Below are 115,576 nucleotides of genomic sequence, written 5' to 3' on the forward strand. Positions count from 1 at the left end.
AGTGGCCCCACTGGTTGTTTAGCAGACTTCCTGCTTCTGATGTACTTAATTTTTATTTATTTTTTGCTATTCTTTTTGGGTCTTTGGCTATCTATTCTTGAAATTCTTTTTGTCCTTCCTAATTATATTTTTTACACCTCACTTGCCAGAGTTTATGCTTCTTTCTATTTTCCTCAATAGGATTTAACTCCCAATTTTTAAAGGATATCTTTTTGCCTCTCACTGCTTCTTTTACTTTGTTGTTTAGCCACCGTGGCACTTTTTTGGTTCATAGAATCATAGAATATCAGGGTTGGAGGGGACCTCAGGAGGTCATCTAGTCCAACCCCCTGCTCAAAGCAGGACCAATCCCCAATTTTTTTTTTACACCAGATCCCTAAATGGCCCCCTCAAGGATTGAACTCACAACCCTGTGTTTAGCAGGCCAATGCGCAAACCACTGAGCTATCCACTCCCCCCTTCTCTTACTATGCTTTTTAATTTGGGGTATACATTTAAGTTGAGCCTCTATTATGGTGTCTTTTAAAAATTTCCATGAAGCTTGCAGGGATTTCACTTTTGGCGCTATACCTTTTAATTTTTGTTTCACCAACTTCCTCATTTTTGCATAGTCCCCCTTTCTGAAATTAAATGCTACCATTTGGGGCTGCTGTGGTGTTTTCCCCACCACAAGGATGTTATATTTATATAATTTATTGTGGTAACTATAACCAAGAAGTCCAGCTATATTCACCTCTTGGGCCAGATCCTGTGCTCCACTTAGGACTAAATCAAGAATTGCCTCTCCTCTTGTGGGTTTCAGGACTAGCTGCTCCAAGAAGCAGTCATTTAAGGTGTCAGAAACTTTATCTCTGCATCCTGTCCTGAGGTGACATGTACCCAGTCAATATGGGGATGTGAAATCACCCATTATTATTGAGTTTTTTATTTTAATGGCCTCTAATCTCCCTGAGGATTTCACAGTTACCATCACCATTCTGGTGAGGTGGGCAGTAGTATATCTCTACTGTTATGTTCTTATTATTCAAGCATGGAAGTACTATCCATAGAGAGTCTATGGTACAGTTTGGCTCATTTAAGATTTTTACTTCATTTGATTCTACGCTTTTTTTCACATATAATGCCACTCCCCCATCAGCATGACCTGTTATGTCCTTCCGATATATTTAATACACTATTACTACTATGTCCCATTGATTATCCTCATTCCAGCAGGAGAAAAAAACTTGTGTAGAGATAATCAGGGGCTCGTTCACCTGCACATCTACCAATGTGATACATGCCATCGTGTGCCAGCAATGCCCCTCTGCCATGTACATTGGCCAAACCGGACAGTCTCTAAACAAAAGAATAAATGGACACAAATCGGACTTCGAGAATTATAACATTCAAAAACCAGTCGGAGAACACTTCAACCTCCCTGGACACTCAATTACAGACCTAAAAGTGGCAATTTTTCAACAAAAATACTTGAAAAACAGACTCCAACGAGAAACCGGAATTAATTTGCAAACTGGACACCGTCAAATTAGGCTTGAATAAAGACTAGGAGTGGATGGGTCATTACACAAACTAAAAACTATTTCCCCATGCTAATTTTCCCCCTACTGTTACTCACACCTTCTTGTCAACTGTTTGAAATGGGCCATCCTGATTATCACTACAAAAGTTTTTTTTCCTGCTGATAATAGTCCACCTTAATTGATTTGTCTCATTAGAGTTGGTATGGCAACCCCCATCTTTTCATGTTCTCTGTATATATATATATATCTTCCTACTGTAGTTTCCACTCCATGCATCTGATGAAGTGGGTTTTAGCCCACAAAAGCTTGTGCCCAAATAAATTCGTTAGTCTCTAAGGTGCCACAAGTACTCCTCATTCTTTTTTCATTTGACTGTTTCTCATCAGATCCTATCTGTATTTTATCTTCCATCCTCTCCTCCTTACTAGGACATAGAGAATCTCCATTAATAGATCCTCCCCTAAGGGATGTCTCTGTCCAAATTATGTGCTCCTCTGCACCTGTCGGCTTTCCTCCAGTCTTTAGTTTAAAAACTGCTCTACGACCTTTTTAATGTTAAGTGCCAGCAGCAATCTGGTTCCATTTTGGTTTAGGAGGAGCCCATCCTTCCTGTATAGGCTCCCCCTTTCCCAAAACATTCCCTAGTTCCTAATAAATCTAAACCCCTACTCCCTACACCATTTTCTCATCCATGCATTGAGACTCTGCAGTTCTGCCTGTCTAACTGGCCCTGTGCGTGGAACTGGAAGCATTTCAGAGAATGCTACCATGGAGGTCCTGGACGTCAATCTTTTACCTAGCAGAGGATGTAGGATGCCATGCTCATCTACCTGGCATGGGAGGTCTCCTGTGATGAAGCCAGGCCCTGGGGAGTGGCTGAAGGCATGTCCCACTGTATCCCAGCTGAGGAGCTGGAAGGAGGAGCTGATGGACATTCTGAGTGACACTCAGTTCAACCCAGAGCTCCAGGGGGTACCCAGGCTAGGCACGTGGACACAGAGAGATTCCATCAGCAAGTCCAGAGGTGCCTGTATTGGCCTGGCTGGTGCATGGGCCAAGCCCTACTATTAGGGTGACCAGATGTCCCGATTTTATAGTCCCGATATTTGGGGCTTTTTCTTATATAGGCTCCTCTTACCCCCTACCCCCATCGTGATTTTTCACTTTTGCTGTCTGGTCACCCTACCTGCTATAGCTACAAAAGAACCTGACTTGCCTGGAGACAAGGGGATTAGGGATAATCTGTGCTCACTACCAGCTCTGGAAAGAAGCAGCAGGTACGCTCTGGTGAAGGACATCAAGGAGCTTGGACGCTCTCCAGGGGCTTTGCTGAGCAGTTTGTGGCCAGGCCTGGGCTGCTGCACTCAGTAGCCTGAGCAGGCCTGGAATTTCCAGCTGAGGTTGTTCTGGGAGGAATGTGCTTCTCCCTCCCTCCATTCACAGCCAGTGCAACTGTCACCTTTCCTCAGCGCTGGCAGCTGCTCCTCGGGGTACCGCTGGCACAATCCAGCGATGAGCAGTCCTCCCCTGGTTCCAACCCCCTCTTGGTGGCCAATGACTGAGTTCAGCCCAGTAACATGGCTGCAGAATGGGGCCAGTCACCTGAGGGACACACTGAACCTGCCAAGTATGTGACCTATTTAGCAGGAGCTCTTGGCACAGTGAGCCAGGCTGAAGAAGCAGTCTCAGCACAGGGGTGCCCAAAGGCAGAAAGAGTCCATTGCATTAAGGACAGGCATAGCAGCAGGGCAAGCTGGCTCGGGCCTGTATGTTAAACTGCAGAGGCGGTAGCAGGGCCCATGTGAGCACTGCTTGCAGGAGATGGGAAGTACTCTGCATGCTCTTTGAGCAACCACTCCCTATGGGTTGAAGGGTGCGACTGCCACAAGCAGAGTTTAGCAGACTAGCATCCTGGTGGAGGAATTTGTGATTATGGCGTAGAACTGGGACGCTGGAGACCTGAAGTCTATTTCCAGCTCTGCCACTGACCCCTCTGTGACCTTGGGCAAGTCCCTTCTGAGATCTCTGCCTGTTTCCCCATCTGTACAGTGGGGCTAGTAATATGCCTTGCCTCCCAAGCATGTGAAGCTAACTCCATTCATGTCTGGGGAACTGGGTAACAGCTCCAAGGCTCTGTTGCAAATGTGAGTGCATGGCCTCTGAGGTTAGCTAGGGCATGCATGGCTTTTAAGACTTGACTGTACCACTGTGATTATCTAGGCTGACCTCCTGCATAACACAAGTCATCGAACTTCCCTGTATTAAAACCTGTGACAAGGCCAAGAGCTGTGCTGGAGTTTGAGCATATTTATTTGAGCATAAGCTTTCGTGAGCTACGAAATGAGTTTCAAATGAGTAGTTTCTTGGTTTGATCTGATCATTTTTCATACCTGGCCCAAGCTTTTTAATGCTTAGTTGCTGTCCTGGCCCTCTCCCCGGGAGAACAACCACAGACAGACAAAGGGGAAGTTTTTCTCAATTTTAAAATGTTCTAGCCTTCCCATTGGCTCTTTTGGTCAGATGCCCACTCCTGTCCTTTTACCCAGGGCCGGCTCCAGTGTTTTTGCTGCCCCAAGTGGCAAAAAAACCAACAATTTGCCGCCGAACATGGAGGCGGAGTCCTGCCTGCCGAACACAGAGGCGGAGTGATGGTGCGGCCGCCGAATTGCTGCCAGCGACCGAAGAAGAGTCATGTCCCTGCCGCCGAATTCCCGCTGCCGCAGAGGGCGGATTGCTGTCCCAGAGCCCAACGTCCTGCCGCCCCTTTACATTGCCCGCCTCAAGCACCTGCTTGGTTCGCTGGTGCCTGGAGCCAGCCCTGCTTTTACCTATGCATAGCAGTGAGACTTTTTAACCTTTTACAGGTAAAGCAAGTAGAGAACAGCTACTAAGAGGGATTTTGTAGCTAACTGGCTGGCTGGGTGTCCATAAAAAGGAGTTTACTCCCCACCCCCTTCATTTATCACAGCATGTTTTCCCATGAGTCAGTCATTCTCATGGCTCTTCTCTCAACAGTCTTTCCAATGTATCCACATCCTTCTTGAAGTGTGGACACCAGAATTGGACACAGGATTCCAGCAGTGTTCAAACGAGTGCCAAATACAGATGTGATATAATCTCTCTACTCCTACTCACTATTCCCCTCTCTATACATCCAGAGGTCACATTCGCCTTTTTGGTCACCCTGGGAGCTCATGATCTGCTGATTATCCCCCAGAACGCCCAACTCTTTTTCAGAGTCACTGCTTCCCCGGATGAAGTCTCCCTGCCTGTAAGTATGTCCCACGTTCTTTGTTCCTATATGTATGCCCTTGCATTTGGATGTATTTAAATGCATATTGTTGCCTGTGTCCCATTTGCTAAGTGATCAAGATCCCTCTGTATTATCAGTGACCTGTCTTCTTCATTATTTACCACTTCCCTAATCTTTGTCACCTTTATCAGTAAACATTATCAGTAAAAATTTTGGTTTTTTCCAAGTCATTGATAAAAATGTTTAATGGTGTAAGGCCAAGAACTGATCCTTGCAGGACTCCATTAGAAACACACCCACTCTGACGATGACTCCCCATTTATAATTACATTCTGAGACCTACGGTGTAATCAGTCTGTAATCCATTAGATGTTTGCCATGTTAAATTTATATCACTGTAGTTTATTAATCAATATGCCCTGCAGTGCCCAGTCAAATACCTCACAGATGTCTAAATATTACTATGAGCTTTGTTAGCCAAACTTGTGATCTCATCAAAAAACGGTATGTTACTTTGATGAGACCTGTTCTCAGACATAGCTGTTGATTGGCATTAATTATATTACATTGTTTTAGTTAGTTATTAATCAAGTCTTAAATCAACCATTCCATGATTTTGCTCGGGATCAGTGTCAGGATGACAGGTTAAAGTAACCTGGGTCATCCCATTTACCTTTTTAAATGTTGACACAAGAGCTTTCTTCCACTCCTCTGGAACTTTCCCAGTGTTCCAAGACTTATTAAAAATCAACATTAATGGTCAGTGAGTTCCTCAGCCAGATCCTTTAATACTCTTGGATGCAAGTTATCTGGACCTGCTGATGTAGAAATGTCTAACAGTAGTAGATGCTGTTTGACATCGTCCTCGGTTGCTATTGGAATGGAATGTATTTCATCAACATATAATAGGATATGAACACATCATCTGTTTATTTCCCAAATACAGAGCTGAAATGTTTACCAAACACTTCTGCCTTTTCTGTATTATTATTGACAGGTCTACCATGCCCATCTAGCTATAGACTATGATCACTGTTAGGATTCTCTCTATATACTTAAACTCCTTTGTATTGTCCTTAACTCTGCTGAGCAGTGGAATGAGGGCAATATCTGCCTCAGGCCTCACTCTCCTGTCAAAGGGCGTCCCCTTGGGGCGTGGGCTCCTGAGCCCTCTGTGTCACAGGAAGGGTGGGGGGTGTAGTTATAAGTGGATGGGTCACAAATGCTCTGTTTATGGGGCTCATGGAGGAATCTATCCCCAGATCCCATTGCTGTGAGAAGGGCGCTCTGCTTCTAGGGCTCACAGAGGGGTCAGTTCTCAGGTCCCATTGCCAGGGGAGGGGAGGTGTGTTTATGGGGCTTACAGGGGGAGGGGGCCAGGCCACAGCCCCCGTTGCTATGGGAGAGGAGTTGTGGTTATGGGGCTCACAGAGGAGTTGGACCCAGGCCCATTGCTATAGGAGGTTATGTTGTTATGGGCTCATGGAACAGTTGGTTCCACACCCCATTACTATGAGAGAGGAGCTGTGGTTATGGGGCTCACTAAGGGTTTTTTTCCAGGACCCATAGCTATGGGAGAGGAGCTGTGGTTATGGGGCTCATGGAGGGGTCAGTCCCAGGCCCCATTGTTATGAGAGAGGAGCTGTGGTTATGGGGTTCACAGAGGGGTCAGTCCCAGGCCCCATTGGTATGGGAGGGGAGCTGTGGTTATTGGGCTCATGGAGGGGTCGGTCCCAGGCCCCACTGGTATTGGAGGGGAGCTGTGGTTATGGGGATAATGGAGGGTCGGTCCCAGGCCCCGTTGCTATGGGAGAAGAGCTGTGGCTGTGTTTGAGCTGCATTGCTGGTAGGTTGTCTGAAAAGGAAACCCTGTTCAAGCTCCGGGAGCGTCCCTTGGCTCTAGTCCATGTTAAGGCTCAGTGTATGCACACCCTGGTCCCAGCCCAGACCCCCCAGCTGGCAATGACATTGAACTTCAGGCAAGCTCCCAATGCAGCATGTATTTCACCCTTCACCTGCCCCGCAGACTTTGCCTGCAGTCTCTATAAAAGGTAAAGGCTGGTGACTCACTGCCCCCTCCCGCTCCTGCCCTCTCTCTCTCTCCCTCTCACGTAGACACAGTTCAGCTCCAGCCGCCCAGCACAGCTTGCTGCAGCTCTGGCAGCCAGAGGCAGGCTCTGCAGTGGAGAAGTGGGGCCGTCCCACTGAACTGGTACTTGTTAGAGGATGAGCTGCACCAGGCTGGGGGTCTCTCTCCTGCTGCTGGCTGCCCTGGGCTGGACTGAGGACGAGCATGGCTCAGAGCACACTTCTCACCCCAAAAAGAAAGGTGAGTAGATCCCAGACTCCGTCTCTGGTTCCCTTGGCCACACACAGCTCTCTGGTGTCTGGCTGCTCACTCTAGGGAGAGATGGGGCGCAGGGTATATGGTGTTGGTTCTGCTCCCCACAGGGCTGGCTGGTGTCTCCCTGCTGGTTCTCTAACACATCCCAAGAGGGCTGACTGAAGCATGTCCTGTTTGTGTCATGGGGCAATTGTCTGCCAGGAGAGCAGTGTCACTGTTGCCTGTCCTCAGGCATGGATCAGCCTTTCAGCCGCAGGACCTCTTGCCCTGCACTCGTTCTAAGGCAGCTCCCCATGAGCCATTCATCATCTTACTCATCTTGGCCAAGGAGAGCCCTGCTGGAGGAATGCCCCTGCACAGACAGTGCGTCAGTTCCTGCCCACAGTCCCCCAGCCCAAATCCTAGACCCGCTTCCTGTCTCTCAGCATCTGCTGGACCAGCACACGCAGCCAGGGCACCCGTCACAGCAGCAGCTAAACCCCGGGGACTCCCACCAAAAGTTCAGTCAGTGGGGATGGAATTTCTCCCAGCTTCACCTTGACACCCACAAATGGCACCACAATGCAGGGAAGGTTGCCAGCTGTATTGACCCTGGAGAACCCAGCAGACCTGCAAACTGGAATAGCCTGGTCAGGTGTAACCACAGCAACATCTCCCCACCAGGCATTCTGCCAATTAAACAAGCATTTGTGTACACAGCCGTACCGACCCTCCACCCCCTTTGGCTGAGACCCCATGACCCCCACCATGTATAGATCCTGTGCCCCCTTTCGCTCACCCACCATGTATAGATTCTGTACCCCCTTTCCCTCACCTTAGTCCCCTCCTTATGTGCACAGACTTATAGGACTTAAAGCCACAAGGGACCATGATAGTCATACAGGCTGACATCCTGCCTAGCACATGGTCCCATTCTTCCCACCATGTACACACCCCTCATCTCTCCTGCTCACCTCGCCCGCTCTCTGCATACAGCTCCTGAGCCATCTCCTGCAGCCCCCCCTTTCTCTTCGCTGGGCCCCACACCCCTTTCCACACATTAATTCCTTTTTCCATCAGTTCAAAGGGATTAATGTCAACTTGGCAGTTGCAGCTCTAACACTCAGGGGAAAGCGATGGCATGTGACTGGTATGGTCAGCAACTCAGACGGCGGCCTGGCACAGCTGCCTGGGCAGTGAGGCTGTCAAGATTTATGGCACAGCCACATGGGCAATAAGGTGCTGGGGGGAGGAGAGGCATATTGGGATGGACCTGAAACAGCTGCATGGATATTCCAATGCTGAGCTGGTTTATGGTGCTTTTCCTCTGTAGCGTTGGTCTGTTGGCTGTGAGCTTGCTCAGATACACTGCTCCAATAGGGGCCATTTCACACTCACGTCTATGGCCCCTTAGTGCAGCGCTGGGCTATCACAGAACCTGCCTGAATCCCCTGAAAAATCGATGTGGCGCCTGGGGAGCAGGAGAGAAAAGTGCAGTGATGTTTTTTTCCAAACAGCATCAGTCATGCTCTGTTCTGCTGGAGGAATAAATTCAGCCACATCTCAGTGCAAGGCCTGGAGGCTGTGATACAGCGGAAGGGCTGTGGTCATGTCTCAGTGATAGAGGCTCTTAGGGACTGTCACACACTTCAGTTCAGTAAGACTTGATTGTCATGACTGACTAGACAAGTGCTGCAAAGTGCAAGGAAGAAACAGTCGACCGCAGTCTCTGTCGGAGGTGAGGATACGATTCGCTCAGGTCAGTGCTTCATGTCTTTGGGGTTTGATCCCCTGGGTCCATTTGTTGTTCCTGCCCATCCCTGCCCCAGGGCAGGTGGTTCCATAGAGTGGGGCTGTTTCTTTCCACCTCCAGCGTCCAGCAGTTCTTCACTCTGGTAAGATATTGCTTAGGATTCCTGATAGTTGGAGTCTAATTTCCGTTTGTTCCTTTGCTGTGAGACATTGGACTAGGAAGTTTCTCTTTCTCTCTCTTCTCTAAAAAGAAAAGGAGTACTTGTGGCACCTTAGAGACTAACCAATTTATTTGAGCATAAGCTTTCGTAGCTCACGAAAAAGCTTTTCTTTTTGCGAATACAGACTAACACGGCTGCTGCTCTGAAATCTCTCTTCTCTGTCCACTAGCTGGACAGTCACTGCTCTGTGAGTTTGGCATATACTTTGTGCCAGCTGGTCCTCACCCCTGGTTTATGGTCACTGAGTCTGTATTTGGTGAGGGCTTGTCTGTTTCTGCACATGTGGCTGCAGTGATGTCTGTATCACAGTGTGATTGTTCTGTGCAGGGATCTGGGGCTGTTTTGGATTTGTTCTCCCTCGCTGCCCAATGTATGTTTGCATTCTAGGTGCTGGGCTTGTGCCTGGCATGTTTTCTGGCTGTGGGTAAGGGTCTTTGCTCTATCGGTCAGGTGCTGAGAGGGCTGGTGCTGAGCCCAGGGAGTGGGGATGCAGAGGTGTCAGTGCTGCAGGGGGCACGGGGGGGTACTATAGCTGGGGGGTGCTGTCACGTTTCCAGGCTGGAAGTTCCCGGGGGGGGGTCAATACAAGAGTGAGGCTGCAGTTGTGTTGTCCATGTACAGGGGTTTCCTGGGAGCTCAGAGCGTGCGGCAGCTCTAGACGGGTGAGAGCCAGGCGGGCACTGAGAACACAGCAGTGAGTGCAGTTGGAGAGCCTAGACAGACTGAGCCATGGGCACAGAGTAGTGAGTCCTGGGCAGGATGCCGCAGGGTGCTGTGCAGTCAGACTCTAGTACTCCTTACATTGTCTTTGTCGCTGTCTGACTCCAGTATGACCCCCCCCACACACACCTCTTCGTCATCCTCCCCTCATCACCCCCTGTCACCCCCACCTCATCTCAGCCCCCTGCTGACCCTCCATTACACCCCCCTTACTCCCAACTGATCCCTGTGTTGCCTCCAGCACCAAGCCCACACCCAGCTCTGTGGCTGGACTAGGCTGCAGCCCCAGGGTCTCTGCATCCTGCCTCTTGTCTCCTAGCACATGCTGCTGGTTGGAAGTGCTGCTTGCATCAGGGCTGGGGTGACTCAGGGGAAGCTGTGGCATGTGGTTTAGTTTTATAGGGTTGTGCTAGCACTCGAGGGATCTGCACAGGCGGCGTCCCGGGGAGCGATTACTCTCCGCAGGTTGCATCATTTCCTCCTACAGTGCCAGGAGATGCACTGAATCGGTGTGGTTTGTGGACGGGATGGTGGGAAGAACCCTGCCCACTGGTGTCAGAGGGGCAGGTCTGGGGCTCTGGGTACAGTGTGTGGTCAGCGCCAAGGGGAGCTTCAGGCTGAGTGCTTGTAAATCTGCTGCTAAGATCTTGGGGGCAGGATGTGTGTCTGTGCAGAGACCCCACCCTACCTGGGACCACAGGGTGTCTGCTGAGGTCCCCCATCTCAGCGCTTGCTCCATGGGGCAGGAAAGGGCTGAGCCGGGCTGGAATTTGCTGTGGCAAAGGAGCAAGCACTGCCAGGTGCCCTGCCTGTCTCTGGGAGGGGGCTTGGCTCAGGGCTCTGTGTTACACAGTGTAGCAATCTTGCGGGAGGAAGGGGTGCCCTCCTCAAAAGGGTCCTGTCTGAGGTATGGCTTGGGAGAGTCAGCTCTGACCTGCCTCCCTGGAGCCTCTGCCAACTGGTCTGAGAGTTCAGTGCTGGAGTGCGAGGAATGCCCTGCAGAATGGATGGGCCCCAGGCAGCAGGGTGGGAAGCTGCAGAGCAGGACCCCTGGCTGTGGGGAGAGGGGATGGCTGTACCCACAGCTGAGCAGTGGTTATTGTAGCAGACTGTGCTGGCAGCATGAGCTCTGCCAGGGTTCTTCTCTGCCCCCCCCATATACACACACACAGTGCGGGCTCCTCAGCTGGGCTTACGCTGTGTCTGGCCAGAGGCCCCCGTGCAGCTCCCCAGCCCTCGGGGCCCTTCCTGCCAATCCCTCGCCTCTCAGGCATGCAGCCACCTGGCCTATGCCTGGCACAGAGACCTTGGCCCTGATAAAATGGGCAGGGTTGTTATCAAGAGTGATAGGGAGAAATAGCATTTCCCTGGGGGAAGGAGAAGGAGAGTGAGATTCCATCTGGGGCCTTGACCCCTCCCATCCTGGAGAGGCTCCCCACGAAGTCTGTCCCGGGACAGTGTTCACCTCCCTCTGTTACCCACTCTCCTTCTCATCCTGCACCTCCCCTAGTCCCTCCAGCCCCATGTCAGTCCCACTGCAGCTATCCTAGTCCATTCCCCTCCCCATTCCAATCTCCCTGCCCAGGCCTGTCTCTGTCCATTCCCAGCTCCATTCCTGGTCACCTTCCATCCCAGTCTTGTCTTGGTGCCCTCTCCCATTTCCCTGCTGGTGCAATCTCCCTCATGCTCACACCTGCAGGAGCAGGGGGCTCCGTGGCTGTCTGGGAATGGGAAAGGTACCTTGGGGCTTGCCAGCCCTCTGCCACCTTCCTCCAGAGAAGCACAGAGGCCGCTGTAGGGAATTGGCTCAATTCCCAGGCACCAGGACCTGTGCCCTCCACCACCCAGGAACACAAGGAATGTTCCCTGCAGCAGCATGAGCTGCCAGCTGCGGATTAGAGACTGTCACAAAGGTTTGCACTAAAGCAAGATTTCTAAACATGGCCGAGGTTATTGCGCAGTCAGAGCTCAGTCTGGGAAGGAGCGAGGCTTGCGTGGGTGGTGCCCAGGGTGTGCACCGGAGAGCCATGCCTATGGGCTGTGCCTGCATGGGAGGGCAGGGGATCCTGGAGAAGCTGAATCTGAGCTATGTGAAGGTGGAGGGGCCAGTGAGCAGTGGAGAAGCAGCACCAGATATGGGGGATATGCAGGGAGGGGCCAAGGAACATCAGATGAATAGTGTCTATGGGGCATGTGCCAGGACAGAGAGATGGAGGGCAGCATGCCCACAAGGAGGAGGAGGGTGGGAATCTGGGAGGTCAGAGCTCCTCATTTTTGGGGAGCGACTGTCCAGGAATGTGCCCTGGCCTCAGGGCCAGGCACCCTCAGGGTGGGATTTGGGGATCCCTAGCATTGTCTGTCACTAATGGAGGGGATACGGGGATCCCCTCAGTTACTGGGTGAGAGGTCTCTGGGTGGAGCTGAGGTCTGGGGGGGGTCTTGTGCCAGGGTAACCCAGGTTCAAGTGCTGTGCCTCAGAGCAGGGGGCAAATGGAGTAGAGGGGGACGGGGCTCTGTGAGGGTGGGAGGGCAACAGAGCAGGTACGAGCCAGTCACTGACCCGAGGACGCATGCACCACACCAGCCACCAAGGCCTGGTTTCCGGCACAAACAGGCTGGCTGTTTGCCAGGAGCTCCTGGGAACTGGGGGCTTCAGCTGTTCCATGGTCAGCAGCTTCTTTTCTGCACAGGACTGGTTCTAACCCACAGCCTTTGCAGCACCTCCCCTGGCAGCAAACTGGCTCTGCTTGCACTCTCTTCCTTACTGGAGCAGTGTGGACATGCAAAGCTGCCTGCCTTTAATGGCAGCTCCTGCCCTAACTTAGCAGTAAGGAAGGAACAGACAGGGCACTCTCTCAGGCACCGCCATGATGAGCATCCTCAAAATGCCAGATAGAGAGAGAGAGATTTCTGGTGGCACTTGGGTGTGTGCAGTGACGAGGAGAAAGTGGCTGAAATTAACACAGAGGAACTTTAGGCTGAATCTCAGGCTGCCAGAGGAGGGTCTCCCTGGGCAGGGCCCTGTCATCTGCAGCATTTCTTGCTGGGCTTGACAGAAGCCTAGAGAATGTTCAGGTGGCTGGAGTCTGCCTTGGCTCTGGGGATAGGCTGGAACAGAGTGACAGGCTGTCTTGTTTCTGTGATTCTTTGAGCCCAGTGGCAGCTCAACATGCCTTGTGTGCAGCTCTCTCTGCTGAGTTCCCTGGCTGGGATTCTCACCAAAGCAAAAGCTTGGCCCTGCCAGTTACCCTGTGAATGTGGTGACCTAACCTGTGGGTGGCCAGTTGAACATTCACTCAAGGCTTTTGAAGTTATAACCACTGAAGCCTCACTCTTCCTGAGAGATAGGTAATGGATAGTCAGTGATCAGGTCACCCACCACTGAAATGTGTCCTCCTCTGGTGTGGTACGTGGCAGCTGTTCAACAGTGAATAGCAATGCTACTCAGCCATTTCTGACTGGAAGAAAACTGCACCCGACTGCAAGTACAGGGGGAATTTAGGTGGCAGGCCATAATTACCTGCACAGGAATTGGGCCAGGGCCCCAGCGTTACCATCCCTTGTGCAAAGTGCTGGGGGATTGTTAAAGCCCACAAGTGGTCAGGACCTTGGTATTACAGCCTCTCCAGCAGTGCCTCTTTGCCCCACAGTGGGGCATTGGGTCAGTGTGGAGGCAGAGGGAGGAGCCCCAGTCACCCATGCCATGATGGGCAGTACCTAGGTGTTCCGTTGAGGTGCCTCATGCAGGTGCTGATCAGGCCCAGCTCTGCATAGGCTTGTGAGAGCTGATGGGATCACAGCACAAGGTGGCCTGGCCAGAGGCTGTGGGAGTTGCCAGATGATGGTCTCCAAGTGAAACCAATTCTGCTGGTCTGAAGGGACAGGGTGGTAGAGCTCAGGGAAATGCTTATTGCCAGCTAGGAAACATTTTGCTTTGTGGGGGCTGAACAGTAAAGTGTGTTCTGCCTGAATCTCTTTGGCTAAGAATAATTCCTAGGTGCACCTGGAGAACGGCCTGTCGGGCAGAGTCCATCCACCCCCCGCCCAGCACAATGGGGTGTCTGTGTGAAGCCCTTTAGGGACAGCAACCTGTGCTGGGGAGCGTTGGCCTGTCAGGAGCTGGGCAATGGAAATTCCTAGGCTCTCTGCCCGGGCTCCCCCTAGTTCGGGGGGGGGCAAACTTTTTGGCCTGGGGGCCACATTGGGGTTCTGAAACTGTATGGCGGGCCGGATAGGGAAGGCTGTGCCTCCCCAAACAGCCTGGCCCCCGCCCCCTATCCGCCCCCCTCCCACTTCCCACCCCCTGACTGCCCCCCTCAGAACCCCTGACCCATCCAACACCCCTTGCTCCTTGTCTCCTAACCGACCCCCCGGACCCTGCCCCCTATCCAACCCCCCCACTCCCTGTCCCCTGACTGACCCCTGCCCCTTATTCAACCCCCCTGATCCCTGCCCCCTTACCATGCCGCTCAGAGCACCGGAACTGGCAGCCACGCTGCCCAGCAGAGCCAGCCACACTGCCGCGCAGTCTAGAGCACCGGGGCAGGCCGGCGGCTCTCGCAGCCCCGCTGCCCAGCAGGAGCTCGCAGCCCTGCCACCCCAGAGCGCTGGCAGCATGGTGAGCTGAGGCTGCGGGGGAGGAGGGACAGCATGGGAGGAGATTGTGGGGCAAAGCTGAGTGAGTGTGTGTGGAATAGACTCTTCTGAGAGCAATGGGAATGCAGCCTCCTGGCCTCTGCCTCCATCACATCCCTGAGTGACTATAGGGCCCAGTGCTCATTGCCAAGGCAACTGGAGCAGGGAGACCTGATTCCTCTCTTTGTGTATGGGCCAGGCAGCGGCCTGGGGGAAGGAGCACAATCATCTCAGGGCACTAGCAGTGAGCAGGAAGGGGCTCGGAGAGAGGATGGGGGCAGGAGAAGGCAGCGTTGGAAGAGTTCTCTAAAAACATCCGCTCAATGTGCAGCGGCAGTCAAAAAAAATTAACAGACTGCGAGGAACAGGTAGGAAAGGGAGAGATAATAAGACAGAAAATATCATAATGCCACTATATAAATCCATGGTGCCCTCACACCTTGAATACTGCTTGTGGATCCGTTCACTCCATCTCAAAAAAGATAAATTGCAATTGGAAAAAGTACAGAAAAGGCAGCAAAAATTATTAGGGGGATGGAACAACTTCTGTATGAGGAGAGATTAAAAAGATAGAGACTATTCAGCTTCGAAAAGAGACGGATAAGGGGGAGGTCTGTAAAATCATGAGTGGTGTGGAGAAAGTGAACAGGGAAGTGTTCTTTACCCCTTCACACAAGTATTTCTTCACACAATGCACAGCCAGCCTGTGGAACTCCTTGCCACAGGGTCAGTGTGGGGAGCAGGGACTGGCAGCTGGGGAGACACTGGAACCTCTCAGTGAGGGAGTGGTTTGCGTTGTGGCTCAGCACAGCCCTCCAGCATCCCCTGTGGTGAGTTCTATTTAAGTTGGGTGGGCTGGGTACCAGGCCCTGGTACCACTGTGGATGGTGACAGGACTGTGCCTTGTGCCTGGAGGTGTTGGATGCTCAGGGCTGAGTTGTGCAGGGGTGAGTGCCTCTGTGTGCTCCTGATGGTGGCTGAGTCTTTGCAGCTCGCTGGGAAATGGCGACGGGTGAGAGAGCTGCCTGTGTAGGCCTCACTTTGTTTCCCATCAGAATGGCTGGGACCGGCTGATGTGAGGCCAGAGGACAGCAGTTAATGGGCCAAGATACCATGTGGATAAGCACAGTGCAAATGCAGGGAGAGTGAACTGCAGGAGCAAGGCAGAAAGAGGGGAGAGAATGCGGAGAGGGGAGAGGAAGGAGCGTGAGGAGGGAGATGCAGATGCAGCTGATACACTGACCCCTGGTGACCCACCCAGGCTCCGCCATCAGCATTTGGACACCCAAGGCCAGACTTTTCCTCCCGTATACATGCTGAAGTCTCTGGGAGCACTTACAGAGTAAGGGTAGCAGAATAGGCCATAATGAATTACCTTCCCCCTGCCTTAAGAGCCTGAGTGGGATTTCAGAGTTTGGCTCAGGCCCATTGCTCTGAGGGATACAGAGGAACCATTTTGCCTACTATGAAATACAGTCCCCCCTGATCAGGGCATGGCAGCTGAGTAACAGCCACACAGCACTCTACACAAGAGTGACGAACAGGAAATGGAGGGGTGTGATGCAGCAGGGAGGGGGGAGTGTTGACCTGGGAATGTGGCAGGGGAGTTTCAATGGGAATGGGAGACCTGAGAGCCTGTAACCTGAGCCAGGAGGGGGAGGGGGAGGTAACACCTCTGCCTGGGAATGTGGAAAAAGGCTGCAGGAGAGAGCCTTGGGGGTGGGGGGGGTTAGTTTCAGTTTGGTGCTGGGTGGCGGAACGCAGGGAACCCCAGGGCTGGGGTCTAAGCTCCCTGCCCCCCAGAAGGACTTGACTGAGGGGTCCTGGTTGTACCCACAAGCTCTGTTTTAGACTGTGTTCCTGTTGTCCAATAAACCTTCTGTTTTGCTGGCTGGCTGAGAGTCTCAGTGAATCCCAGGAAGAGGGGTGCAGGGCCTGGACTCCCCCCACACTCTCTGACAAGGGGAATCCTGGACTCAGTGAAACTGTAGGCAGGAGCAAGGAATGCGGGACAGGCTCACCTAAGCAGGGACGGGTTGGCAGCAGACATGCCAAACCCGTGAAAAAATGCAGAAATTGGGCTTGTTTTTGGCTTAATTGGCTTATGAGTTCCTTGTTGGCTAGTTTTTGGCTTTTAGCTTTTTGCTTCTTTTTTTTTTGATCGGATCCTGGCAAGCAGGGGCAACGAGGAGCAAGCAAGGGCAACGGGGGGAGAGAGTCAGGGGTGTACAGTGGGCCCACCCAGCACGCCGGGGGAATCTAGTCACATAGAGTGTTGGGGTTCTTAGGGATTGGCTTGTTTTGGCCTTGTTTTGAAATGGGATTAGTTTGATTTTTGTCTTATTGTGAAAGTCGGGGTGCTTATTTACAGCGTTAAAGTTGGCAACTGTGGTTGGCAGGCCGTGCTGCTGCCTGGGCAGTTCTGTGGGGCCAGTGCTGTGAGCCCCGTATCTGTGGCTCTTAGTCTGGTTTCTGTGCAGGCAGTGCCAGGATGAGCTGTGCAGCAAGATGCCTGCCGAACACTCATCATCTGATAGCAGATAGGAAAGATTTATGTGGGAATTGGACTCTTCCTGGGAGCAGAGGTGAGGGGGAGGGGCCTGGAAGAATGAGGAGAGGGGTCGATGGGGGACTCTGGCAGAGCTGCAGAGAAGACCGAGGGCCCTGTTCAGTATGGCGCGGGGGGACTGATTGGCCTCTGAGGCTGGGAAATTCCCTGGGGAGCCCCAGGCCTCAGAGGCCGCCTTTAGCCCAGCAGCTTTAGGGCTGACTCTGCCCTGGGCTAAATATGGCACACATTACATGGATTAAGAACTGGCTAACTGATAGGTCTCAGTGTAAGTGTGAACAGTGCTGGGGATCGATTCTTGGCCCTATGTAATTGAACATCTTTATCAGTGACCTCACAGAAAACATTCATTCATCACCAATAAAGTTTGCAGATGGGAGTGGTAAATAGTGAAGAGGGCAGGTCATTGATACAGAGCGATCTGGATCACTTGGGAGGCTGGGCACAAGTAAACAACAAGTCTTTTAGTACAGCTAAATGTAAGTGTACCCATCCAGGAACAAGGAATGCAGGCCATATTTACAGGATGGGGGACTCTATCCTGGGAAGCAGTGACGCTGGAAAAGATTTGGAGGCTGTGGTGAATAATCAGCTGAACAAGAGCTACCAGTGGATTGCTGTGGGCAAAAGGATTAATGCGATCCTTGGATGCATAAACAGGGGAATCTCAAGTAGGAGTAGAGCGGTCATTTTACCTCTCTATTTGACACTGGTGCTTTAATGCTGTGTCCAGTTCTGATGTCCACAATTCAAGAAGGAGGTTGATAAACTGGAGAGGGATCAGAAAAGAGCCACGAGAGTAACCAGACGATTAGAAAACCTGCCTTAGTGACGGACTCCAGGAGCTTAATCTATTTAGCTTAACAAAAAGCAGGTGAAGGGGTGACTCGATTACAGTCTGTAAGCACCTGCATGGGGAACAAATATTTAATAATGGGCTTTTCAGTCTAGCAGAGAAAGGTCTAACATGATCCAATGGGTGGAAGGTGAAGCTAGACACATTCAGACTGGAACTGGGATGTACATTTTTGACAGTGAGAATAATTAATCATTGGAACAGTTTTCCAAGGGTGGTGGTGGATTCTCCATCTCTGTCAATTTTTAAATCAACATTGGATATCTTCGAACAGATCTTCTCTGGGAATTATTTTGGGGAAATTCTCTGGCCTTTGTTCTACCTGAGGTCAGACTAGATGATCACAGTGGTCCCTTCTAGCCTCAGACTCTGTGAACAAAGTTGGGGGGGGATAGGGAAGGGTGACAGTCAGGAGCTGCTAGTCAACAAGTGAGACTTAAAGCTCTGCAGAGCTTTCTCCCCACTCTAGCAACATCACCTGTGTGCAGCCAGCATAGCTGCACCGAATAGATTCCTGCACAGGGAGTGTGGAGCCAGTGCTTCAGGCGGAGGCAGCGCACGGAGCCCCATGGCCCTCCTGCCTAGGAGCTGGACCTGCTGGCCACTTCTGGGACGCAGCGCAGTGCCAGCCAGGACAGGTAGGGACTAGCCTGCCTTACCACCGCAACACTGTCGACTGGACTTTTAACAAAAACTGTACAGCTGGTCACCCTCGGTCAGACTGGTCCTAGGGCCTGTGCTATACACAGGGTCAGATTGGATGGTCACATGTGGCCTTCTGGCTTCACAATCTGTATTCTATGTCCTCCTTGCAGCCCAGGCCCAAGTACCCCTCCAGCAGAGCAGCTTTGGCAGCTTTTAGCAATTGTGGTGGTCTGATCCAGTCGGATATCTGCACACTTGTGGTGTTTGAGTCCTGCCACAAGCCGCCAGCCCTGGGCCCACACTATGGAGGGAAGCAGTGGTGGGGCAGCAGTGCCACTGCAGCTATATCTACACTCTAAGCTAGGGAGTGAATGCCCTGCTTCTGTTCACGTACTTGTGCAAGCTCTGCTAGAACGAGCACATGGAATCACTGCCCTTATACATGGTGTAAGGATGCAGCCTTTGGCGGGACGCTACTGAGAGTATCAATTCAGGACAAGTTGCTTCGAGCAGGGCAGTTACAGCCCAAGGCTGGGGTTCCTTTGCACACCAAGCCGGCCAGACAGAGAGGACTTTGGTTTTACCCACTGGCTAACCAGAAGTCACACAAGCAATTCCCTCAGACACTCCAGTTTCCCAGTACCACCAGCAGCACCACTTCTTATGGGGACGAATGGTTATGAAAACCAATACCCAGTAAAAGAAAAAAGGTTCTCCCGATCCCAAAGAACCAAGCCCCAGACCCAGGTCAATATACAAGTCAGATCTGAACCACAAATCACGCTGTTGCTAATCCTTTAGAATCTTAAGTTTTATTCATAAAAGGAAAGAAAGATAGATGAGAGCTAAAATTGGTCAAAGTAATCAATTACATACAGCAATGGCAAAGTTCTTGATTCAGGCTTGTAGCAGTGATGAAATAAACTGCAAGTTCAAATCAAGTCTCTGGAAAACATCCACAGCTGGGATGGGTCATTCAGTCCTTGGTTCAGAGCTTCAGTGTAGCAAAGTTCCTCCAGAGGTAAGAAGCAGGACTGAAGACAAAATGGAGATGACGCAGCAGCCTTTTATACCCTTTTGCCATGTGGAAGGACCCCTTTGTTCTTACTGTGGAAAATCACAGCAAGCAAGATGGAGTTTTGAGTCACATGAGCAAGTCACATGTCCATGTGTCATAAATATAAAGGGAAGGATAAACACCTTTAAAATCCCTCCTGGCCAGAGGAAAAACCCTTTCACCTGTAAAGGGTTAAGAAGCTAGGATAACCTTGCTGGCACCTTACCAAAATGACCAGTGAGGAGACCAGATACTTTCAGAGCTGGAGGGGGGGAGAAACAAAGGCTCTCTCTGTCTGTGTGATGCTTTTGTCAGGAACAGAACAGGAATGGAGTCTTAGAACTTAGTAAGTAATCTAGCTAGATATGCGTTGGATTCTGTTTTGTTTAAATGGCTGATAAAATAAGCTGTTCTGAATGGAATGTATATTCCTGTTTTTGTGATTTTTTTTAACTTAAGGTTTTGCCTAGAGGGATTCTCTATGTTTTGAATCTGATTACCCTGTAAGGTATTTACCATCCTGATTTTACAGAGGTGATTATTTTACTTTTTCTTCTATTAAAATTCTTCTTTTAAGAACCTGATTGCTTTTTTCATTGTTCTTAAGATCCAAGGGTTTGGGTCTGTGTTCACCTATGCAAATTGGTGAGGATTTTTATCAAGCCTTCCCCAGGAAAGGGGGTGTAGGGTTTGGGGAGGATTTTTGGGGGAAAGACGTTTCCAAGTGGGCTCTTTCCCGGTTATATATCTGTTAGACGCTTGGTGGTAGCAGCGATAAAGTACAAGGGCAAAAAGTAAAATAGTTTGGACCTTGGGGAAGTTTTAACCTAAGCTGGTAAAAATAAGCTTAGGGGGTTTTCATGCAGGTCCCCACATCTGTACCCTAGAGTTCAGAGTGGGGAAGGAACCTTGACACCATGCATGATTCAGTTCTTTACAGGTAGAGCAGCCATTGCTCACATGCTGCCTTGAACATTCCCAGGAAGGCTTCCCATATGTAGATTGGAGTCTCCCAAGCTCTATTGTCAGTAAAGTGTTTCTTGATTGGGCACTTACTCTGAAAATTCCTTTCTCAAGAAGCTGACCACATGCCTCACTAATGCTACTAAGAATCAAACACATTGTGATACAAGTACAGAGCCAATATTCATAACTTCAAATACAAAAATGATACACACATACAGACAGCCCTAATTATAACCAGCAAATTACAACCTTTTCATAGACACCTTACTTGACTTCCTTTGTACAAGATTTGGTGCAACTGTAGGACCTTGGTTGCCACAATGATCTATATGTTCACAGTTTATATCCATAACGTCATGCATGATGACATGGGTAGTAGCACCGGAGGCACGGTGGGGCCATGCCAAATACATGCCCCCCATTTCAGGCACGTTTGTACTCAACACAGCTAAGCCAGGCTCTGCTGCCGTTACCCATGCTACCGGCGCTATGCTGTTATTTATGTATGTCTATGAACAGCAATTCACAGCCAGCTCATAGTGTAGACATACCCTAAGACAGCCCCTGAGTCCTCTGTAGAATGGGGAGGGTTCTCCCCCCTCCCCCCACAGCAGTGCCATTGGGTCTCAGGGAAAAGAACAGCCTCAGGGCTGGGCCTGGGAAAATGGATCTTTCTCATCCATAAACTCACTCTATTAATATCAGGTGTCTTTCCATAGCCATTGCCAAGGGTGGGGCCAGAGAGCAGTGCTGTCAGCCCATCAGGCTCACCTCCTGAATGGGCCGAGTGTGACAACACCACTGCTAGGCTCCCGGCCCTGCTCAGAGTCAGGACCATGGAGACCCCAGCTACAAGAGCTGTACCTTGTGGGATGGGGGTGTGATGCAGCAGGGAAGGGGGAGTGTTGACCTGGGAATGTGGCAGGGGAGTTTGACTGGGGATGGGAGACCTGAGAGCCTGTAACCTGAGCCAGGAGGGGGAGGGGGAGGTAACGCCTCTGCCTGGGAAACTGGACAAAGGCTGCAGGAGAGAGCCTGCTGGGGGGTTTTTGTTTTCAGTTTGGTGCTGGGTGGTGGAATGCAGGGAACCCCAGGGCTGGGGTGTAAGCTCCCTGCCCCCCAGAAGGACTTGACTGAGGGGTCCTGGTTGTACCCACAAGCTCTGTTTTAGACTGTGTTCCTATTGTCCAATAAACCTTCCATTTTACTGGCTGGCTGAGAGTCACAGTGAATCCCAGGAAGAGGGGTGCAGGCCCTGGACTCCCGCACGCTCCGTGACAACGGGTTGTTCTCCACCCCAGGAATTGGGGGCTCCACTGGCCCCTTTCACTGCCCTCCTCTCCAATGTTTGTGTCCCCAGATTCTATGGACCCACTCACCCCAGCCCCCACATTGCTGCCTTTCTTGTTCCAGGGTCTGCTTGCCCATTTCTAAACTTCATCAACCTGGAGAGAAATGCATATTAGAACCAGCATGGTACATGTCACTGTGATCAGAGCAACTCCCCACCAGGGAACCCTGCACCTCAGTGACATAAGAACAGCCATACCGGGTCAGACCAAAGGTCCATCTAGCCCAGTATCCTGTCTTCCAACAGTGGCCAATGCCAGGTGCCCCTGAGGGAATGAACAGAACAGGTAATCACCAAGTGATCCATCCCCTGTCTGCTCATTCCCAGCTTCTGGCAAACCATCCCCAGCTGGGGAACAGGGGCCTTGCACCAGGCCTGAACCTCAGCACCCCCAAGGTCTGCCTGCCTGAGATTGGGAGTGAATTCGAGAGGGGAAGACATCCCACACCCAAGATCCTTCAGAATCAGAGGGTTAGAAGGGACTGCAAGGGTCCAGACCTAAAGATGCTGAGCAAGAGCAGGTTAGCTGAGTTCAGTGGCCTATTGACCTCCCCTTTCCTACCTCCCCCCCTCCTCACCCTTCTGAAGGGTTGGCAACCCTTCAGGTTGCCCTGGAGTTTCCAGAAATTAAAAATTAATCTTTCATTAAAGATTATGTCATGTGATGAAACCTCCAGGAATATGTCTAACCAAAATTGGCAACCCTACCCCTCCTGGAGCTAAGCCGTAAGGCACCTACCTGCTCCTCCTTAAGATCCAGCTCTGCTCCAGGGCCTACGGGAAAGTGCCAATGGCTCAGGGCTAAGCAGAAGAGCCAGTGGAGAGAGCTGAGAATGATTATCTTGTAGCAGGCCTGGGTAACTCTGCAGTCTTAACCCTGCTCCCCTCCTCCCTGCATTGTGTTTCTCAGGCTCACTCATTTCTCTCAAGCTCTTTGGGGCGGCTCAGTACCTGTGAGCACTGAGCATGTCTCTGGGGCAGTACGGTGCTCCAGAGAGGCTCCCTTGCAGCAAGCAGCTCATAGACCTTAAGGCCTGTTGGGAACATTAGATCATCTAATCCGACCTCTTGTATACCACAGGCCAGAGACGTTCATCCATTCACCCCTGTACTGAGCCCAATCGCGTGTATTTGAGTAAAGCTTTTCCAGAAAGGTACCAGTCTTAATGTGAAGACAAGAGGTGGAGACTCCACTCTAGGAGTTTGTTTCAGTGCTTAAGCACTGTTACAAATTGTGCCTTATTTCTAATTTGATTTTGTCTGGCTTTAACTTGTAGCCATTGGTTCTTGTTTTGCCTTTCCTGCTAGGTTGAAGAGCCCCTTATTACCAGGTATTTTCTCCCTAGGAAGATCCTTGTAGGCTGTAATCATAGAATCATAGAATATCAGGGTTGGAAGGGACCTCAGGAGGCCATCTAGTCCAACCCCCTGCTCAAAGCAGGACCAATCCCCAATTAAATCATCCCAGCCAGGGCTTTGTCAAGCCTGACCTTAAAAACTTCTAAGGAAGGAAATTCTACCACCTCCCTAGGTAACGCATTCCAGTGTTTCACCACCCTCCTAGTGAAAAAGTTTTTCCTAATATCCAACCTAAACCTCCCCCACTGCAACTTGAGACCATTACGCCTTGTCCTGTCCTCTTCTACCACTGAGAATAGTCTAGAACCATCCTCTCTGGAACCACCTCTCAGGTAGTTGAAAGCAGCTATCAAATCCCCCCTCATTCTTCTCTTCTGCAGACTAAACAATCCCAGTTCCCTCAGCCTCTCCTCATAAGTCATGTGTTCCAGACCCCTAATCATTTTTGTTGCCGTTTGCTGGACTCTCTCCAATTTATCCACATCCTTCTTGTAGGGTGGGGCCCAAAACTGGACACTGTACTCCAGATGAGGCCTCACCAATGTCGAATAGAGGGGGACGATCACGTCCCTCGATCTGCTCACTATGCCCCTACTTATACGTCCCAAAATGCCATTGGCCTTCTTGGCAACAAGGGCACACTGCTGACTCATATCCAGCTTCTCGTCCACTGTCACCCCTAGGTCCTTTTCTGCAGAACTGCTGCCTAGCCATTCGGTCCCTAGTCTGTAGCTGTGCATTGGGTTCTTCCGTCCTAAGTGCAGGACCCTGCACTTATCCTTATTGAACCTCATCAGATTTCTTTTGGCCCAATCCTCCAATTTGTCTAGGACCCTCTGTATCCTATCCCTGCCCTCCAGTGTATCTACCACTCCTCCCAGTTTAGTATCATCCGCAAATTTGCTGAGAGTGCAATCCACACCATCCTCCAGATCATTTATGAAGATATTGAACAAAACCGGCCCTAGGACCAACCCCTGGGGCACTCCACTTGACACCAGCTGCCAACTAGACATGGAGCCATTGATCACTACCCGTTGAGCCCGACAATCTAGCCAACTTTCTACCCACCTTATAGTGCATTCATCCAGCCCATACTTCTTTAACTTGCTGACAAGAATACTGTGGGAGACCGTGTCAAAAGCTTTGCTAAAGTCAAGAAACAATACATCCACTGCTTTCCCTTCATCCACAGAACCAGTAATCTCATCATAGAAGACGATTAGATTAGTCAGGCATGACCTTCCTTTGGGAAATCCATGCTGACTGTTCCTGATCACTTTCCTCTCATGTAAGTGCTTCAGGATTGATTCTTTGAGGACCTGCTCCATGATTTTTCCGGGGACTGAGGTGAGGCTGACTGGCCTGTAGTTCCCAGGATCCTCCTTCTTCCCTTTTTTAAAGATTGGCACTACATTAGCCTTTTTCCAGTCATCCAGGACTTCCCCCGTTCGCCACGAGTTTTCAAAGATAATGGCCCATGGCTCTTCATCATCTCTGTCTTCCTTTTGATAAGCTAAAGAGATGGAGCGCCTTAACTCTTTCAGTCTAAAGCATTTTTCAGCCCTCACATAATTTTTGAGGCTCTACTCTTCACCCTCTATAATTTATCAACAGCTTTTTAATAATGTGGACACCAGAATTCACCGCAGTATTCCAATGTTGGTCTTGCCAATGCTGTAAATATAGAGAGGTAAAACCACCTGCCTAGCCTCCTCCCTACTCCCCTGTTTATATGCCCCATGAGCACATGGTCTGGAGTTTCTTCATCTCATTAGGAATGTAGGGAAAAGTGTTGCCTTCCCGCTAAGCTAAATGTCTTCAGGCTTTACTCTTTGAGAGCACTGACCCAGAAGAGGTAGGGGTGAGGGGTGGGGCTCTGGGAGGGAGTTTGGGTGCTGGGTGCAGGCTCTGGGCTGGGGCAGTGGGTTGGGGTGTGGGCGGGGGCTGAGGGGTGCAGGCTCTGTGAGAAAGTTTGGGAGCAGGGTGCGGGTTATGGGCTGGGGCAGGGGGTTGGGGTGCGGGAGGAGTCAGGGGGTGGCATTTACCTTGGGCGGCGCAGCTCCCAAAGTGACCAGCACACCCCTCTGGCAGTGGCTCCTAAATGGGGGTGTCTTGGGGGGTCTCTGCACACCACTGCCCGCAGGTGCCACACTTCCCGGCCAATGGGAGCTGTGGAATTGGCGGTTGGGGGGTACAACACGCAGAAACAAACACACACTGCAGGGCTGCTCCTGAAAGCGGCGTGGAGGGAGGGAGGCAGCGTGGTCAGGGAGTTGCCTTAGTATAGCAACCAGGCAAGGTACTAACAAACTTCCACAGGACTTTATTTTTAAAGTGGAAACCTTATTACAAGCTGCTGCTGCACCCTCGGTAGCTCTCACTCTGCCTCCTCAATTTCCCCCACCCTTTCCTGTCCTTTCAAACTCCCAACAGCCAGTGCTCCCAGTTCTAATAATTACAAGCAGCATCTAAACACCACATTCCCTCCTCTCTTAAGAAACTCTCCCAATTAAAATAAACATTTTTGTTCTAACCACAGGAACAAATATGAAACAAGACACTATATTGTTGGCAGAAATATTACACTGAAAACACCGTAGATATTACATATCATAGTCTCTAGTCCAGACAGGTGGTCGTCTGGGTCTGACAGGCCATCTCTCAAGCCCCGGTTCCAGGTCAATGTCTTGTTGTGTTGATACTACAGTGAAGCTGTCCAATGCAGACTGGGTGTTGGCATAATCTCCTCTTGGTGCATAGGCAGGTGCAAGATAAGAAGCATTCCATACCTGCCCATCAGAAAGTTGATAGGTGTAAGGTCCCTTCTTCTCTATGATTTTAAGAGGAGCTGTGAATTTATGGTCCCCTTTGCGTAAAATTCCAGGTTTTTGTATTCTAATGAAGGAACCGCACTCAAACTTTGGTTCCTTAGCTTGTCTGTCAAAGCCTTATACTTTGCTTGGTTCTGTTCAACTGTTTTTCTCACATCATCCTCGGTTGGGGCATCCAGTCGTGCCTTTAACAATCCAGCAATGTTCAGTTTAGTATTCATCTGTTTCCCATGCCGTAACTCTGCGGGTGATCTTTGCGTGGTGGTATGTCGTGTAGCCCGGTATGCTTGCAAGAAATCAGTAGTGAAGGTTATCCACAATCGCCCTTCCAGTTTAGCCGTTTGCAAAATCTCTTTCAAACTTCTATTAAACCATTGGATTTCCCCACTGGCTTGAGGGTAATATAGGGATGACCTTCTATGTAAAATGTTCCTCTGTGCTAGAAAAGTTTCAAATTCCAGGGAAGTAAATTGACTACCATTATCTGAAACCAGTTCTTTGGGGCTACCTTCCCTGCTAAAAACTGAAGAGAGGAACTTAATTACTGTAGCAGAAGAGATTTGCGATGTAAACACTACTTCAGGCCATTTACTGAAATAGTCTATTAAAGTGATGGCATAATGGCAGTCACTTGGAGCAGTATCAAAGGGTCCTACAATGTCAATCGCCACTTTTTCCCATGCAGATTCAGGAAGAGGAACAGTCTGTAATGAAGGGGTACATGTCACTGCTGTCTTATCATGCATTTGGCAAGTGACACAGGATTTTAGTACAGCCTGTGAAATTGTATGCCCCAGAAAGGAGAGTTCAGTTTATCTAAATTTGTATTTGGACCTATTAAGCTTGAGGCCTGCTTTGCTGATGCAGTTTAGTACAGACTGCAGGTTATTGTCATGCTCCTCAGAAGTATTTCCAAACACGATAATATCATCCAGATAGCACTGAACTCCATGTTGATTCTTCAGAATCAATGACATCATTTTTTGGAAGGCACTTGGGGCAGATGCGAGACCCTATGGAACACCTTTAAAATGAAATAGTCCCTCATGTGTAATAAATGCTGTGAGGTCTCTGCTATCTTCATGCAACGTAACCTGGTAGTATGTGCTCTGCAAATCAAGAGTAGAAAACATCTTTGCTCCATGGAGTTCTGTAAATGCTTCTTCTATGTGAGGAAGAGGATGGCTGTCAATCACAATAGCTTTATTTGGCTCCCTTAAATCCACACAAAGGCGAATGCCTCCACCCTTCTTCTGCATCACTACGACAGGTGAAACCCATTCTGAGGAGTCAATCTCTTCAATAATGTCCTTTTGAACAAGTTTTCTATGTTCCTCTGAAACAGCTTCCCTGACTGAAAATGGTAAGCTCCGTAACTTCTGTTGTACAGGCATCACATTATTCTATATTTTAACTTTATGCAGAAACCCATAAGCACAGCCGAGTTGCTCCTCAACCTGGTGTTGGGTCCCAGCTGAAACTGGTGTGTGTACCGCAGGAATGCTTTGCTGAGGAAGATCAATTCGTCCATTAACTACCCTGAGATTTAAAGCAGCCAATAAATCTCTGCCAAGGATAGGAGTGCCTTTGTGGACAATGTAGAACTCTGCAGTTACACAGCAATCACCAAAAGTAACTATTGTTGGCAGGCAGCCACATACTGGAATATGGTTTTTCAAATAACACACCAAGTGAAGTTTGGGTTCAGGAAGAGGCACATCTTTAAAGTAATGCAAATAGATGGAATCAGGTAGTATAGATACTGCTGAGCCAGTGTCCAACATTAGCTGAATAGAGTGTGGTTTGCCTGAGGGTATGGCGGAAACGTTTACAGTGCACTTTATTTGTTCTGGAATATGTGCAGTAGTGATTTTGTCCACGCTCAGCACAGTAACATCTGGTATTGTAACTGTATGCACCTGTTGATTGAACTGGCTGCTGTGACATACTTTAGCAAAATGTCCAATCTTTTTGCAATGATTGCACTGAGCTACCTTTGCCGGATATCCTGTGTAGCTTGCAAGGTGTTGTGGGGGTCCACAGCGAAAGCATGCTTTTACTGTATTTTGAATTTGCTGATTTGGTGGTTTTTCATTAGTTTTTCTCTTGCAATTGTGTGTCTGCAGTGATAGTGAACTTTTCTGCAAAGGAGTCACAGCTTGGACTGTGCGTCCTGTATCCATGCTCATCATTTTGGCTTCAGCTGTAGCTGACTCAATCTGAGTAGCAATGGTTATTGCTTTTTCTAGTGTAAGTTGTGGTTCTAGAAGTAAGCATTCTCTTACACAAAGCATGGTTGTTTTCTCAATGAGCTGGTCTCTAATCATCTCATCTGCCATATTCCCAAAGTTACAAGTTACAATCAGACTCCTCAGGGAAGCAATATACTGCATTATAGTCTCCCGTGTTTTCTGCTCACGCTGGCGAAATCTGTAGCAATTAGCTACTACATTCAGTTTTGGCACAAAAAATTTCTTTAATGCAGTGAGTGCAGTCTTATATTTATGATCTGCAAGGGGAAAAGTGTAAAATATACGCTGCCCTTTTGCTCCAAGGCAGTGGATTAGCAGAGCACACTTTCTTACTTCAGAAATCTCTGTAGCACTGATTGCAAGCAGATAAGTCTCAAACATATGGATCCAGGCAGTAAAAGCAATTAGAGGCTCACCTGGGCTTTGCAGAAAGGATGCAGGTGGGTTCAGAGGCAGAAGATCCATCCTCGTCGCCAAAATGTTGTAGCAACCAGGCAAGGTACAAACAAACTTCACCAGGACTTTATTTTTAAAGTGGAAACCTCTTTACCAAGCTGCTGCTGCACCCTCGGTAGCTCTCACTCCACCTCCTCAACTTCCCCCCCCCTTCCTGTTTCCTGTCCTTTCAGACTCCCAACAGCCAGTGCTCCCAGTTCCAATAATTACAAGCAGCATCTAAACACCACACTTAGCTCTGCTGTGCTGCTGCTGGTACGTCTCTGCGCCCCTTTGGGGGGGCGGGGGGCAGTGGGTCTCCATGCACAGCCTGGGGAGGAGCAGTGCGTGGAGTCGCCTCCGCCCGCCAGGGACACGCAGAGATGTGCGAGCCGCTTCCGGGAGTGGCGTAGGGCTACCAGCCACAGAATACAGGCAGCCTGCCTGCCTGAGCCCTGCTGCACCACCGGCTGGGATTTGGGGGCTGGTTGTCAGATGAGATTTGTCCTGCATTTTGGGGGCCCCCCTAGGTAATGATGATGGCTTTGGTGGGACCCAACGGAGAGTGCCAATTCAGGACAAATTGCTTAGAGCAGGGCAGTTACAGCCCAAGGCTAGGGTTTTTCCACCTCTAAGGCAAACCAAACCAGCCAAACAGAGAGGACTTTGGTTTTACTCCACTAGCTAACCACAAGTCACACAAGCAATTCCATTAGACACTCCAGTTTCCCAGTATCACCAGCAGTGCCACTCGTTATGGGGACGAATGGTTATGAAAACCAATACCCCAGTAGAAGAAAAAAGGGTCTCTCAATCCCAAAGGACCAAGCCCCAGACCAGGGGTGGGAACACTTTTTGGCCTGAGGGTCACATCGGGGTGCGAAACTGTATGGAGGGCCGGGTAGGGAAGGCTGTGCCCCCCAAACAGCCTTGCCCCCACCCCCTATCCACCGCCTCCCACTTCCCAGCCCGACTGCCCCCTCAGAATCCTTGACCCATCCAACCCCCCCTGCTCCTTGTCCCTTGACTGCCTGCTCCCAGGACCCCCCCCACCCCAATCTTTCCCCCCTGGGACCCCACCCACAATCCAACCCCCCTGCTCCCTGTCCCCTGACTGCCCCCCGACCCCTAGCTACACCTCCATCCCGTGACAGGCCCTCCCGGGACTCCCACGCCCTATCCAACCTCCCCTGTTCCTCATCCCCTGACCACCCCCCCGCCAAACCTATGCCCCATCCAACTACCCCCGATCCCTGTCTGCTGACTGCCCCCAGGGACCCCCTACCCTATATCCAACACCCCCCGCCACTGCCCCCTTACCATGCCACTCAGAGCAGCAGGTGCTCGCAGCCAGCCGCACTGTCCGCAGGGCGAACTTAGGCTGCGGGGGAAGGGGGACAGCAGGGGAGGAGCCAGGGACTAGCCTCCCAGGCCAGGAGCTCAAGGGCAGGGCAAGGGCGGTCTGGTGGGCCAGATATGGCCCGCGGGTTGTAGTTTGCCCATCTCTGCCCCAGACCCAGGTCAATATACAAATCAGATCTTACCCACAAATCACGCTGATGCCAATCCTTTAGAATCTAAAATCTAAAGGTTTATTCATAAAAGGAAAAAGATAGAGTTGAGAGCTAGAATTGGTTAAATGGAATCAATGACATACAGTAATGGCAAAGTTCTTGGTTCAGGCTTGTCTCAGTGATGGAATGGTGAAACACTGGAATGCGTTACCTAGGGAGGTGGTAGAATCTCCTTCCTTAGAGGTTTTTAAGGTCAGGCTTGACAAAGCCCTGGCTGGGATGATTTAACTGGGAATTGGTCCTGCTTCGAGCAGGGGGTTGGACTAGATGACCTTCTGGGGTCCCTTCCAACCCTGATATTCTATGATTCTATGATTCTATGAATAGGCTGCAGGTTCAAATCAAGTCTCTGGAGAACATCCACAGCTGGGATGGGTCATTCAGTCCTTGGTTCAGAACTTCAGTGTAGCAAAGTCCCTCCAGAGGAAAGAAGCAGGACTGAAGACCAGATGGAGGAGCTGCAGCAGCTTTCTATAGTCTCTTGCCATGTGGTCTCTGCTTTCTTTGTCCCAAAGACAAGCTGTCCATCCCATGGCCTGGAAACACCTCAGAGTTCTGTCCATAGGCCTGTCCCTGCACACCTGCCTGAGTCCCAAGGCGTATCTGCCTTCTCTCAATGGGTCACTTGTATAGCTGATGGTCCTTAATGGGCCATCCAGCAGGCGAGGAAGAGCTGACACCAACTCGTCTGGGGTGTCACCCAGAAGCACAGCACAAGTTTGAACTACAGACAGGATAGAGCCAATACTTAAAATTTTAAATTCAAAAATGACACATGCACACAGATAGCATAATCATAACTAGCAACCTTCTTTTAGACACCTTATTTGACCCCCTTTATACAAGATTTGGTGCCACTACAGGATCTTGGTTGCAACAATGATCTATACGGTCCCAGATTATGTCAATAACGTCACACCCTGTCATTGGGGGCCCCGTGCCACTGCGCTGTTTGTTTCATGGTAAATCCTCTTCTGCCTGAGTGAGAGGAGGGGGAAGGGTGAGAAACTGGGAGGGAACTGGGAGCAAGTGTGGGGCAGTCCAGCTGGGCGGGAATTGGAGGGCTGCCTGGAACTGGTTTGTTTGCTGCCAGCTCATGGCTTCCACTCATTCTCTCTCTCTCTCTCTCTTTTCTTTTCAAGGTCCTGACCACGGTCACTGGAGCTATGCAGGTAAATACACTATGGTTACTCTAACCCTTTCATATCATGCAGCAGGCCCTGGGCCTGTGCCAGCTAGGGTTAATTATTACAGGGCTGCCTTGCTCACTCCCATGCTCTGCCTTGCCCTGCCCCTGTTCAGCAGCAGGGAGGGGGTCTGGTACCAACCCTAGAGGGGCTCACAAGCATTTCTGGGGCCACACAGGCCCAGGGAAAGGTGGGAGCTGCTCAGATTCAAATAAGAATCTGATGATTTAGATTACCCAAATAAGATGATTTAATTGGGTATGGGTCCTGCTTTTGAGCAGGGGGTTGGACTAGATGACCTCCTGAGGTCCCTTCCAACCCTGATATTCTATGATTCTATGATTAAGAGAGAGTGACCCTGTCGGAAACCATTGTTGGGCCCCATCCTGCCCATCTGTTCTGTGTTCCCACAGGCTAAAAGGTTCATTCACTCACTGAGCTGGACTTCACACACACACACACACCCGGGGGTCACTGGGAGAGCCAGGTTCCATGTTCACGCAGACCTAGGGTTGCTTCCTCTGCTGGAGCATTGACCCCTGGCTTAGAAGCACCTCCTCTCTTATGGGGTATTGACTCATCAGTCCTGTGTCCCCCTGCCATATACACCCCGCTTTGCAGCTAGGCTGGCTGTGCAGCTCCCTTCCCATAGGGAGGTGGCCCAGGGCACAAGCCAGGCTCCTGACCCTGTGCCTGCCTGGTGAACTGGCTGTTCTGCTGCCCGCAGGCACAGCCCAGCTGGATAGAGAGTTCCTCACATCACTGGCGTCCCACACCCCTGGGGCCTTTAACTGGGGCTGGGACTGGAAATCTCAGATGTGCCTACAGGACCTTTGCTTTGCTCTTTGAGCTTCCTGGCTCCCCTGACTCCACCATGCTGGGCTTCTCTGCTTCCTTATTTTCCTTCCATGCTGGGTTTCCCTGCTTCTCTCTCCACCCACCCCATGCAAGCTGCTGTCCTCCCGACATTCACACCAAGGCCCAGGTCACCATTATCCTGAGCCTTGTGTCTCATTTGCCCTGTAAATCAGCGTGGGGACACCTTACGCTCACTTTGCACTGGTGTCAGTGACAACACAAGGTGCAGGGGACTGGTGAATTAGGCCCCAAAATATGAATTGGGCCCTAGAGAAAGGTCTCACTCAGGGTATGTCTACACTACGAAATTAGGTCTAATTTATAGAAGTCGATTTTTTAAAAAGCGATTTTATACAGTCGATTGTGTGTGTCCCCACTAAGCACATTAAGTTGGCGGAGTGCATCCACAGTACCGAGGCTAGCATCGACTTTGGGAGCATTGCACTGTGGGTAGCCATCCCACAATTCCCGCAGTCTCCGCCGCCCATTGGAATTCTGGGTTAAGTTCCCAATGCCTGATGGGGCCAGAACATTGTCGCGGGTGGTTTTGGGTACATGTCGTCAGTCGCCCCTCCCTCCGTGAAAACAACAGCAGACAATCATTTCGTGCCTTTTTTCCGTGCGGGCGCCATACTGCTTTCAGCAGACGGTGCAGTAGGTCTGCAAACCGTCATCATCGAACGACCGCTTCCGCTGCCACTCTGCTCTCCTGATGCTATGAATCCACCTCGCAGGTCCTCTACATGACCATCATCATCCATCGCTTCAGCTGCCACTCTGCTTTCCTGGTGGTCTTGCAGAGCCGCTTCCACTGCAACTCTGCTCGGCTGCTCTTGTCGTGCTATACCACGACAAGCGTGCAGCCTGCTCAGCCGTTGTGTCCTGGCAGCAGACGGTGCAGTAGGTCTGCAAAACTGGTCATCCAACTACCACCTCCCCTGCAACTCTGCTCTCCTGCTCTCTTGCAGACGCCATATCATGGCAAGCATGGAGCCCGCTCAGATCACTGCGGCAGTTATGAGCATTGTAAACACCTCGCGCATTATCATGCAGTATATGCAGAACCAGAACCTGCAAAAGCAGGCGAGGAGGCAACAGCAGCATGGTGACGAGAGTGATGAGGACATGGACACAGACTTCTCTCAAACCATCGGCCCCGGCAGTTTGGCCATCCTGGTGGCAGTGGGGCAGTCTCATACCATGGAACGCCAATTCTGGGCCTGGGAAACAAGCACAGGCTGGTGGGACCGCATAGTGTTGCAGGTCTGGGATGATTCCCAGTGGCTGCAAAACTTTCACATGCGTAAGGGCACTTTCATGGAACTTTGTGACTTGCTTTCCCCTGCCCTGAAGCACAAGAATACCAAGGTGAGGGCAGCCCTCACAGTTCACAATCTAGTGGCGATAACCCTGTGGAAGCTTGCAACGCCAGACAGCTACCGGTCAGTTGGGAATCAATTTGGAATAGGCAAATCTACTGTGGGGGCTGCTGTGATCCAAGTAGCCAACGCAATCACTGAACAGCTGCTATCAAGGGTAGTGACTCTGGGAAATGTGCAGGTCATAGTGGATGGCTTTGCTGCAATGGGATTCCCTAACTGTGGTGGGGCGATAGATGGAACGCATATCCCTATCTTGGGACCGGATCACCAAGGCAGCCAGTACATAAACCGAAAGGGGTACTTTTCAATGGTGCTGCAAGCACTGGTGGATCACAAGGGATGTTTCACCAACATCAGCGTGGGATGGCCGGGAAAGGTACATGACGCTCGCATCTTCAGGAACTCTGGTCTGTATGAATAGCTGCAGGAAGGGACTTACTTTCCAGACCAGAAAATAATCGCTGGGGATGTTGAAATGCCTACAGTTATCCTGGGGACCCAGCCTACCCCTTAATGCCATGGCTCATGAAGCCATACACAGGCACCCTGGACAGTAGTCAGGAGCTGTTCAACTACAGGCTGAGCAAGTGCAGAATGGTGGTAGAATTTGCTTTTGGACATTTGAAAGTGCGCTCGCGCAGTTTACTGACTCAGTTAGACCTCAGCAAAACCAATATTCCCACTGTTATTACTGCTTGCTGTGCGCTCCACAATATCTGTGAGAGTAAGGGGGAGATGTTTATGGCGGGGTGGGAAGTTGAAGCAAATCGTCTGGCCGCTGATTATGTGCAGCCAGACACCAGGGGGTTAGAAGACCACAGCAGGGCGCGCTGCGCATCAGAGAAGCTTTGAAAACCAGTTTCATGGCTGACCAGGCTACGGTGTGACAGTTCTGTTTGTTTCTCCTTGACGAAAACCCACCCCCTTGGTTCACTCTACTTCCCTGTAAGCCAGCCGCCCTCCCCTCCCCCCTTGCACTGCTTGCAGAGGCAATAAAGTCATTGTTGTTTCAAATTCATGCATTCTTTATTCATTTGTCACACAAATAGGGGGATAACTGCCAAGGTAGCCCAGGAGGGGTGGGGGAGGAGGGAAGCACTGGGTGGGGTGGTGGAGGAGGGGAGGAGGGAAGGACAAGGCCACACTGCACTTCAAAACTTATTGAATGCCAGCCTTCTGTTGCTTGGGCAGTCCTCTGGGGTGGAGGCCCCTCCCACCCTCCGCATTCTTGGGCATCTGGGTGAGGAGACTATGGAACTTGGGGAGAATCATAGAATCATAGAACCATAGAATATCAGGGTTGGAAGGGACCCCTGAAGGTCATCTAGTCCAACCCCCTGCTCGAAGCAGGACCAATTCCCAGTTAAATCATCCCAGCCAGGGCTTTGTCAAGCCTGACCTTAAAAACTTCTAAGGAAGGAGATTCCACCACCTCCCTAGGCAACGCATTCCAGTGTTTCACCACCCTCTTAGTGAAAAAGTTTTTCCTAATATCCAATCTAAACCTCCCCCACTGCAACTTGAGGCCATTACTCCTCGTTCTGTCATCTGCTACCATTGAGAACAGTCTAGAGCCATCCTCTTTGGAACCCCCTTTCAGGTAGTTGAAAGCAGCTATCAAATCCCCCCTCATTCTTCTCTTCTGCAGGCTAAACAATCCCAGCTCCCTCAGCCTCTCCTCATAAGTCATGTGTTCTAGACCCCTAATCATTTTTGTTGCCCTTCGCTGGACTCTCTCCAATTTATCCACATCCTTCTTGTAGTGTGGGGCCCAAAACTGGACACAGTACTCCAGATGAGGCCTCACCAATGTCGAATAGAGGGGGACGATCACGTCCCTCGATCTGCTCGCTATGCCCCTACGTATACATCCCAAAATGCCATTGGCCTTCTTGGCAACAAGGGCACACTGCTGACTCATATCCAGCTTCTCGTCCACTGTCACCCCTAGGTCCTTTTCCGCAGAACTGCTGCCTAGCCATTCGGTCCCTAGTCTGTAGCGGTGCATTGGATTCTTCCGTCCTAAGTGCAGGACCCTGCACTTATCCTCATTGAACCTCATCAGATTTCTTTTGGCCCAATCCTCCAATTTGTCTAGGTCCTTCTGTATCCTATCCCTCCCCTCCAGCGTATCTACCACTCCTCCCAGTTTAGTATCATCCGCAAATTTGCTGAGAGTGCAATCCACACCATCCTCCAGATCATTTATGAAGATATTGAACAAAACCGGCCCCAGGACAGACCCCTGGGGCACTCCACTTGACACCAGCTGCCAACTAGACATGGAGCCATTGATCACTACCCGTTGAGCCCGACAATCTAGCCAGCTTTCTACCCACCCTATAGTGCATTCATCCAGCCCATACTTCCTTAACTTGCTGACAAGAATACTGTGGGAGACCGTGTCAAAAGCTTTGCTAAAGTCAAGAAACAATACATCCACTGCTTTCCCTTCATCCACAGAACCAGTAATCTCATGATAAAAGGCGATTAGATTAGTCAGGCATGACCTTCCCTTGGTGAATCCATGCTGGCTGTTCCTGATCACTTTCCTCTCATGCAAGTACTTCAAGATTGATTCTTTGAGGACCTGCTCCATGATTTTTCCAGGGACTGAGGTGAGGCTGACTGGCCTGTAGTTCCCAGGATCCTCCTTCTTCCCTTTTTTAAAGATTGGCACTACATTAGCCTTTTTCCAGTCATCCGGGACTTCCCCGGTTCGCCACGAGTTTTCAAAGATAATGGCCAATGGCTCTGCAATCACAGCCGCCAATTCCTTCAGCACTCTCGGATGCAACTCGTCCGGCCCCATGGACTTGTGCACGTCCAGCTTTTCTAAATAGTCCCTAACCACCTCTATCTCCACAGAAGGCTGGCCATCTCTTCCCCATGTTGTGGTGCCCAGCGCAGCAGTCTGGGAGCTGACCTTGTTAGTGAAAACAGAGGCAAAAAAAGCATTGAGTACATTAGCTTTTTCCACATCCTCTGTCACCGTAGACACACACGCGTACGTGTGTTTTCGGTCACAGCCCCCGTAGACGCACACGCGCACGTGTGTCTTCAGGCACAGCCCCCGTAGACGCACACGCGCACGTGTGTCTTCAGGCACAGCCCCCGTAGACGCACACGCGCACATGTGTCTTCAGGCACAGCCCCCATAGACGCACACGCGTACGTGTGTTTTCGGTCACAGCCCCCGTAGACGCACACGCGCACGTGTGTCTTCAGGCACAGCCCCCGTAGATGCACACGCGCACGTGTGTTTTCGGTCACAGCCCCTGTAGACGCACACGCGCACGTGTGTTTTCGGTCACAGCCCCTGTAGACGCACACGCGCACGTGTGTTTTCGGTCACAGCCCCTGTAGACGCACACGCGCACGTGTGTCTTCCGGCACAGCCCCCGTAGACGCACACGCGCACATGTGTCTTCAGGCACAGCCCCCGTAGACGCACACGTGCACGTGTGTCTTCAGGCACAGCCCCCGTAGACGCACACGCGCACGTGTGTCTTCGGGCACAGCCCCCATAGATGCACACACGCACATGTGTCTTCAGGCACAGCCCCCGTAGACGCACACGCGCACGTGTGTTTTCGGTCACAGCCCCCGTAGACGCACACGCGCACGTGTGTCTTCAGGCACAGCCCCCGTAGACGCACACGCGCACATGTGTCTTCAGGCACAGCCCCCGTAGACGCACACGCGCACGTGTGTTTTCAGGCACAGCCCCCGTAGACGCACACGCGCACATGTGTCTTCAGGCACAGCCCCCGTAGACGCACACGCGCACGTGTGTCTTCAGGCACAGCCCCCGTAGACGCACACGCGCACGTGTGTTTTCGGTCACAGCCCCCGTAGACGCACACGCGCACGTGTGTCTTCCGGCACAGCCCCCATAGATGCACACGCGTACGTGTGTTTTCGGTCACAGCCCCTGTAGACGCACACGCGCACGTGTGTTTTCGGTCACAGCCCCTGTAGACGCACACGCGCACGTGTGTCTTCCGGCACAGCCCCCGTAGACGCACACGTGCACGTGTGTCTTCAGGCACAGCCCCCGTAGACACACACGCGCACGTGTGTCTTCAGGCACAGCCCCCGTAGACGCACACGTGCACGTGTGTCTTCAGGCACAGCCCCCGTAGACGCACACGCGCACGTGTGTCTTCGGGCACAGCCCCCATAGATGCACACACGCACATGTGTCTTCAGGCACAGCCCCCGTAGACGCACACGCGCACGTGTGTTTTCGGTCACAGCCCCCGTAGACGCACACGCGCACGTGTGTTTTCAGGCACAGCCCCCGTAGACGCACACGCGCACATGTGTCTTCAGGCACAGCCCCCGTAGACGCACACGCGCACGTGTGTCTTCAGGCACAGCCCCCGTAGACGCACACGCGCACGTGTGTTTTCGGTCACAGCCCCCGTAGACGCACACGCGCACGTGTGTCTTCCGGCACAGCCCCCATAGATGCACACGCGTACGTGTGTTTTCGGTCACAGCCCCTGTAGACGCACACGCGCACGTGTGTTTTCGGTCACAGCCCCTGTAGACGCACACGCGCACGTGTGTCTTCCGGCACAGCCCCCGTAGACGCACACGTGCACGTGTGTCTTCAGGCACAGCCCCCGTAGACACACACGCGCACGTGTGTCTTCAGGCACAGCCCCCGTAGACGCACACGTGCACGTGTGTCTTCAGGCACAGCCCCCGTAGACGCACACGCGCACGTGTGTCTTCGGGCACAGCCCCCATAGATGCACACACGCACATGTGTCTTCAGGCACAGCCCCCGTAGACGCACACGCGCACGTGTGTTTTCGGTCACAGCCCCCGTAGACGCACACGCGCACGTGTGTCTTCAGGCACAGCCCCCGTAGACGCACACGCGCACGTGTGTCTTCAGGCACAGCCCCCGTAGACGCACACGCGCACATGTGTCTTCAGGCACAGCCCCCGTAGACGCACACGCGCACGTGTGTCTTCAGGCACAGCCCCCATAGACGCACACGCGCACATGTGTTTTCGGTCACAGCCCCTGTAGACGCACACGCGCACGTGTGTCTTCAGGCACAGCCCCCGTAGACGCACACGCGCACGTGTGTTTTCGGTCACAGCCCCCGTAGACGCACACGCGCACGTGTGTCTTCAGGCACAGCCCCCGTAGACGCACACGCGCACGTGTGTCTTCGGGCACAGCCCCCATAGATGCACACACGCACATGTGTCTTCAGGCACAGCCCCCGTAGACGCACACGCGCACGTGTGTTTTCGGTCACAGCCCCCGTAGACGCACACGCGCACGTGTGTCTTCGGGCACAGCCCCCGTAGACGCACACGCGCACGTGTGTCTTCGGTCACAGCCCCCGTAGACGCACACGCGCACATGTGTCTTCAGGCACAGCCCCCGTAGACACACACGCGCACGTGTGTTTTCGGTCACAGCCCCCGTAGACGCACACGCGCACGTGTGTCTTCAGGCACAGCCCCCGTAGACACACACGCGCACGTGTGTTTTCGGTCACAGCCCCCGTAGACGCACACGCGCACGTGTGTCTTCAGGCACAGCCCCCGTAGACGCACACGCGCACGTGTGTTTTCGGTCACAGCCCCGGAGACGCACACGCGCACGTGTGTCTTCAGGCACAGCCCCCGTAGACGCACACGCGCACGTGTGTTTTCGGTCACAGCCCCCGTAGACGCACACGCGCACGTGTGTCTTCAGGCACAGCCCCCGTAGACGCACACGCGCACGTGTGTTTTCGGTCACAGCCCCTGTAGACGCACACGCGCACGTGTGTCTTCAGGCACAGCCCCCGTAGACGCACACGCGCACGTGTGTTTTCGGTCACAGCCCCCGTAGACGCACACGCGCACGTGTGTTTTCGGTCACAGCCCCCGTAGACGCACACGCGCACGTGTGTTTTCGGTCACAGCCCCCATAGATGCACACGCGCACGTGTGTCTTCAGGCACAGCCCCCGTAGATGCACACGCGCACGTGTGTCTTCAGGCACAGCCCCCGTAGACGCACACGCGCACGTGTGTTTTCGGTCACAGCCCCCGTAGACACACATGCGCACGTGTGTTTTCGGTCACAGCCCCCGTAGACGCACACGCGCACGTGTGTCTTCAGGCACAGCCCAGGTAGACGCACATGCGCACGTGTGTCTTCGGGCACAGCCCCCATAGATGCACACGCGCACATGTGTCTTCAGGCACAGCCCCCGTAGACACACACGCGCACGTGTGTTTTCTGTCACAGCCCCCGTAGACGCACACGCGCACGTGTGTTTTCGGTCACAGCCCCCGTAGACGCACACGAGCACGTGTGTCTTCAGGCACAGCCCCCGTAGACGCACACGCGCACGTGTGTCTTCAGGCACAGCCCCCGTAGACGCACACGCGCACGTGTGTCTTCAGGCACAGCCCCCGTAGACACACATGCGCACGTGTGTCTTCAGGCACAGCCCCCGTAGACGCACATGCGCACGTGTGTTTTCGGTCACAGCCCCTGTAGACGCACACGCGCACGTGTGTCTTCAGGCACAGCCCCCGTAGACGCACACGCGCACGTGTGTCTTCAGGCACAGCCCCCGTAGACGCACACGCGCACGTGTGTCTTCAGGCACAGCCCCCGTAGACGCACACGCGCACGTGTGTCTTCAGGCACAGCCCCCGTAGACGCACACGCGCACGTGTGTCTTCAGGCACAGCCCCCGTAGACGCACACGCGCACGTGTGTCTTCAGGCACAGCCCCCGTAGACGCACACGCGCACGTGTGTCTTCAGGCACAGCCCCCGTAGACGGACACGCGCACGTGTGTTTTCGGTCACAGCCCCCGTAGACACACACGCGCACATGTGTCTTCAGGCACAGCCCCCGTAGATGCACACGCGCACGTGTGTTTTCGGTCACAGCCCCCGTAGACGCACACGCGCACGTGTGTTTTCGGTCACAGCACCCGTAGACGCACACGCGCACGTGTGTCTTCAGGCACAGCGCCCGTAGATGCACACGCACACGTGTGTCTTCAGGCACAGCCCCCGTAGACGCACACGCGCACATGTGTTTTCGGTCACAGCCCCTGTAGACGCACACGCGCACGTGTGTCTTCAGGCACAGCCCCCGTAGACGCACACGCGCACGTGTGTTTTCGGTCACAGCCCCCGTAGACGCACACGCGCACGTGTTTTTTCGGTCACAGCCCCCGTAGACGCACACGCACACGTGTGTCTTCAGGCACAGCCCCCGTAGATGCACACGCGCACGTGTGTCTTCAGGCACAGCCCCCGTAGACGCACACGCGCACGTGTGTTTTCGGTCACAGCCCCTGTAGACGCACACGCGCAAGTGTGTCTTCAGGCACAGCCCCCGTAGACGCACACGCGCACGTGTGTTTTCGGTCACAGCCCCTGTAGACGCACACGTGCACGTGTGTTTTCGGTCACAGCCCCCGTAGACGCAGACGCGCACGTGTGTCTTCAGGCACAGCCCCCGTAGACGCACACGCGCACGTGTGTTTTCGGTCACAGCCCCCGTAGACGCAGACGCGCACGTGTGTCTTCAGGCACAGCCCCCGTAGACGCACACGCGCACGTGTGTCTTCGGGCACAGCCCCCGTAGACGCACACGCGCACGTGTGTCTTCAGGCACAGCCCCCGTAGACGCACACGCGCACGTGTCTCTTCAGGCACAGCCCCCGTAGACGGACACGCGCAAGTGTGTTTTCGGTCACAGCCCCCGTGGACACACACGCGCACATGTGTCTTCAGGCACAGCCCCCGTAGATGCACACGCGCACGTGTGTTTTCGGTCACAGCCCCCGTAGACGCACACGCGCACGTGTGTTTTCGGTCACAGCCCCCGTAGACGCACACGCGCACGTGTGTCTTCAGGCACAGCGCCCGTAGATGCACACACACACGTGTGTCTTCAGGCACAGCCCCCGTAGACGCACACGCGCACATGTGTTTTCGGTCACAGCCCCTGTAGACGCACACGCGCACGTGTGTCTTCAGGCACAGCCCCCGTAGACGCACACGCGCACGTGTGTTTTCGGTCACAGCCCCCGTAGACGCACACGCGCACGTGTTTTTTCGGTCACAGCCCCCGTAGACGCACACGCACACGTGTGTCTTCAGGCACAGCCCCCGTAGATGCACACGCGCACGTGTGTCTTCAGGCACAGCCCCCGTAGACGCACACGCGCACGTGTGTTTTCGGTCACAGCCCCTGTAGACGCACACGCGCACGTGTGTCTTCGGGCACAGCCCCCGTAGACGCACACGCGCACGTGTGTTTTCGGTCACAGCCCCTGTAGACGCACACGCGCACGTGTGTCTTCAGGCACAGCCCCCGTAGACGCACACGCGCACGTGTGTTTTCGGTCACAGCCCCCATAGACGCAGACGCGCACGTGTGTCTTCAGGCACAGCCCCTGTAGACGCACACGCGCACGTGTGTTTTCGGTCACAGCCCCCGTAGACGCAGACGCGCACGTGTGTCTTCAGGCACAGCCCCCGTAGACGCACACGCGCACGTGTGTCTTCATGCACAGCCCCCGTAGACGCACACGCGCACGTGTGTCTTCAGGCACAGCCCCCGTAGACGCACACGCGCACGTGTGTCTTCAGGCACAGCCCCCGTAGACGCACACGCGCACGTGTGTCTTCAGGCACAGCCCCCGTAGACGCACACGCGCACGTGTGTTTTCGGTCACAGCCCCCGTAGACGCACACGCGCACGTGTGTTTTCGGTCACAGCCCCTGTAGACGCACACGCGCACGTGTGTCTTCAGGCACAGCCCCCGTAGACACACACGCGCACATGTGTCTTCAGGCACAGCCCCCGTAGACGCACACGCGCACGTGTGTCTTCAGGCACAGCCCCCGTAGACGCACACGCATACGTGTGTTTTCGGTTACAGCCTCTGTAGACGCACACGCGCACATGTGTCTTCAGGCACAGCCCCCGTAGACGCACACGCGCACGTGTGTTTTCGGTCACAGCCCCCGTAGACGCACACGCGCACGTGTGTCTTCGGGCACAGCCCCCGTAGACGCACACGCGCACGTGTGTTTTCGGTCACATCCCCTGTAGACGCACACGCGCACGTGTGTCTTCAGGCACAGCCCCCATAGATGCACACGCGCACGTGTGTCTTCAGGCACAGCCCCCGTAGACGCACACGCGCACGTGTGTTTTCGGTCACAGCCCCTGTAGACGCACACGCGCACGTGTGTCTTCAGGCACAGCCCCCGTAGACGCACACGCGCACGTGTGTCTTCGGGCACAGCCCCCGTAGACGCACACGCGCACGTGTGTCTTCAGGCACAGCCCCCGTAGACACACACGCGCACGTGTCTCTTCAGGCACAGCCCCCGTAGACGCACACGCGCACTTGTGTCTTCAGGCACAGCCCCCGTAGACACACACGCGCACGTGTGTCTTCAGGCACAGCCCCCGTAGACGCAGACGCGCACGTGTGTCTTCAGGCACAGCCCCCGTAGACGCACACGCGCACGTGTGTCTTCAGGCACAGCCCCCGTAGACACACACGCGCACGTGTCTCTTCAGGCACAGCCCCCGTAGACGCACACGCGCACTTGTGTCTTCAGGCACAGCCCCCGTAGACACACACGCGCACGTGTCTCTTCAGGCACAGCCCCCGTAGATGCACACGCGCACGTGTGTCTTCGGGCACAGCCCCCGTAGACGCACACGCGCACGTGTGTTTTCGGTCACAGCCCCTGTAGACGGACACGCGCACGTGTGTCTTCGGGCACAGCCCCTGTAGATGCACACAGAGACTTGGCTCTGTCTGTCTCATGCACACACAAGAGCTTCATGTGTACATGGACACAGGTCCCTGTGTTGCCCAGCTGCGTGGAAATGGGAGAGACGGGACTTGCTCTCTTTGGTGCCGCCTTTGAGTTTCTGGTGCTGCTCACTGTGCAGTGAAGTCCTGTTGCCCACAGGGCCGCCAGCATGTTTCCATTCATGGCCGTACCCTGCTGCATGTCTCTCCCCCGCCACCATGTGACTTGCATTAGCAGTTTTGCCTCATGTCTCTGAGCTGGCCAGCCAGGCTGCCTCTGAAAGGGCCATGAAGGGCCGGGCAGCAAAGCGTTCCCTTAGTGGCAGAGAGGGAGCAGCACAGCTGCGCCAGGAGCGTGTCTCTCCCTGCCAGGATCAGGCTGTAACTCATCTTCTCACAGCTTGTCCAGCTGCTCCTTAAAATAGATGCTCCTGGCTGTGCACAGGGCACAGAGCCCTGTCCTGTGACAGCTGCCCCAAGATTCCAGCAGCTTCAGAGCCCAGCACTGTCTGCTGGCAGAGCAGGCCCTGGCCATCGGCTGCTGTCTGGGCAGGAAGCAGCATCGCAGTGCTGCGCCTGAAAAGGCTTCTGAGCAAACCTGGAGGGAGCTAGCGCCCAGGGCAGGAGCCCCCCAGTGCATTGTGCTCAGGGCAGGTACCACGAGGCGGGGCAAGAGGGTGCTTGTACTGTCTGTTCCCAGTCCCCCCCACCGCTCCGGGGTAAAATTCAGGGGTAAGTGGCCATCAGTGAAACGGACTGAGTGTGACTAAGCACACTGCGCTGCACCCAGGCCAACACAATCCCTGTGGCACATGCTTGTCAGGAGGGAGCAGTGTTTGCAGCTGCGCTCCCCACAGGCTCCCCGGTCTGCTCAGACCTCTGACATCACCATCCTGCGAGTGCTGCAGCCTCTACGGGTCGGGTGGGCCCGGAGCCCCCTGCACATTCCTCCTCCCTGGCAGGCTCCCTCACCCCGCGGGCTCACCCACTCGTCTCTCTTTTCCCCTCACAGATAAGGCCCAGTGGCAGCTGGAGTACCCCTACTGCGGTGGGCAGATGCAGTCTCCCATCAATATTGACACCAATTCCACAATCTTCAGCCCTGAGCTGCAGCCTGTTGTGCTGGCAGGTTGCAACCTGGACCCCAGTGAGCAGCTCAGCCTAATGAACAACGGACACACAGGTCAGTGGCGGGGCTGAGTCGTGTGTGCTGGGCTCACAGGGCATGGAACTTGCTTCACAGGGTGCTCAGACGAGACGGGATATTTTGAGACATTTCCCATAGATTAGTCCTGGCCTCTTCCAGCAGGGGGCGCTGTGTGAAGTGGGGCAGGAGCACTCACTGTGGGACTCACAGCTACTCCAGCCCCAGCCTCTCCCAACAGGGGGCACCCTAAGGCGTGGCGCAGGGCACTGGCTGTGGGGGGAGCTCCCAGCTGCCCCAGCCTTTCCCAGCAGGAGGAACTGCAGGGAGTGGGGCAGGAGTGCTGGCTGTTGGGGGAGCTTAGGGCTGCCAGGTGTCCGATTGTTGACGGGAACGCCTGGTCGAAAAGGGACCTTGGTGGCTCTGGTCAGCACCACCAAGTGGGCCATTGAAAGTCCAGTTAGCGGTGCTGCTGGGCTAAAGCAGGCTCGACCCTACCTCTCCTGGCACCACGCTGGGCCCCAGAAGCAGCCAGCAGGTCCAGCTCCTAGGCAGGGGGGCCATAGGGCTCCACGCGCTGCCCCTGCCCCGAGAACCGGCTCCGCACTCCCATTGGCTGGAAACCACGGCCAGTGGGAGCTGGGGGAGTGGTGCCTGCGGGCGAGAGCAGTGAGTGGAGCCTCCTGCCTAGGAGCCGGACCTGCTGGCCACTTCTGGGGTGCAGCACGGTGCCAGGACAGGCAGGGAGCCTGCTGACTCACACCGCGCCACTGACCAGGAGCCGCCGGAGGTAAGCCCTGAGCCTCAGCCCTGAGCCCCAAACCCCTGCCCCAGCCCTGATCCCCCTCCTGCACCCCAAACCACTCATCCCTGACCCCACCCCAGACCCGCAACCCCAGCCAGAGCCCGTCACCCCCTCCCACACCCCAACCCCCTGCCCCAGCCCAGTGAAAGTGAGTGAGGATGTGGGAGAGCGAGCCACTGAGGGAAGGGGAATGTAGTGAGTGTGGGGGCAGGGCCTCGGGGAAGGGGCGGGACAGGGGGCAGGGCCTTGGGGCAGGGGTGGGGCTAGGGTGTTCAGTTTTGTGCAATTAGGAAGTTGGCAACCCTGGGGGAGCTTTCAGCTACTTCAGTCCCAGCCTCACCCAGCAGAGGCGCTGTGGGGAGCAGGGGGGCAGGAGCGCTGGCTGTGGGGGGAGCTCCCGGCTACTCCAGCCTGGTCTCTCCCAGCAGAGGGGACGTTGTGGGGAGCAGGAGGGCAGGAGCGCTGGCAGTGGGGGGAGCTCCCGGCTACTCCAGCCTGGTCTGTCCCAGCAGAGGGGACGCTGTGGGGAGCAGGGGGGCAGGAGCGCTGGCTGTGGGGGAGCTCCCGGCTACTCCAGCCTGGTCAGTCCCAGCAGAGGGGACGCTGTGGGGAGCAGGGGGCAGGAGCGCTGGCTGTGGGGGGAGCTCCTGGCTACTCCAGCCTGGTCTGTCCCAGCAGAGGGGACGCTGTGGGGAGCAGGGGGGCAGGAGCGCTGGCTGTGGGGGGAGCTCCTGGTTTTACAGTTCCAGTCTCCCGCAGCAGGCCCCACTGGGGTGCCAGGTCTGGGTAAGCTCTGGGCTCACTGTTCTGCCCCTCCCAGTGAAGGTTCCCTGACTGTCCTAGAGTTTCATAGATTCCTGGATTCCAAGGCCAGAAGGGACCATCAGATCCCTAGTCTGACCTGCTCTGTAGCACACGCCCTTGAATCCAACCACAGTCCCCTGCACTGAGCCCCAGAACTTGTTTGGCTAAAGCAGCTTCCAGAAAGGCAGCCAGGCTTGAAGATGTCAAAGAGTCGGGGAGTCCAGCACTGCCTCTGGCAGTGTGCGCCAGGTGTTAATCACGTAAAAACATTCTTCCAAATTTGTGCCTGATTTCTCATTTGAATTCATGTGGTTTCAGCTCCCAGCCATAGGTTCTTGTTCTGCCTTTCTCTGCTCGAGTAAAGAGCCCTTGGAACCTGTTATTTTCTTCCCAGGAAGGTACTTAGGGCTAAGGTACTTAGGTAAATAAGGGTTTGTGTACATGGGGACACACAGGAAAATTAATCTGAATTAGCCAAAGGTATGAATTTAAAGTGGATTAGTTAAACTGTCTTGAACTCCTGTGTGGATGCTCTTATTCAGAATTCTAGTGGCCTTTTTTCAGTTTTGTTTAGTTCACTTTAATTCTGATTCAGAGTGTCCACATAGGGGTTTAATATGATTTAACTAATCCACTTTAAACGTTAGTTTCCTGAATGTTCCTGTGTTGTAGACAAACTCTACACCATAATCAAGTCACCTCTCAATCTCCTTTTTGATTAAACAGATGGAGGTCTCTCACTAGGAGACATTTTCTGTAGCACTCAACTCATTTTTATAGATCTTTTCTTCACCCTCTCTAATTTTTAAACGTGGACCCCAGAGCTGGGCGCAAGTTCCAGTATCGGCCTCACCAATGCCTTATACAGGGATAAAAGCACCTGCCTGCTCCTCTGCTATCCCCTATTTACACCCCCAAGGATCTCATTAGCCCCTTGTGCCGCAGAGTTGCACTGGGAGCTCCCGTTGCATTGCTGGTGCACTGTAACCCCTAAATCCTCTTCTGAGTTGCTGCTCCCCAGGACTGTACGTGCTGTAGCCCCCGTCTGTAAGTGCAGCCTGGATTCCTTGTTCTTACATGGAGAACTTGGCATTTGGCTGCATTAAAGCACATTTTGTTGGAATGGGCCCAGCTTACCAAGTGATCCAGATTGGTCTGTGTGGCTGCCCTGTTCTCATCCTTATTGCTCTGCCGATCTTTGTGGCATCAGCAGTGACTTACTGCCAGAGCATTAGTGAAACCGTTGAATAGTGTCAGGCCTTGAACTGATCCCTGCAGAACCTCACTATAGACTCCCCTGATCAGTGAGGATTCCCCATTGGCAGCTGTTTTTTGAGAGCTGTTGGTTAGCTGGGGCATAATCCATTTAACGTGTGCTCTGTTTCTGCTGTATAGTGCTACGGTTTTAACTGCGTGTTGCACTGTACTGAGTCTCAGTGTGTTACATCTCTACCCTTCCCTCTCTCAACCAAACTCCTAACTGCATCAAAGAATGCAATCAGTTTGTTTGCCAAGACATGGTTTCCGTTACACCACATTGACTATTTTCGATAACACACATCTCCGCCTGGTGCCAGCGCATGGATCAGAGCCCACCTCCGACTCCTCTCCCGCTTCACTCCCTCTCTCCTGCAGTTGTCCTTCAGCTGCCAGGCTCTCTGACTATTGCCAGCGGCTACCCCCAGGAGCACAGAGCAATGCAGCTGCACCTGCACTGGGGCTCCCCGGCAGGGCCGGGCTCAGAACACACCGTGGACGGACGCCGCTATGATGGGGAGGTAAAGATCCGTCGTGGACCTTCCCCTCTTGCCTGCTGCTCCCCGGGTGTGCCTCAGTTACTGGCGATGATCACATCAGTCCCACCCGCTCCAGCTGTCTGCACAGGGTGAGGGCTAGGGCCCTGAGGCGGTTGTGGCACCCCCAGGTCACTGGCTGCCCTTTGTCCACACTGCAGCTCCGTTGGCGGGGAGTTGCCACCCCTGCCCTCTGTGGAGTGCTCCGACCACGATCTCCGCTCTTGACTCAGACCCTCTCAGGGCACAGGTCAAGTGCCCAGTGCCAGCAACCCAGAGGGAGGAATCCTGCGCTCCGGGCTGAGCAACTGAAATCAAAGCAGAGTTTATGACACAGCCTGAAACATGGAAGCAGAGGGGAAGTGAGGCATGGAAGGGACATTGTGCCAGCAGGGTGGGGGTGGGGAGAGAATAGCTTGGAGCCAGGCACCCGGTGCACAGCGCAGGGACAGACCCACACGGGGAGCACTCACTCTGCGTACAGGATAAACAATCCATACTGCTCTGCAGCCAGACTGCCCTGGCACTAACCAGGTGCTCGGGCCACAGGGAGCCCACCCCCACCTAAGTCCAGGGCCCATCGCAGCCCCCTTTAAAATTGCCCGAGAATGTGCCTGGGGGGCACAAACTATCCCAGGGGACCCAGGCCCTAAGGAGGGGTCAACGCAGAGCTCCCAGTGCAGACTGCCCTGTGCTGGAGGATGATTCATCTTTTCCCCAGAACTCTGGCCCGCTTCTTGGCATGTGAGGGCCGTGATATTCTCTGGGCCTGGGAGTGGGGACAGCTCGCTGTGCCCTCGTCCTTGGCACCAGCCCAGAGCTGTGTGGTCACAGAGATCCTGGGGCTGTTTGCCGCCTGGGTCTGGTTCCTAACTTGTTCTACCCTCCCTCCCCCATTGCTGTTCACACGGAGCCGCCAGGGCCCAGTGCATCAGGGAGGACAGGAGTTGGAGCTGGCTGCCAGCATGCTGCTGTCCCAGCGAGAGGGGCACCAGGGAGACGACCTTGAGCCCTGCCCCATGTGCAGAAAATGGGGGAGGCTGGTGGCAGGGTGGGCTCTTGGGGCAGCAGGGGCTGGCAGCAGCAGCAGTATGCTCAGGTCACCGTAAATGGTTTGGGGAGCTTGCCTGGTGCCAAGTGGGGGGCTCTGGCCAGGTGACCAAGCCCCAGGCGCTGCTAATGGAGAGGCCCTAGTGCTGGGGCTGGCCACACCTGGTTGGGTCACCCTGGGACCAGTGCAGGTCTGGGTGGTCCAGCACTCATCCATGGCACAATGGAGCCTCAGGGGGTTCTGTGCTTTGATTCCAGATCCATATGGTTTATTACAACCCCAGCTATGAGAGCATCAAAGAGGCAATGAGGCAGCCCGGTGGCCTAGCAGTGCTGGCAGCTTTCCTGCAGGTGATGCCAATGGGGGCAGTCACTGGGAAGGTGGGGTGGGGGCAGTGCCAGGCAGGGATGTTCTGATCTCTGGGCTGGGCGTGGCAGGGTAGGCGAGGACTGAGGCAATTCTGGGGTGGAGGGGAATAGGGGCAGTGGAGGGCAGGGGCTCTCCAGGAGGGAGGAATGCCCTGTCAACTGGGCCATGCCAGTGCGGAGATGGGACATGTCCCGATCACCAGGCCATGCTGGTGGTGGGAGGCAGAATGTGCTCTGCACACTGGTCCAGGTGAGGTTAGGGGATGCCCTAATCGCTGGTCAGTGGTAGGGTTCATGCTTTGATCCTGGTCAGGGGGTGGAAGGGCCGTGCTGGGGGATGCCCTGACCCCAGCCAAGTCAGTCAGGGAGGTCACAGGTCGATCCTCTGCCTGTGAGAGTGATATTAGTCCCAGGTTCGGAGCAATGCTCCCTGCTGTGACCCAGCTGCGGGGGCTCAATAGGCAGGAGACTTGCCCTTCCTGGTGCCTGTGCTCTCACACCTGCTGAGTCTGTGCGTTACAGGTTGGGCCGGAGGACAACGTGCACTATCAGCCTCTGCTTGAGCAGCTGGATGAGATCCAAGAGGAAGGTAAAGCCTTTGCGTGCCTAATGCCCACCATGGGGACAGCCCGGGGCAGCGAGTGAGCTGCTGCTGCATGGAGAGGCTTGTGCATGCCAGACAGACAGAGGCAGGCAGCTCCTGTGAGACAGACAGACAATGAGTGGCCCGCTCAGCAAAGGCCTTTCAGGGATTCTCGCTCAGCATTTGCATACCTGTCTCATCCCTTGGGATTCTCCGGGCTCCCACTCTGCACCTGTCCCAATGACATGACTTCCCTGGTGCCTTAGGCTTGTCCATCCAGGGCTTGTGCAGACTGGCTGTGCCTGTCCAGTACATTGTGCTTCTGCAGCGAAACCAGGGGGCAGTTCCCATGCAGCAGAGCAGTCACCGCTCACCGTCTCTGGGGGTGGCTCCTGGGGACGTGCTGACCAGGATCTTGCTGTCCTGATTCAGATCCCCAGGGGCCTGTGCAGTTCTTGATTGTTGCTGTGCTCTAGTCCGTGGAGCTGTGCTGCTCTAGATCGTGCTGTCTCTCTATTCTAGAGCATGGCGACATGCTGCTCTAGAGCACCGGCAGTATTTTTTCCCTTCTAGGCAAGGAAACGGCAGTGGCTGGGTTCAATATTGAAGGGTTGCTGCCCACCAACCTAGGCCACTATTACCGCTACAGTGGCTCTCTGACCACCCCTCCCTGCTACCAGACGGTGAACTGGACTGTCTTCAACCAGACGGTGTTGCTGTCCAAGGAGCAGGTCCGTCCGGGGGGTGAGGGCCTGCCTGTTCTCCTCTTGGGCGTGGGTGGGGCTGCCCGCAGGTGGCTCTGCCATGCCTGTCACACTAGGAGCTGCGAGCCAGCACCAGCAACGGTGGGGGTGGCCCGTAGGCAACCGGAGACCACCTGAAGCCAGCCCCCCTTGCACCAGGGCACTGAGTGCTGAATCCTGGCTGCGTTCATGAGGCTCCCAGGGGCGGCTTAGTGACTCCGTTCAACCCTCCCTCTCCAGATCTCGCTGCTGGAGACCACGCTGCAGGGAGACGATGACAAGGATCTGCAGAACAACTTCCGGCTAACCCAGAGCCTGCACGGACGGAAAGTCCTGGCGAGTTTCCAGGCAGCCCTCAGCCCGAGGCGGGTCCCGCTTCCTGGTAAGGAGCCGTGGGATGTGGCTGGCCGGTTCTCTCCTGCATGCCACCTTGACACAGACAAGCCTGGCAGAGCAGAGCAGAATCAGGATGCTGGTGTCCCAGGAAGGAATAGCTAACGTAAGCTAGTATCAGTGAGCGCTGGGCCCACAACAATGCAAGGGGCTCTTGGGGAGAGGCAGCTTGGTCTCCAGAGCCCACTCTGTCCTGGCCTCACAGCTGACATGCCAGCAGGGCACAAAAGGAATGTGTCTGAACAAATAGTCACAGCAAGTTGTTTGCAGTTTTCGCCAGCTCACTTTGGGACCCAGGTGTTTGGGTGCTTCTCTGTGTGTCCCCAGCCCTGCTAGCCAAAGCCAGGCAGGAGCTGCAGGGGAGCCGGGCTCTTTGAAATCCCAGAACACACCCTCCAGGGGTATTTTGTTCCTCCCACTTCTGGGCCTGGCTATGCCTCTGCCCCACTTCTGAAAGAGCTTGGTCAGTTCAGCTTCTTTGAACCCTTCCCTGGAACACCCCTTCCCCAGCTTAGGTGCTTGTTGAGCTTCCTGACCCATCAGTGGTCTAGGAAAGCCGCAGTCTCACTGCCCCACTTCTGAAGCACTCAACGACTGAGGCTGGGCCAAGCAAGTGGGCCGAGCCCCGGCATGCCTCTGTGTCTCACCCACAGACAAAGCCACCCTGTGCAGGATACAGCTGGTGTGTACCAGGCGATAACAGATCCATTAACAGCCTGTGATACCGCATTGGGTAAACATTTGCCTGGCGGAGCCCCATCATGTGTCCCAAAGTCCTAGTGTTTTGGGCCCAGTTTCAGTTACTGCCTGTAGAGCAGACGATTAACCCACCACCAAGCCGCGTGTGCTGGTGGACGTGCCGGAGCCCTGGCACAGTGAGGGCGGCGGAGGCCTTGGAAATTGCAGTCACTGAGCTCGCCCTTACAGCACATGTCATGCAGGTGAGGGTGGGTTTCAAGGAGAGACAGTGCAGGCGCCCTAGAAAGAGGGGTCACATGCTGTGGGCTCAGCAAGCCCTGGGGATGTCAATCCTGCTGCTGCCCAGCGTGAAGGAGGAACCAGACTCGCTGGAGAAGAACATGTCCCTGACTCTGCCCCACAGGCTCCTTGATGTATCTGCACAGACGTAACACGGCTCCCTGAAGCAGTGAGGAGAGGCAGGTCTGGGTGTCCCACCTCCACAGGGGGATATGATCCCCTCTGTCACGTGGGGGAGCACAAAACCATCAGTGGGCTCTGGCCAGAGCTGCTGCCCCAAACCAGGACGAGCTGAGCCCTTCTCTAACCCCTTAGCTGGGGCTGCTCTCCCACACAGCAGCCTGGGTGCCCCAGGGAGACAGTGTGATTGTTCCAGGACAGCAGGAGGGGACAGGGTGACACGCTAACGAGCTGTTCTTCCTCTACCATCCCAAACATTACCGCTTAAAACAGGCTCTGGAGGGAACGGAGGCTGGGACTCGCAGCCTCACAGGGAGTGGGGCAGAGGAGGGGACTGTAGCACTATGAAGGGGCTGGCACTATGATGGGCCACAGTGCCTCCTTGCCTGCAGTGACCATGGTCTGGCAAGAGCCTCTGCCTTTGGGCAGATGTGGGAAAGGAAATGGGCTGCAGGCCAGGCTGGGGCTGAGCTGCCTCCGGCTGCACGTGAGACCAGGCAACTCGGTGGTGGCACTGAGCATGTCGGCCGTACCAGGAGGCCCCGGCGCTGCACATTGTAAGGGCGGGGCTGGCAAGAGCTGCCCCAGCCTTGGCTCCTGGCGTCTGCCCGCCCCTTTCCCAGCCAGGCTTTGAGTACCCGGGGCACAGTGCGAGTGATTCGTCTATCACACCCTGGTCAGAGCTTGGCTGCTGCCTTGGGGAATGGCAGAGGACCCTGCAGCTCTGTCCCTGCTAGGTGCTTGCTGGAGTGGGGCGGGGGGGGCTGTCTCTCACGGCCACACCAGCTCCCTCTGTAAGTGCCCTGGTTGAGGGGGCTCGAAGGGCCCCTTGTGATGGTGTCTTGGGGGGGGGAGTGATGGTTAGCACAGGGCAGTGCGGGTGCCTCTGGGCTTGCTCTGCTCGCTTTGCTGTAGGCGCTGAACCTGCAGTGAGAGCTGAAGCCATTGGTAGCATGGCTGAGGGCCCATTTCCTGTGTGCCTCTTTACTTTCTGCTGGCTGGGCATCCGGGGTTCTGGCCCTCCTGGGGTGGTGCTCATGAGCTGTCACCCTGGTGCAGCATGCACCCACGGGCCAGGGCTCTGCTGGAACAGCTCAGATCCACTGACCCACTCTTGGGCCTCTATGGCTCCCAGAAGTTAAAGGTCCCTGGAGGTGGGGGAGGGAAGTGGCTAGGCCCAGCTAATGCGTCTCTGTTGTCTTTGGGGCAGGTGATGCAGCTCAGAGGGACAGATTTCCTCTGGCAAGTTCCTGGCCCACTGGCTGCTGGGTGGAGAGGTCCACAGGCTCAGTGGGAGGAGGCCCTCCCAGAGCAGCATCCTCTGACGCCGGCCAAGCCCGGCCATCTCTGTCAGGCTATAGCACGGCGTGGAACTTGGCTTGGGGTTGTGTATGCAGGAGGAAGGTGCCACTTGCTGCAGAGTTCAGGGCTTTCTTCGTGGCAGCCTGCAGTTCAGCAAGACTCCTCCAGCCAGGCTGGGCCCAGGTCCCTGATCTGAGCCAGACCCTGTCTCTGCTACCCAGGTGCTGTGGGCAGTGCCTAGGGCAGGGGTGGGCAAACTATGGCCCAGGGGCCACATCCGGCCCTTCAGATGTTTTAATCTGGCCCTCAAGCTCCTGCCAGGGAGCGGGGTTGGGAGCTTGCTCCCCACAGCTCCAGGAAGCAGGGGCATGTCCTCCCTCCGGCTCCTACACATAGGGACAGCTAGGGGACTCCACACACTGCCTCCGCCCCAAGCACCGCCCCTGCAGCTCCCATTAGTCAGCAAATGGGGCCAATGGAAGTTGCAGTGGCGGCGCCTGCAGGCAGGGCAGTGCGCAGAGCCGCCTGGCCGCGCCTCCACGTAGGAGCCAGAGGAGGACATGCCGCTGCTTCTGGGAGCTGCTTGAGGTAAGTGCCGCCCAAAGCCTGCACCCCTGACCCTCTCCCGCACCCCAACCCCCTGCCCCAGTCCGGAGCCCCCTTCTGCACCCTGAACTCCTCATTTCTGGCCCCACCTCAGAGTCCATACCCCCAGCTGGAGCCCTCACTCCCTCCTGCACCCCAACCCCCAATTTTGTGAGCATTAATGGCCCACCATAAAATTTCCATACCCAGATGTGGCCCTCAGGCCAAAAAGATTGCCCACCCCTGGCCTAGGGGCACACGGTCCCAAAGGAAGCCAAGTTCCTGGCAGGAAATCAGGTGTAACCCTTCTGCCTGTCAGAGTTGGCAGCAACAAGGGCCGGGTTCAGTATCTAGGGGTTCCATTCCAATAACACAATGCAAAACCGGCTCGAGCCCCCACGCAGTGACCTGGGACAAATATATATCAACCCCGCTGGGCGCCTCCCAGAGGCAATACTTCCCCTCTCACAAGCACATAGTCTGAGTGTAGCAAAAAGCCTTTTAATAACAGAGAGAAACAATGTGGCATTATGTTGGGGAAACATCACCAACAGGATTCATAACACAACCCACGAGCAAAACCCACCCCAAGCAAATTGGGGCATGCCCTTTCCCTTTGGTTCTTGAGTCCAGCAACCCCAAATCACCCAAAGTCCCAAAAGTCCAACGACGCAAAAGTCTCTGTCCCTGGTTAGAGCAGCCCCAGAGTTCAAAAGTTTATCTGCAGAGTTTTAACCTCCCAACTTGGGTGGAGATTGGGGGGGGTGGGGGTGTTAAGGGGCACCTTACGTGGTCTAACACTGATGGCCCCACCTCTCCATGGGGCTCCGCTCTGCCAGCCGCTCTGCTCTGCTCACCATCCCACAAACTGAACTGCTCCACCAGCAGCTCTGCCCACCGTGCTGCAAATGGCTCTACCAATATAGCTTCAGGCTCCCCCACTACTTAACACAACGCTCAGTGATTTCAGCTCTTTTGTGTTTTCAGCTTGTAGTAGGGGAGCCTCAGTGCTGGTGCACCATTAGCCCAAAGTGAGTGCAGCTCAGCAGCCTGTAACTAGACTCCTAATGGAATCAAAATTAGCTCTGACATTCCACAGTGGAGAGAGAAGGAAGTGCAATTAGCCTGTAAGGCCCTCCCCAGAGGGCCCATGCCACCAAGTATTAATACCTGTTCCCAGCCTCTCTCAATTCATAGAGTTTTGGAACCCATGTCCCTTGCCTAGCGAGTGCTACTTAAAAAGAAAAGGAGTACTTGTGGCACCTTAGAGACTAACCAATTTATTTGAGCATGAGCTTTCGTGAGCTACAGCTCACTTCATCGGATGCATACTGTGGAAAATACAGAAGATGTTTGTTTTTATACACACAAATCATGAAAAAATGGGTGTTTATCACTACAAAAGGTTTTCTCTCCCCCCACCCCACTCTCCTGTTGGTAATAGCTTATCTAAAGTGGTTTCAGAGTAACAGCCGTGTTAGTCTGTATTCGCAAAAAGAAAAGGAGTACTTGTGGCACCTTAGAGACTAACCAATTTATTTGAGCATGAGCTTTCGTGAGCTACAGCTCACTTCTGATGAAGTGAGCTGTAGCTCATGAAAGCTCATGCTCAAATAAATTGGTTAGTCTCTAAGGTGCCACAAGTACTCCTTTTCTTTTTATTTAAAGTGATCACTCTCCTTACAACGTGTATGATGATCAAGGTGGGCCATTTCCAGCACAAATCCAGGGTTTAACAAGAACGTCTGAGGAAGGGGGGCAATATGAATAAGAGGCTGCTTGGCAGCTCTCCAACACCACTTTCTACAAGCCATTACCCTCTGATCCCACTGAGAGTTACCAAAAGAAACTACAGCATTTGCTCAAGCAACTCCCTGAAAAAGCACAAGATCAAATCCGCACAGACACATCCCTGGAACCCCGACCTGGGATATTCTATCTACTACAGTTATTCTGAAACCTGTCAGAGTGCTACTTAGTTGATGGCGAGTCCCTCCATCATAACAAAAGGCCAAGTGCAGTTCCACTGTCCTTGATTCCCATAATCAGGGTAATAACAATTTATTCTTCCTGCCCCAATAACAGAGACACTGGGGATCCCACAGCTGCCAAAGTGACCATTTGGGCAGCTATGGCCTCATTCTAGGCGGGGTGGGTGTGCCTATGCAAATGAGATCAGCCCCTGAAGTTCTTTTCCGCAACTTAGAATCATAGAATATCAGGGTTGGAAGGCACCTCAGGAGGTCATCTAGCCCAAACCCCTGCTCAAAGCAGGACCAATCCCCAATTAAATCATCCCAGCCAGGGCTTTGTCAAGCCTGACCTTAAAAACTTCAAAGGAAGGAGATTCTACCACCTCCCTAGGTAATGCATTCCAGTGTTTCACCACCCTCCTAGTGAAAAAGTTTTTCCTAATATCCAACCTAAACCTCCCCCACTGCAACTTGAGACCATTACTCCTTGTCCTGTCCTCTTCTACCACTGAGAATAGTCTAGAACCATCCTCTTTGGAACCCCCTTTCAGGTAGTTGAAAGCAGCTATCAAATCCCCCCTCATTCTTCTCTTCTGCAGACTAAATAATCCCAGTTCCCCCAGCCTCTCCTCATAAGTCATGTGTTCCAGACCCCTAATCATTTTTGTTGCCCTCCGCTGGACTCTCTCCAATTTATCCACATCCTTCTTGTAGTGTGGGGCCCAAAACTGGACACAGTACTCCAGATGAGGCCTCACCAATGTCGAATAGAGGGGAACGATCACGTCCCTCGATCTGATGGCTATGCCCCTACACTTATACATCCCAAAATGCCATTGGCCTTCTTGGTAACAAGGGCACGCTGTTGACTCATATCCAGCTTCTCGTCCACTGTCACCCCTAGGTCCTTTTCCGCAGAACTGCTGCCGAGCCATTCGGTCCCTAGTCTGTAGTGGTGCATTGGGTTTTTCCATCCTAAGTGCAGGACCCTGCACTTATCCTTGTTGAACCTCAGATTTCTTTTGGCCCAATCCTCCAATTTGTCTAGGTCCCTCTGTATCCTATCCCTCCCCTCCAGCGTATCTACCACTCCTCCCAGTTTAGTGTCATCCGCAAACTTGCTGAGGGTGCAATCCACACCATCCTCCAGATCATTTATGAAGATATTGAACAAAACCGGCCCCAGGACCGACCCTTGGGGCACTCCACTTGATACCGGCTGCCAACTAGACATGGAGCCATTGATCACTTGCCACACCTCACCACCAGATGTCAGGGTGGAGCTCATCCAGACTCTGCTTACACCGGCAAAGCCGAGCCTAACAGAGACTTGTGCTGAACACACGGGGCACAGCAGTCAGAGCCCTGACTTTACCTGCCTGGCCCCTCATGCAGGGTCCTGCCCCATTAGTGAGGGCTTCGGGCTGGGGTGAGCATTCTAGAAAGAGCCCAAAGCTGCCTGCAGGGTGGTCCCAGGGGCAGGGATGGCATGGGCACAGGATTTGGAGTGTCCTTGCCGCAGGAGTTTGAATTCAGTGAGTCTCTGGGCTGCTTACGGGATGAGGGGGAGACTGTGAGGGTTCCTGGGACATTTTTGGATGCGGGTGCGGGGCCAGGGTTGGGCTGTTCCTGGCTTCGGTGCAGGCATTCCAGGGGAGTTGCTGGGTATACCTGGGCTGGGGGGATGGCTGAGGGGTGATCACAGGGGGTGCTGGGAGGCCCCTGGATCATGCGTGTTTGAGTCCCTGTATCTCACCACAGACGGCGGAGTTCCCCCCATGATGCCCGCCCCTGATGGTGCCACAGAGGGAAGCACGGACAAAGCTCCCGGAGCAGGTATCGCTTGCCTCCTGGTGGCTTTTGTTATCCCCTCGGGGGCTGGCTCTGGCTCTGCCCTGTCCGTCTCCCTGCAGCCAGCACAGCTGTGGGGGGCTCCACCTTGTCTGGGCAGAGTCAGAGCCTCTGCTGGGGCTCTGGCCAGAGGCTTCGGGGCTCTGAGGGGCAGCGTGGCCTGACTCTGCTGGTGGCTGGGTGCGGCTGTGGATCTGTGCAGGTTGAGTGCTCCTGAAGGGCAGGGGCTCGGGACTATCTCAGTGGCTGGCTGTGGGGGATGGATGGCTCTGCTCCGGGGGGGGGGAGGGATGGGGCGGGGTGCTTGCTGGAAGGAGGGGTGTGGGGTGGTCTCAGTGGCTGGCTGTGGGGGATGGATGGCTCTGCTCCGGGGGGGGGGAGGGATGGGGCGGGGTGCTTGCTGGAGGGAGGGGCATGGGGTGGTCTCAGTGGCTGGCTGTGGGGGATGGGCTCTGCTGTACTAGGTATTCCCAGGGGTCTTTTTGGAGGGTGGCGGGATGGGAGTGTCAGTAGCTAGTTTGTCCCCTGTATCTCAGACTCTTGCTGGCTGGGGTGTTTTGTGTCTTTTAAACACCGTATGGGGGGGGTGGGGGGAGAGATAGGCCATGAAGGGCCTTGAAAGGGAAGCAAGGAAGCAAATGTTGGATGTGCTAGAGCCGTGGTTCTCAGCCAGGGGTCCGGGGCCCTGGGGGGCTGCGAACAGGTTTCAGGGGGGCCGCCAAGCAGGGTCAGCATTAGACTTGCTGGGGCCCAAGGCAGAAAGCCGAAGTCCCACTGCATGGGGCTGAAGCCCACAGCCCTGAGCCCCGCCACTCGGGGCTGACGCTGAAGCCTCAGTAATGTAGCTTTGCAGGGGCCCCTGTGGCGGGGGGCCCCAGGCAAGTGCCCGGCCTGCTCCCCCCTAACGCCGGCCCTGGCTTTTATGTGCAGAAAACCAGCTGCTGTGGCACAGGGGGGCCGTGGAGTTTTTACAGCATGTTGCGGGGGGGTGGGGGGGGTGAGAACCCCTGTGCTAGAGAAGAGGGTGGCAGGGGAGGGATCTGTGGCCAGAGCGACAGGCTAGGAAATTAGCTTTGCAACAGCATTCCCCATGCATATGAGACACGCGTCAAGACTGGCGCAGTAATGGAGACATGAGCTGACGTGTTCTAGCTTGTGATTGGATACAAAAGGTCGTATCTTAGTGATGTTATGCAAAAAAAGCTGCAAGACTTAGGCTCAGTCTGGATGTGAGGAACTAGAGAGTGCTCCATGTCAATGATGACACCCCAGTTACAGGCCTGAGTGACGAGCAGGGTTCATAGAATCATAGAATCATAGAATATCAGGGTTGGAAGGGACCCCTGAAGGTCATCTAGTCCAACCCCCTGCTCGAAGCAGGACCAATTCCCTGCTTCTGTTGTTGTCCACTGTGGTCAGGAAAGGAGGTAGTGGACTTGTGTTTTGGGGGAGATTAAGAGCTCTGGTTTAGCCATGTTGCACTTGAGCTGATGGTGAGACTTCCAGGAGGCAATGTCAGTGAGAGAGGCTGAGATGTTAGTGTTCTACAGAATGAGACTGGTCTGTGAATCACCATCATAGAGCTGGTATTGTGTTTGCAGATGAAATTACTCAGTGCTAGGTGTAGCGGGAGACGATCTGGGGCCCAAGGCCAGAGCCCTGAGGAACCCCCCAGACAGCTGAAGTGGGACTGAGGGGGAAGTTCAGAAGGACTCGTTGTAGGAGCAATTGGAGAGGTGGGAGGAGACTCAGCGAAGGGCAGTCACACAAGCCAAGGCAGGACAAGACTTCAAGAAGAGCATGGGCGACTGGGTGGCAGGCAGCTGATAGGTCAAGGCGGATGGGTCTGTGTCGGCTAAGAGGTCATGACAGACTTGGGTGAGTGTGAAGCGCAAGGAACAAGAGCCAGAGTGGAGCGGAACGCCAGCCAGCGAGCGTAAACCTGGTGTCCTGTGGCCTTAGAACTGAAAGGGAACTGAGCTTGTTTGTTATGATGGGAGAAACTAAAGCATGCCTGCCGGCCATGGGAAGGTGTTGTCACAGAGGGGCATGCCCCAGAGACCAGTGAGCGGTTACGGAGAAGGGTAAAGGAGGAAATGAGAGTGGCACAAGGGAGCAGATGGTCCTGGGGATCGAGGAGGCGAGCAGATGAGAAATTTCTGCCTCTGTTCTCAGGGAGAAGGCGGCGAGAGCTGTAGGAGGCAAAGGGAAGGCAAGCTGAGAGGGGGAAGGTCATGTTATAGTTTGTCAATCTGCTCTTGGAAGGAATTGCCGCATTCCTTTGTGGAGAGAGCAGCGGAGGCAGGAGGAGCAGAGGGTTTGAGGAGTGACTCAAATGTGGCAAAAAGAGGGCTGGGACTGTGGGGGTGCGACTCAGGTAAGGTGGAGACGTAGCGTCATTTAGCAAGGCTGCTGGCAGAGCTGAAAGAGGCGAGAACATAAGAAGGGCCCTACTGGGTCAGACCCAAGGTCCATCCAGCCCAGGATCCTGTCTGCTGACGGTGGCCAATGCCAGGTACCCCAGAGGGAGCGAACAGAACAGGGAATCACCAAGTGACCCATCCCCTGTCGCCCATTCCCAGCGTCTGGCAAACAGAGGCTAGGGACACCATCCCTGCCCATCCTGGCTCATAGCCATTGATAGACCTATCCTCCATGAACTTATCTAGTTCTTTTTTGAACCCTGTTATAGTCTTGGCCTTCACAACATCCTCTGGCAAGGAGTTCCACAGGTTGACTGTGCGCTGAGTGATGAAATACTTCCTTTTATTTGTTTTAAATCTGCTGCCCATTCATTTCATTTGGTGACCCCTAGTTCTTGTGTTATGAGAAGTAGTAAACAACACTTCCTTATCTACTTTCTCTACACCAGTCATGATTTTATAAACCTCAATCATAGCTCCCCTTAGCTGTCTCTTTTCCAAGCTGAAAAGTCCCAGTCTTATTAATCTCTCCTCATATGGAAGCCGTTCCATACCCCGAATCATTTTTATTGCCCTTTTCTGAACCTTTTCCAAGTCCAATATAACTTTTTTGAGATGGGGTGACCACATCTGCACGCAGTATTCAAGATGTGGGCGTACCATGGATTTATATACAGGCAACATGATATTTTCTGTCCTATTATCGATCCCTTTCTTAATTATTGCCAGCATTCTGTTTGACGGCCGCTGCACATTGAGTGGATGTTTTCAGAGACCTATCCACAATGACTCCAAGATCTCTTTCTTGAGTGGTAACAGCTAATTTAGACCCCATCATTGTATATGTATAGTTGGGATGATGTTTTCCAAAGTGCATTACTTTGCATTTATCAACATTAAATTTCATCTGCCATTTTGTTCCCAGTCACTCAGTTTTGAGAGACCCTTTTGTAGCTCTTTGCAATCTGCCTGGGTCTTAACTATCTTTAGTAGTTTTGTATCAGATTTGTAATGGCCTGCCTCGCTTGGATGCTTAGAGTATTTCTGGATTTCCAGGGCTCCATGATGGAGTTTTAGGCTATTCCTTGATTCAGAGCGAGGGTTGCGGGTGGCCCTTGGCTGGAAAAGCCCCTCCCCCCCAGACTGTGCATGTTCGAGTCCCCTGTAAGCTCATCCCAGATGGCAGCGATCCTCCTGTGACTCCTGCCCCTGAGGATGCTGCAGGGAGAAGCACGGACAAAGCACCCGAAGAAGGTACTGCTCCCTTTGGTGGCTGGAACTGGTTCTTCCATCTCTGTGCTTCCTACCTGCTTGCAGCCAGCACAGCTGCTGGGAAGGGCTCTCCTTGGGCCAGTCGGAGTCGGAGCCTCTGCTGGGGTTCTGGGCTTGATGGGCTTTGGTGCTGGGATTGTCTTGTGTTGGGGTTTGGCTGGAGGGCCGTCCTAGCCTGGGCTCTGGTGGTGGTTGGGGAATCATAGAATCATAGAATATCAGGGTTGGAAGGGACCTCAGGAGGCCATCTAGTCCAACCCCCTGCTCAAAGCAGGACCGATCCCCAATTAAATCATCCCAGCCAGGGCTTTGTCAAGCCTGACCTTAAAAACTTCTAAGGAAGGAGATTCCACCACCTCCCTAGGTAATGCATTCCAGTGCTTCACCACCCTTCTAGTGAAAAAGTTTTTCCTAATATCCAACCTAAATCTCCCCCACTGCAACTTGAGACCATTACTCCTTGTTCTGTCATCTGCTACCACTGAGAATAGTCTAGATCCATCCTCTTTGGAACCCCCTTTCAGGTAGTTGAAAGCAGCTATCAAATCCCCCCTCATTCTTCTCTTCCGTAGACTAAACATCCCCAGTTCCCTCAGCCTCTCCTCATAAGTCATGTGTTCCAGTCCCCTAATCACTTTTGTTGCCCTCTGCTGGACTCTTTCCAATTTTTCCACATCCTTCCAATAGTGTGGGGCTCAAAACTGGACACAGTACTCCAGATGAGGCCTCACCAGTGTCGAATAGAGGGGAACGATCACGTCCCTCGATCTGCTGGCAATGCCCCTACTTATACATCCCAAAATACCATTGGCCTTCTTGGCAACAAGGGCACACTGTTGACTCCTATCCAGCTTCTTGTCCACTGTCACCCCTAGGTCCTTCTCTGCAGAACTGCTGCCGAGCCATTCGGTCCCTAGTCTGTAGCAGTGCATTGGATTCTTCCGTCCTAAGTGTAGGACTCTGCACTTGTCCTTGTTGAACCTCATCAGATTTCTTTTGGCCCAATCCTCCAATTTTTCTAGGTGCCTCTGTATCCTATCCCTACCCTCCAGCGTATCTACCACTCCTCCCAGTTTAGACTCTTCCCCCTCATGTTATTCTCCCAGGGGATTCTGCCCATCAATTCCCTGAGGGAGTCAAAGTCTGCTTTTCTGAAGTCCAGGGTCCGTATTCTGCTGCTTTCCTTTCTTCCTTGTGTCAGGATCCTGAACTCGACCATCTCATGGTCACTGCCTCCCAGGTTCCCATCCACTTTTGCTTCCCCTACTAATTCTTCCCGGTTTGTGAGCAGCAGGTCAAGAAGAGCTCTGCCCCTAGTTGGTTCCTCCAGCACTTGCACCAGGAAATTGTCCCCTTCACTTTCCAAAAACTTCCTGGATTGTCTGTGCACCGCTGTATTGCTCTCCCAGCAGATATCAGGGTGATTGAAGTCTCCCATGAGAACCAGGGCGTGCGATCTAGTAACTTCTGCGAGTTGCCGAAAGAAAGCCTCGTCCACCTCATCCCCCTGATCCGGTGGTCTATAGCAGACTCCCACCACAACATTACCCATGTTGCTCACACTTCTAAACTTAATCCAGAGACTCTCAGGTTTTTCTGCAGTTTCATACTTGAGCTCTGAGCAGTCATACTGATCTCTTACATACAGTGCAACTCCCCCACCTTTTCTGCCCTGCCTGTCCTTCCTGAACAGTTTATATCCATCCATGACAGTACTCCAGTCATGTGAGTTATCCCACCAAGTCTCTGTTATTCCAATCACATCAAAATTCCTTGACTGTGCCAGGACTTCCAGTTCTCCCTGCTTGTTTCCCAGGCTTCATGCATTTGTGTATAGGCACTTGAAATAACCCGCTGATCGCCCCTCTTTCTCATTATGAGGCAGGAGCCCTCCCCTCTCACGCGCTCCTGCTCGTGCTTCCTCCCAGTATCTCGCTTCCCCACCTACCTCAGGGCTTTGGTCTCCTTCCTCCGGTGAACCTAGTTTAAAGCCCTCCTCACTAGGTTAGCCAGCCTGCTCGTGAAGATGCTCTTCCCTCTCTTCGTTAGGTGGAGCCCGTCTCTGCCCAGCACTCCTCCTTCTTGGAACACCATCCCATGCTCAAAGAATCAAAAGCCTTCTCTCCGACACCACCTGCGTAGCCATTCGTTGACTTCCACGATTCGACGATCCCTACCCCGGCCTTTTCCTTCCACGGGGAGGATGGACGAGAAGACCACTTGTGCCTCAAACTTCTTTATCCTCCTTCCCAGAGCCACGTAGTCTGCAGTGATCTGCTCAAGGTCATTCTTGGCAGCATCATTGGTGCCCACGTGAAGAAGCAGGAAGGGGTAGCGATCCGAGGGCTTGATGAGTCTCGGCAGTCTCTCCGTCACATCACGAATCTTAGCTCCTGGCAAGCAGCAGACTTCTCGGTTTTCCCAGTCAGGGCAGCAGATAGATGACTCAGTCCCCGAGGAGAGAGTTCCCGACCACCACCACCCGCCTCCTTCTCTTGGGAGTGGTAGTCGTGGAACCCCCAACCCTAGGACAGTGCATCTCATGTGGGCTGCGTGTGTGGAGGTCTCTCCCGTGCTGGAAGGGCCCTGGGCTCTGGCAACGGCTAGTGGGGGGGAATGGGACAGTTTCTCTGGAGTGGGAGGGGCTCTAGGTACATGGGCACTAGAAGAATAAACAACCTTCACACTTTGTCCATGAAGCACTTTCAGGCTGTTTGGGCTTCCTGGGCTCTGGGCACTTCCCCTGCACACACCCTGAGTTCCAATGCCTGGTGCCACACACTTGAACTCCTGGTCTTGGCCTTCAAGGCCCTTTATCGCCTGAAGGACTCAGTGATTATGGCAGATGTACACTGGCACAGGAGTGCCCAGCGCGATGGTAACAAAACCTGATCCTTGCCTGCCGGGGGGTTCTATTACCTCTGCATATGGCATTGCTGAACACTGTGTCCTGCTCCGGAGGCCGCACTTCAAAGGGAATGTTGAAAAACAGGAAAAGGTTCAGGACAGAGTGGTGAGTGTTCAAGATTTGGAAAAGCTGCTTTGGAATGGAGACTAAATAAACTCCATCTATTTAGTTTAGCCACGAGAAGGCTAAGAGGTGACTGATCACATTCTACAATTACCTCCGTAGGGAAGAGATGTCTGCTAACAAAGCGCGCTTAATTCTACCAGACAAAGGCAGAACAAGCTCCAATGGCTATCAGCTGCAGCTAGACAAATTCAGACTAGAAACAAGGCACAAATATTTAGCAGTGAGAGTGATTGTGCCACTATTTAATGGTGTGTGACTGTTTGAAAAGGTTAAACAGAATGACCCAGGTAACTACAGGTTTGTCAGGCTGATGTTGTTCCTGGACAAAATAATGGGACAGCTGATATAGGACTTGATTAATAAAGAATTTAAGGGGGTGGGTGTAATATAATTAATGCCAACCAAAATGCGTTTATGGAAAATAGATCTTGTCAAATAAATGTGCTATTTTTTGATGAGATTACATCAAAGGTAAGTACTGATGATGCAATAGCCAGACTTCTGTATGGGATTTGACTTGGTACCACAGGACATTTTGATTAAGAAATTAGAATGATATACAGTTAATATGGCACACAGCTGGATTAAAAACTGGTTAACTTTTAGATCTCAAAATGTAATTGGGAATCATCAAACAGGTGGATTGTCAGTGGGGTCCTACAGTCATCAGTTCCTGGCCTTATGTTAACATTTTTATCAGTTACCTAGAAGAAAATGTAAAATCATCACTGATAAAGTTTGACACAAAAATTGGTGGGGCAGTGGTAAATAGCGAGGAGCACAGGTCACTGACACAGGGATCGGGATTGCTTGGAACCTGGGCGCAAGCAAACAGTATGTGTTTTAATATAGCCAATGTAAACTTATACATCTAGCAACAGAAAAATACAGGATCAAAGACTGCAGCCTGTACATACGGGACAGGGGCCTCAATCCTGGGAAGCAGTGACTCTGGAAAAGCCTTGGGGTTGTGGTGGGTAATCAGTATTTCCCAAACTGTGTTGCTAGCTGGGTTTTGGCACAGTTTCTGTATGGATGTCCAGCATCCTGTGTGGGCAGCGGGATTCTCTCGGGAAAGGAGGAAGGGGGCTCTGTGCTCTGTCAGAGGCTAGATTGGTGATGGTCATGGCCAAAGGACTGTCGACCTCCCCTCGCTCCCCCAAGGCGGGGGCGGGGCCGAGGGTCTCCCAGTGCAATTCTGTGTGTGATGGGGGCATTGTTGAGGGTGAGAGATGCTGCTGGTTGGGCTCTGGGTTTTCCTGAACTGGAAATTGGTGGGGTGCGGTTAACAAAGCACCGGAGACCCAGGAAGAAATGGAGCAGAGGCCAAGCCCCGGGAGCAGCTGAGCCATGCTGAAGGACTGACTAGCTGGGTTTAGAGCAGCTGCGTTGCTCTGGCTGGTTCGGTGCAGAGTGGGCGAGTGTCCCTGTTGGAGGGGGAGGGGCAACCATGGGGGCGGGCATTCGCAGCTCTGCTGGGGGGCAGGGACTCTTCAAAGTTGTTTTACCAAAACCAAATAAAAGGGGGCAGAGGGGCTGTGATGGGACACGCCTGCCCATTGCTGCAGTCAGCCCCCTTCTCTCTCTCTCACCACCCTCCCCCACGGCCTGCTCACCATGTTGCATCTGTTGCAGGTGCTGGCTGCCCACCATGCGGAGGTAAGAGCTGGGCCCACACCCCAAGGATGGGGCAGAGGCGAAAGAATTGGCAGGCATCCCCTTAACACCAGCTTGTCGTGGGAGGGCACCTGGGTTAGCCGCCAGGCCAGGGCAGTACCAGTATGGTGGGGGTGGTACCTGCTTCCTTAAGGCACACCATGCTGGGAGGGGTTGGGGGAGTGGGAAATGTGTCCACGGGGTGACACGAGTTTACATTTGGGGGGGGGGGGGAGTTGGCTGTGTGCCAGGAAAGAGCCTGGCACTGCACATGGGGATGGGGGGTACACACACAGATTGGGTGGGTAGGTGCAGATTTCAGTGACCACATGCTGGGATGTGTGGGGGGGTCAATGTTCCCTCTAATTTCTGACAGGCTGTATGCACAAAAAATGTCTTATGTGCAAATTGTTGTGCTTCTGTGCAAATGTTTGTGTGCATGGTGTCTCGCTGTGTGCACGGGGTTTAGTATCTGTGCACGCGTGCACCCATGCACAGCTTAGAGCGAACGGGGGGGGAGTGGGGGGCTGCACACTGGGCTAGAATGGGGATGGGACAAGGCTGCACACTGGGCTCAGATGGGGGCAGGCTTGGTGGCTGCGTGCTGGGATGTGGGGATGCGATGGCGGGACAGTGGGCTGGGGCACAGGGGGCTTGTACAGGGGGTGGGTGGCTTTGGCACCTGTCCCCGCCCAGCCTCACCTGCTGTCTCTGTGTCCTCCCCCCCAACGTTTCATGTTTAGATTCAGAAAACCAGCTGGGCCTCTCCCTGCAGACAGGTGAGTGCTGCAGGATGGGCTGCCCTGGCCTCCCTGCCAATTCCTTGCCCTAGGGCCACCCAGCTTCTGCTGCCTCAACCTCCTGCCCCGGGCCACCCGGCCTCCCCCAGCCTGGGGCTACCCAGCTTCTGTCACCTCCATCCCTTGCCCTGGCTCTCCTGGCCTCTCCCTGCCCCTGTGCTGTGGCACCAGCTTCCTCCTCCCCTCCCTGGGAGCAGCGCTTGGCTTGGTCCCACTCTCCCAGGCCTTGAGCTCTCCCTCCCCCTCTGTGTCTGGTACCTCACCCCCCCCTTGCTCTCCTGTGTCTGCAGCGGACGTGCTGGCCGGTCTCTTTGGGGTTCTCTTTGCAGTCACGGCTCTGGCCTTCCTCATCTACATCCACAAGCAGCGGAGCCAGAACACAAGGTGAGAGCTGGGAGCCACCGGCATGCTCCACGCCCCGCTGCCTGGATGTGGGAACCACACCCCGACCCTTCTCCCTCCCTCTGTCCTGAACCCCCATTCAATTTACGATTCTCCCTCGCTGCCCCCCCCCACCCCCAGCCAAGTTCCCCTTCCCCCCTGTGCCCTACCCTGCAAAGGCTGGGAGAGTCGCAGCTCACCTGGCACAAGCCACTCCCGCGTGTAGGGAGAGAGTGCCCAGAGGCCGGGGGGGTGTGAGTGGGGAGAACCTGCCCCATGATGCAGAAGTGGGGGCTGCCAGGGAGTTGCAGGCGATCGGTCCTTTCTCAGCTCATTCCAGGGCTCCCTGACGCCCCAGTGTTCTCCCTTCCCTGCAGGCCGGACTCTCACCCCAAGCCCAACGTCATCTACACAGCAGCCACCACAGATGAGAATGCGGTGTAGGCAGGGCCCCTGCTGCCCAGCAAGGGCCTCTGGCACACGGAAGGGAGACCAGCACACGCACCCTTGGGCTCTGCTGGCTGGACCCTGCCACTCACAGCCAGCCAAGCACGCCCTCCCTCCCCACCAAGGGGCCAGAGCAGCAGGGGCCCCTTCTCTGGGGCCTTCACTCCTTGAGGCCCGGTTACCTGCACTGAGGCTCAGCAGAGACTGAGGGGAAAAACTCTGCCCCTTTCACAGATACTTTTTTTAAAGATACAATAAAATAAATGAAATAGAAACCTATTGCTATGCCAGCCCTGCCTCTGCTGCAGGAGCTATCGCCCCTGGGGGCCAGGGCCCCTCCCACCATTGCAGTGATGGCCCTGCCTCTGCTGTGGGATCGCCCCAGGCAGATACACCAGGCCAGGGCTAGGAAGCACCCCTGTGTGGGACCAGCTGCCCTCAGCAGCACAGTGGATGGCTCCAGCTAGAGCAGCCAGGAAGCCCCAGAAAAGGATGCTGCAGCTGGGCTTTGCCTTCCTGTCCCGCCTGAGCACTCATGCAGCTACTCTGGCCCACCCCCCGCCAGTGGATTCATTCTTAGTGCACCTTGGGCTGAGCAGCAGGAGAAGTCATTGCCATAGGGCCTGTCACAGGTGGGAGGGGGGGTCCCATGGCCTCTGGCCTGCCCCCAAGGGCTCAGCAGCCAGACACCCTGCGTGCAGCAGTAGAGGCTAGACAGCCACTGCCCAGCTTCCTGTGACCCTCCAGCGGGGTTCGTTACTGTGCCAGCCTGGAGCCCAGCATCCAGCCAGAGCCCCACTCACCCACTCGATGCCGGTGACACGTGCCGTGGTACTGGCAGACGCCTAGTGGCCATGTGGAGTCCCTGCACCATTTCTGTAAAACAAGGACCCAAGGGAAACAACACACACACTCCCCTCCCAAGGACAGTGGCAGTGTGGTCCAGTGGATACAGCACTGGACCAAGGCTCAGAACAGCTGGGTTCTGTTCCAGGTTCCCCCACTGGCCTGTTGGGTGACCGTACACAAGTCAATTCCATGCCTGTGCCTTGGTTTCCCCAGCTGTAAAACAAGGATAATGACCCTGCCCCTACACGTGAAATGTTGCATACAAGCTGGGTATCACCCCAACTTCCCACTCCCAGCATGGCAGATGCACCGCATGCGCAGGACCCATCCCATCCCCCACAGCCACACACAAATTCTCTCTGAGGCTGGTATTTCTCTTTATTGATATAAAAGCCCATTACAAACTCAGTCAGTCTTGGCTCTCTGCCCTGGTGCCTCTGCATGGCTTCCGGGTCCCTGCTCCCAGTTCCACCTCACATCCCCAGGGCTGGTGCCAGCTCGGGCACCTCATATCCACCCCCACCAGAGACATGGGCAGGGTCACTGATCCCGCCCCGGATAAACCTCTGCCACCGCCCCTCCTCCCAGCATGTCTGCACAAGGCATGCAGCTACCAGCTGCACTGTGCCAGCATCACCTGCCCATCCCCTTCCCGTACCAGCATCAGCCCTTTGGCACCACTCATCCCCTCTCCATGCCAGTGCTGGGCAGCCAGTCAGCCTCATCCTTTGCCACCCACCTGTTCTGCATTTCCCATTGAATGCCACCCACCATCCTTCTCAGGCCAGTACCTGGCAGTCTGTCCCATACCAGCAGCCAGGCACTTGGGGCCAGGGCTGGGAATTCAGCCCCCTGGTACAGCCACTCCTGGGCAAGGGGAAAGGACGTTGCAGCTCCTTAGTGCCCAGCATCCCCAGCTCGGCGCTTTGATGTATCCAGGCAAACTGCTGACCAGATCACAGGCTTGCTGGGGCTGAGAAGGACTCTCCCTGTGCGTGGCAGAAAGAGCCCCCCACACACACTGCTTGTGGAGCAGGTACAGTGAGTTCTGGAGAACCCCTCACACCATGTTGAACCCTGGGTCTTTCAAGGGTGGGCTAAACCAGTCCAGGTCCACAGCATGGAGGGACAGGAGTTGGTAGGACAGGGTGAGCAGCCCTCAGCTATCAGACATTCTGATGGCTACTCCCTGGCTGCTGGAGCCCCCGGACACCTGCCTCCAGCAGGGACTGATCGGGGGACTCCCATTCCAGAAGAGAGAAATGATATTGCAGAGAAGGGAACTGTAGGTCCCAGCTGACAGCACCAGAGGGAGGGCAGGGCAGGCAGAGAGCAGCTGAGGGGAGAGCTCCTGATGGACCCTCAGGATCCTGGCTGGGGGCTTGTCTCGCTCTGCTGCCCTGTGGAGAAGCAAAGGCAAGGGGGTGAGTTCAGGCACCCAGCTCACAGGGTTCCAGAGTAGGTCATTTCCTGCCCCATTCTCACAGAAAAGGGGCAGCACCCTGATGAATAGCCCCGGATTGGGGTGTTTCCCCACCTGCTAGTGCTAGGAAAGAGTTAACATCACTGCTGAAGGTGCTCAGATCAGGGCATTCCCCCTGCCCCAAAGCAGGCCATGTCCTCCCCAAATACTGGGGTAGCCCCTCCCAGCATTCCCCTCAGAGGCATGGCCTCGGCAGGGCTCCTGCTCTGGATGTGGGGCTGGAGCGGGTACTCACCCCGCAGGGACCGGAGCAGGTTCCGAGTGCAGCCTCCTGACAGGATGTAGGCCCATGCCGCCGTGGCAAACATCAGCAGGTAGGAGGGGATGAGGCTGCCCACGTACAGGGGGTTCCAAAACGTCTGGGAGGAGAGCAGCAAACAGGGTGAGAGCAGGGGAGGAGCCGGGGGAGCCCCAGAGGCAGTTATGCCAGAGCTGGCCTCCCCCCGTGCCCTGGCCTGCTGGCTCAAGCCCCCTCGATGCTCTGATCTCCTTCCCTGACACTCCTGGCTCCGCACCTGGCTGGGGCATGGTGCTCTGAGGGGTATGGGGCTGGTGTGCCCAGGGCGCCGGGGTGTCTCGCTGGTCTGCAGCAGGACGGCACTGCGCCATGGAGCTAGTGGGTCCTGCAGACTCCTCTGGAGCATTTGGAGTTTGAGGTTCAGGGGTGCTGCATCTCTCACTCACAGGCTTTAGTACCTGGAGGCTGCCTCTGTCTGTTCACACTCATGCAGGTCTCACAGGTGACTCCCTGGAGCAATGGTCATGGGGGAACACCCAGTTCTCCTGGGGGCAGGGACTGTCTTTCTGCATGCAGCACCCATCCTGACAGGGCCCACATCCTGAGGGGGCCCTCGCACACCTACCAGATAGTAATTCCTGGCCCAGAACCACCCACCCAGTTCCCTGCAGCACTCAGGCAGCGGTGGTGTGGGAGCAGCCTGCCCAGCCGCCCACATCTTCGGTTTGCCCTGCCCACGCTTACCGATCCTGACACAATGAGGTGAGTGAGGATGACGGCTGCCATCTCCCACCAGTGCTGGGTCTCACAGCCGTGGAAGAAGAGGATTCCCCAGAAGGTGTGAAGGAAAATCATCACCATGGTCATGAAGGCTGTGAGGAGGAGCACAGATGGTCACAGCTAGGCTGGCAAGGCTGTCCACCAAGCAGAGCCCCGGGCAGAGTCAGGGCCGTAGTGGGGTGGGGCACCCATCAACAGAGGGTGAGGAGAACGGGCTTTACCTGAGGGGCAGCGTAGGGCACTGATGTGGAGAGCCGTGCTGGTGAGGGGATGGGTGGGGTGTGAGCAGGATGTCCGTGATGGGGGCGGCAGTGGGCAGGCAGTTTGAGGGGCTGTGGTAGTGGGGTGCCTTAAGGAGGAGGCAGTGATGAGGGGCAGCGTGGGTGAGAAAAGGGTCGATGGTGGTGTTAGTGGAGACATGGCAGGAGTGGGGGAGCAGACGAGGGTGAGGAAGGGATGGGTTGGGTGCAGTACGGGAGGGGCAGGGGCTGCTACACCTGTTGCTTAACTGAGATCAGGAAGCAAAGCTGCAAACCTCTGTTGTGTGTGTTCCAGTTCCAATTCCAACAGATCTTTTTCAAGATGGGGCAACCACATCTGCAGGTAGTATTCAAGGTGTGGGCGTCCCATGGATTTATATAGCGGCAACATGATATTTTCTGTCTTATTATGTGTCTCTTTCCTAACGATTCCCAATATTCTGTTCACTGTTTTGACTGCCACTGCACTTTGAGCGTATGTTTTCAGAGAACTATCCACAGTGACTCCAAGATCTCCTTCTTGAGTGGTAACAGCTAATTTAGACCCCATCATTTTATATGTATAGTTGGGATGATGTTTTCCAATGTGCATTACTTTGCATTTATCAACATTGAATTTCATCTGCCATTTTGTTGCCCAGTCACCCAGTTTAGTAAGATCCCTTTGTAGCTCTTTGCAGTATGCTTTGGACTTAACTTTATCTTAAGTAATTTTGCATCATCTGCAAATTTTGCCACCTCACTGTTTACCCCTTTTTCCCGGTCATTTATGAATAAGTTTAATAGGACTGTCCCAGTACAGACCTCTGGAGGACACCACCATTTACGTCTCTCCATTCTGAAAACTGACTATTCCTACCCTTTCCCATCTTTTATCCAGTTACTGATTCCTGAGAGGACCTTCCCTCTTATCCCATGACAGCTTACTTTGCTTAAGAGCCTTTGGTGAGGGACCTTGTCAAAGACTTTCTGAAAATCTGAATATACTATATCCACTGGATCACCTTCATCCACATGCTTGTTGACCCCCTCAAAGAATTCCAGTAGATTGGTGACACAGGATTTCCCTTTACAAAAACCATGTTGACGCTTCTCCAAAAGATCGTGTTCATCTAGGTGTCTTACAATTCTGTTCTTTACTATAGTTTCAACCATTTTGCCCGATACTGGAGTCAGGCTTACCGGCCTGTAATTGAGAGGATCCCCTCCGGAGCCCTTTTTAAAAATACACATCACATTAGCTATCCTCCTGTCATCTGGTACTGAAACTGATGTAAATGATAGGTTACAAACCACAGTTAGTAGTTCTGCAATTTCACATTTGAGTTCCTTCAGAACTCTTGGGTGATACCATCTGGTCCTGGTGACTTATTACTATTTAATTTTTCAATTTGTTCCAAAACCTCCTCTAATGACACCTCAATCTGGGACAGTTCCTCAGATTTCTCACCTAAAAAGAATGGCTCAGGCTTGGGAATCTCCCTCACATCCTCAGCTGTAAAAAGACCAATGCAAAGAATTAATTTAGTTTCTCCGCAATTGTTTTATCATCCTTGAGTGCTCCTTTAGCACCTCGATCATCCAGTGACCCCACTGGTTGTTTAGCAGGCTTCCTGCTTCTGATCTACTTAAAGAATTTTTTGTTATTACTTCTTGAGTGTTTTTGCTAGCTGTTCTTCACATTCTTTTTTGGCCTTCCTAATTATATTTTTACACTTCATTTGCCAGAGGTTATGCTCCTTTCTATTTTCCTCATTAGGATTTAACTTCCACTTTTTAAAGGAGGCCTTTTTGCCTCTCACTGCTTCTTTTACTTTGTTGTTTAGCCACCGTGGCACTTTTTTGATTCTCTTACTATGTTTTTTAATTTGGGGTGTACATTTAAGTTGAGCCTCTGTTATGGTGTCTTTAAAAAGTTTCCATGCAGCTTGCAGGGATTTCACTTTTGGCGCTGTACCCTTTAATTTGTGTTTAACTAACCTCCTCATTTTTGTGTAGTCCCCCTTTCTGAAATTAAATGCTACAATGTTGGGCTACTGTGGTGTTTTCCCTGCCACAGGGATGTTAAATTTAATTATATGATGGTCACTATTACCAGCTATATTCACCTCGTGGAACAGATCCTGTGCTCCACTTAGGACTAAATCAAGAATTGCCTCTCCTCTGGTGGGTTCCAGGACTAGCTGCTCCAAGAAGCAGCCATTTAAGGTGTCAGAAACTTTATCTCAGTATCCTGTCCTGAGGTGACATGTGCCCAGTCAATATGAGGATAGTGGAAATCTCTATTATTGAGTTATTTATTTTAATAGCCTGTTATAAATATACAGGGAAGGGTAACAACCTTTATGTATTCAGTAATATAACATTTCTCCTGGCCAGAGGTTACCTGTAAGGGGTTAAAAAGCTCAAATAACCTAGTTGGCACCTGACCAATGGGGAAGAAAGATGCTTTCAAATCTGGGGGTGAGGAGGCTTTGTTGTGCTCTTTGTTTGTGTGTTTTTTTAAGGAGAGAAAGAAACTAGGCCCCCCCCCCAAAAAATCTCTTAAGAACCTGCCTAAAAAAGCATCCAAAATTACTAAAACAGTAAGTAAAGCCAGAAAAGGCGTCAGATTATTTTTTGTTTTAGCTTGTGAATTTTCCTTTGCTGGAGGGAGGTTTATTCCTGTTTTGGTAACTTTAAAACTAAGCCTAGAGGGGGATTCTCTGTGTCTTAAATCTTTTTATTTTTCCCTGTAAAATTGCCTTCCATCTTGATTTTACAGGGGTGATTCTTTTACTTTTTTTAATAAAATTCTTCTTTTAAAAGCCTAATTGATTTTCAGTGTTCTAAAGACCCAAAGGTTTGGTCTGTGCTCACCTGTACCAATTGGTGAGGATATTATTCTCAAGCCTCCCCAGGAAAGGGGGGGTGTAGGGGCTTAGGGTGATATTTTGGGGGAAATAGGAACTCCAAGTGGTCCTTTCCCTGAACCTTTGTCTAAATCACTTGGTGGTGGCAGCATACCATCCATCCAAGGACAAGGGATTTGTGCCTTGGGGAAGTTTTAACCTAAACTGGTAAAATAAGCTTAGGGCATCTTTCATGCGGGTCCCCACATCTTTACCCCAAAGTTCAGAGTGGGGAGGGAACCCTAACATAGCCTCTCTAATCTCCCTGAGCATTTCACAGTTACTATCACCATCCTGGTCACTAGTATCTCTCTACTGCTACATTCTTATTATTAGAGCCTAGAGATTCTATAGCACAGTTTGGCAGGTAGATGGTGCAGTGGGTTGTAGGCCCATTGCTCACCCGAGGTCAGGAAGTACAGCTGTGAGTCTCCATGGATTCCCACAGTGCCAGGCCCCAGGGCATCTGCCAGGAGGTTAATCATGGAGAAGGCGCCACTCATGAGCCCAAAGCCCAGGCCAGCTACTGTGGGACAGAGAAAACACATGTTGCTGAGCCCAGGGACGTCAGAGCCAGAGACTCTCAGAGAGGCTCCTTGACCTGTCTCCAACCCCCAGAGGCCTCCCCCACAGCCCTGCACAGGGACCCCACAACACTTGCCTCCATTCTGAGGGATCCCTGGTGAGAAATCTCCTTTTCCCAAGAGCCCCCTCCCCTCCTCTATGAGATGCTACCTCCACTCATCCCATATACCCCATCACACAAGCTGGGGTCAGCCCTGCCCCATTGAGGAACATACCATATGCCATCTGCTGGATGGAAATCGGGGAGCAGCCATCTTCGCTGAGGGTCACCAGCCCTTCGACTGCCTTCCTGGACAGAGAAAGGAGAGAGTCCCAGTCACACCCCAGTGTACGGCTGCCCATGATGGGATTACTAGGCTGGTTGATAACAGTAACTGTGTAGACGTACTGTACTTGGATCTTTGCAAGGTGTTTGATTTAGCACCACACGATAGTCTGATTAAAAAATTACCTCTACGCAATACCAATGAAGCATAAATTAAACAGATTTAGAACTGGCTGACAGATCTCAGAAAGGAGTTTTGAGAAAGTAAGAATATTTTGTTATATTTTTATGAGTCCTGTGAACCCATTTCCCCTATGTGCTGCATCATTGCCAAATGGGTGGAAAAGGGCTATCTGCTCTCAAGGCAGGCAAAGAAACAAAGGAGTGGGTGTCATCGAACTGTCTGGGCTTTAGGCCCCACGTCAATGTAGCATCTGAGAAGACAAGGGCAAATCCAATCCCTCAGACATTAACACCCAGTGACCAAGGCCCCAGAGGGTTTGGATTTCCCACCTCTCAGCAGAGAGGCTGAGCAACTTTCCCCAGCTGGAGAATAAAGGACTGGGGAGGTATGAGATGGGGGGGATCAGAGCTGGCAGCTGGGAGGAGCCGGGCTCTCACCTGGAGTCTGACCAAGGAGGTCAGACAGAGACAGACAGAGCTTGAACCAAGGGGTTCTCTACAGCTTGGCTGGGTGCTGGGTTGGCCAGACTGGATGACGCTCTAACTGTCAGTTCTCTGGGCTACTCTAAGCGCTCCCTGTGCTGTGTCCAGGTGACTAATAAAGCCAACTGTTCCGGCAGTGCTGTGTGAGTGTCACTGCAGATGCTGGGTGAGATGCATTAATCCCTGCAGAGTGGACAAGTCTCCATCAGGGTCTGTCTCAGTGTGACTTGCTGAGCAGAGCTCACGGGGTGAAGCAGGGGGGCTGCAGGCCCAGAGGTCCAGTCTCAGGAGGTGGTTACACTGGAGAAAGAGTGAGACCCCCTCAGGGGGTCTGGCCCACTGATGGGCTCTTCCCAGAGACTGTTCCATGGCTCTGTAACAGCTGTTAAGAGGGAATCATAACTGAGTGGGGCATTTCTGGTATGGTTCTAAGCCCGATGCCATTCAATTTTTTTATCAAAGGATCTGGAAGTAATATAAATATCACTGCTTATAAAATTTGCTGATGACAAAGACTGGCAGAATGGTAAATAATGACAAGGACAGGGCAGTCACATAGTATAATCTGGATCGCTTGGTAATCTGGGCCCATTCAAACAAAATGCATTTTAATACAGTCATATGGGAATGCACACCATACCTACAGAATAGGGGACTGTATCCTGTAAAGTAGTGAATTAAAAAGGATTAGGAGTCATAGGGGATAAGCAACTGAACTGAGTTCCCAGTACAAACCTAAAATGATATAAAATTAACATGACCCACATTAACCAAATTAAAAACTGGATAACTGATAGAGAATTATCTCTGAACAGGACTATTTCCAGTGGGGTCCCACCAGAATTGGTTCTTGGCCCTATGCTATTTAACCATTTTTCAATGACCTGGAAGAAAACAAAATCATCACTGATAAATTTTGCAGATGACAAAAAAGAATTGGGAGAGTGGTAAATAATGAAGAGGACAGGTCACTGATACAGAGCAATCTAGATCACTTGGTAAACTGGGTGCAAGCAAACAATAGACACATTTTAATATGGCTAAACGTAAATGTATCCATCTAGAACAAGGAATGCAGGCCATACCTACAGAATGGGGGACTTTATCCTGGGAAGCAGTGACGCTTGAAAATATTTGGGGGGCGTGGTGGATAATTAGCTGAACATGAGCTCCGAGTGCGACGTTGTGATCAAAAGGGCTAATGCGATCCTGGGAGGCATGAACAGGGGAATCTCGAGTAGGGGCAGAGAAGTTATTTTGCCTCCGTCTTTGGCATTATTGGAACCACTGCTGGAATCCTGTGTCCAGTTCTGGGGTCCTCAATTAAAAAAAAATGTTGATAAATTACAGAGGGTTCAGAGATGAGCCAGGAGAATGATTAAAGCATCAGAAAACCTGCCATATAGTGATCAACTCCAGGAGCTCAATCTATGTAGCTTAACAAAGAGAAGGTTAAGTGGGGACTTGATTCCAGTCTACAAGCACCTACATAGGGAACAAATATTTATTTAATAATGGGCTCTTCTATTTATCAGAGAAAGGTCTAACTCGATCCAAGGGGTCGAAGTATAAGATAGACAAAGTCAGACTAAGGTACAAATTTTTAACAGTGATGTTAAACAACCATTGGAACAGTTTACCAAGGGCTGTGGTGGTTTCTCCATCACTGACAATTTTTAAATCAAGATGGGATGTTTTTCCTCACAGCTCTGCTCTAGGAATTATTTCAGGGCAGTTCTCTGGCCTGTGCTCTGCAGAAGTTCAGATAGATTCATAGATTCTAAAGAGAAGAGTGGACCACTATGGTCATCTATGTATAAACAGGTGATTAGTGAGGAGGAAGTGATTTTAGCTTTTTATACTGCATTGGTTAGGCTGCTACTGCATCCAGTTGTGGGATTCACGTTTTTAAAAGGATGTTGAAAAACTAAACAGGGTGCAGAGAAGAGCCACAAAAATAATCCAAGAGCCGGAAAAATGTTTTGCAGCGAGAGACAAAGAAAGACTGAGAGGAAACTAAAGACCCTCACGGGGAGAAAATACCAGGTACTAAAGGGCTCTTTAATCAAGAGGAGAAAGGCAGAAAAGAACCAATGGCTGACAGTAAATGGCTCAGCACAGGAGTGACTGTATGACAGTAGTTGGCCTGTGCTCTGCAGGGGGTCAGACTAATGATGCCTTCTGGTTCAAACACTATGAATCCTGGGTTTTAGGCCTGGCTCTGACACTACCTCGCTGGGCCATGCAGTTTGAGCCCAGGCATGAAAGGGTTTTTGATACCAAATAGGGAGATGCTGTAGTACAGGGTTACTGTGTTTAGAGCCAGCCCTGGCCCCTCACTGCCACCTGGTTTAGGCTTATGAACTTGGCCACATTTAGCAAGATTCCCTGTCCTGGGGTGATCCATCCCCCGTTCTCCCCCCCCCAGCTTCTGGCAGTCGGAGGCTTAGGGTGACCCATGGGGTTGCATCCCTGACCATCTTGGCTAATAGCCATTGATGGACCTACCCTACTTTTCCAGTTCTTTTTTGAACCCAGTTATAGTTTTGGCCTTCACAACATCCCCTGACAAGGAGTTCCTCAGGTTGACTCTGCATTGTGTAAAGAAGTACTTCCATATGTTGGTTTTAAACCTGCTGCCTGTTAATTTAATTGGGGGACCCCTGGTTCTTGTGTTACACAATGAGGTAAATAACACTTCCCTATTCATTTTCTCCACATCAGTCATGATTTGATAGACCTCCCTCATCTCCCCCCCTTAGTCACCTCTCTTCTAAGCTGTACAGTCCAAATATTTTAAATCTCTCCTGGTACAGAAGCTGTTCCATACCCCTGATCATCTTTGTTGCCATTCTCTGAAGCTTTTCCAGTTCCACTATACCCTTTCTGAGATGGGACCACCAGAACTGCACACAGTATTCAAGGTGTGGGCAAACCATGGATTTATATAGTGGCATTATGCTATCTACAGTCTTATTTTCTATCCTTTTCTTAATGGCTCCCGACGTTCTGTTTGCCCTTATGGCCTCTGCTGTGTACTGAGCTAAAGAGTTCAGGGAACTACCCACGGTGACTTCAAGCTCTCTCTTTCGTGAGCAGCCACAGCTTGTTTGGACCCCATCCCTGCCTATGTTTAGCTGGTACAGATGCATATCAACCGCGAGCAGGTCACTTCCTTTCACTGTGCCCCTCTTTGTTGGTTTAGACAGTCAGCTCCTTGGGGCAGGGACTGTGTCTCAGGCTGTGTGTAACACTGAGCACAAGGCCCCATTCTCATAATCCAAAGGAGGCAGATTTGTGGCCTGAGAGGCACCTTTGTCCAGCAGGCGGCATTAATCCTTGGTGCCCTCTGATGCCCTGAAGGTAAATGGGAAATAGCATCATAGAACTGGAAGGGACCTTGAGAGGTCATCTAGTCCAGTCCCCTGCACTCAGGTATTATCTAGACCATCCCTGACAGGTGTTTGTCTAACCTGCTCTTAAAAATCTCCAATGATGGAGATTCCACAACCTCCCTAGGTGATTTATTCCAGTGCTTAACCACTCTGACAGTCAGGAAGTTTTTCCTAATGTCCCACTTGATCAGGTGGTTCTGCAGTTTCTTTGAGAGCGTGTGACAAGCTGTCAGCATAGTCTGTGTGGTATGTAGATTGTAATGGAGTGGAAATCTATCAACTTCATGAAAAACTTGTACAGATACAGACAGACATCATCTTCCTTTCCAAATGCAAACAGGTGGACATCGTACCAAAAGGACTGAAAGTAAAAAATCCATTACAATCTACATACCACACAGACTATGTTGACAGCTTGTGCCACACGCTCTCAAAGAAACTGCGGAACCACCTGATCAACATCCTCTACAGCAAACAGGGAAAGATTAAGAATGAGCTCTCAAAAATGGATACTCTCATAAAAAAACAACCTTCCACACAAACTTCCTCGTGGCTGGATTTTACTAAAACTAGACAAGCCATTTACAACACACACTTTGCTTCTTTACAAAAGAAAAAGGACACTAAATTATCTAAACTACTACATGCCACAAGGGGCCACAGCAATGGTTCCCTTAACCCACACAGCAATATTGCTAATCCATCCAACTATACTCTTAACCCAGCAGAAGAATCTGTCCTATCTCGGGGCCTCTCCTTCTGCCCCTCCACCCCTAAGAACATGATACAGTTCTGTGGTGACCTAGAATCCTATATTCGACGTCTCCGACTCAAGGAATATTTCCAACACACCTCTGAACAACATACTAATCCACAGAGACCTCCCTACCAACACTACAAAAAGGATTCTAGGTGGACTCCTCCTGAAGGTCGAAACAGCAGACTGGACTTCTACATAGAGTGCTTCCACCAATGTGCACGGGCTGAAATTGTGGAAAAGCAGCATCACTTGCCCCATAACCTCAGCCGTGCAGAACACAATGCCATCCACAGCCTCAGAAACAACTCACGAAAGCTCATGCTCAAATAAATTGGTTAGTCTCTAAGGTGCCACAAGTACTCCTTTTCTTTTTGCGAATACAGACTAACACGGCTGTTACTCTGAAACTCTGACATCATAATCAAAAAGGCTGACAAAGGAGGTGCTGTTGTCATCATGAATAGGTCGGAATATGAACAAGAGGCTGCTCGGCAGCTCTCCAACACCACTTTCTACAAGCCATTACCCTCTGATCTCACTGAGGGTTACCAAAAGAAACTACAGCATTTGCTCAAGAAACTCCCTGAAAAAGCACAAGAACAAATCTGCACAGACACACCCCTGGAACCCCGACCTGGGGTATTCTATCTGCTACCCAAGATCCATAAACCTGGAAATCCTGGGCGCCCCATCATCTCAGGCATTGGCACCCTGACAGCAGGATTGTCTGGCTATGTAGCCTCCCTCCTCAGGCCCTACGCTACCAGCACTCCCAGCTACCTTCGAGACACCACTGACTTCCTGAGGAAACTACAATCCATCGGTGATCTTCCTGAAAACACTATCCTGGCCACTATGGATGTAGAAGCCCTCTACACCAACATTCCACACAAAGATGGACTACAAGCCGTCAGGAACACTGTCCCCGATAATGTCACGGCAAACCTGGTGGCTGAACTTTGTGACTTTGTCCTCACCCATAACTATTTTACATTTGGGGACAATGTATACCTTCAGATCAGCGGCACTGTTATGGGTACCCGCATGGCCCCACAGTATGCCAACATTTTTATGGCTGATTTAGAACAATGCTTCCTCAGCTCTCGTCCCCTAATGCCCCTACTCTACTTGCGCTATATTGACATCTTCATCATCTGGACCCATGGAAAAGAAGCCCTTGAGGAATTCCACCATAATTTCAACAATTTCCATCCCACCATCAACCTCAGCCTGAACTAGTCCACACAAGAGATCCACTTCCTGGACACTACAGTGCTAATAAGCGATGGTCACATAAACACCACCCTATACCGGAAACCTACTGACCACTATTCCTACCTACATGCCTCCAGCTTTCACCCAGACCACACCACACGATCCATTGTCTACAGCCAAGCTCTACGATACAACCGCATTTGCTCCAACCCCTCAGACAGAGACAAACACCTACAAGATCTCTATCAAGCATTCTTACAACTATAATATCTACCTGCTGAAGTGATGAAACAGATTGACAGAGCCAGAAGAGTACCCAGAAGTCACCTACTACAGGACAGGCCCAACGAAGAAAATAACAGAACGCCACTAGCTGTCACCTTCAGCCCCCAACTAAAACCCCTCCAACACATTATTAAGGATCTACAACCTATCCTGAAGGACGACCCATCACTCTCACAAATCTTGGGAGACAGGCTACAGACAGCCCCCCAACCTGAAGCAAATACTCACCAGCAACCACACACCACACAACAGAACCACTAACCCAGGAACCTATCTTTGCAACAAAGCCCGTTGCCAACTGTGCCCACATATCTATTCAGGGGACACCATCACAGGGCCTAATCACATCAGCCACACTATCAGAGGCTCGCTCACCTGCACATCTACCAATGCATATATGCCATCATGTGCCAGCAATGCCCCTCTGCCATGTACATTGGTCAAACTGGACAGTCTCTATGTAAAAGAATAAATGGACACAAATCAGATGTCAAGAACTATAACATTCATAAACCAGTCGGAGAACACTTCAATCTCTCTGTTCACTCGATTTCTGACCTCAAAGTGACTATCCTTCACCAAAAATCTTCGAAAACAGACTCCAATGAGAGACTGCTGAATTGGAATTAATTTGCAAATTGGATACAATTAACTTAGGCTTGAATAGAGACTGGGAGTGGTTGAGTCATTATACTAAGTGAAACTATTTCCCCTTATTTATTCCTCCCCCTCCCCCCCCACCCCCCACTGTTCCTCAGACGTTCTTGTTAACTCCTGGAAATGTGCTGAAAATGGCCCACCTTGATTATCACTTCAAAAGGTTTTCTCTCCCCCCACCCCACCTCTCCTGCTGGTAATAGCTCATCTTAAGTGATCACTCTCCTTACAATGTATATTTTTTCATGGTCTGCGTGTATATAAAATCTCCTCACTGTACTTTCCACTTTATGCATCCGATGGAGTGAGCTGTAGCTCACGAAAGCTTATGCTCAAATAAATTGGTTAGTCTCTAAGGTGCCACAAGTACTCCTTTTCTTTTTGCGAATACAGACTAACATGGCTGCTACTCTGAAATTAATCATTTTTGTTGCTCATCTGTACTTTCTTCAATTTGTCCACATCTTTCCTGAAATGTGGTGCCCAGAACTGGACACAAGACTCCAGTTGAGGCCTAATCAGCACAGATTAGAGTGGACGAATTTCTTCTCGTGTCTTGCTCACAACACTCCTGCTAATACATCCCAGAATGATGTTTGTTTTTTCTGCAACAGCGTTACACTGTTGACTCATATTTAGCTTGTGACCCACTATGACCCCCAGATCCCTTTCTGCAGTACTCCTTCCTAGACAGTCATTTCCCATTTTGTGTGCGTGCGCAACTGATGGTTCCTTCCTAAATGGAGTACTTTGCATTTGTCCTTATTGAATTTCATCCTATTTACTGCAGACCATTTCTCCAGTTTGTCCAGATCATTTTGAATTTTAATTCTATCCTCCAAAGCACTTGCAACCCCTCCCAGCTGGGTCGTTCGCAGACTTTATATGTATACTCTCTATGCCATTATCTACATCATTGATGAAGATTTTGAACAGAATCAGACCCAGAACCGATCCCTGTGGGACCCCACTCGTTATGCCCTTCCAGCATGACTGTGAACCACTGATAACTGCTTGGAAAACCGTTCCCAGAGAGTAGTTATGTACCCATCTTATAGTAGTTCCCATTTAGGTTGTATTTCCTTAGTTTGTTTATGAGAAGGTCATTGAGACAGTATCAAAAGCCTTACTAAAGTCAAGATATACCACATCCCCCCTACCACCAAGGCTGGTTACCCTGTCAAAGAAAGCTATCGGGCTGGTTTGACACTATTTGTTCTTGACAAATCCATGCTGACTGTTACTTACCTCATTATCTTCTAGGTGTTTGCAAATTGATTTCTTAATTATTTGGTAATTCATTGAGGGCAGGGCCCAGACTTTACCCAGATCAGGGCTGTGCTGGCAGCTGGCCAGGGATCTGAGGGTTATACCTGATTTTCAGTGCAGGTTCAACTGCCTGTGAACATGCATAAGAGAACAGCAGCTCCTGGCGTCTGGGATGGGGGGGAGGGTGGGGAAGGTGTCTCTTTAAAATAAGGTTCTTGCGCCTCCTCCATCCTGCAAATCAATGTGAATTTGCCTGAAGCCTCCTCTGGATTCTCCTGTCAGGGAGTGTCAGGAGAGGATGAGGCCAGGCAAGCCACACGAGAGTTGCACTGACTGGAAGCTGTTTATGAGGCCCAGAGCTGAAGGCTCCCAGGGGCTTTGAGATGCACAAATGCAAGGACTTTCTGTACAGATTATACAGGAGGCAGGATGGCCTTCAGGCTAAAGCCCAGGAATGGGAGTCCGATATGGGGTCTGTTAGTGGCTGTGCTCCGACACACACTTCCTAACTCAGTTCCCCATCTGCTAACACTGGCGGTTAATAGTGCCCTGCTCCGAGGGGCCGCAAGGCTGAGTTCAGCAGGGTTTGTGAAATGCTTCGAGAGCCTTGGATCCGCTGTACTAGAGTCAGGGAAAGAACAACTGGAAGAACCGCAGTGCTGACCTGCTCCATCCACATAGGGAACCAACCCTGCAGACAGCCCCGCAACCTGAAGCAAATACTCACCAACAACCACATACCACACAACAGAACCACTAACCCAGGAACTTATCCTTGCAACAAAGCCCGTTGCCAATTGTGCCCACATATCTATTCAGGGGACACCATCACAGGGCCTAATCACATCAGCCACACTATCAGAGGCTCGTTCACCTCCACATTCACCAATGTGATATATGCCATCATGTGCCAGCAATGCCCCTCTGCCATGTACATTGGTCAAACTGGACAGTCTCTACGTAAAAGAATAAATGGACACAAATCAGATGTCAAGAATTATAACATTCATAAACCAGTCGGAGAACACTTCAATCTCTCTGGTCACGCAATCACAGACATGAAGGTCGCTATCTTAAAACAAAAAAACTTCAAATCCAGACTCCAGCGAGAAACTGCTGAATTGGAATTCATTTGCAAATTGACAGGTTTCAGAGTAACAGCCGTGTTAGTCTGTATTCGCAAAAAGAAAAGGAGTACTTGTGGCACCTTAGAGACTAACCAGTTTATTTGAGCATGAGCTTTCGTGAGCTACAGCTCACTTCATCAGATACATACCGTGGAAACTGCAGCAGACTTTATATATACACAGAGAATATGAAACAATACCTCCTCCCACCCCACTGTCCTGCTGCTTATAAGCTATTACCAGCAGGACAGTGGGGTGGGAGGAGGTATTGTTTCATATTCTCTGTGTATATATAAAGTCTGCTGCAGTTTCCACGGTATGTATCTGATGAAGTGAGCTGTAGCTCACGAAAGCTCATGCTCAAATAAACTGGTTAGTCTCTAAGGTGCCACAAGTACTCCTTTTCTATTTGCAAATTGGATACTATTAATTTAGGCTTAAATAGAGACTGGGAGTGGCTAAGTCATTATGCAAGGTAGCCTATTTCCCCTTGTTTTTTCCTACCCCCCTCCCCCCCGACGTTCTGGTTAAACTTGAATTTAAACTTGGAGAGTGGTCAGTTTGGATGAGCTATTGCCAGCAGGAGAGTGAGTTTGTGTGTGTGGTTTTTGGAGGGGGGTGAGAGAACCTGGATTTGTGCAGGAAATGGCCCACCTTGATTATCATACACATTTTGAAGATAGTTGTCACTTTGGATGGGCTATTACCAGCAGGAGAGTGAGTTTGTGTGTGGGGGGTGGAGGGTGGGAAAACCTGGATTTGTGCTGGAAATGGCTCAACTTGATGATCACTTTAGATAAGCTATTACCAGCAGGACAGTGGGGTGGGAGGAGGTATTGTTTCATGATCTCTGTGTGTATATAATGTCTGCTGCAGTTTCCACGGTATGCATCCGATGAAGTGAGCTGTAGCTCACGAAAGCTCATGCTCAAATAAATTGGTTAGTCTCTAAGGTGCCACAAGTACTCCTTTTCAGTTCCTGACAGTTTGCCAACAGGGAACAGACATTCTAGGTTTCATGCAGGAATCACTGGGCGAGGCTCGCTGGCCTGTGCTATGCAGGAGGGCAGACTGGATAATCATAATGGCCCATTCTGGCCTTGCCTTACCAATCTCTGACTAAACAAAGGGAGGGACCCAATTCCCAGAAGAGTGACTCTGCGCTTCCGGGCCAAGGCCGGGAGAGCCTTGTGCAAACAGGATCAAATCGTTTGCAGTTAGAACCCAATCTCCACTGAGCAAAACATGGAACTTTTGTAATACACTATCACCACCTACTGGCTACTGTAGGGAATGCAGTTCAGGAACCTGAGAACCAAGTCCTGATGCACGGATCTGGGTGTCAGATCAGGTGAAGTGGGGGGCTGCCCCTGCCCACCCTCACCCCAGAAAAATCTGAAGAGACCTTCTATAAAAGTTTCTCTTGGGCTGAGCCCAGCAGACGTGTGCAAGCAAGTAGAGTTGTGAACCACCAAGGCCATGGTATCTGCCCCTCCAGAGTGGGAGTAATAGGAGCATCCTGGACCCAAGACCAGAATCCAAAGAACATAGAAACTGTCTGCTGATGAGATCCGATCCCAAACTTCTAAGTAACTGCCTCATTGCTCTTTACCTGGGTCTGAGCCTTTTAGTTCAGAATGAGCACAAATGATAACAGATGGGCATAATACCATCTCAGGCATTGCTTGTCACCTCTACAAGCTCAGTCAGGACTTAAGGCAGAGTCCTGAAATCACCTTCAAGCCGTCCCCGCCACTCCATGCTTTTGTTCTATGTACAGACCTGCGCCTGGATTCTGACCTGAGCTTGGAGGGGAGAGGAAGATGGCTGTATACAGCCTTTGCAGTCCCCTGAGACTGGGACTGTCCAGGGATCATAGAATACCAGGGCTGGAAGGGACCTCTGGAGGTCATCTAGTCCAACCCCCTGCTCAAAGCAGGACCAATCCCCAACTAAATCATCCCAGCCAGGGCTTTGTCAAGCTTGACCTTAAAAACTTCTAAGGAAGGAGATTCCACCACCTCCCTAGGTAACGCATTACAGTGTTTCACCACCCTCCTAGTGAAAAAGTTTTTCCTAATATCCAACCTAACCGCACCCCCCGCCACGACAACTTGAGACCATTACTCCTTGTTCTGTCATCTGCTACCACTGAGAACAGTCTAGATCCATCCTCTTTGGAACCCCCTTTCAGATAGTTGAAAGCAACTATCGAATCCCCCCTCATTCTTCTCTTCCGCAGACTAAACAATCCCAGTTCCCTCAGCCTCTCCTCATAAGTCATGTGTTCCAGTCCCCTAATCATTTTTGTTGCCCTCCGCTGGATGCTTTCCAATTTTTCCACATCTTTCTTGTAGTGTGGGGCCCAAAACTGGACACAGTACTCCAGATGAGGCCTCACCAGTGTCGAATAGAGGGTGTTGGCAATGCCCCTACTTATACATCCCAAAATGCCATTGGCCTTCTTGGCAACAAGGGAACACTGTTGACTCATATCCAGCTTCTCATCCACTGTAACCCCTAGGTCCTTTTCTCCGGAACTGCTGCCGAGCCATTCGGTCCCTAGTCTGTAGCGGTGCATGGGATTCTTCCATCCTAAGTGCAGGACTCTGCACTTGTCCTTGTTGAACCTCATCAGATTTCTTTTGGCCCAATCCTCCAATTTGTCTAGGAACCTCTGTATCCTATCCCTACCCTCCAGCGTATCTACCTCTCCTCCCAGTTTAGGGTCATCTGCAAACTTGCTGAGGGTGCAATCCACACCATCCTCCAGGTCATTTATGAAGATATTGAACAAAACCAGCCCCAGGACCGACCCTTGGGGCACTCCACTTGATACCGGCTGCCAACTAGACATGGAGCCATTGATCAGTACCCATTGAGCCAGACAATCTAGCCAGCTTTCTATCCACCTTATAGTCCATTCATCCAGCCCATACTTCTTTAACTTGCTGGCAAGAATACTGTGGGAGACCGTGTCAAAAGCTTTGCTAAAGTCAAGCAACAATACATCCACTGCTTTCCCCTCATCCACAGAGCCAGTTATCTCGTCATAGAAGGCAATTAGATTAGTCAGGCATGACTTGCCCTTGGTGAATTCATGCTGACTGTTCCTGATCACTTTCCTCTCCTCTAAGTGCTTCAGAATTGATTCCTTGAGGACCTGCTCCGTGATTTTTCCAGGGATTGAGGTGAGGCTGACTGGCCTGTAGTTCCCCGGATCCTCCTTCTTCCCTTTTTTAAAGATGGGCACTACATTAGCCTTTTTCCAGTCGTCGGGGACCTCCCCCGATCGCCATGAGTTTTCAAAGATAATGGCCAATGACTCTGCAATCACATCCGCCAACTCCCTTAGCACTCTCGGATGCAGCGCATCCAGCCCCATGGACTTCTGCTTGTCGAGCTTTTCTAAATAGTCCCGAACCACTTTTCTCCACAGAGGGCTGGTCACCTCCTCCCCATGCTGTGCTGCCCAGTGCAGTAGTCTGCGAGCTGACGTTCGTGAAGACAGAGGCAAAAAAGCATTGAGTACATTAGCTTTTTCCATATCCTCTGTCAATAGTTGCCTCCCTCATTCAGTAAGGGACCCACACTGTCCTTGACTTTCTTCTTGTTGCTAATATACCTGAAGAAACCCTTCTTGTTACTCTTAACATCTCTTGCTAGCTGCAACTCCAGGTGTGATCTGGCCTTCCTGATTTCACTCCTGCATGCCCGAGCAATATTTTTATACTCATCCCTGGTCATTTGTCCAATCTTCCACTTCTTGTAAGCTTCTTTTTTGTGTTTAAGATCAGCAAGGATTTCACTGTTAAGCCAAGCTGGTCGCCTGCCATATTTACTATTCTTTCTACACATTGGGATGGTTTGTCCCTGTAACCGCAATAAGCATTCTTTAAAATACAGCCAGCTCTCCTGGACTCCTTTCCCCCTCATGTTATTCTCTCAGGGGATCTTGCCCATCAGTTCCTTGAGGGAGTCAAAGTCTGTTTTTCTGAAGTTTGCTGCTCTCCTTTCTTCCCTGTGTCAGGATCCTGAACTCGACCATCTCACGGTCACTGCCTCCAAGGTTCCCATCCACTTTTGCTTCCCCTACTAATTCTTCCCGGTTTGTTGAGCAGCAAGTCAAGAAGATCAGACCAGTCCCTGGCATAAATTCAAGCTGCCTGAGGCCTGCTCTAATTACACCTACTGACCATGATGCAAAGGGCAGTCAGGAATAGCTGAAGTGGAGAGGTGCTCTGGCCACGTCCCTACATGGAGTCCAGCATAGAGCCACTGCACTTGTGCGTCACCCAGGAATTCTCCTCCTTGTGCAGGGGGGTGCCAACGTAGCCAGTTAAACCAGAATTAGGGGGCGTAAGAACCAGGCCCCAAGTGTGTGTCTTGAGCAAAAGAATCCTGGTAAGCCGAGTACCCAGGGCACCATTAGCTGCTCAGTGCTCCAGGCTTCGGGATGAAACTTGCACTATGGAAGCGTCGCAGCCGGGAGTTGCAGCAGACACTCACACATAGAGAAGAAAGTGGCCTGTTTCAAGATTGCTGTGGGAATATGAAGAGTCCCTTTAGGAGAAGTCCCCGCCCAAACTGTAACCTCCACCTCCACTAAGCTGCTTCTCCCTAAGCGCCTCCACCCTTCCTTCGGTGCGTCCCCCCTTCAGACCTGGGGAGCTCAGCAGTGGGGGGGGGGGGTCCCTGCAGGACGGGGGGAGCTGGCAGAGGGCAGCGATTTGCTCTCATCCAGTTACTAGATGGATGGATTCCAAAGCTGGATGGGCGCACTGTAACAGGGAAAAGCAAAACTCCACACCCCAGCCACATGAGGACATCAGAATCAGCCCCAGCTTCTCAGATGTTCGATACACATTACCATGTTTACAAAGCTGCGCAGACAACGGTTCCAGCACCTCTCAGCAATGGAGTAATCCACCCATTCTTGCCACCATGACCTGAACAGTTCTGCCCCTCCCACCCTTATTGCAACATGTATATCCAGCTTCCTCCCTGAGGCGTCCGGCCTTCACCCACCTGCACTCAGCATGCCTAGGCCCAGTACTGAAGATGGAAGTTTGCCTACCCTGGGTAGGCCAGGGATGTGGCCCGTGCCATTAGGGAAGCCGTACAATAATCTACATATCAGAGGTCTTGTCTACACATCAGGCAAGACCGCTGTGGCCAGTGCTTGGGATGTAGCATCCTGGCCTGTGACTCAGCCAATCCATCCCTGATCCCTTATTACCCATCATAAATGGTCCACAACAGACTCGGACCTCTTCCACCAGCCCGCTGGGAGCTGCATACCGCCCGCTGCGCCGTTCACCCTCCCAGTACTGGACAGAGATCATGCGCTCAAGGCAAAAGCGGAGACCAGCTCTTCCATGTCTGTCCTGAATGCACCGGGACAGTCAGCAGCCCCTGGTGAGATGGGCCAGATTTTCACAAGAGCTCAGCTCCCACGCAGACACCTAGATAATGGTCAATTTCAGGCACACACAAGCACCCAACATGCTGAGCTCTTTGTAACTCCGGCCCAAGGGCTCTCGCAGGACTGTACCTACTACAGGCTGGAGATGCGGGGTCAGGTGATACGCAGATTATTGTATGGCTACAGAATGAGGAATGCACCTCACTGCTGTAGTAGGGAAGCTAGCAGGATGCAGAGGAATGCTGGGTCGGGTCGTGGCTTGGAGCAGGATGCAGCGTAAGCATTGCCAGATTCTCAGGCACACTGGATTTTTCCACTACGCTAATTTCTTGGCTTTCCCCCTTTGTGGTAAAGCAGCACTCGTAAGAATGTTGCGTTAAATGAACGGGAATCAAAAAGACAATGGAGAGGTGACTTGCTTACAGTGTGTCAGTGCCCTCCTGGGAAAACAATGCCATGTACCAAAGGGCTCTTTAGTCTAGCAGAGATGGGCTGAACAAGACCCAACACTGGAAGCTGAAACTTGACAAATTCAGGTTAGAAATTAGGCACAAATGTCTAACAATGAAGCTGATGAACCATTGGAAGAAAGTCCTATGGGCAGTGGTGGATTCTCCATTGTTTGGAGTCGGATCAAGCTTGGATGTCTTTCTGGAAGCTGCTTCAGCCAAACACAAGTTATCGGGCTCCGTGCAGAGGGAACTGGGGAAAATTCAATGGGTTGTGCTACACAGGAGCTCAGACTAGATTATTTAATGGACCTTCTGACCTTAAAACTAGATGAATTTAATCACAATTATGATTCTATTTACTATTAGTATTGCAGGAGCACCTAGGGGCGGGAGCTCAGGGCTCCTTTGTGCTGGGCACTCTAAACACCTGTAACAAAAACAAGAGAGAGACAGTCCTTGCACCACAGAACTCACAGTCTGAATACGTAATGAGAGACATCAGGTGAATCAAACAGACAAGCGGGGTGGGGCAGCAGGGTGAGTGTAAAGTCCTGGCTTGTGCAATAAGCAGTGCAGTTACAGTTTGGACTGACAGTCTACAAAGGCAGGTAGTGTGAGGCACCCCACACCACTCCTTACCTGAGCAATTTGTAGTAGAGAAATCGAAAGGCCTCCTGTAGGAGCACGGAGAACAGGACCCCGAATATTAGGAGGCCCTTCTGCAGTGGCTCATCTCCTGGGTCACTGGCTTTAACCGCAATGAACCAGACTAACGATGACAGGAGCAGGGAGACCAGCCAGAAAAAGGCCCTGAAAGAGAGACAGGCCATTTTGGAACATGCAGCACCATACTGCCTGCCTGCTTCAGACAGCCACCCAGGCTGGGCAGTGTGGAAAGGGCCCCACTATCTGCACATCAGTGGGGTGCAGCTCCCAGGCCTGGTCAGGCTCGGCAGAGCTAGGGGTGGGGAGAGGTGTGGATACCTGTGGCAGGAGTCACAGCTGGTGGAAATCTGTGACTCCCGTGCGCCAGCCGAGAGAACGAATCTGTGCTGAAATCTCTCTGCAAGAGCATGACGGATCATGTGCTCGGCCCCTCCAGACAGAGGACTGGTGCTCTCCTGCCGCCATCCACAGCAGCCCCTCTGAGAGCAGCAGGATGCAGTGCCCAGACCAATGGGGGGCCCAGAAACATGGGAAGTGGCAGAAAAACCCTACTGCTAACCCAACTCAAGATCCTGCAGTGCATGGACAGAGACCCCCCCCCCCCCCCCATCTGGTGTCCACCCCATGACAGACACACCACTCAAACCACCGAGTGCGCAGGGACTGCGCCCTTAGCAGCAGCTCCAAAATGAGGCCCTTGTGCTCCTCAGCCAGGGAGCAGACTGGGGCAGTTAGTGCCCCACCTGAAGCACACGGCACTCAGAGCAGAACATAGCAAACGTCTGGAACACCTGGTAGCAAGTGAAAGACACGCAGCCCCCATCACTGCAGGTCTCAGGCACGCTGGGTGCAGCAAGGGGAGCCAGGTCCCAAGGCAGCTGGCCCGCAGAGCTGAGGCCTGCGGCCCAACACACACAGCACCATATCTGTTAGAACAGAGGGGGGCAAACTACGACCCGTGGGCCACATCTGGCCCACGGGACCGTCCTGCCTGGTCCTCGAGCTCCCGGTTGGGGAGGCTAGTCCCCGGCCCCTCCCCTGCTGTCCCCCCTCACCCGCAACCTCAGCTCGCAGCACTGCCAGCGCTCTGGCCCGTTGCTCCTGCCAGGCAGTGCAGTGGCGTGGCTGCAAGCTCCTGCCGCTCTGAGCAGCATGGTAAGGGGGCAGGAGGGGGAGAGGTTGGATAAGGGGAAGAGGGTTCTGGGGAGCAGTCACAGGACAAGGAGCATGGGGGGGTTGGATGGGTTGGGGCTTCTGGGGGGGGGCAGTCAGGGGGCAGGAAATGAAGAGGGGGCGGATAGGGGGTGGGGGCCAGGCTGTTTTGGGAGGCACAGCCTTCCCTACCTGGCCCTCCATACAGTTTGGCAACCCCGATGTGGCCTCGGGCCAAAAGGTTTGCCCACCCCTGAGTTAGAGGAAGAGCTGGATTAGGTCCCAGCAGCCACGTCCTCAGGCATGGCCAGGAATGTCTCACTTTGTCTAATATGCCAAATAAAAGGGCTCTCTACATTTCCCTTCCACAGACACACTCCCCATCCTGTCCATGCAGTACAGAGCAACTCTCATTCTTCCAGCTCCGATCTTCACCACCCAACATGGCATCGGTGTCTCTTGCTGCCATGTCACCTGGCTGCCCCGCACCCTGCTCTCTCGCTGAATGCTGCTCTCTCCTGCCCACCGGGACTGGCACTGGAGTTATTTCCCCTCCCACCACACCCCGGCCCCCAGCTGCCTTTTCCAAGCTGAATCTTTATTTTATTTCCTGCCAACGTCTGCTCTGCCCAGTGCTGCAAAGAGAGCGAACGCCGACGGACAGCATGGCACATGTTTGCACCGCTGTAAATGACAGCACAAGGGAATGGTGACTTGTCCCACAGAGCATGCCCCATGATGGAGCAGTCTGCATCTCCAGTGGTGTCCGGTGGAGCTGCTGTAGGGCTCAGCCCCTGAAATCTGCAGAGGTGCTCAGCTCCTGTTCCCTGAGCTCCCCCATTCTCTCTGACCCAGGCTGCCCCAGATCCTTCTCTTGGGGCACAGGGGACTGTTGCTGGTCTGCCCCATAGAAAATATACTCAGACCTGAAACCTCCTCCTCTCAGGTCCTGCTTTTTTGATCTACCTGGCCCCCATTGTGCACACCTCACACTCTTTAGCGTACAAAAATTAAACAATACACAACAAATGGAAGAAAGGAGAAGGGGATGGCAATGGATTTAAATCAGAAGTTAGGAATTGTAGAACACTGAAATGGGACACAAAGAGAAACCTGTGGCCAGCAGAGATAAGGACAATAAGAATGTTTAAAATATGTTTGAAAGAACCAGAATCCTGACAATGGATTGGTCTATTACTAGATGGAAGTAGTAGAATTATCAAGAATAATGAGAAAAGGCAGAGGAGTTCAATAAATATTTCTGTTCTGTTTGTGGGAGACAGATATTGTAGGCTCATCATACGACAATATAACTCTTTCCATTCCACTACTTTCTCAGGAGAATGCCACACAGCAGCTCTATCAGTTAGATGATATTTTAAAACAGCAGGTCCATATAACCTGAACCCAAGAGTTTTAGAAAGGCTGGCTGACGAGCTCATTGGACCGTTACTGCTGATTTTCAAAATGCCCTAGAACGCTGGGAAAGGTACAGAAGGCTGGAAGAAAGCAAATAGTATGCCAATATTTTGAAAGGGTAAACAGCATGACCTGGGTAATTATGGGCTTGTCAGCCAGACATTGATCCTGGGCAAGATAATGAAGCAGCTGATATGGGACTCTAATAATGAACAATTAGAGGAGGGTAATATAATTAATGCCAATCAGCATGGGTTTATGGAAAATAGATCCTGTCAAACTAGCTTGATGAGACATGGTGGGTGAGGTAATTTTTTTATTGGACCAACTTTTGCTGGTGAGAGAGACAAGCTGTCTTCACTCTCAGTACCTTTCCCAGACCTGAAGAAGGGCTCTGTATAAACTCAAAAGCTTGTCTCGCTCACCAGCAGAAGCTGGTCCAATAAAGGATATTACCTCACCCACCTTGTCTCTCATTCCTGGGACCAACATGGCTACAACACCATTGCAAACTAAGTTGAAATCACAGTTACTATTAACAAGGGGGAAGGAATGCAAGCAAAATAGGGAAAGAATAGATTCAAGACTATTTAGATAAGTAGATGTATTCAAGTCAGCAAGACCTAATGAAATTCATTCTAGTTCCTACTTACAGAACTAGCTGAAGCAATCTTTGAGAACTCCTAGAGGATGGGTGAGATCCTAAAGGATTGGAGAAGGGCAAACATAGTACCTATCTTTAAGAAGAGGAGCAAAGAGGACCACGGAATTACAAACCAGTCATCCTAACTTCAATACCTGGAAAAATACTGGAAGAAATTATTAAACAGATCAATTTATAAGTGTCTAGAAATAAACAGGGTTACAAGGAACAGCCAGCATGGATTTATCAAGAACAAATCATGCCGAACCAATCTCATTTCCTTCTTTGACAGAGTTACTGGCCAAGTGGATATGGGGAAAGCAGTAGATATGATGTATCTTTATTTTAGTAAGACTTTTGACAGTCCCGTGTGACATTCTCATAAGAAAACTAGAAAAATGTGGTCTAGATGAAATTAGAATAAGGCAAGTGCACAACTGGTTGAAAGACCGTATTCAAAGAGTCATTATCAATGGGTTGCTGTCAAACCAGGAGGATGTATCTAGCGGGGTCCTGCAGCGGTCAGCCCTGGGTTTGGTACTGCTCAATTTTTTTCGTTAATTTCTTTAGTATAATGGAGTGGAGAGTATGCTTATAAAATCTGCAGAAGACACCAAGCTGGGAGAGTTGGAAGCACTCTGGAGAACAGAATTAGAATTCAAAACAACCCCGACAAATTGGAGAATTGGTCTGAATTCAAGGAGATGAAATTCAATAAAAACAAGTGCAAAGTACTTCACTTGGGAAGGAAAAATCAAATCAAATGCACAACTACAAAATGGGGAACAACTGGCTAGGTGAGAGTACTGCTAAAAAGGATCTGGGGGTTAGAGATCCTGGGGATCACAAATTGAATATGGGTCAACCACATCATGCGGTTGCAAAAAGGCTAGTATCATTCTGGGGTGTATTAACTGGAATTGTGTACAAAAACCATGGGTTGCAATTGTCCTGCTCTCCTTGGCGCTGGGTGAGGCCTCAGCTGGAGAGCTGTGTCTAATTCTGGGCACCACCTTTTAGGAAAGGTGTGGAACACAGAATGTCGGCCATGCTCACAGGATCCTGGGAAACAGAGACTCTAAAAAGCTTAGGGGGGGGTGCATAGGTGCTGGAACTAGGGGTGTAGGGGGTGCTGCCCCCTGGCTAGAAATGGGTTTCCATTATATACAAGCTTTACAGTTTGGTTCAATGGCTCTCAGCAGCCCCACTATACAAATTGTTCCAGCACCCTGGGGGGGATGGATAATCAGCCAAACATGAGTTCCCAGTATGACACAGTGGCCAAAAGAGCTAATGCGATCCTGGGATGTATAAACGGGAATCTTGAGTGTGAGTAGAGATTATTTTACCTTTTTATTTGGCAATGGTGCAACTACTGCTGGAATACTGTGTCCAGTTCTGATGCCCGTAATTGGTGATAATTTGGAGACGGTTCAGAGAGGAGCCATGAGAATGATTAAAAAATTAGAAAAAATTAGTGATAAACTTTTAACAAAGAGGTGGTTAAGGTGTGATTTGATCAGGCTATAAGTACCCACATGGGGAACAAATGTTTAATAATGGGCTTTTCAATCTAGCAGAGAAAGGCATAACATGATCTAACGGCTGGACAGCGAAGCTAGACAAATTCAGACTGAAAAGAAGGTGTATGTTTTTAACAGTGAGGGTAATTAACCATTAGAACAATTTACCAAGGATCATGGTGGATACTCCATAACCTGACAAATTTTAAATCAAGAGCAAATGTTTTTTGAAAAGCTCTACTCTAGAGAGTATTTTGGGACAGTTCCCTGGCCTATGCTGTACAGGAGGTCAGACGAGACCTACAACCAGTGCTATAATCCCAACTGTACATACAAAATGACTGGATCTAAATTAGGCGTTACCACTCAAGAGAAAGATCTTGGAGTCATTATAGACAGTTCTCTGAGGACATCCACTCAATGAGCAGCAGCAGTCAAAAAAGGTAACATAAGAACGACCGTACTGGGTCAGAGCAAAGGTCCATCTAGCCCATTATCCTGTCTTCTGACACTGGCCAGTGCCAGCTGCCCCAGAGGGAATGAACAGAACAGGGAATTATCAAGTGATCCATCCCCTGTTGCCCATTCCCAGGTTCTGGCACATAATTTTGGGAATCATTATGAAAGGGATAGTTAATAACATAGAAAATATCATATTGCCTCTGTATAAATCCAGAATATTCCCACATCTTGAATACTGCATACAGATCTGGTCACCCTACCTCAAAAAACATATATTGGGATTTGAAAAGGCACAGAAAAGAGCAACAAAAGTGACTGAGGGTATGGAACAGCTTCCTAATGAGAAGAGATTAATAAGACTGGGACTGTTCAGCTTGAAAAAGAGATGACTAAGGGGCGATGTGACAGAGGTCTATAAAATCATGACTGGTGTGGAGAAAGCAAATAAGGAAGTGTTATTTACTCCTTCTCACAACACAAGAACTAGGAGTCACCCAATGAAATGAACAGGCAGCAGGTTTAAAACAAACAGAAGGAAGTATTTCTTCACAGAGCGCACAGTCAACCTGTGGAACTCCTTGCCAGAGGAGGCTGTGAAGGCCAAGAGTATAACAGGGTTTAAAAAAGAAGTAGGTAAGTTCCTGGAGAACAGGCCCAACAATGGCTATTAGCAGGGATGGTGTCCTTGGCCTCTGCTTGCCAGAGGCGGGCAATGGGCGACCGGGGATGGGTCACTGGGGGATTCGCTGCCTGTTCGCTCCCCGTGGGGCGCCGGCGCCGGCCCCGGCCCCTGACGGCGGACAGGACGCGGGGCTGGACGGACCCTTGGCTCTGACCCCGGGGCACGCAGCAGGTCCGCCCGGGGCTCCGCCAGGGCCCCCCCGGGGCCGGGCAGGACCCCCCGGGCCGCTCCCGCGCACTCACCCGGCGACGAGCACGATGACGCGCAGCGGGTCCCGCAGCACGGTGAAGAGGAGCAGCCCGAGCGCCGGCCCGAAGGCGATGAAGCTGCAGCCGAAGAAAACGGGGAGGGTCATGGCGGCCTGAGCCGAGCCGAGCCGAGCCGGGCCGGGCGGGGGGCACCAGGGCTCGGTCAGTCGGTCGGGCTGCCGCTGCAGCTCCCGCACCCGGTCCCGATCCCAGTCCTGGTCCCACCTCGCCGGCCCTGGCCCCGCCCCTTCCTGGGGCCTGGTGACATCACGTCCCGCAGCCCGGCCGCGTTAAAAGGGCAACGCCGGGGCTAGCGCTGGGCCCCTCCGCGGGGCCGCGCTGGTGACCCCGATGCGGCTGGGGCCCCCGAGCCCCGCCTGGGGCTGGGCGACCCTGGGCCGCAGCGCGCGCCCCGGGGTGCGACGGACCCGCGCAGGCCGGGGGCCCCGCCCCTGTGACCCTCCCTCCTGCCGGGGCCGCGCGGGCTCTCGGGGGGCCGGGGCTTCCTCTGCCCTGCCCGGCACGCGCCTGGGTGCTGAGTAAAGGAGCCGGGCGCTGACCTCGGCGAGCCTGGGGTCGGCTGAGGGGATGAAGGCCAGGGCGGGGGGGGGAGGCTGGGGTCGGTTGTGGGGACGAAGGCCGGGGCGGGGGTGGGGAGGCTGGGGTCGGTTGTGGGGACGAAGGCCGGGGCGGGGGGGGGAGGCTGGGGTCGGCTGTGGGGATGAAGGGCGGGGCGGGGCGGGGCGGGGAGGCTGGGGTCGGTTGTGGGGACGAAGGCCGGGGCGGGGGTGGGAAGGCTGGGGTCGGCTGTGGGGACGAAGGCCGGGGCGGGGGGGGGAGGCTGGGGTCGGCTGTGGGGACGAAGGGCGGGGAGGGGGGCGGTGGGGGAGGCTGGGTTCGGTTGTGGGGACGAAGGCCGGGGCTGGGTTCGGTTGTGGGGACGAAGGCCGGGGCGGGGGGGGGCGGGGGGGGGAGGCTGGGGTCTGCTGTGGGGACGAAGGCTGGGGCGGGGGGGGGAGGCTGGGGTCTGCTGTGGGGACGAAGGCCGGGGCGGGGGGGGGAGGCTGGGGTCTGCTGTGGGGACGAAGGCCGGGGCGGGGGGGGGAGGCTGGGGTCTGCTGTGGGGACGAAGGCCGGGGCGGGGGGGGGAGGCGGGGGGGGGAGGCTGGGGTCGGCTGTGGGGACGAAGGCCGGGGGGGGGGGGAGGCTGGGGTCGGCTGTGGGGATGAAGGGCGGGGCGGGGCGGGGAGGCTGGGGTCGGTTGTGGGGACGAAGGCCGGGGCGGGGGTGGGAAGGCTGGGGTCGGCTGTGGGGACGAAGGCCGGGGCGGGGGGGGGAGGCTGGGGTCGGCTGTGGGGACGAAGGGCGGGGAGGGGGGCGGTGGGGGAGGCTGGGTTCGGTTGTGGGGACGAAGGCCGGGGCTGGGTTCGGTTGTGGGGACGAAGGCCGGGGCGGGGGGGGGAGGCTGGGGTCTGCTGTGGGGACGAAGGCCGGGGCGGGGGGGGGAGGCTGGGGTCTGCTGTGGGGACGAAGGCTGGGGCGGGGGGGGGAGGCTGGGGTCTGCTGTGGGGACGAAGGCCGGGGCGGGGGGGGGAGGCTGGGGTCTGCTGTGGGGACGAAGGCCGGGGCGGGGGGGGGAGGCTGGGGTCGGCTGTGGGGACGAAGGCCGGGGGGGGGGGAGGCTGGGGTCGGCTGTGGGGGGGGAGGCTGGGGTCGGCTGTGGGGATGAGGGGCGGGGGGGGAGGCTGGGGTCGGCTGTGGGGACGAAGGCCGGGGGGGGGAGGCTGGGGTCGGCTGTGGGGGGGGAGGCTGGGGTCGGCTGTGGGGATGAAGGGCGGGGCGGGGGGGGAGGCTGGGGTCGGCTGTGGGGATGAAGGGCGGGGCGGGGGGGAGTCTGGGGTCGGCTGTGGGGACGAAGGCCAGGGCGGGGACAGGGGGGGAGTCTGGGGTCGGCTGTGGGGACGAAGGCGGGGCGGGGGAGAGTCTGGGGTCAGTTGTGGGGACGAAGGCCGGGGCGGGGCAGGGTCGTCTGGAGCCAGGCCTTTTGGATCCTTCCCCCCCAGAGCAGAGCGCTGAAGCTCCCTCCCTGAGCTCAGGGGAAGGGCAGGGTGGGAGCTCCAGGAATGAACTTGGCCTGCCAGGAAGCTTGGACGCCAACCCTGCCGCAGGCAGAAAGTTCAGCCAAGCCAAACCACGTGCGGAGCACAGAGGATGCACCTGTTTCCTGAGGTGGGTGGGTCTGATCATCTGCTTGGCCAGGCCCTGCCGCTCTGACACCTCACGGCCGACCCTGCCATGGACCTCACAACCCGAATCGGACATATCGCAGGAAGGGGGCCAGCCAAGAAAGGAGGGAAGCAGCATTTAAATCAATACGGCTGCCCTTCCCACTTTTACAGGGAGATGATTTCCCAGTCTGATACACGCGCCTGGCAGGGAGCTTCCCTGAGATCGCCCTGAGTCCTCCATTCCCCCAAGTTAGAACACCCTGTGAGCCTCCCTGAGTTCTTCTCCCCACCCCCACCCCCTCCACAAAAGTTCAGTGTGGACAAATAGTTTGGCCAACTCTGCTCTAGCCTGGCTTTGTCTACACTGAACTTGTATTGGTCAAACTTTTGTCATTCAGTGGTGTGAAAAAAACACACACACCCTCCAATGACAAAAGTTTTACAGACGAAAGTGCCAGTGTGAACAGCACTTTGTCGAACAGTGGCTACACTGCGTACCTTTTAGTGGCATGGATGTAGCAGCACAGGTGCCTAGTGTAGACATACCCTGTGTTTACTGTCTGCCTTAGCCAGGAGGCTTAGGCTAAACCTTCTCCCTGCTCTGTCCCACCCAGAGGGCCACAGCTTCCCTTATAGGCTGTTAATTGCTGTCTTCCCTGGCCTGGAGACTCTGGGCTAAAGACGGCTTACTGCTCTGCCACGCCCAAGGGGCTAGAGCTCCAGACTGCTAATGACAGGTTTCAGAGTAACAGCCGTGTTAGTCTGTATTCACAAAAAGAAAAGGAGGACTTGTGGCACCTTAGAGACTAACAAATTTATTTGAGCATAAATAAATGAGTGAGCTACAGCTTATGCTCAAATAAATTTGTTAGACTGCTAATGGTCGTTTGCCTCTGCGGGGAGGCTGCGAGCTACAAACTGCTGACTGCTTGGCCCCACCAGCAGGACCCAAGCCCAAGTGCTGCTGCCTGACGTGGCGAGGTGGGGTGGCCTCCCTCCCCACTTGACAGCGAGAGACCACTACAGTCCTAGTCTACGGAGAGCTTGCTTCGGATGAAGAGGACGGGGGATTGGGGGTAGTTTGAAGGCCAGAAGAGGAGGTTCAGGAAAAATTTTCTTTCAGGTCCCCATCAGGTTGTAGTCTGATGACATGCCATATGGGTTCCAATGTGGGGTGGTAGGTGACAACTGGGGTGTGCAGTAAAAGGGGGTTTTATTTCTGTGTGGAAGCAGGTTCTCTCGGAGTATTAGGGTGGCTCATTCCATGATGAGATCTACTGCTCTGGTGAAGTGTCCTGGTTTGGTGAAGGCTGTTTCACGTGTGTTAAGGTTCACGTCCTGGACTTTCTCCTCAAAGCACATGCTTTGCTAGCTGAGTGAGACACTGGTCAGACATTGGTGTGTTGTGCCTGCTGAGGCATGCCTGTGTCACAACCAGTTGGGCTGTTGCTGGGTTTGATATGTTCTTCCCAGTGACTTGGCTACTGGTGCTGTGTTGGCATACGGTATGTTCGCTGGTCAGGGACTCAGCGTTACTGAGCACAGGAGCAATGATGTGTCAAGAGGAATGGAGCATGTTTCTATTTGCGTTTAGTGTCTGACCCCCTTTGGGTGGGGGTGGGGTTTCTGCTTTAGAAGAGGTGGTCCCAGAGCTGAGTCAGCTCCGTTTGTTGAGTGTCTGGGGAATTGGTCCAGTTCTTCTCAGCAGCTGTCAGCGCTGCATCTCCCACACACAAGGTGCATTCGTGTGAGGTGTCTATTTGGGTTTTATCCCAATCAATGAACCAGTTCAAGCTGGGCCCCAAACGTCACTTGTGCAGAATGGGCTGGACTGTCCCATAGGAGGGATTCACCACGGTATTTAGGCATCAGGTCCCAGGTTTGGCTCTATTGCAATTCACAAAACTCTGCCTGGTTTAGTCTGCCTGTCAGCATTTGCACTCCTGCCCCACTCTGGGCATCAGGATGCCCCAGCCCTAGAGCAATTCACAAGCCAGGGAGACGGGCGAATGCATGCCTAGCTCACTGCAGGGCCTGATCCCGTAGGGGTGCTAAGAGTCTGCTGACTAGATTGCAGCACTTTCAGAATCCATCAGGAGGAGATCATGGAGCTGCCACATTATACCTTCTACCCCAGTGATAGAACCTGTCTGGGCTGTGGGAAACCTAGGAGTCAGTTCCCTCCTGTCTGCCAGAACCTGGGCTCCCACATCTAACCACTGGGCTAAAAACTACGAGAGTATCCCTTCCTCCAGCTGCTGTGTGGTATGAGGCCCCTGCCTAGCTCACTGTCACAAAGCAGCCTGACTCCAGGAGATGGTTTCTGGCTGTGTGTCCCTGCAGCCCAGGCCAAGGCACCAAACTCCCTGAGAGGGATGGGGCATGGACAAATCCCTGTTGTTGGCATCTCCCATTGGTTTCAGCCCTGCTCAAGCCCCAAACTCCGGCAGGTATGCCCCATGGGGCTGAAGCCCGGAGACCCCCCACCCCCTTGGGCAGAAGACCCAGCTCCCCGCTGCCAGGCAGAGGACCTGAGCCTCCCCCTCCACCTGCCCCCATAGGTGGAGAATGGTGGTGATGTGGGGGGCTCTGCAAGCTTCACTTTACCTGTAAAAGAGCCGCATGTGGCTCACAACCATGGTTTGGCCACCCCTACTCTAGAGCTCTGGCCCTTTAGGGGCAGGACAAAGCAGGAAGCAGGATTTAGCCTAACCTGGCTAAGGCAGCCACCAAATACAGTCTGGAGCCTACAGTCTTCTGGTTTGGGCAAGCCACAAGCAATGCACAGGCCTTCTGGCCTTGGAGTGAATAGGCTGCCACCCTGGGATTGGGGTTGGCAGCAGAGGGTAGGGGTTCCAGGCCTACCTTACTCCACAGGGTCCCAGCCCAGAGCCATAACAGTGGTGAATAATTTTACCACTGGGTCAGTGGGGATCCTACTGAAACATGCTGATTCCTTCGGGGGGAGGGATAGCTCAGTGGTTTGAGCATTGGCCTGCTAAACCCAGGGTTATGAGTTCAATCCTTGAGGGGGCCATTTAGGGATCTGTGGCAAAAATTGGGGATTGGTCCTGCTTCGAGCAGGGGGTTGGACTAGATGACCTCCTGAAGTCCCTTCCAACCCTGATATTCTATGATTCTAATAAAACCGGACTAAAGTTGTCCTGCTGGGAGGGCTGCTGCACCCCTTGGCTTGAAGTGGTTTCCATCATACGCAAGGTTTGGCTCAATGGCTCTCACCACCCCCACTATACAAATTATTCCAGCATCTCTGGCTACTTTGTACCACAGTCTGGGCAGGGGGTTCCGTAGTCCAAGAGTCCTCTGTCTCCTCGGGGTACACTGCAGATGGCAGACCTGGCAACTCCTCTCCAGGTCAGTTTTCCCTGGGGTCAGGGTGCTGCACAGTAGCTGGTTCAGCTCTGGAGTTCTGCAGTGGACTGGAGACATCTGTCTCCTTCCCTGGTTCCTGGTAACTGAGCTGCAGGGCCCTCCCTTTATACTTCCTGTCCCACCCTGGTACTTCCGATGCAGGTTTGGCTCTGCCAACCGGGGGAGTGTAGTGGTGCCTTGCTCTCAAGTCCAGAGGGAGGCCATTCCACCACATTACACACCCCACCCCCTCAAGTCCATCTCTAGGAAAAGGCAAAGAGATGGCAAAGTCCCCTTCTCCCAACCGAGAGAAGAAATTGGTATTGGTGTGGTCCCTACCAGTCCGATGACACATCGTGAACGTGTAGGGTTGCACGATGAGATACCAATGCACCAGTCAGGCAGACATTTTCTTGACCATGTTCAGCCACTTTAGGGGAGCAGTCAGTCAGAAGCACAAAGGGGGTCCCAGGAGCTAATATCTCAGGGCACTCATGGCCCACTTGACTGCCAGAGCTTCTTTCTTGATAACCGAGTAGTTCTTTCAGAAGAGCAACTTGCAGCTGATATATAATATGGGGTGCTCTTCCCTGTTAACCTCTTGGGAGAGGATGGCTCCCAGTCCCACTACTAAGGCATCTGTCTGTAAAAGGAAGTCCCAGTTGAAGTCAGGGCTGAACAGCAGATGGCAGTCCTTGACTTTAGCAAAGCTTTTGACATGATCTCCCACAGTATTCTTGCCAGCAAGTTAAAGAAGTATGGGCTGGATGAATGGACTATAAGGTGGATAGAAAGCTGGCTAGATTGTCGGGCTCAACGGGTAGTGATCATAGAATCATAGAATATCAGGGTTGGAAGGGACCCCTGAAGGTCATCTAGTCCAACCCCCTGCTCGAAGCAGGACCAATTCCCAGTTAAATCATCCCAGCCAGGGCTTTGTCAAGCCTGACCTTAAAAACTTCCAAGGAAGGAGATTCCACCACCTCCCTAGGCAACGCATTCCAGTGTTTCACCACCCTCTTAGTGAAAAAGTTTTTCCTAATATCCAATCTAAACCTCCCCCACTGCAACTTGAGGCCATTACTCCTCGTTCTGTCATCTGCTACCATTGAGAACAGTCTAGAGCCATCCTCTTTGGAACCCCCTTTCAGGTAGTTGAAAGCAGCTATCAAATCCCCCCTCATTCTTCTCTTCTGCAGGCTAAAAATCAATGGCTCCATGTCTAGTTGGCAGCCGGCATCAAGTGGAGTGCCCCAAGAGTCGGTCCTCAGGCCGGTTTTTGTTCAATATCTTCATAAATGATCTGGAGGATGGTGTGGATTGCACCCTCAGCAAGTTTGCAGATGACCCTAAACTGGGAGGAGAGGTAGATATGCTGGAGGGTAGGGATGGGATACAGGGGGCCCTAGACAAATTAGAGGATTGGGCTAAAAGAAATCTGTTGAGGATCAACAAGGACAAGTGCAGAGTGCTGCACTTAGGACGGAAGAATCCCATGCACCGCTACAGACTAGGGACAGAATGGCTCGGTAGCGGTTCGGCAGAAAAGGACCTAGGGGTTACAGTGGATTAGAAGCTGGATATGAGTCAACAGTGAGCCCTTGTTGCCAAGAAGGCCAATAGCATTTTGGGATGTATAAGTAGGAGCATTGCCAGCAGATCGAGGGACGTGATCGTTCCCCTCTATTCGACATTGGTGAGGCCTCATCTGGAGTACTGTGTCCAGTTTTGGGCCCCACACTACAAGAAGGATGTGGAAAAATTGGGAAGAGTCCAGCGGAGGGCAACAAAAGTGATTAGGGGACTGGAACACATGACTTATCAGGAGAGGCTGAGGAAACTGGGATTGTTTAGTCTGCAGAAGAGAAGAATGAGGGGGGATTTGATAGCTGCTTTCAACTCCCTGAAAGGGGGTTCCAAAGAGGATGGCTCTAGGCTGTTCTCAGTGGTAGCAGATGACAGAACAAGGAGTAATGGTCTCAAGTTGTAGTCGGGGAGGTTTAGGTTGGATATTAGGAAAAACTTTTTCACTAGGAGGGTGGTGAAACACTGGAATGCGTTACCTAGGGAGGTGGTGGAATCTCCTTCCTTAGAAGTTTTTAAGGTCAGGCTTGACAAAGTCCTGGCTGGGATGATTTAGTTGGGGATTGGTCCTGCTTTGAGCAGTGGATTGGACTAAATGACCTCCTGAAGTCCCTTTCAACCCTGATATTCTATGATTCTATGAGCATTGGCTCTTGGCACAGTTGGTCTTTGAGGGTCTGGAAGGCCTGTCCACACTCTGGAAGACTCGTCCACACTCATCCATCCAATGCACACATCAGGGACTATCTTTTTTCAGGAGCCACGATCAAGGCAAAATTGGGGACAAAGTAGTGGTAATATTCTGCTAGCCCCAGAAATTGCCACACCTGTCTTTTTGTGGTAGGGGCTGAGTAGGCCTGCAGACCCTGGAGCTTTCCCACTAGGGGCCATACTTGGTCTTGCCACAGGGTGTATCCCAGATAAGTAATCTCCTGCCACCCAATCTTGCACTTCTTGGGGTTAGCAGTGAGCCTGGTGGTGCACAAGGCTCTATAGACAGTGGTGACCCGGTTGAGGTGGTCTTCCCAGTGGCTGCTGTAAATCACTGTCTCATTGAGACAGGCAGCAGTGCAGGCATAATGGGGTTGTAGGATCCAGTCTATCAGCTGCTGGAAGGTGGTTGGGGTGCCATGGAGATCGAAAAGCATCCAGGTGAATTGGTACAGCCTGGTCAGGGTAGTGAATGCAGTCTTCTCCCTGGAGCTTGGCTCCAGTGGAATTTGCCAGTACCCTTTGGTGAGATCCAGGGTGTTCCTGGGCATCACTGAGGGAGTCTAGTTGCTCATTGATCCATGTCATCAGGTAAGCATCGAATTTAGAGATGGTGTTGACTCTCTGGAAAATTAAGGCAGAACCCAAGGGTCTCATCAGGCTTAAGGACCAGAACAAGGGGACTGTGCCACTCATTTTGGGATCTCTCGACTATGCCTAGTTCCACCATGGCTTGGACCTCCTTCTCAACTATTTCGGGTGTTTGGCATGGCAATTGCCTTCATGACCTCCTGAGGTCCCTTCCAACCTGATATTCTATGATTCTATGAATGGCCTCATGGTCTCTGAGACAACTTCTCCCGGGTTCATCAATATTCTATGTTGTACAAGTGTAGTCTGTCCTGGCTGAGCCATGAAGGTTTTAGGGAATGCTTTCAGCAGGCTCCTGACTTGCTTCTGTTGCTCCTCAGTCAGAGTATCCCCCAGTTGTGGCCCTTCAGAGTCCATTAGGTCAGGAAGCTGGGCCCCTAAGTCTGGCTCCAAGACATATGAGGTGATCAGCAGCCCCTCGAGCTTCCGCCATACCTTTAACAGATATGACAGATTTACCATGTCATTTTCCTTCCAGTCGGGTTGGGACACTTCATAGGTGACCGGCCCAACCTGGTGAATGATCCCATAAGCCCCCTGTCAGCGTGCTAGGAGTTTTGACTCCTCAGAGGGTAGGAGGAGGAGAGCCCTTTCATCAGGCTCAAAAGGTCCTCCCCCGGGCTCCCTTGTTAGAAGTTCACTCCTGTGCTTTCTCGGGTGCCTCGTCCACTTCCTCAAAGGGCTCTCCCTCAAAGGCTACTTCAGGCTGATGGGACCCCCAGGTTTGCAGCATGCAGGACCTCCACAAATCCCCTTTAGTCATGGACCAAGATAACAGGATATGCTAGCCTTGGTGCTGGCCTACCGTCATGGTCTGTGCCTCCCCCTTCACCATCACGGTGACCCAGGCCTTGGAGTAGGGCTTCACCTCCCCGTGGATGCATTGCAGCCGAATGACTCCCAGTGATAGATCCAGGGGCTGGATGAGGTCCTGATGGTCGAGAGTCTGCCTGCATCCAACATCAATGAGGGCTGACACTCAGACTCTGTACATGTCCAGGGGGACTATCAGCTTACCAGGAGGGCTGCTTATGGGCCTGAGACTCCCCAGAGCAGACCCGGCTGAAATTGCAGTCCAACATGGGGCACTCGCATCAAAGGTGCCAAATCAGCTGAAGATGAAACAAGGGCCAATACTGGGGTGCCTGGGCCAGTCTAGAGTTGGGTGGGGGCATTGGCTCACCTGCCATCTGGGGCTTCCCCACCATGTCTGGGTTCTCAGGTATTATATATAGCTTGACCGCTTGGTAATAGTGACCGTAATATAATTAAATTTAACATCCCTATGGTGGGGAAAACTCCACAGCGGCCCAGCACTGTAGCATTTAATTGCAGAAAGGGGAACTACACAAAAATGAGGAGGTTAGTGAAACAAATTAAAAAGGTACAGCACCAAAAGTAAAATCGCTGCAAGCTGCGTGGAAACTTTTTAAAGACACCATAATAGAGGCTCAACTTAAATGTATACCCCAAATTAAAAAAAATTAGTAAGAGAACCAAAAAAGAGCCACCGTGGTTAAAAACAACAAAGTAAAAGAAGTAGTGAGAGGCAAAAAAGGCATCCTTTAAAAAGTGGAAGATAAATCCTAATGAGGAAAATAGAAAAGACCATAAACTCTGGCAAATGAAGTGTAAAAATATAATTAAACGAAAATAGAATTTGAAGAACAGCTAGCCAAAGACTCCAAAAGTAATAGCAAATTTTAAAAAAAATACATCAGAAGCAGGAAGCCTCCTAAAAAACCAGTGGGGCCGCTGGACAATCGAGATGCTAAAGGAGCACTCAAAGATGATAAGGCCATTGCGGAGAAACTAAATGAATTCTTTGCATCGGTCGTCACTGTTGAGGATGTGAGGGAGATTCCCAAACTTGAGCTATTCTTTTTGGGTGACAGATCTGAGGAACTGTCCCAAATTGAGGTGTCATTAGAGGAGCTTTCGGAACAAATTGATAAACTAAACAATAATAAGTCTCCAGGACCTGATGGTATCACCCAAGAGTTCTGAAGGAACTCAAACGTGAAATTCCAGGACTACTAACTATCATCTGTAACCCATCATTTAAATCAGCTTCTCTACCAAATTATTGTAGGAGAGCTAATGTGACACAAAGTTTTAAAAAGGGCTCCAAAGGTGACCCTGTCAACTACAGGCCAGTAAGCCTCAGTTCAGTACCAGGCAAATTGGTTGAAACTATCGTAAAGAACAAAATTGTCAGGCGCATAGATGAACAATTTGTTGGGAAATAGTCAACATGGTTTTAGTAAAGGGAAATCATGCCTCACCAATCTACTAGAATTCTTTGAGGGGGTCAACAAGTATGCGGACAAAGGAGATCCAATGGATATAGTGTATTTACATTTTCAGAAAGCCTTTGATAAGGTCCCTCACCAAAGGCTCTTAAGCAAAATAAGCAGTCATGGGATAAGAGGGAAGGTCCTCTCATGGATCAGTAACTGGTTAAAAGATAGGAAACAAAGGGTAGGAATAAATGGTCAGTTTTCAGAATGGAGAGAGGTAAATAGTGGTGTCCCCAAGGGAAGTTCTGGGACCAGTCCTATTTAACATACTCATAAATGATCTGGAAAAAGGGGTAAACAGTGAGATGGCAAAATTTGCAGATGATACAAAACTACTCAAGATAGTTAAGTCCCAGGAAGACTGTGAAGAGCTACAAAAGGATCTCACAAAACTGGGTGACTGGGCAACAAAATGGCAGATGAAATGTGATGTTAATAAATGCAAAGTAATGCACATTGGAAAACATAACCTTAACTGTACATATACAATGATGGGGTCTAAATTAGCTGTTACCACTCAAGGAAGAGAACTTGGAGTCATTATGGATAGTTCTCTGAAAACATCCACTCAATGTGCAGTGGCACTGAAAAAACGAACAGAATTCTGGGCATCTGTAATGATGCTGGTTCTGGCGGTACCCAACTGAGAGTGCCAATTCAGGACAAATTACTTAAAGCAGGGCAGTTACAGCCCAAGGCTGGGGTTTTTCCACCTCTAAGGCAAACCAAACCAGTCAAACAGAGAAGACTTTTGTCTCACCCCACTGGCTAACCACAAGTCACCCAAGCAATTCCCTTAGACACTCCAGTTTCCCAGTATCACCACCAGTGCCACTCGTTATGGGGACAAATAGTTATGAAAACCAATACCCCAGTAAAAGAAAAAAGGTTCTCTTGATCCCAAAGGACCAAGCCCCAGACCCAGGTCAATATACAAATCAGATCTTACCCACAAATCATGCTGTTGCCAATCCTTTAGAATCTAAAATCTAAAGGTTTAGTCATAAAAGAAAAAAGATAGAGATGGGAGCTAGAATTGGTTAAATGGAATCAATTACATACAGTAATGGCAAAGTTCTTGGTTCAGGCTTGCAGCAGTGATAGAATAAATCAAATCTCTGGAGAACATCCACAGCTGGGATGGGCTATCAGTCCTTGGTTCACAGCTTCAGTGTAGCAAAGTTCCTCCAGAGGTATGAAGCAGGATTGAAGACCAGATGGAGGAGCTGCAGCAGCTTTTTATAGTCTCTTGCCATGTGGTCTTTCTTTCTTTGTCCCAAAGACAAGGTGCCCATCCCATGGCCTGGAAAAACCTCAGAGTTCTGTCCATCATCAGGTCCCTGCATACCTTGCTGAGTCACAAGGCATGTCTGCCTTCTCTCAATGGGTCAATTGTATAGCTAATGGTCCTTAATGGGCCATCAAGCAGGCTAGGCAGAGCTGACACCAACTTGTCTGGAGTGTTCCCCAGAAGCATAGCACAGGTTTGAAATGCAGACAGTATAGAGCCAATATCATAACTTTAACTATAAAAATTATACACACATATAGACAGCATAATCATAACCAGCAAACCATAACCTTGTCTTAGACACCTCATTTGACCCCCTTTATACAAGATTTGGTGCCACTACAGGACTTTGGTTGCAACAACGATCTATACGGTCCCAACTTATGTCAATAACGTCACAGCATCATTAAGAAAGGGATAGTTAATAAGACAGAAAATATCATATTGCCTCTATATAAATCCATGGTACACCCACAGATGCGTGCAGATGTGGTCGCCCCATCTAAAAACAAAGATACATTGGAATTGGAAAAGGTTCAGAAAAGGGCAACAAAAATCATTAGGGGTATACAATGGCTTCCATATGAGGAGAGATTAATAAGACTGGGACTTTTCAGCTTGGAAAAGAGGCGAATAAGGGGGGATATGATAGAGGTCTATAAAATCATGAGTGGTATAGAGAAAGTAAATAAGGAAGTGTTATTTACTCCTTCTCATAATACAAGAACAAGGGGCCACCAAATGAAATTAATAGGTAGCAGGTTTAAAACAAAAACAAGAAAGTATTTTTTCATGCAACGCATTGTCAACCTCTGGAACTCCTTGCCAGAGGGTGTTGTGAAAGTCAATACCATAACAGGGTTCAAAAGGGAGCTAGATAGGTTCATGGAAGATAGCCATTGATGGACCTATTAGCCAGGATGGGCAGGAATGGTGTTCTTAGCCTCTGTTTGCCAGAAGCTGGGATTGGGTGATAGGTTATCATCAAGTGATCCATGCCCTGTCTGTTCATTCCCTTTGGGGCACCTGCCATTGGCCACTGTCAGAGGACAGGATACTGGGCTTGATGGACCTTTGGTCTGACCCAGTATGGCCATTCTTATCTATTCTCTGAGATGCATGGGATGGATATTGAGGATTGATGGTGTCGCGTCCTTCATGGCGTCTTGGGCCGGGCCTGGGTTAGTTCCTTTGGCTCTGGATCCTCTCTTCTCTGGCGCTGGCCATCATCAGGGCCATTGGCCCCGACAGCAGTCTCTGCAGCCAAAGAGTCCTCCATGAAGGCCATGGCTGCACTCAAGGTTGGCGGCCAGTCTTCCTTGTACTGGGAGGACATGTATAAACTGCTCAAGGATGACTTGTTCAGTGACTTCAGCACCAGTACACTCTTAGGGCTGTAGGCACTGCCAGCACACGTCCTTTGGCTGTTGGGCTACAACCCTCGGTCAGGCCTTGGGCGGGTAGGTCTTCTCCTGGAGTTGCTGCCAGAATGTCTCTGGTGTGATCTTGAGCGCATCGAGAATTGCAGGCTTCAGCTGACCTGAGTCTTGGGCTTCCCCTGCCGGGAGCCCCCAGTAGGCATCCTGAGCCAGGCCCATCACATAAGAGGCCAAAAGGGTGGCCCACTGCTTAAGAGGCCACTTAGCTGCCGAGGCGACCCTCTCAAAGGCACTGAGAAAGGCACTGGGTTGTCCTCAGGGCCCATTTTTGCCAAGCACACAAGCACAGTGAGGTCAGTTGGGGCCACTGCTCCCCTGGGGTTGGAGCCCCCAGGGGTTGGTATGAGTGCATCAAGCTGATGTGAGCAATGCAGTTGTCTATAAGGGTTTTGGGCCCCTGGCTCTCAGACCAATTGCTGTTGCTGATTCTCAGCTGTTGCATTTGTTGTTGCTGCTGCTGGAGCTGTGCTGCCTGCTGTTGCTCCTCAGCAAGCCATTTGATCAATTTTTTTTACCTCCATCCTTTCCAGACCTGGTGAGAGGGGGGCCGATTTAATGCTGTCCTAAGCTCATCCCCTTATCTCTGGGCATGGATGATGCCCGCATTCTCCACCAAGTGTTGTGGTCTCTCACGCACAAATGGGGGAGGGAGGCCACCCTGTCTCGCTGCATCAGACAGCAGCACTTGGGCTCCTGCTGGCGGGGCTGAGCCATAAGCTGTTCACAGGTCACAGCCTCCTCGCAGAGGCAAACAACCATTAGCAGGCTGGAGTGCTAGCTCCCTCAGGCAGCGCAGGGCAGGAAGCAATCTTTAGCCCAGTGTCTCTGGGCTAGGGCTGTCACCAATCAAGAGTCTGGGTTCTGGCCCTCTAGATGGGGCAGAGCATGAACAGTCTTTAGCTTACAGTCTCCAGGGGTGGGGAGACAGAAATCAACAGTCTATCCAGGCAGCTCTGAGCTACTGGGCGGGACAGAGCAGGGAGCAGGCTTTAGCCTAGCCTGGTTACAGCAGCCAGCAAACACAGTCTGGGCCCACAGTCTCCTAGCTGGGACAACACACAAATAATGCACAGACCTTCTGGCCCAGGGGTGAATAGGCCAGCACCCCAGGGGCCTGGGTCCACCCTACTCCACCAGGTCACAGCCCAGGGCCCAAACAGTGATGAATGGTTCCACCACTGGGTCAGTGGGAATCCTACATCGGGTTTCCCTGGACTACTTCCTACCACAGACTGGGTGGGGGTGGAGGTGGAGGGGGGAGTTCCAAAGTCTCAGGGTCCTCTGCCTCCTCATGGTACAATGTGGATGGCACTCCCAGCAACTCATCGCCAGGATCGGTGTTCCCCAGGGGCAAGGTACTGCACAGCACAGGTTCAGCGCTGCAGCAGGGTGGAGACATCTGCCTCCTTCCCTGGCTCCCACCCAACCAAGTTGCAGGGCCCTCCCTTTATACTTCCTGTCCTGTCCCAGTACTTCCTGCACAGGGGGTGGGGCAGTTTTGGCTCCACCCAGCAGCGGGAGTGTAGTGCTCTCTTGCTTTCAAGTCCAGAGGGAGGCCACTCTGCTGCACTACAAGGACACACCATACCCTGCCAGTACAACAGATGCCAAACCTGCAGACATATCACCACTGCTACAATGATGAACACCAACCCAACACACCTTTCAAGATCCATTGTTCCTACACAAGCCTTTCACAACATGAGGTGTACCTTATCCAGTGCACTAAATGCCCCAATAACAACTATGTGGGAGAAACCAGACAATCACTATGTTCTTGATAAACTCTCAAGGGAAAACAATATGGTTGAACGTGTTTCACAAAGTGATCACTCAGGCCTTAGTCTCAAAGGAAACCTGCACAATATTTTCAATAGATGAGCATGAGAGCTTAAATTCATAACTTTGCTAGCCCCTAAAAATCATGGACTGACCAAAGACACTGCATTTATGGCTTATTACACTAATCTGTAATCCACTAACACCCACCCCACACAGAACTTCCTTCTTATCTCCCCCTTTCCTTTCCCTCCAGGGTGTTAATTGGCCACTTCACCATGAATCGTTCCTTGAAATACATTACTACTTACGCTAAACAATTTCTTCCACCTTATATTTAGCTGTGAGTTTCCCAGACCTGAGGAAACTCAGTGTAACTGCGAAAGCTTGTCTCTGTCACCAACAGAAGTTGGTCCAATAAAAGATATTACCTCACCCCTCTTGTCTTGCCCAGCTTTGCAATACTTGACCAAAGGTGTGGGGGAGGGTCACATGTGGTCTCTGCCAAAAGCTAAGCACTAGCTGATCGTCGTGGTTATTGCCAGACATTTCCATGGGAAGTATTTTAGGAGCTCTGTAAAACGTAGGATCTGAGGTTCCAAACAACTGGAGCTGAAGCAGGTGACCTGGGATGGTTTGATAAATGAACAGGGGGAGGGTAGCTTCCTTTTATGGACCCAGACAGCCAGTTAGCTATAAAATCCCTCTTGGTAACTGTTCTCTACTTGCTTTACCTGTAAAGAGTTAAAAAGTCTGACTGCATGCATAGGTAAAAGGAAGTGAGTGGGCATCTGACCAAAAGAGCCAATGGAAAGGCTAGAACTTTTTAAAATTGAAACAAGGCTCCCCTTTTGTCTGTTGTTGTTCTCTGGAGGGAGGAGACACAGAGCAGGAACAGGGCTGAACTACGCTGTAGGAAGCTTTAAGCCAGGTATGAAAAACCATCAGATCATACCTAGAGACTACTTATCTGAAACCCCAGATATGTAAATAAATCAGGGAATGTCTAGGAAGACGCGATTAGGGTTATTTCTTTTATTTCTTATTGGCTTGTGGCCTCCTCTGTGCTAACCCCCAAATGCTTTTGTTTTGCTTGTAACCTTTAAGCTGGACCTCAAGAAAACCATTTTTGATGCTTAATTATTATATTTGCTCTTTTAAAATCTAGCAATAGCCTACGTTCCAGATGTATTGTCTTTCTTTTTGTTTTTAATCAAATTTACCTTTTTTAAGAATGGGATTGGGTTTTGGTGTCCTAAGAGGTTTGTGCATGTTGTTTGATTAGCTGGTGGCAACAGCTGATTTCCTTTGTTTTTCTTTCTCAGCTCTTCCCCAGAGGGGAGGTGAAAGGGCTTTAGGGTACCCCACAAGGAGGAATTCCCAAGTGTGCCTTTCTGGGTTCTCAAAAGGGGGTTTCTGCACTTGGGTGGTGGCAGCATCTACCTATCCAAAGTCAGAGAGAAGCTGTAACCTTGGGAGTTTAATACAAGCCTGGAGTGGCCAGTATTAATTTTTAGAATCCTTGCGGGCCCCCACCTTCTGCACTCAAAGTGCCAGACTGGGGAATCAGCCTTGACAGGCGGGTTAGGGCTCAGCTAACGCAACCAAGAGTGAGAACACCCAGCATCTGTCAAGCTAGGCCGGTCCTGGGTTTCCATCTGACCCATACACAGGCCTGAGCAGTGACAAAACCAAAAGAACCCCAAGAAAAGACTCTGAGCAGAGGACCCTGAGATCTGCGCTGTAGTGAATGAAACACTCAGGTTAGGAAAAGAGCCCAAACCTCTGGGACTGTCCAAGTGAGGAAGCAAGGGCACAAGGCGTTAGCATTATGGAGGTGACACCTTGCCAGTATGCATCTCATGGAAAGTGGACCCAGCTCTCTGGCCTGGACAGGCACTATGTGGACTGATTGGGGGGTTAGAAATACTTAAATAGACAGGACAGGCACTGTTAATAAGTAAAGGCCACAGACTGGGTTTTATTGCTTTTCTTTTACCTGTAACCTTATGTTTCCAAAGCCTTTTACTTACTTTTATTTGAATCTTTATCTCAAGCTCCATTAAATAAACTTCAAATTTGTTTTACTAGAGCCACGCCCCAGAGCTCTGTGCTAAGGCATGTGTCAAACTGGGTGAAGCCTGTGACCTGGGCTGCCCTGCTTCCACAGAGGCAGTGGATCGGTGGACATTGCAGGTGTCCAGAAGACAAGGAAGTGAGCATGTGACTAACAAGGTGGGCTGGGTAAATTGCTAGCTTGCAGCAGGAAAGAGTGGGGCTTGCAGTATCCCAGAGTGGATCACCTGTATTGCCTGCAGCCGGTAGCTTTGGGAGAACTTCCCCTGGTGGACACAGACAAGATGCCCTCACACCATAAGCAGGTGGTAGCAAGTCACCCTGGACACCTTCATTAACCCTGAAAAGTGTCACACTGGCTCCAGCTCCCTGCACAGAATGATCGTGAAAGCAGAGACCTGCAGAATTCTGGCAGCCTCTCAGCAAATCCAGACTCAGAGACTGTGCACTGGGGGTGGGCTGGGGAGGCACAAAGCACAACAAGCGAGGAGCGACAGGGCAGCCAAGGGGACAGAGAGATTCTAGCTCAATGTCCCAGATGTGACGGAACAAGATAAATTTATTTCCTCAAACTACCAGGAATCCGAAGTGATGTCTCTTCAGAGTG

The 115,576-nt window shown here is 52.2% G+C and overlaps 2 protein-coding genes across 3 annotated transcripts; one reads left to right on the forward strand and one right to left on the reverse strand.

Moving 5' to 3' along the window:
• Positions 1-7,002: 7,002 nt before the first annotated feature.
• CA9 (carbonic anhydrase 9) lies at positions 7,003-68,328 on the forward strand. The gene is made up of 13 exons (XM_077818065.1): positions 7,003-7,105; positions 31,468-31,497; positions 44,588-44,758; positions 47,964-48,106; positions 49,430-49,522; positions 50,063-50,129; positions 50,697-50,854; positions 51,107-51,248; positions 58,039-58,113; positions 66,493-66,516; positions 67,257-67,292; positions 67,604-67,697; positions 68,072-68,328. The coding sequence occupies exons 1-13, from the start codon at positions 7,003-7,005 to the stop codon at positions 68,136-68,138; spliced, it is 1,203 nt and encodes a 400-aa protein (XP_077674191.1). The 3' UTR covers positions 68,139-68,328.
• A 1,022-nt stretch (positions 68,329-69,350) lies between these two features.
• LOC144264757 (gamma-secretase subunit Aph-1b-like) lies at positions 69,351-97,901 on the reverse strand. Of its 2 annotated transcripts, XM_077816556.1 has the most exons (7): positions 97,533-97,887; positions 91,383-91,553; positions 75,443-75,516; positions 75,046-75,168; positions 71,456-71,583; positions 70,709-70,832; positions 70,212-70,390 (listed from the first exon to the last, which is right to left on the reverse strand). In XM_077816556.1, the coding sequence occupies exons 1-7, from the start codon at positions 97,643-97,645 to the stop codon at positions 70,353-70,355; spliced, it is 771 nt and encodes a 256-aa protein (XP_077672682.1). In that variant the 5' UTR covers positions 97,646-97,887; the 3' UTR covers positions 70,212-70,352. The 2 variants fall into 2 exon arrangements, with proteins under 2 accessions (XP_077672681.1, XP_077672682.1); XM_077816555.1 differs by lacking the exon at positions 70,709-70,832 and having other exon boundaries at positions 69,351-70,390; positions 97,533-97,901.
• Positions 97,902-115,576: the final 17,675 nt, after the last annotated feature.

The sequence above is a fragment of the Eretmochelys imbricata genome, chromosome 5 (genome assembly GCF_965152235.1).
Source record: "Eretmochelys imbricata isolate rEreImb1 chromosome 5, rEreImb1.hap1, whole genome shotgun sequence".
NCBI lineage: Eukaryota > Metazoa > Chordata > Testudines > Cheloniidae > Eretmochelys > Eretmochelys imbricata.

Bases quoted from the DNA above. Each gene is read 5' to 3' on its own strand.
- CA9 (XM_077818065.1), top strand. From the start codon at position 7,003: ATGAGCTGCACCAGGCTGGGGGTCTCTCTCCTGCTGCTGGCTGCCCTG. The intron at 50,855-51,106 runs GTCCGTCCGGGG...CTCCCTCTCCAG, and splicing joins TGTTGCTGTCCAAGGAGCAG to ATCTCGCTGCTGGAGACCAC. The intron at 58,114-66,492 runs GTATCGCTTGCC...CATCTGTTGCAG, and splicing joins GGACAAAGCTCCCGGAGCAG to GTGCTGGCTGCCCACCATGC.
- LOC144264757 (XM_077816555.1), bottom strand. From the start codon at position 97,645: ATGACCCTCCCCGTTTTCTTCGGCTGCAGCTTCATCGCCTTCGGGCCG. The intron at 91,554-97,532 runs GTGAGTGCGCGG...TCTCTCTTTCAG, and splicing joins GTCATCGTGCTCGTCGCCGG to GGCCTTTTTCTGGCTGGTCT. The intron at 75,517-91,382 runs GTAAGGAGTGGT...TTCTCTGTCCAG, and splicing joins CTCTACTACAAATTGCTCAG to GAAGGCAGTCGAAGGGCTGG.